The 144,179-nt window shown below is 46.4% G+C and overlaps 1 long non-coding RNA gene across 1 annotated transcript; it reads right to left on the minus strand.

Moving 5' to 3' along the window:
* Positions 1-7,707: 7,707 nt before the first annotated feature.
* LOC143809776 (uncharacterized) lies at positions 7,708-97,572 on the minus strand. Its single transcript, XR_013222450.1, has 3 exons — positions 97,468-97,572; positions 91,978-92,068; positions 7,708-8,701 (listed from the first exon to the last, which is right to left on the minus strand). It is a non-coding gene; the product is annotated as an uncharacterized LOC143809776 (long non-coding RNA).
* Positions 97,573-144,179: the final 46,607 nt, after the last annotated feature.

Raw genomic sequence — 144,179 nt, forward strand, 5'->3', positions numbered from 1 at the left:
GAGTTGCGGTGAGGCGCCCTCTGCTGGATGTCCTCATGAACTGGAGCCTTGGAAAAGTTCCCACGCTCGAGTTCATATGAGGACATCCAGCAGAGGGCGCATCACCGTGACTCAAGGTAACTACAGATCAAACTGCTTTCCATTCAGTACCCGGGGTTTTACAGACAGGAGCGAGTGCTTTAGCACAACTCCTGGCTGTAAAATGATTTAACCCCTTCCGATGGATTTACATCGTGGGACATAACGACGGAAGTTATGGAATATTGTTGTTTGTTTTTTTAACTTTGTTTCAGGACGATGGTCTTCAGTTGGATTAAGAGTCTAATAAAATATTACAACAACATGTGTCTTTATTTCATTAAAATACTTGTAAATAATGTGTGTGTGTTTTATTAACCATTTCTTACTATTGGATTAATAATGGATAGGTGTCATAATTGACGCCTCTCCATTATTTATCTGGCTTAATGTCACCTTACAATTGCAAGGTGACATTAACCCTTCATTGCCCCATATCCCACCGCTACACGGGAATGGGAAGAGAGGCCAAGTGCCAGAATAGGCGCATCTTCCAGATGTGCCTTTTCTGGGGTGGCTGGGGGCAGATGTTTTTAGCCAGGGGGGGCCAATAACCATGGACCCTCTCTAGGCTATTAATATCTGCCCTCAGTCACTGGCTTTACCACTCTGGCGGAGAAAATTGCGCGGGAGCCCACGCCAATTTTTTCCGCGATTTAACCCTTTATTTTACAAGCTACAGTGCCCAAATTTTGCACATACACACTACTAACATTAGTAATAATAATAATCTTTATTTTTATATAGCGCTAACATATTCCGCAGCGCTTTACAGTTTGCACACATTATCATCGCTGTCCCCGACGGGGCTCACAATCTAAATTCCCTATCAGTATGTCTTTGGAATGTGGGAAGAAACCGGAGTGCCCGGAGGAAACCCACGCAAACACGGAGAGAACATACAAACTCTTTGCAGATGTTGTCCTTTGTGGGGTTTGAACCCAGGACTCCAGCGCTGCAAGGCTGCAGTGGTAACCACTGCGCCACCGTGCTGCCCAATTATTATTATTATTACATACACACTACTAACATTAGTAGTGTGGAATATGCAAAAAAAAAAGGGTTATGAGATGGTTTACTGTATGTAAACCATGTCTCATGTATCCTGTGGGGTTTGGGAAGGAGAAATGAAAAGCCGGCAATTGAATTACCGGCTTTTCACATATATAGCGCTGAATTAAATATAAATACAGAATATATATATATATATATATATATATATATATATATATATATATATATATATATATATATGTGTCTCAATGACATATATATATATATATATATATATATACACACACTGTATATATGTTTTAACGAACATTTGAGCACATAAATCCATTAGATGTCGGTTTTGCAAGCCTGCGAGAAAATCTCGCAGTATGGATGCCATACGGATTACATACGGAGGATGCCATGCGCAAAATACGCTGACACACCCTGCCTACGGATGACATACGGATCACTATTTTGGGGACTTTTCTGCGTATTACGGCCGTAAAAAACGGACCGTATTTACATACGCTGAGTGTGACGCCGGCCTTATGGGTGAAATCTGCAGCAAAAATGCAAATAAAGAGAAAAAAAAACAAACAATGATTCTTATGAATGATTATTAAAGTATTTAAGATTGTTTTGTGGTGTACAGAAAAATAAATAATTAATCAGTATAATTTAATTCTTCACTAACTTTTGGCCACAAAGGGGGCAATGTTACTTTCAGAATTAATTTTTAACGAAATTGAAAATATATATATATATATATATATATATATATATATATATATATATATATATATATATATATATATATAAAAAAAAACACTTTGACCCGTTTTTGTGATCATTGTCTGTTCCCCGACTGCCCCTTTGATTCTTTGTCTGTTCTCCGGTAGAGGTGAATTCCATGGGATTATCGGAGTAGATGGACTGTCAGATTTTTGGGATTATGAGTCGCTAAATTAGATCATTTCCCTTTTTCTGTATTTTTGCTGATGAATGGCTCGGTGGCCGAATACATGTCGAAGCTTCTATAAACGCACTCATCCATACACTCCATGGTGGATCCATTTTTTCTGATCAGTCGCCATCTCACTCCCCCCTCTTTATGTCTTTGGCTTTTACTTTGCACACATGATGAAAATTCTTACCGCATTTCTTCCTGTGCTCAGGATTGTTACGGTTTTTGGGGTTCCCATCCTTTAGTCCCGGTCTTGTAGTGTAAGGCTTAGTATTACTTTTTGTCCTAAAGTTAGTGTAATACTTGGTATTAGCATTAATGTTAGGCCTGGGTTGGGGGTCAAGGTTAAAGATCGGTCAGTACGAAAGGTAATGTTAGGCTTAGGATCAGTTTTAGTGTTAAGTTTATTGTTAGAGCTGGAATTATGGTTGTATATAGGGTCTACTTTTGGGGTCAGGGTTAGTTTGAGTGTTAACGTTAAAGATTAGATTTGTATTACACTTAAGGCCCCGTCTCACATAGCGAGATCGCTAGCGAGATCGCTGCTGAGTCACAAGTTTTGTGACGCAACAGCGACCTCAGTAGCGATCTCGCTATGTGTGACACGTACCAGCGATCAGGCCCCTGCTGCGAGATCGCTGGTCGTGTCGGAACGGCCTGGGCCGTTTTTTGATCGTTGAGGTCCCGCTGACATCGCTGAATCGGTGTGTGTGACACCGATCCAGCGATGTCTTCACTGGTAACCAGGGTAAACATCGGGTTACTAAGCGCAGGGCCGCGCTTAGTAACCCGATGTTTACCCTGGTTACCAAAAAAAACACACAGTACATACTCACCATCATCATGATGTCCGTCAGGTCCCTTGCCGTCTGCTTCCCACACTGACTGAGCGCCGCAAAGTGAAAGTACAGCACAGCGGTGACGTCACCGCTGCGCTCTGCTCTCACTGTACGGCGGCACTCAGTCAGAGCAGGAAGCAGACGGCAAGGGACCTGACGGACATCAGATGGTGAGTATGTACTGTTTGTTTTTTTTGGTAACCAGGGTAAACATCGGGTTACTAAGCGCGGCCCTGCGCTTAGTAACCCGATGTTTACCCTGGTTACCCGGGTGCTGCAGGGGGACTTCGGCATCGTTGAAGACAGTTTCAACGATGCCGAAGTCGTTCCCCTGATCGTTGGTCGCTGGAGAGAGCTGTCTGTGTGACAGCTCCCCAGCGACCACACAGCGACAAAACAGCGACGCTGCAGCGATCAGCATCGTTGTCTGTATCGCTGCAGCGTCGCTGTGTGTGACGGGGCCTTTAGTGTTAGGATTACTGTTCGTATAGGGTTATGGGTATTTGTAGGGATTGGGTTAAGGTACCTTCACACGAAGCGACGCTGCAGCGATAGCGACAACGATGCCGATCGCTGCAGCGTCGCTGTTTGATCGCTGGGGAGCTGTCACACAGACCGCTCTCCAGCGACCAACGATGCCGAGGTCCCCGGGTAACCAGGGTAAACATTGGGTTGCTAAGCGCAGGGCCGCGCTTAGTAACCCGATGTTTACCCTGGTTACCAGTGTAAAAGTAAAAAAAACAAACAGTACATACTCACCTGCGCGTCCCCCAGCGTCTGCTTCCTGACACTGACTGAGCTCCGGCCCTAACAGCACAGCGGTGACGTCACCGCTGTGCTGTCACTTTCGGGCCGGCGCTCAGTCAGTGTCAGGAAGCAGACGCTGGGGGACGCGCAGGTGAGTATGTACTGTTTGTTTTTTTTTACTTTTACGCTAGTAACCAGGGTAAACATTGGGTTACTAAGCGCGGCCCTGCGCTTAGTAACCCGATGTTTACCCTGGTTACCAGTGTAAAACATCGCTGGTATCGTTGCTTTTGCTTTCAAACACAACGATACACAGCGATCGGACGACCAAATAAAGTTCTGGACTTTATTCAGCGACCAGCGACATCACAGCAGGATCCTGATCGCTGCTGCGTGTCAAACTAAACGATATCGCTAGCGAGGACGCTGCAACGTCACGGATCGCTAGCGATATCGTTACAAAGTCGTTTCGTGTGAAGGTACCTTAAGGCTTAGTGGTAGCGTTAATGGCACAGTCAGTGTCGGTACTAGGGTTAGGATTAGTGAAAATGGGCTAGGTAAAGGGTAACTGCTAGTGATTGGGTAGAGTTAAGTTTATTGTATGTATTAGGGTTAATGTAAGAAATAGTGCTAAGGTTAGTGGAAGAGCTTTAGTGTTTATCTTAGTGTCAGTTTTAGATTTAGGCCCAGGTTTAGGGTTTATATAGAAGGGTTAAGGCCCCAAACACATGAAACTAATGGTAGCTGAACCAGCTGAGACCTGCGGACTCTCACCTGAGAGAAAACATTGGAATTCCATTGGTCTTGATCCCTTTATTTTCCCTGGAGATGAGCCGACACCAGAGGAGTCTGGGAGCAGATCTCTTATAAAGAGCAAATTGGTGCTAAGCTGAGCCTAGTATTCCTGTGCATGGAGAAGGTAGATGTCGGCTGTGGGCTTGTTTGGCCAACAGCTTTCTTATTTGTATGGGAAGGGGTGAGCGCTTTAGTCAGATTTAGGATTAAGGTCAAGTTTAAGGTTTGCCTAAGAGGGTTACTATTATTGTTAGGATTAGATTTAGGATTAGTTTCAAGTTTATAGGTTTGTATTGTAGTCTCAGTATTTGTGGGGTTAGGTTTAAAGTTTATACAAGATAATATTAGCGTTGGAATTAGATTTTGAATAAAACTATGGTTTACAGTTTTAATAAGAATGATATTATTAGTGTTAGGACTACGTGTAGATTTAGAAATAGGGTCAAGTTGATAGGTTTGTGTGTTAGTGTTAGGACTAGATTTAAAATTTGGGACAAATTTAAGGTTTGAACAAAACGGTTAATATTAATATTACGACTAGATTTAGGAATAGGCTCAGGTTTGATGATTATAAACCATTATTAGTATTAGTGATAGAATTAGATTTAGGATTGGAGTGATGTTTAGTGTTTGTATAAAATGGTTAGTTTTAGTGTTTCGTTTAGATTTAGGATTAGGGTCAAGTTAAAGGTTTGTACAATAGATAATATTAGTGTTAGGATTAGATTTAGGATTAGGAACAGGTTTGCATTTTAAATAAAATTATTAGTATTATTGTCAGAATTAGATGTAGGATTAGGGTCAGGTTTAAGGTTTGCATAAAATGAATAATAATAATAATAATAATCTTTATTTTTATATAGCGCTAACATATTCCGCAGCGCTTTACAGTTTGCACACATTATCATCGCTGTCCCCATTGGGGCTCACAATCTAAATTCCCTATCAGTATGTCTTTGAACCCAGGACTCCAGCGCTGCAAGGCTGCTGTGCTAACCACTGCGCCACCGTGCTGCTAATAATATTAAGGCTAAGGCTAAATTAAAGATTAGGCTCAGGATTAAGGTTTGTACTAGAGGGCTAATACTAGTGTCAGGAGTATATTTAGGATTAGGCTCAAGTTTGAGGTTTGCATAAAAATGTTAGTATTAGTGATAGAATTAGATTTAGGATTAGGCTCAGGTTTAAGGTTTGTATATAATGGTTAGTATTAGTGTTAGAATTAAATTTATGATTAGTATCAAGTTTAAGGTTAGCACAAGAGGGTTAATATTTGTGTTAAGATTTTAAGGGTTGGCTTTTATACAAAATTATAAGTAAAGGTGCTAGAAATAGATTTAGGATTGAGGTCAAGTTTAAGGTTCCTATAAAATGGTGAATATTATTGCTAGGATTAGGCTCATGTTTAAGGTTTGTACAAGAGGGTTACTATTAGTGTTAGGATAATAAGATTTGAGTTTTACATAAAATTATTAGTGCTAGAATTAGATTTAGGGTTAGGGTCAAATTTAACGCTTGTATAAAAAGGAGATTAGAGTTAGGATAAAGGTACCTTCACACTGAACAACTTAACAACGATAACGATAGCGATCCGTGACGTTGCAGCGTCCTGGATAGCGATATCGTTGTGTTTGACACGCAGCAGCGATCAGGATCCTGCTGTGACATCGTTGGTCGGAGCTAGAAGGCCAGCACCTTATTTCGTCGCTGGATCACCCGCTGACATCGCTGGATCGGTGTGTGTGACACCGATCCAGCGATGTCTTCACTGGTAACCAGGGTAAACATCGGGTTACTAAGTGCAGGGCCGCGCTTAGTAACCCGATATTTACCCTGGTTAACATTGTAAATGTAAAAAAAAACAAACAGTACATACTTACATTCCGGTGTCTGTCTCGTCCCCCGGCGTCCGCTTCCCTGCACTGTGTCAGCGCCGGCCGGCCGTAAAGCAGAGCACAGCGGTGACGTCACCGCTCTGCTTTAGGGCCGGTGCTGACACAGTGCAGGGAAGCGGACGCCGGGGAACGCGACAGACACCGGATGTAAGTATGTAGTGTTTGTTTTTTTTTACATTTACACGGGTAACCAGGGTAAACATCGGGTTACTAAGCGCGGCCCTGCGCTTAGTAACCCGATGTTTACCCTGGTTACCCGGGGACTTCGGCATCGTTGATCGCTGGAGAGCTGTCTGTGTGACAGCTGTCCAGCGACCACACAACGACAAAACAGCGATGCTGCAGCGATCGGCATCGTTGTCTATATCGCTGCAGCGTCGCTTAATGTGACGGTACCTTTAGGCTCAGGTTTAAGGTTTGTAAAAGAGGATTATTATAAGTGTTAGGATAAGGTTTAAGTTTTGTATGAAATGATTAGTATTAGAGCTAGAATTAGGTTTAGGCTTAGGGTCTAGCTTAGGGTTTGTATAAAATGGTGAATAGTAGAGTTAGGATTAGATTTAGGATTAGGCTCAGGTGCATGAGTTTTACATTTGGGGGAGTTTATAAACTATTTCACTGTTGGAAGATACCACACTGCTGCCAAAGAGTAATGCATTATAATCTGTAGAGATTACTACTTGCTGATTGTCTGTGGAGTAATCAATAAACCGCCACAGATCGGGGGCTGCGTGCTGAGCGAGCACCTGATGATCACAGGTCACTTACATGGAAACAGACTTCTCACCAAAAGATCACTTTCTTATGTAAATCTTTATTCTCAATGATTTGTAGACAGAACTCCTCCCGTCCTCTATTTACTTTACAGAAGGTGTAAATCATTGCCGAAATTACCAAGGTATAAAAAACGTGAAGAGAACGACCACAAATCCTTCTGCTGACGGACGGAGAAAACGAGAATCCGCAGATAACGGATAACCGGCCACAGACACCGAAAGATTGTGGAATTAAAAAAGATCCATCAAAATAGTGGCATCAAGAAAGTAAGAAAAAATAAAGGAGAAATGAATGAGATTCTGCAACAAAAACATAAAAGACAAACATATAATACACAACAAATATCAGACGCTTCAAGAAAAGTCTCCTAATAATGCTGTAATATCAACCTGATATATAGGGACAGTATTATAGTAGTTATATTCTTGTACATAGGGGGCAGTATTATATTAGTTCTATTCTTGTACATAGGAGCAGTATTATAGTAATTATATTCTTGTACATAGGGGCAGTATTATAGTAGCTCTATTCTTGTAGATACGAGCAGTATTATAGTAGTTCTATTCTTGTACATAGGGAACCACAGAAAAAAATGGTGGAAAAACGTCCACAAATTAACACAAAGTAGAAGCAACTTTATTGATAAAATCCACATACAAAAGCAAAAGACAGGGGCATAACTGGAACAAGCGATGAAAACAAATCACAACATCACTGGTGGAAGACCACACACGGTGGAGACCGGTCACAAGCGCAAGTGCGCAGCGCAATCATTTGCAATAACCACATGTTAGCGTGACCTACCTAGTAGTATATAGACCAGACACGTGTGGGCTCCCACCCTCCCCGACGCGCGTTTCGGAAGTGCAAGACTTCCTTCCTCAGGGGGCGTGCCATACAGTGCAACAGTGCAGTTTAAAAACAGAGAGGACCGGATGTAGTCACACTTGCGAGACGCCGGAGACACGCCTCCACCCGGCGCCGACATCACCGCTGATGCGGATACACATGGGGCCCCATGTGACCACAACATCAAGCGACGAGCAGTGACGAGCAGGAGGAGAGACCTCACAGCATCACAAGACCCGGCAGCCATCATAAATGTGGGAAAATTGCCAGTACCTCGCTGCAGACCGCAGCTCGGCACTATACATAGCAACATATAAATAGCACAATGTAAAACAGAACAACTCATGAAGACACATTATACAAAGACAAATATATAAATGCCCACATACATATTCACAGAAGGTACACAGAATTAACCCATCTGCTATATAAAGAGTACAGACCTTAATGTCAATATATGCACTGCAAACCAACAATGGCCATATATGGCCAAATAACACTAGGTAATAAAAGATGAGACGTAATACACAAATATAAATAAATGCACAGTATATCTGCTATATAAAAAAGATACAAACACAGATGTCAATATTTATATACACTATTTCTATACATTATATTAGTGTATATGGCCAGATGTAACTAAACACTATAATTACAAGCAGAAAATAATAGTGCATAAATATACATAATACATCTTCATCTTGATAGCTCGGCGGTACTTCATAGGCACCAAAAGACATCAAAGTAGACAAAAATCACTAAAATGAAAAAACAAAATTAATACAATAATAAAACCACACAGGATGCGAATATGCAACACCACTCATATTATACATCAGCAAGAGGACCCCAGAAAGGGAGCAAATGAGAGACACTCATTTAAACCATTGGGATGAACCGTATTCAGCGCCCAAATCCATCTAGTCTCAAGTTGAGACAGACGTTTAGATAATCCGCCACCACGAATATTTATTTTCAAGGACTCAATACCACGCACCTTCAGGAGGGTATCATCACAGTTGTGAAACTCCTTAAAGTGACGTGGTATTGTTTTCAGGGTGGAAGCGTCCGTGTGGCCAGCTGCCGCCAATATCCCCAGTACGTGCTCACGAACCCTCACCTTAAGTTGGCGTGTGGTTAACCCAACATAAATAAGGTTACATGGGCACGTAGCATAATAGATTACGTACCTTGTGGTACATGTGATCCGCTGACGAATACTAAAAGATTTCGTACCCTCAGCGTTAACAAAGCTATCACACCGTACCATATTGGGACATGCGACACTTCTGCCACACGGAACACACCCACCCCTGATAGGAAACTTGTCCAAAAAGGTAGGTATCACCGCTCAGGATAATGACTGGAGACCAAATGGTCTCTCAGATTTTTTGCCCTCCTAAAAGATATCAATGGTACCGGAGGGATCAACTTCTTAAGAACAGGGTCAACCTTTAAAATCGGCCATGCCTTTTGCAAACTGGAACGAACCCTATCAGAACGGGAACTAAATGTTGTTACAAATCTCACAGTGTCATCCATCTTCCGCCTTGGTACATTATTATATAGAAGGCTATGGCGAGAAGCATATTTAGCTCGATGGTACGCTACCTTAACCATCCAATGACTATAGCCACGTGTGTAAAAGCGCTGCCTAAGCTCCTCAGCCCTATACTCGAAGTCACCATCAGACGAGCATATTCTGCGAAGACGGAGAAATTGCCCCACTGGCACAGAGCGAATCATGTGCTTAGGATGACCCGAGGAGGCAAGGAGTAGTGTATTCGTCGCCGTCTCTTTTCTAAAAATGTCCGTTTGTAGAAAACCAGACATGTCTCGCCTGATGGTGACATCCAAAAAATTCAACAACTGACAATCAAAGGAAAAAGTCAAATGCACATTGAGGTCATTGCTGTTCAGGGTCTGAATCAATTGCTCAAGGTCGACGGGACAGCCCTGCCAAATGAAGAAGATGTCGTCAATGTACCGTGTCCAAAACGGGACACGGTCCATTAACCCCTGTTCATTTGACAGGAAGAGGTCCCTCTCCCGAAGCCCCAGGAATAGACCGGCATAGGCGGGCGCAAAGGCCGCGCCCATAGCGGTCCCCTGGAGCTGAAGGTAGAAGGACCCCTTGAACACAAAAAAGTTGTGAGTGAGAGTGAACTCAAGAAGTTCCAGCAGAAGTTCTCTTAGGCCTAATGGTAAGGAAGATGTACCCAAAAAATACCGTACGGCAGAAATGCCGTCCTTATGCCTAATATTTGTGTATAAAGATTCAACATCTGCTGAAACCAAAAGAGAATCACTCTCAAGACACAGCCCATCGACCCTGCGCAAGAGATCGCCCGTATCCCGCAGAAAGGAAGGGAGGCTCACCACAAGAGGTTGGAGGTGGTAGTCAATCCACTTATTAATGTGGTCCAAAAAATTCCCTCTACCAGACACGATAGGTCTGCCGGGTGGTGAGGAGGCATTCTTGTGTATCTTAGGGAGGAGATACAATGTGGCAATAGTTGGTTCAGGGACCACCAAAGCCGATGCTAATTCTTTTGTGACAATGCCGTCCTGGAGGGCCCGTTTGAGAATAATATCTAATTGACCACAATATGCCGAGAGGGGGTTATATGTAAGCCGTCTATAACAAGTTGTATTATTAAGTTGACGATATACCTCCCTCTCGTACATATTGGTGGGCCACAGGACTACATTGCCACCTTTATCGGCAGGTTTAATTACTGTATTAGGTAGCCCCTGTAAATAACTCAGCCTAGACCTCTCCTCCCATGTAAGATTGTCGTTTACACGAAAATGTGGTATTTTATATAAGTCCTCCATCACCACCCGGACAAACAAATCAATGCTGGAACAAGATGACAACGGAGGGAATTTGTACATCTTGTACATAGGGGCAGTATTATAGTAATTATATTCTTGAACATAGGGGCAGTATTATAGTAATTATATTCTTGTACATAGGGGCAGTATTATAGTAGTTATAGTCTTGTACATAGGAGCAGTATTATAGTAGTTATATTCTTGTACATAGGGGGCAGTATTATAGGAGTTATATTCTTGTACATAGGAGCAGTATTATAGTAGTTATATTCTTGTACATAGGGGGCAGTATTATAGTAGTTGTATTCTTGCACATAGGGGCAGTATTATAGTAGTTATATTCTTGAACATAGGGGCAGTATTATAGTAGTTATATTCTTGTATATAGGGGCAGTATTGCAGTAGTTATATTCTTGTACATAGGGGCAGTATTATAGTAGTTATATTCTTGTACATAGGAGCAGTATTATAGTAGTTATATTCTTGTACATAGGGGCAGTATTATAGTAATTATATTCTTGAACATAGGGGCAGTATTATAGTAGTTATATTCTTGTACATAGGGGCAGTATTATAGTAGTTCTATTCTTGCAGATACGAGCAGTATTATAGTAGTTCTATTCTTGTACATAGGGGCAGTATTATAGTAATTATATTCTTGAACATAGGGGCAGTATTATAGTAGTTATATTCTTGTACATAGGAGCAGTATTATAGTAGTTATATTCTTGTACATAGGGGCAGTATTATAGTAATTATATTCTTGAACATAGGGGCAGTATTATAGTAGTTATATTCTTGTACATAGGGGCAGTATTATAGTAGTTCTATTCTTGCAGATACGAGCAGTATTATAGTAGTTCTATTCTTGTACATAGGGGCAGTATTATAGTAATTATATTCTTGAACATAGGGGCAGTATTATAGTAGTTATATTATTGTACATAGGGGCAGTATTATAGTAGTTATATTCTTGTACATAAGAGCAGTATTATAGTAGTTATATTTTTGCACATAGGAGCAGTATTATAGTAGTTATATTCTTGTACATAGGGACAGTATTATAGTAGTTATATTCTTGTACATAGGGGCAGTATTATAGTAGTTATATTCTTGTACATAGGGGCAGTATTATAGTAGTTATAGTCTTGTACATAGGAGCAGTATTATAGTAGTTATATTCTTGTACATAGGGGGCAGTATTATAGTAGTTCTATTCTTGTACATAGGAGCAGTATTATAGTAGTTATATTCTTGTACATAGGGGGCAGTATTATAGTAGTTGTATTCTTGCACATAGGGGCAGTATTATAGTAGTTATATTCTTGTACATAGGAGCAGTATTATAGTAGTTATATTCTTGAACATAGGGGCAGTATTATAGTAGTTATATTCTTGTATATAGGGGCAGTATTGCAGTAGTTATATTCTTGTACATAGGGGCAGTATTATAGTAGTTATATTCTTGTACATAGGAGCAGTATTATAGTAGTTATATTCTTGTACATAAGAGCAGTATTATTGTAGTTATATTCTTGTATATAGGGGCAGTATTATAGTAGTTATATTCTTGTACATTGGGGCAGTATTATAGTAGTTATATTCTTGTACATAGGGGCAGTATTATAGTAGTTATATTCTTGTACATAGGGGGCAGTATTATAGTAGTTATATTCTTGTATATAGGAGCAGTATTATTGTAGTTATATTCTTGTATATAGGGGCAGTATTATAGTAGTTATATTCTTGTACATAGGGGCAGTATTATAGTAGTTATATTCTTGTACATAGGGGGCAGTATTATAGTAGTTATATTCTTGTACATAGGAGAAGTATTATAGTAGTTATATTCTTGTACATAGGGACAGTATTATAGTAGTTATATTCTTGTACATAGGGGCAGTATTATAGTAGTTATATTCTTGTACATAGGGGCAGTATTATAGTAGTTATAGTCTTGTACATAGGAGCAGTATTATAGTAGTTATATTCTTGTACATAGGGGGCAGTATTATAGTAGTTCTATTCTTGTACATAGGAGCAGTATTATAGTAGTTATATTCTTGTACATAGGGACAGTATTATAGTACTAACTAGTAATAATCAGAACCTCCCACTCCCGTCTCCAAGACTTTACACGTGCTGCGCCGATTCTTTGGAATGCACTACCTAGGTTAATACGATTAATCCCCACAGTTTTAAGTGTGCCCTAAAAACTCATTTGTTCAGACTGGCCTACCACCTCAATGCATTAACCTAACTATCCCTGTGTGGCCTATTAATTAAAAAAAACAAAAAAACAATCAGGTTCCTCGCATCATGTTCTCTCATACACTTTATGCAGTTAATAGCCCTCTGTGTCTGTACTGTTACTTAGGCAGTTAACTGGTTCATGCAGCTTTACATGAACACCCAAGCCTTACACTATGGCTGGTCCAAATAACTAAAGCAATTGTTACCATCCACCTCTCGTGTCTCCCCTTTTCCTCATAGATTGTAAGCTTGCGAGCAGGGCCCTCATTCCTCCTGGTATGTTTTGAACTGTGATTTCTGTTATGCTGTAATGTCTATTGTCTGTACAAGTCCCCTCTATAAGTTGTAAAGTGCTGCGGATTATGTTGGCGCTATATAAATAAAAAATATTATTATTATTATTATTATTATAGTTATATTCTTGTATATAGGGGCAGTATTATAGTAGTTATATTCATGTACATAGGGGCAGTATTATAGTAGTTATATTCTTCTACATAGGAACAGTATTATAGTAGTCATATTCTTGTACATAGGGGCAGTATTATAGTAGTTATATTCTTGTACATAGGGGCAGTATTATAGTAGTTATATTCTTGTTCATTGGAACAGTATTATAGTAGTTATATTCTTGTACATAGGGGCAGTATTATAGTAGTTATATTCTTGTACATAGGAGCAGTATTATAGTAGTTATATTCTTGTACATAGGAGGCAGCAGTATAGTAGTTATATTCTTGTATATAGGGAGCAGTATTATAGTAGTTATATTCTAGTACATAGGAGCAGTATTATAGTAGTTATATTCTTGTACATAGGAGCAGTATTATAGTAGTTATATTCTTGTACATAGGGGCAGTATTATAGTAGTTATATTCTTGTACATAGGAGCAGTATTACAGTAGTTATATTATTGTACATAGGAGCAGTATTATAGTAGTCATATTCTTGTACATCGGAGCAGTATTAAAGTAGTTATATTCTTGTACATAGGAGCAGTATTATAGTAGTTATATTCTTGTATATAGGGGCAGTATTATAGTAGTTATATTCTTGTACATAGGAGGCAGTATTATAGTAGTTATATTCTTGTACATAGGAGCAGTATTATCTATATATATAATTGTCTAAGGGTTTTTCTGTCTGTCCTGGAAATCCCGAGTCTCTGATTGGTCGAGGTCGCCTGGGCCTCGACCAATCAGCGACGGGCACAGTATCGACGTAGATGTCATAATGGATGCCATGGCGACGATGATGTCATAAAGGTTGCCTCGACTGTTGTGGATTCTGTTTGTGGGCTCCCTCTGGTGGTTACTGCTGGTACTGGGTGACTTTGGTGGGTTGCGGCCTTTGGTTTCCACCTGTCCATCAGAGGCTGGGTGTTTCCTATTTTACCTGGCCTTTCTGTCATTCCCTTGCCGGCTATCAATGTATTCAGATGTGCTCTGTTTGGTTCCTGCCTACCTGCTCCCAGATCTTTCAGGATAAGCTAAGTGCTGATTTTCAGTTGTTTGGTTTTTTGTCCAGCTTGCTTATTATGTCTCTATGCTAGCTGGTAGCTCTAGTGGACTGAGGTTCTCCCCATGTGCCATGAGTTGGCACATGGGTTCTTGTAATCTCAGGATGGTTTTTTGATTAGGGTTTTTTGCTGACCGCTCAGACCCCTTTTGTATCGTTCTGCTTTCTAGTTTACAGCGGGCCTCAATTTGCTGAACCTATATATATCATCTCTATGTGTGTGCCTTCCTCTCATTTCACCGTCAATACATGTGGGGGGCAACTATACCTTTTGGGGTTCATTCCTCTGGAGGCAAGTGAGGTCTTATTTTCTCTGCAGTACTAGTTAGCTCTTAGGCTGGTGCGTGGCGTCTAGAACCAACGTAGGCACGCTCCCTGGCTATCTCTAGTTGCGTTTGTCAGGCGTAGGGCAGCGGTCAGCCCAGGTTCCATCACCCTAGAGCTCGTCCGATATTTTGTATTACTTTGCTTGTCCCTTGCTATCCCTAGCCATTGGGATTCATGACAGTATAGCCGGCCCACAAAGTGTTAATTGTTTGGGCTGAAGCAGGAGAAAAAGAAGTGTTTAAGGGAAATTTTTTTTTTTTTTTTTTTTTCCCTTCAGAGTTTTGCTGCCTAGCCCTTAATTGCTGTCTAGCTGCTTCTTACCTCCTCTTAACCCTTGAATGGCTCTGATATTAGCTGTTTAACATGGATGTCCAGAGTTTGGCTTCCAGCCTGAGTAATCTTGCGGCAAAAGTTCAAAACATACAGGATTTTGTTGTTCACACTCCCATGTCTGAACCTAGAATTCCTATTCCAGAGTTCTTTTCTGGAGATAGATCTACCTTCCTGAATTTCAGGAACAATTGTAAATTGTTTCTTTCTTTAAAATCTCGCTCCTCTGGAGACCCTGCTCAACAGGTCAAGATTGTAATATCTTTCCTGCGGGGCGACCCTCAGAATTGGGCATTTGCATTGGCACCAGGGGATCCTGCATTGCTCAATGTGGATGCGTTTTTTCTGGCATTGGGATTGCTCTATGAGGAACCCAACCTGGAGATTCAGGCTGAAAAGGCTTTATTAGCCCTCTCTCAGGGGCATGATGAAGCGGAAATATATTGTCAAAAATTTCGGAAATGGTCGGTGCTTACTCAGTGGAATGAGTGCGCCCTGGCTGCTAACTTCAGAAATGGTCTTTCCGAGGCCATTGATATTATGGTGGGGTTCCCTACGCCTACAGGTCTGAATGAGTCGATGGCTATGGCCATTCAGATTGATCGGCGTTTACGGGAGCGCAAACCCGTGCACCAGTTGGCGGTGTCTTCTGAACAGGCACCTGAGACTATGCAATGTGATAGAATTCAGTCCAGAAGTGAACGGCAAAATTATAGGCGGAAAAATGGATTGTTTTTATTGTGGTGATTCAGCTCATGTTATATCAGCATGCTCTAAACGCACAAAAAGGGTTGATAAATCTTTTGCCATTGGTACTCTGCAGCCTAAGTTCATTTTGTCTGTGACTCTGATTTTTTCACTGTCTTCCATTTCCGTCGATGCCTATGTGGATTCAGGCGCTGCCCTGAGTCTTATGGATTGGTCATTTGCTAAACGCTGCGGTTTTAGTCTGGAGCCTCTGGAAGTTCCTATCCCTCTGAAGGGAATTGACTCTACACCATTGGCTATGAATAAACCGCAGTATTGGACACAAGTGACCATGCGCATGACTCCCGTTCATCAGGAGGTGATTCGCTTCCTTGTACTGTATAATTTACATGATGTACTAGTGCTTGGTCTGCCATGGTTACAAACTCATAATCCTGTCCTGGACTGGAAAACAATGTCTGTGTTAAGCTGGGGATGTCAGGGGGTTCATGATTATGCACCTCCGATTTCAATCGCTTCATCTACTCCTTCTGAGATCCCTGCGTTTTTGTCTGACTATAGGGATGTTTTTGAGGAGCCTAAGCTCAATTCGCTCCCTCCTCATAGAGATTGTGACTGTGCTATAGAATTGATTCCTGGCAGTACGTTCCCTAAGGGTCGTTTATTTAATCTGTCACTGCCAGAGCATACTGCTATGCGGAATTATATTAAGGAGTCCTTGGAAAAGGGACATATTCGTCCATCTTCGTCCCCTCTGGGAGCAGGTTTTTTTTTTGTGGCAAAAAAAGATGGTTCCCTGAGGCCTTGTATAGATTATCGCCTTCTGAATAAGATTACAGTCAAATATCAGTATCCACTGCCATTATTGACTGATTTGTTTGCTCGCATTAAGGGGGCTAGGTGGTTCACTAAGATAGATCTTCGCGGTGCGTATAATCTGGTGCGGATAAAACAGGGTGACGAGTGGAAAACCGCATTTAATACGCCTGAGGGCCATTTTGAGTATTTGGTAATGCCTTTTGGACTCTCCAATGCTCCGTCAGTCTTTCAGTCCTTTATGCACAATATTTTCCGTGAATATCTGGATAAGTTTATGTGTTGTGAATTTACCTTTTGGCTCCCTCTAGTGGCTACTAGTGATTTGACTCTGGGTATGTCATTCATCCCTTGTATGCTCACCTGGGTCGTTAGGTCAGGGGTGTTGCTATATAAGCTCCCTGGACCTTCAGTTCAATGCCTGGCAACGTTGATATCAGAGCTAATCTGTAGTGCTCTTGTCTACTGATCCTGGTTCCTGTTTGATTAAGCTAAGTCCGCTTTCTTGCTTTTTGCTATTTTGTTTTTGTTTGCATTTCTGTCCAGCTTGTATATAATCTGTATCCTGACCTTGCTGGAAGCTCTAGGGTGGCTGGTGTTCTCCCCCCGGGCCGTTAGACGGTTCGGGGGTTCTTGAATCTCCAGTGTGGATTTTTGATAGGGTTTTTGTTGACCATATAAGTTATCTTACTACATTCTGCTATTAGTAAGTGGGCCTCTCTTTGCTAAACCTAGTTCATCCCTGTGTTTGTCATTTCCTCTTACCTCACCGTTATTATTTGTGGGGGGCTTGTATCCTACTTTTGGGGTCCTTTCTCTGGAGGCAAGAGAGGTCTTTGTTTTCCTCTTCTAGGGGTAGTTAGCTCTCCGGCTGGCGCGAGACATATAGCGACCAACGTAGGCATGTTCCCCGGCTACTTCTAGTGTTGGCGTTAGGAGTAGATATATGGTCAACCCAGTTACCACTGCCCTATGAGCTGGATTTTTGTACTTCGCAGACTTGCTGATATTTCTGAGACCCTCGCCATTGGGGTCATAACAGTTTGCCAGGCCTGTATTAAATGTTAAATGCATTGCAGAAGCGGGATTATAAGAAAGAAAGTTCTGAGTTTTTTTTTTTCTCTCTCTCATTTTTTTTTTCTTTTCCCCTTTACCTCTGTGTGGCTTGTGATTGCTGCAGACATGAATGTCCAGACCTTGATTACAAGTGTGGACCAGCTTGCTGCTCGTGTGCAGGGCATACAAGATTATGTTACCAGAAATCCTATGTCAGAACCTAAGATACCGATTCCTGAACTGTTTTCCGGAGACCGATTTAAGTTTAGAAATTTCAGGAATAATTGTAAATTGTTTTTGTCCCTGAGACCCTGTTCCTCTGGAGACTCTGCTCAGCAAGTGAAAATTGTTATTTCTTTTTTACGGGGCGACCCTCAGGATTGGGCTTTGTCGCTGGCGCCAGGAGATCCGGCATTGGCTGATATTGATGCGTTTTTTCTGGCGCTCGGTTTGCTTTATGAGGAACCCAATCTTGAGATTCAGGCAGAAAAAGCCTTGCTGGCTATGTCTCAGGGCCAGGACGAGGCTGAAGTGTATTGCCAAAAATTTCGGAAATGGTCCGTGCTGACCCAGTGGAACGAGTGTGCATTGGCTGCAAATTTTAGAAATGGCCTTTCTGAAGCCATTAAGAATGTGATGGTGGGTTTTCCCATTCCCACAGGTCTGAATGATTCCATGGCCCTGGCAATTCAAATTGACCGGCGGTTGCGGGAGCGCAAAACCGCAAATTCCCTCATGGTGTTGTCTGAACAGGCACCTGATTTAATACAATGTGATAGAATCCTGACTAGAAGTGAGCGGAAAATTCATAGACGCCAGAATGGCTTGTGTTACTACTGTGGTGATTCTACACATGTTATCTCAGCATGCTCTAAACGTCTTACTAAGGTTGTTAGTCCGGTCGCCATTGGTAATTTGCAACCTAAATTTATTCTATCTGTAACTTTGATTTGCTCACTGTCATCGTATCCTGTCATGGCGTTTGTGGACTCAGGTGCTGCCCTGAGCCTTATGGATCTGTCATTTGCCAAGCGCTGCGGATTTGTTCTTGAGCCATTGGAAAATCCTATCCCTCTTAGGGGTATTGATTCTACGCCATTGGCAAAAAATAAACCGCAGTTTTGGACACAGGTTACCATGTGCATGACTCCCGAACATCGGGAGGTAATACGTTTTCTTGTTCTGCATAAAATGCATGATTTGGTCGTTTTGGGTTTGCCATGGTTACAGACCCATAATCCAGTCTTGGACTGGAAGGCTATGTCAGTGTCTAGTTGGGGCTGCCATGGAATTCATGGAGATTCCCTGCCCTTGTCTATTGCTTCTTCTACGCCTTCGGAAGTTCCGGCGTATTTGTCTGATTATCAGGATGTCTTCAGCGAGTCTAAGTCCAGTGCACTGCCTCCTCATAGAGAATGTGACTGTGCAATTGATCTGATTCCTGGCAGTAAGTTTCCTAAGGGGAGACTGTTTAATCTGTCGGTACCTGAACATACTGCGATGCGTTCATATATCAAGGAGTCTCTTGAGAAGGGGCATATCCGTCCTTCTTCTTCCCCTCTTGGTGCGGGATTCTTTTTTGTGGCCAAAAAGGACGGATCTTTGAGGCCTTGTATTGACTATCGGCTTTTAAATAAGATCACTGTCAAATTTCAGTATCCTTTGCCGCTGTTGTCAGATTTGTTTGCCCGGATTAAAGGTGCCAAGTGGTTCACCAAGATAGACCTTCGTGGTGCGTACAACCTTGTGCGCATTAGGCATGGCGATGAATGGAAAACCGCATTCAATACGCCCGAAGGTCATTTTGAGTACTTGGTGATGCCATTTGGGCTCTCTAATGCACCTTCAGTTTTTCAGTCCTTCATGCATGACATTTTCCGGAAGTATCTGGATAAATTTTTGATTGTTTATCTGGATGATATTCTGGTTTTTTCTGATGATTGGGACTCGCATGTGGAGCAGGTCAGGATGGTTTTTGAGATTTTGCGTGAAAATTCTTTGTTTGTAAAAGGCTCAAAGTGTCTCTTTGGTGTACAGAAGGTTCCCTTTTTGGGGTTCATTTTTTCCCCTTCTGCTGTGGAGATGGATCCAGTCAAGGTCCGAGCTATTCATGATTGGACTCAACCCTCGTCAGTTAAGAGTCTTCAGAAGTTCTTGGGTTTTGCTAACTTCTACCGTCGTTTTATCGCAAATTTCTCTAGCGTTGTTAAACCGCTGACGGATATGACCAAGAAAGGCTCTGATGTAGCTAACTGGGCTTCTGCTGCCGTGGAGGCTTTCCAGGAGTTGAAACGCCGGTTTACTTCGGCGCCTGTTTTGTGCCAGCCTGACGTCTCACTTCCCTTTCAGGTTGAGGTGGATGCTTCGGAGATTGGGGCAGGGGCCGTTTTGTCGCAGAGAGGCCCTGGTTGCTCTACTATGAGACCTTGTGCCTTTTTCTCTAGGAAGTTTTCGCCGGCAGAGCGAAATTATGATGTGGGCAATCGGGAGTTGTTGGCCATGAAGTGGGCATTTGAGGAGTGGCGTCATTGGCTCGAGGGTGCTAAGCATCGTGTGGTGGTCTTGACTGATCACAAAAATCTGATGTATCTCGAGTCTGCTAAACGCCTTAATCCTAGACAGGCCCGCTGGTCATTGTTTTTCTCCCGTTTTGACTTTGTGGTCTCGTATTTACCAGGTTCTAAGAATGTGAAGGCCGATGCTCTGTCTAGGAGCTTTGTGCCTGATGCTCCTGGAGTCGCTGAGCCTGTGGGTATTCTTAAGGAAGGAGTTATCTTGTCAGCTATTTCTCCAGATCTGCGACGTGTGTTGCAGAGATTTCAGGCTGGTAGGCCTGACTCTTGTCCACCTGACAGATTGTTTGTGCCTGCTAAATGGACCAGCAGAGTCATTTCCGAGGTTCATTCCTCAGTGTTGGCAGGGCACCCGGGAATTTTTGGCACCAGAGATCTGGTGGCCAGGTCCTTTTGGTGGCCTTCCTTGTCAAGGGATGTGCGGTCATTTGTGCAGTCCTGTGGTACTTGTGCTCGAGCTAAGCCTTGCTGTTCTCGTGCCAGCGGGTTGCTCTTGCCCTTGCCTGTCCCGAAGAGACCTTGGACACACATCTCTATGGATTTCATTTCGGATCTTCCGGTGTCTCAGGGCATGTCTGTCATCTGGGTGATATGTGATCGTTTCTCCAAGATGGTCCATCTGGTTCCTTTGCCTAAGCTGCCTTCCTCTTCTGATCTGGTTCCTGTGTTCTTCCAGAACGTGGTTCGTTTGCACGGCATTCCTGAGAATATTGTGTCGGACAGAGGATCCCAGTTTGTTTCCAGGTTCTGGCGATCCTTTTGTGGTAGGATGGGCATTGATTTGTCGTTTTCGTCCGCTTTTCATCCACAGACTAACGGACAAACGGAACGAACTGATCAGACTCTGGAGGCGTATTTGAGGTGTTTTGTCTCTTCTGATCAGGATGATTGGGTGACCTTCTTGCCGTTGGCTGAATTTGCCCTTAATAACCGGGCTAGTTCTGCCACCTTGGTTTCGCCATTTTTCTGCAACTCTGGTTTCCATCCTCGTTTTTCCTCGGGACATGTGGAGCCTTCTGACTGTCCTGGAGTGGATTCTGTGGTGGATAGGTTGCAGCGGATCTGGAATCATGTGGTGGACAACCTGAAGTTGTCACAGGAGAAGGCTCAGCGTTTTGCCAACCGCCGCCGCGGTGTGGGTCCCCGACTTCGTGTTGGGGATTTGGTATGGCTGTCTTCTCGATTTGTTCCTATGAAGGTCTCCTCTCCCAAATTTAAGCCTCGATTCATTGGTCCTTACAAGATATTGGAGATCCTTAATCCTGTATCCTTTCGCCTGGATCTTCCGGTGTCGTTTGCCATTCACAACGTATTTCATAGGTCCTTGTTGCGGCGGTACGTTGTGCCTGTGGTTCCTTCTGCTGAGCCTCCTGCTCCGGTGTTGGTTGAGGGCGAGTTGGAGTACGTGGTGGAGAAGATCTTAGATTCTCGTCTCTCCAGGCGGAGGCTTCAGTACCTGGTCAAGTGGAAGGGCTATGGTCAGGAGGATAATTCCTGGGTGGTCGCCTCTGATGTGCATGCGGCCGATTTAGTTCGTGCCTTTCACGCCGCTCATCCTGATCGCCCTGGTGGTCTTGGTGAGGGTTCGGTGACCCCTCACTAAGGGGGGGGTACTGTTGTGAATTTACCTTTTGGCTCCCTCTAGTGGCTACTAGTGATTTGACTCTGGGTATGTCATTCATCCCTTGTATGCTCACCTGGGTCGTTAGGTCAGGGGTGTTGCTATATAAGCTCCCTGGACCTTCAGTTCAATGCCTGGCAACGTTGATATCAGAGCTAATCTGTAGAGCTCTTGTCTACTGATCCTGGTTCCTGTTTGATTAAGCTAAGTCCGCTTTCTTGCTTTTTGCTATTTTGTTTTTGTTTGCATTTCTGTCCAGCTTGTATATAATCTGTATCCTGACCTTGCTGGAAGCTCTAGGGTGGCTGGTGTTCTCCCCCCGGGCCGTTAGACGGTTCGGGGGTTCTTGAATCTCCAGTGTGGATTTTTGATAGGGTTTTTGTTGACCATATAAGTTATCTTACTACATTCTGCTATTAGTAAGTGGGCCTCTCTTTGCTAAACCTAGTTCATCCCTGTGTTTGTCATTTCCTCTTACCTCACCGTTATTATTTGTGGGGGGCTTGTATCCTACTTTTGGGGTCCTTTCTCTGGAGGCAAGAGAGGTCTTTGTTTTCCTCTTCTAGGGGTAGTTAGCTCTCCGGCTGGCGCGAGACATATAGCGACCAACGTAGGCATGTTCCCCGGCTACTTCTAGTGTTGGCGTTAGGAGTAGATATATGGTCAACCCAGTTACCACTGCCCTATGAGCGGGATTTTTGTACTTCGCAGACTTGCTGATATTTCTGAGACCCTCGCCATTGGGGTCATAACATTTATGATTGTGTATTTGGATGATATTTTGGTGTTTTCTGATGACTGGGAGTCTCATGTTTTACAGGTCAGGAAGGTGTTTCAGGTTCTGCGGGCCAATTCTCTGTTTGTGAAGGGCTCAAAGTGTCTCTTCGGAGTCCAGAAGATTTCTTTTTTGGGGTACATTTTTTCTCCTTCTACTATTGAGATGGATCCCGTCAAGGTTCAGGCGATTTGTGACTGGACACAACCTACATCTGTTAAGAGCCTTCAGAAGTTCTTGGGGTTTGCTAATTTTTATCGTCGGTTCATTGCTAATTTTTCCAGTATTGTTAAACCTTTGACTGATTTGACTAAAAAGGGTGCTGATGTTGCTGATTGGTCTCCTGCGGCCGTGGAGGCCTTTCGGGAACTTAAGCGCCGGTTTTCTTCTGCTCCTGTGTTGTGTCAACCAGATGTTTCACTTCCTTTTCAGGTTGAGGTTGATGCTTCCGAGATTGGAGCGGGGGCGGTTTTGTCACAGAGAAGTTCTAATGGCTCGGTGATGAAGCCATGTGCATTCTTCTCTAGAAAATTCTCGCCCGCCGAGCGCAATTATGATGTGGGTAATCGGGAGCTTTTGGCCATGAAGTGGGCATTTGAGGAGTGGCGTCATTGGCTTGAGGGTGCTAAACATCGTGTGGTGGTCTTGACTGATCACAAGAATCTCATTTACCTTGAGTCTGCCAGGCGTTTGAATCCTAGACAGGCTCGTTGGTCGTTGTTTTTTTCTCGTTTCAATTTCGTGGTTTCATACCTGCCAGGTTCAAAGAATGTGAAGGCAGATGCTCTTTCCAGGAGTTTTGTGCCTGACTCTCCTGGAGACTCTGGGCCTACTGGTATCCTTAGGGATGGGGTAATATTGTCCGCCGTATCCCCAGACTTGCGACGTGCATTGCAGGAGTTTCAGGTGGATAAACCGGATCGTTGTCCACCAGAAAGACTGTTTGTTCCGGATGATTGGACCAGTAGAGTCATCTCCGAGGTCCATTCTTCTGTGTTGGCTGGTCATCCTGGAATATTTGGTACTAGAGACTTGGTGGCCAGGTCTTTTTGGTGGCCTTCCTTGTCTAGGGATGTGCGTACCTTTGTGCAGTCTTGTGAAGTGTGTGCTCGAGCTAAGCCTTGCTGTTCTCGGGCCAGTGGGTTGTTGTTATCCTTGCCCATCCCGAAGAGGCCTTGGACGCACATTTCCATGGATTTTATTTCTGATCTCCCGGTTTCACAGAAAATGTCCGTTATCTGGGTGGTGTGTGACCGCTTTCTAAGATGGTTCATTTGGTGCCCTTGCCTAAGTTGCCTTCCTCCTCTGAGTTGGTCCCTTTATTTTTTCAGAACGTGGTTCGTTTGCATGGGATTCCGGAGAATATCGTTTCTGACAGGGGATCCCAGTTTGTGTCTAGATTTTGGCGGACGTTTTGTGCCAAGATGGGCATTGATTTGTCTTTCTCGTCTGCATTCCATCCTCAGACGAATGGCCAGACGGAGCGAACTAATCAGACCTTGGAAACTTATTTGAGGTGTTTTGTTTCTGCTGATCAAGATGACTGGGTTGCTTTTTTGCCGCTGGCCGAATTTGCTCTTAATAATCGGGCTAGTTCTGCCACGTTGGTCTCTCCTTTTTTTTGTAATTCGGGGTTTCATCCTCGTTTTTTTCCTCTGGTCAGGTGGAGTCTTCGGATTGTCCTGGAGTGGACGTGGTGGTGGACAGGCTACATCAGATTTGGAATCAGGTGGTGGACAATTTGAAGTTATCTCAGGAGAAGACTCAGCAGTTTGCTAATCGCCGTCGCCGCGTGGGTCCCCGACTTCTTGTTGGGGATTTGGTGTGGTTGTCTTCTCGTTTTGTCCCTATGAAGGTCTCTTCTCCTAAGTTCAAGCCTCGGTTCATCGGTCCTTATAGGATCTCGGAGATTCTTAACCCTGTATCTTTTCGTTTGGATCTCCCAGCATCGTTTGCTATTCATAATGTGTTCCATCGGTCGTTGTTGCGGAGGTATGAGGTGCCCGTTGTTCCTTTGGTTGAGCCTCCTGCTCCGGTGCTGGTGGAGGGAGAATTGGAGTATGTTGTTGAGAAGATCTTGGATTCTCGTGTTTCCAGACGCAAACTCCAGTATTTGGTTAAGTGGAAGGGTTATGGTCAGGAGGATAATTCCTGGGTGGTCGCCTCCGATGTTCATGCGACTGATTTGGTCCGCGCCTTCCATAGAGCTCACCCTGATCGCCCTGGGGGTTCTCGTGAGGGTTCGGTGACCCCTCCTCAAGGGGGGGGTACTGTTGTGGATTCTGTTTGTGGGCTCCCTCTGGTGGTTACTGCTGGTACTGGGTGACTTTGGTGGGTTGCGGCCTTTGGTTTCCACCTGTCCATCAGAGGCTGGGTGTTTCCTATTTTACCTGGCCTTTCTGTCATTCCCTTGCCGGCTATCAATGTATTCAGATGTGCTCTGTTTGGTTCCTGCCTACCTGCTCCCAGATCTTTCAGGATAAGCTAAGTGCTGATTTTCAGTTGTTTGGTTTTTTGTCCAGCTTGCTTATTATGTCTCTATGCTAGCTGGTAGCTCTAGTGGACTGAGGTTCTCCCCATGTGCCATGAGTTGGCACATGGGTTCTTGTAATCTCAGGATGGTTTTTTGATTAGGGTTTTTTGCTGACCGCTCAGACCCCTTTTGTATCGTTCTGCTTTCTAGTTTACAGCGGGCCTCAATTTGCTGAACCTATATATATCATCTCTATGTGTGTGCCTTCCTCTCATTTCACCGTCAATACATGTGGGGGGCAACTATACCTTTTGGGGTTCATTCCTCTGGAGGCAAGTGAGGTCTTATTTTCTCTGCAGTACTAGTTAGCTCTTAGGCTGGTGCGTGGCGTCTAGAACCAACGTAGGCACGCTCCCTGGCTATCTCTAGTTGCGTTTGTCAGGCGTAGGGCAGCGGTCAGCCCAGGTTCCATCACCCTAGAGCTCGTCCGATATTTTGTATTACTTTGCTTGTCCCTTGCTATCCCTAGCCATTGGGATTCATGACACTCGACCAATCAGCGACGGGCACAGTCTGCCGCGAATTCTGGAATCATCATTGTCCATATACTACGGGGACATGCATATTCTTTCTGTCTGTCCTTCTGTCTGTCTGTCTGTCACGGAAATTCCAAGTAGCTGATTGGTCGTGGCAAAACGGCCACGACCAATCAGCTACGTCATCATCTCGCGACACCGCATTGCACTCTTGGGACCGGAGCGTCGCGAGGACCATCTGTAAACGCCTCGGCTGGATCCGGGGGCTCCGGAAGGTGAGTATATAACTATTTTTTATTTTAATTCTTTTTTTTTTAACAGGGATATGGTGCCCACATTGCTATATACCACGTGGGCTGTGTTAGATACTGCGTGGGTTGTGTTACATACTGCGTGGGCTGTGTTATATACTACATCTCTGTGCTATATACTATATGGGTTGTGCTATATACTACGTGGCTGTGGTATATATTACGTGGCTGGGCAATATACTACATCGCTGTGCTCTATACTACGTGGCCTGTGTTATATACTGCATGGGCAGTGTTATATACTTCGTCTCTGTGCTATATACTAGGTGGCTCTGCTATATACGTGGCTGCGCAATATACTATGTGGCTGGGCAATATACTACGTGTCTGTGCTATATACTACGTGGCTGGGCAATATACTACGTGGCTGTGCTATATTCTACGTGGCTGTGCTATATACTACGTGGCTGTAAACTACATACATATTCTAGATTACCCGATGAGTTAGAATTGGGCCACCATCTAGTAGTAGTTATATTCTTGTACATAGGGGCAGTATTATAGTAGTTATATTCTTGTACATTGGGGCAGTATTATAGTAGTTATATTCTTGTACATAGGGGCAGTATTATAGTAGTTATATTCCTGTACATAGGGAGCAGTATTATAGTAGTTATATTCTTGTACATAGGAGCAGTATTATAGTAGTTATATTCTTGTACATAGGAGCAGTATTATAGTAGTTATATTCTTGTACATAGGGGGCAGTATTATAGTAGTTATATTCTTGTACATAGGAGCAGTATTATAGTAGTTATATTCCTGTACATAGGGAGCAGTATTATAGTAGTTATATTCTTGTACATAGGAGCAGTATTATAGTAGTTATATTACTGGATGCAGTAGGGCAATATCGTAGTGGTACCATTTATAAAGCAGAATGAGATACTGTGAAAAGAAAGAAATGTAAAAAGTTTTAGATATTTTTGATAAAACATTCTTTGTCTTCGGAATGATTCTTTTACCTATGATATTAGTGGTAGGAGAAGAGTTAATATTTTTACACTAGGATGACGGCTTTGTGCACACTTGGTTTATTTTGCAGTTTTCATGTATGCCCCGATGCTTTGTGAGGGGGTTGCATCCAGGGATATGATTTGGAGCTGCTTATGGAGGTGCCCCCAGGTTCTTGTTATAGGCGGTCTTCTCGCCCCGTCTTGCTCTGCTCACACTGGGGATGAGCTTTCTGGGTGGGATTCTGGGTTTGTTTTCACAGGCTAAATGCCATCAGAAATTACCAGCCTGGCCTGGAAGCTGAGGAAATGTTTCATTACCAGACACATGTCCTTCAATCTCGCCTGGAAATTCCAGGATCAACTTTCAGCTCCAACAGACAGAACAATCTGTGTTCCAATTCCCAGAACCTGAGCCAGGGGCCCGGGGAGGCCGGTCAGATTAACCCCTGCTCTGCTGTCCTCCTGTCACCTGCCTCAGGGAAAAATAACAAAAACTTGATAATCCTCACCTAGGAGCTCACTGATGCCAACTACACCAAAGGGTAACGACCTCCAGCAGTGTAGGAGTTAACACTCCTTTTCACAGTCATACACTGTAACAACTAGATGCACTAATGTAATAATAATCACATGAGAATTTACATGATATAGAGAGGTATGGATGATGTATCAGAGAGTACATGAGCACACTGTATCTTTTGTTAATATTGATTTCAGAGGAACATTACACCATTAGGCTACGTTCACATTTGCGTTGTTGTGTGTTGCGTCGGCGACGCAACGCACAACGCATGCAAAACGCATGCAAAACACATTGTTTTGTGACGCATGCGTCCTTTTTTTGCTTGATTTTGGACGCACAAAAAATGCAACTTGCTGCGTCCTCTGCACCCTGACGCATGCGCCGCAGTGACGCATGCGTCACAAAACGCAAGTACAACGCATGTCCATGCGCCCCCATGTTAAATATAGGGGCGCATGACGCATGCGTCGCCGCAGCGGCGCCCGACGCTGCGTCGCACAACGCTAATGTGAACGTAGCCTTATCTGGCACTGAATGAATAATATTAGCAACCACAAGAATGGTTATTACAGCAGAACATGAACATCTGAGATCAATGACAGTGAACACAGCACATAAGTATTGTTAGTAAATACACCGTTGTCTAATGTTGGTAGAACAGACGTCACATAGGTTATGGGTTTTGTGTCTCTCTTAACCCCTTCCCGACCTTTGACGCATACGCTGGGTCATGAAAGTCTGTGCCAATCCGACCTATGACGCAGCGTATGCGTCATGGAATGATCGCGTCCCTGCAGATCGGGTGAAAGGGTTAACTCCAATCTCACCCGATCTGCAGAGACAGGGGGAGTGGTGCTTCAGCCCAGGGGGGGTGGCTTCACCCCCCCCGTGGCTACGATCGCTCTGATTGGCTGTTGAAAGTGAAACTGCCAATCAGAGCGATTTGTAATATTTCACCTAAAAAACTGGTGAAATATTACAATCCAGCCATGGCCGATGCTGCAATATCATCGGCCATGGCTGGAAATACTGAAGTGACCCCCTCCACACCCACCGATCGCCCCCCCAGTCCTCCGTTATGGGGTCCGGTCCCCTCCGTCCGCCTGCCGGCTCCCCCGTCCTCCTGTCCGCTCCTTCCTTGTTTGGATTCACCCCCCCTGTGGTCCGATTACCCCCCCTGTGCTCCGATCCACCCCCCCACCACCCCTTCATACTTACCGATCCTCCCGGTGTCCGTACGTCTCCTCGCTGGGCGCCGCCATCTTCCAAAATGGCGGGCGCATGCTCAGTGCGCCCGCCGAATCTGCCAGCCGGCAGATTCCTTACAAGTACATTTTGATCGCTGTGGTAGGTTCTATCACAGCGATCAAAATAAAAAAAATAATAAATAAACCCCCCCCCTTTATCACCCCCATAGGTAGGGACAATAATAAAATAAAGAAAATATATATATTTTTTTTTCTTCGTTTTCCACTAGGGTTAGGGTTACAACTAGGGGTAGGGTTAAGGTTAGGGTTACGGGTAGGGTTAGGCTTATGGCATGTGCACACAGTGCGGATTTGGCTGCGGATCCGCAGCGGATTGCCGCGGATCCGCAGCAGATTGGCCGCAGATCCACAGCGGATTGGCCGCGGATCCGCAGCGGATTGGCCGCGGATCCGCAGCGGATTGGCCGCGGATCCGCAGCGGATTGGCCGCTGCGAATTCGTAGCAGTTTTCCATCAGGTTTACAGTACCATGTACACCTATGGAAAACCAAATCCACTGTGCCCATGGTGCGGAAAATTCCGTGCAGAAACGCTGCGTTGTATTTTCCGCAGCATGTCAATTCTTTGTGCGGATTCCGCAGCGTTTTACACCTGTTCCTCAATAGGAATCCGCAGGTGAAATCCGCACAAAAAAACACTGGAAATCTGCTGTAAATCTGCAGGTAAAACGCAGTGCCTTTTACCTGCAGATTTTTCAAAAATCGTGCGGAAAAATCTCACACGAATCCGCAACGTGGGCACATAGCCTTAGGGTTAGGGTTGGAATTAGAGTTAGGGTTGGAAATAGGGCTAGGGTTGGAAATAGGGTTAAGATTAGGCTTGTGGTTAGGGTTACAGATAGGGTTAGGGGTGTGTTGGGGTTATAGTTGTGGTTAGGGTTGGGATTAGGGTTAGGGTTGGGATTAGGGTTAGGATTAGGGTTGGAATTAGGGTTACGGGTGTGTTGCGGTTAGGGTTGTGGTTAGGGGTGTGTCGGGGTTAGGGTTGTGATTAGGGTTATGGCTACAGTTGGGATTAGGATTAGGGGTGTGTTGGGGTTAGTGTTGAAGTTAGAATTGAGGGGTTTCCACTGTTTAGGCACATCAGGGGTCTCCAAACGCAACATGGCGCCACCATTAATTCCAGCCAATCTTGCGTTCAAAAAGTCAAATGGTGCTCCCTCCCTTCCAAGCCCCAACGTGCGCCCAAACAGTGGTTTACCCCCACATTTGGGGTACCAGCGTACTCAGGACAAACTGGGCAACAACTGTTGGGGTCCAATTTCTCCTGTTACCCTTGCAAAAATAAAAAATTACTTGCTAAAACATAATTTTTGAGGAAAGAACAATTATTTTTTATTTTCACGGCTCTGCGTTATAAACTTCTGTGAAGCACTTGGGGGTTGAAAGTGCTCACCACACATCTAGATAAGTTCCTTGGGGGGTCTAGTTTCCAAAATGGGGTCACTTGTGGGGTGTTTCTACTGTTTAGGCATATCAGGGGCTCTGCAAATGCAATGTGACGCCCGCAGACCATTCCATCAAAGTCTGCATTTCAAATGCCACTACTTCCCTTCCGAGCCCCGGCATATGCCCAAACAGTGGTCTACCCCCACATATGGGGTATCAGCATACTCACAACAAACTGGGCAACAAATATTGGGGTCCAATTTCTCCTGTTACCCTTGTGAAAATAAAAAATTGCTTGCTAAAACATCTTTTTTGAGGAAAGAAAAATGATTTTTTATTTTCACGGCTCTGCGTTGTAAACTTCTGTGAAGCACTTGGGGGTTGAACGTGCTCACCACACATCTAGATAAGTTCCTTTGGGGGTCTAGTTTCCAAAATGGGGTCAATTGTGGGGGTTTTCTACTGTTTAGGCATATCAGGGGCTCTGCACACGTAACATGATGCCCGCAGACCATTCCATCAAAGTCTGCATTCCAAAACGTCACTACTTCCATTCTGAGCCCCGGCATATGCCCAAACAGTGGTTTACCCCCACATATGGGGTATCAGCGTACTCAGGAGAAACTGGACAACAACTTTTGGGGTCCAATTTCTCCTGTTACTCTTGCAAAAATAAAAAATTCTGGGCTAAAAAATATTTTTGAGGAAAGGAAACACATTTATTATTTTCACGGCTCTGCGTTATAAACTTCTGTGAAGCACTTGGGGGTTCAAAGTGCTCACCACACATCTAGATAAGTTCCCTTGGGGGTCTAGTTTCCAAAGTGGAGTCACTTGTGGGGAGTTCCTACTGTTTAGGCACATCAGGGGCTCTGCAAACGCAACCTGACGCCCGCAGAGCATTCCATCAAAGTCTGCATTTCAAAACGTCACTACTTCCCTTCCGAACCCCGACGTGTGCCAAAACAGTGGTTTACCCCCACATATGGGGTATCAGCATACTCATGAGAGACTGGACAACAACTTTTGGGGTCCAATTTCTCCTGTTACCCTTGGGAAAATAAAAAATTGTGGGCTAAAAAATCATTTTTGAGAAAAGAAAAATTATTTTTTATTTTCATGGCTCTGTGTTATAAACTTCTGTGAAGCACTTGGGGGTTCAAAAGTGCTCACCACACATCTAGATTAGTTCCTTGGGAGGTCTAGTTTCCAAAATGGGGTCACTTGTGCGCGAGTTCCAATGTTTAGGCACACAGGGGCTCTCCAAACGCGACATGGTGTCCGCTAATGATTGGAGCTAATTTTCCATTCAAAAAGCCAAATGGCGTGCCTTCCCTTCCGAGCCCTGCCGTGCGCCCAAACAGTGGTCTACCCCCACATATGGGGTATCATCGTACTCAGGACAAACTGGACAACAACATTTGGGGTCCAATTTCTCCTATTACCCTTGGGAAAATAAAAAATTCTGGGCTAAAAATCATTTTTGAGGAAAGAAAAATTATTTTTTATTTTCACGGCTCTGCGTTATAAACTTCTGTGAAGCACCTGGGGGTTATAAGTGCTCACTATGCATCTAGATAAGTTCCTTGGGGGGTCTAGTTTCCAAAATGGGGTCACTTGTAGGGGAGCTCCAATGTTTAGGCACACAGGGGCTCTCCAAACACGACATGGTGTCCGCTAACGATTGGAGCTAATTTTCCATTCAAAAAGTCAAATGGCACCCCCCCCCCCTTCCGAGCCTTGCCGTGCACCCAAACAGTGGTTTACCCCCACATATGAGGTATCGGCGTACTCAGGAGAAATTGCCCAACAAATTTTAGGATCCATTTTATCCTGTTGCCCATGTGAAAATGAAAGAATTGAGGCTAAAAGACATTTTGTGTGAAAAAAAAGTACTTTTTCATTTTTGCGGATCAATTTGTGAAGTACCTGGGGGTTTAAAGTGCTCACTATGCCTCTAGATAAGTTCCTTGGGGGGTCTAGTTTCCAAAATGGGGTCACTTGTGGAGGAGCTCCAATGTTTAGGCACACGGGGGCTTTCCAAACGCGACATGGTGTCCGCTAACGATGGAGATAATTTTTCATTCAAAAAGTCAAATGGTAAGGCTCGGAAGGGAAGGAGCGCCATGTGCCCAAACAGTGGTTTACCCCCACATGTGAGGTATTGGTGTACTCAGGAGAAATTGTCCAACAAATTTTAGGATCCATTTTATCCTGTTGCCCATGTGAAAATGATAAAATTGAGGCTAAAATAATTTTTTTGTGAAAAAAAAAGTACTTTTTCATTTTTACGGAACAATTTGTGAAGCACCTGGGGGTTTAAAGTGCTCACTATGCTTCTAGATAAGTTCCTTGGGGGGGTCTAGTTTCCAAAATGGGGTCACTTGTGGGGGAGCTCCAATGTTTAGGCACACGGGGGCTCTCCAAACGCGACATGGTGTCCGCTAAAGATTCGAGCCAATTTTTCATTCAAAAAGTCAAATGGCGCTCCTTCCCTTCCGAGCCCTGCCGTGCGCCCAAACAGTGGTTTACCCCCACATATGAGGTATCAGCGTACTCAGGACAAATTGGACAACAACGTCCATGGTCCAGTTTCTCCTTTTACCCTTGGGAAAATAAAAAAATTGTTGCTAAAAGATCATTTTTGTGACTAAAAAGTTAAATGTTCATTTTTTCCTTCCATGTTGCTTCTGCTGCTGTGAAACACCTGAAGGGTTAATAAACTTCTTGAATGTGGTTTTGAGCACCTTGAGGGGTGCAGTTTTTAGAATGGTGTCACTTTTGGGTATTTTCAGCCATATAGAACCCTCAAACTGACTTCAAATGTGAGGTGGTCCCAAAAAAAATGGTTTTGTAAATTTTGTTGTAAAAATGAGAAATCACTGGTCAAATTTTAACCTTTATAACTTCCTAGCAAAAAAAAAATTTGTTTCCAAAATTGTGCTGATGTAAAGTAGACATGTGGGAAATGTTATTTATTAACTATTTTGTGTCACATAACTCTCTGGTTTAACAGAATAAAAATTCAAAATGTGAAAATTGCGAAATTTTCAAAATTTTCGCCAAATTTCCGTTTTTTTCACAAACAAACTCAGAAATTATCGACCTAAATTTACCACTAACTTGAAGCCCAATATGTCACGAAAAAACAATCTCAGAATCGCTAGGATCCGTTGAAGCGTTCTGGAGTTATTACCTCATAAAGGGACACTGGTCAGAATTGCAAAAAACGGCAAGGTCATTAAGGCCAAAATAGGCTGGGTCATGAAGGGGTTAATCTATTTGAACCATTTAGTGTAAAACTGATGGAAAGTGGAAGGAAAAAACGTTCTTGTACACGTTCCTCACATCGCAAATAAATTCACCAAATTGAGTGTCGATTCCTGGACTTTCTATATATAACAGGTTGGGACCCTATGGGTGCACCGTGCACAGCTACTGCTCAGGAGTGACAATATACAGGTGGGTTATATAGCCAACCATAGATACATAGAAAGAAGAAAGGAAGGAAATGGATCCAGTAATATTAATTATCTCATTTATTATCTGTATATCTATAATCTATATCTATTTATTATCTATATATAGATAATTATATTTATATATAATATAATTATATATTTATATAGCGCTATATAAATAAAATTATTATTATTATTACAATTATTATTATCTATCTTATCTATCATCTATTACACTGGTCAACAGCATTTTTGGTGCCAAAGATATTTCATCGAATTTAGGGTATTTTTGGGGTGCTGATTCTGAATATGTCATCAGTTTTGCCAGATTGGCTCAAGTTTTTGAGATTTTTGGTATCTTATTTATAGCACTTGTTGGTAAATGCGACGCATCATCTCATTAATTTCTTTGGATTAGTACTTGAACTGAGCAGTTCTCAATATAGTTTTGTGTTAATTAGTGTTCTAAAAGTTTGTTCATAGCTTGATTTTTGCACTAACTTTATGTTGTTGTCTGTTTTCCAGTGAAAAGCATGAACTCATCAAGAAGAAGTTGTCTTAACGATCCAGACTCATTCTGTTACATTTGTGGTGAATACACACTGCCAAAACATAGAAGAAACATAACAGACTTCGTAAAAAAAGTGTATTTTGCCTATTTTGGGGTTATGCTTGGGGACCAAGACAAGTTTTGGACACCACACATAGTGTGCAAAGCATGTATCGAATTATTACGAAAATGGAGCAAAGGACAAAGAAAAAGCTTCAAATTTGGTGTTCCAATGGTGTGGAGAGAGCCAAAAAATCATCATGATGACTGTTATTTATGGTAAACACAGGTACAGGCACATCTTCACAATGAGGGACAGGCCTTCTTGCAGATTCCATGTTACTCCCATTTTCGTTTCTTATGCTTATTGAATCCTTGCACTTGCACTGCACAGAAATAACAGTCATCATGATGATTTTTTGGCTCTCTCCACACCATTGGAACACCAAATTTGAAGCTTTTTCTTTGTCCTTTGCTCCATTTTCGTAATAATTCGATACATGCTTTGCACACTATGGTGCCCAAAACTTGTCTTGGTCCCCAAGCATAACCCCAAAATAGGCAAAATACACTTTTTTTACGAAGTCTGTTATGTTTCTTCTATGTTTTGGCAGTGTATATTCACCACAAATGTAACAGAATGAGTCTGGATCGTTAAGACAACTTCTTCTTGATGAGTTCATGCTTTTCACTGGAAAACAGACAACAACATAAAGTTAGTGCAAAAATCAAGCTATGAACAAACTTTTAGAACACTAATTAACACAAAACTATATTGAGAACTGCTCAGTTCAAGTACTAATCCAAAGAAATTAATGAGATGATGCGTCGCATTTACCAACAAGTGCTATAAATAAGATACCAAAAATCTCAAAAACTTGAGCCAATCTGGCAAAACTGATAGCATATTCAGAATCAGCACCCCAAAAATACCCCAAATTCATTAAAATATTTTGGACACCAGAAAAAAAAAATTTTTTGTTGACCTGTGTTACCTATTCTCTATTATCTATTTAATATCTATTTATTACCTATATATCATCTATTACCCATCACCGATCTATATCGATCATCTGTTTTCTATCTATTAGCTATCTATTATCTATCTATCATCTATTATCTATCAATCTATTATCTATCTATTATCCATCTATTATCTACTATCCATCTATTATCTATATATTATTTATCTATCATCTATCTATCATCTATCTATTATCTCTCTATTATCTATTACCTACTATCCATCTATTATTTATCTATTATCTATCCATCCAGAAAAGGCTTGAGAAAGGCTCACACACAGAGCCAAAACATCACGCACAAATGGGCTATTAAAATAGCTTTTTTTGCACTAAAATGCTGGTGTGCTGCTTCTTTGATTTTTCTACTATAAGGACATGTGAAGCCTTGCACCCAACTCTTGCTATTGTTCAGGTGCTGCTCTTCGCTCAATCTTTTCTATCTATCCATCTATTATCTCTCATCTATTAATTTCTGTATCTGCAGATAGTTAGATGTATAGATTATGGAGGTGGTCACTACATTGTATAATGCCCCCATTGATTTACACCTTTTAACTAAGTATATTTGTAATTTCCTTCCACTGCCATCTTTGCCTGTGACCGCTCGCTCAGTCCGCCTCACGTGACCCCGGCTGCAGCCGCCGCTGACGTCACGTCGACTTCCGGACTTCCTTCGTTCACTAGGCGTGACCCAGCGGCGCGCACCCTGACTGACTAGGCAGCGTTTCACCGCACGTCACAGCCCGGGGTCCAGCGCACGCTTTCCCTCTCTCCTCTGCTTTCATTGGCCACAAGTGCGCACTGGATCCTGGGCTGGGACGCGAGCAGCGAGAGCGCCGAGCACAGAAGGTATTTACACAACTACTCAACTAAAAGGTGTAAATCCATGGCGGCATTAAACTATGTGGTGACCACCTGTTTAATATTACTACATACATTTCTTTCCTTTCTTTTTTCTTGCATCTGTCTACATATCCATAATTGGACAGATAAATAGATACATAGATAGATAATACATAGATAATAGATAAATAGATAGATGATAAATAATAGATAGATAATAGATAGATGATAAATAATAGATAGATGACAGATAATAGATAGATGACAGATAATAGATAAATAATAGATAGATGATAGATGAGATAGATAATAGATAGATGATGATAGATAGATGATAAATAATAGATAGATAATAGATAGATAATAGATAATAAATAATAGATTAATAGATAGATACCGTATATACTCGAGTATAAGCCGAGATTTTCAGCCCAAATTTTTGGGCTGAAAGTGCCCCCTCGGCTTATACTCGAGTCATGATCGGTGGTGGGGTCGGCGGGTGAGCACTGTCATATACTTACCTAGTCCCGGCGATCCTGGCGCTCCCCCTGCCTGTTACACGGTCTCCGGGTGCTGCAGCCTCTTCCCCTGAGCGGTCACGTGGGACCGCTCATTAGAGAAATGAATAGGCTGCTCCACCCCCCATAGGGGCGGAGCCGCATAATTCATTTCTCTAATCAGCGGTGCCGGTGACCGCTGACAGAGGAAGAGGCTGCGGCACCGAAGACCAGCTGTCCGGGGGAAGGAGCGAGACGCCGGGAGCAGGTAAGTATCGCATATTCACCTATCCTGGTTCCACACGCCGGGCGTCGCGCCATCTTCCCTGCGTCTCTCTCTCCGCTCTGACTGTTCAGGCAGAGGGCGCGATGACGCATATAGTGTGCGCGCCGCCCTCTGCCTGATCAGTCAGTGCAGGGAGACGCCGGGAAGATGGCGCCGAGGAGCTGCAAGACAGGTGAGTATGTGTTTTATTTTTTTTTATTGCAGCAGCAGCTATGGGGCAATAATGGACGGTGCAGAGCACTGTATGGTACAGCTATGGGGCAGAGCACTGTATGGTACAGCTATGGGGCAGAGCACTATATGGCACAGCTATGGGGCAGAGCACTATATGGCACAGCTATGGGGCAGAGCACTATATGGCACAGCTATGGGGCAGAGCACTATATGGCACAGCTATGGGGCAGAGCACTATATGGCACAGCTATGGGGCAGAGCACTATATGGCACAGCTATGGGGCAGAGCACTATATGGCACAGCTATGGGGCAGAGCACTATATGGCACAGCTATGGGGCAGAGCACTATATGGCACAGCTATGGGGCAGAGCACTATATGGCACAGCTATGGGGCAGAGCACTATATGGCACAGCTATGGGGCAGAGCACTATATGGCACAGCTATGGGGCAGAGCACTATATGGCACAGCTATGGGGCAGAGCACTATATGGCACAGCTATGGGGCAGAGCACTATATGGCACAGCTATGGGGCAGAGCACTATATGGCACAGCTATGGGGCAGAGCACTATATGGCACAGCTATGGGGCAGAGCACTATATGGCACAGCTATGGGGCAGAGCACTATATGGCACAGCTATGGGGCAGAGCACTATATGGCACAGCTATGGGGCAGAGCACTATATGGCACAGCAATGGGGCAGAGCACTATATGGCACAGCTATGGGGCAACGGTGCAGAGCATTGTATATATGGCACAGCTTTATGTGGAGCATCTATGGGGCCATAATGAACGGTGCAGAGCATTATATGTGGCACAGCTTTATGTGGAGCATCTATGGGGCCATAATGAACGGTATGGAGTATCTATTTTTAATTTTGAAATTCACCGGTACCTGCTGCATTTTTCCCCCTAGGCTTATACTCGAGTCAATAAGTTTTCCCAGTTTTTTGTGGCAAAATTAGGGGGGTCGGCTTATACTCGGGTCGGCTTATACTCGAGTATATACGGTAATAGATAGATGATAAATAGATAATAGATAGATGATAGATAGATAATAGAAAGATACTGTATATGATAGATAGATAATAGATAATATTTTTTTATTTATATAGCGCCAACAAATTCCGCAGCGCTTTACAACTTATATAATAAATAGATAGATAGATAGATAGATAAAAGATGATAGATAGATGGATAATAGAAAGATAATAGGTAGATAATAGATGATAGATAGATGGCTAATAGATACATAATAAATAGATAATTGATAGATAATATATAGATAGATCACAGGTTATTAATATTACTGGACACATTTTCCCTCCTCTCTCCAGGTTGCCGATATTATCCTTGGACCTATAATTATTATTACTATGATTATTTCTGATATTATTGTCATGAATTAATGAGCATGACATATAATTATTGAGGAGGAACCTTCCATGTGGGAGGAAGCTTTGGCTGACCATGAGTATTGTGCGCTGACAATCAAGCATTGAGTGTAATCCCTGGCGGTAATCTCAGGGTCTGCGCTGATCAGTGACAGCCGCCCGGATTAGGGAGGGCGGAGGTCACAGGTCACAGCTCGCCCTGATTCTGGAGGTAGGAAGGTCTGGCGCCTTGTAAGGTGCACGGTGCCCTGGAATAATATTATGTGACATGTAGAGGGGAGAATGACTTACAGAGAGCAGGGGGCACAGGGCAGGGCTGACTGACAGCAGACAGGAGTCATGGATTCTGACTCTGTCTCCAGCCTCCTGGTTACACATGATGATTTCTCTACATTTAATGCTGATAGTTGTGTTATATAATAATAGTAATGATTAATTATACATAAACTACCAACATGAACATGTCGGACGCCGCGCTCTCAGGTCTTCGATCCAGGTTCCCGCCTTTTTCTGATATCAGACTTGTTCTCTGGTCCTTGAGTCTTATGACAGTGGAGGTTTCTTCTGATAATCGGCCGATATTCCCCATTACTGGACTCGTCCTCCCCATGTTTACTTTGCACAGTTACAGAGTAATCGTCATTTTAGTTTGTATTTAAAAAATAATAAATGTAGAAATAAGCAACTTTGTAATTTATGTTAGAGAAATCTGCTTCTTTCTCCTCCTGGACTGATCTGTCAGTCTCAAATAGAATCTGGGAAGTCTGTATTCAGCGAGGAAGATTTTCCCACTACTGAGAGAGAAAATTAAAGTTATTTTTTTTACCTTGAGAAACGCACCGGTCTGGTGCTAAAACAATAAAGAACCATGCTGTAACATGACAGGCGTTTCATTTACCGCAGAGCAGCTCGGTCGTCCTCCATAGAATGTTACAAGCACCAACTCAGTTGGCTCAGAAATTTTGCATTCACAGATGACAGATTTTACTTGCGAATTGACAATTTTGAGACTGAATGACCAGGAGGAGAAAGAAGCCGATTTCACTACTAGGATATATGACAAAGTTTCTTATTTTCACATGGTTTCACATGTACTATTAATTTATGAAATGTTGATGTAATGGTCTATCTTGTGGCACCTACTATCTGCGCTCCTTCCCATGTTGCCGCTCGATGTTTCTATACACTGTATGTAGTGAACGCTTCGCCTTCTATGCTGCAGCTAATGTGGCACAATTTCTGATACATTGTTGCATTAGTGCCCCTTGCTGTATAACTGGGCCAGGTCCCTGTGTGTGCTGAGCAGCTGGAGCAGCAGAAGTAGCAGAGGTAAACACATCCCTGGTCAGTGAGCAGCTCTGGACTGATGAGCAGGGACCACACACAACCCCCCAGCAGACCACACAAGGACCCGCCAGCCTCACTGACAGAACTCTGCACGCAAAGCTTCACTCTCCCTCCTGAGTTGGAGCCAGGGATGGGTGGTTGGGACAGGGTTTGAGGGCTGGGAGGCCGGAGCGGGGTCTGGAAGGACGGAGCAGGTTCTGGGGTAGGGTTTGGGGGGCTGGAGCAGGTTCTGGGTGTTGGAGCAGGGTCTGGGAGGCCGCAGCAGGTTCTGGGGGCTGGGACAGGGTATGGGGGGCTGGAGCTAGGGCCTTGGGGTACGGATCTCACACATTTCCTGCTGTCTCCACAGCGCCATTCACTGAAAGCTGCTGCGCCAGTACTCCACAGCTCCGCTCCTGCACACACATGGGTCTGATTAGAGTGCAAGCTCTGCTGCTTAGCCTGATGACTTCTACAAGGACCACTACGTGTCAAGTGCACACAACTCTGTAATGAGCGAATGCAAAATATCGTGCATATAAGAAATGTAACGAAAAATGGAGAACTTGCAGAGAAATGATCTGTCCCTTGATTATATAAAGGATAACAGTAATGTGGATTTCATGCCTGCTGCGGAGCTGTGCACACAGAGCCTTCATGGCGGCACATGGGACATATCTCCCCTAGAAGCAATGCTCCTCCTGCAGTCAGAGGTCACAATGGAGCACTCACTTTCTTTTCTTCTAGTTACCGCACTTGTCAGGAAACAATATCTGTGACTGTTTACTGTTTTACTATTATATATAAATGGTTCAGTGCAATTTCCTATAAATTACGTATTCACACAGGTCCAAGCTTCAGTCTTCTGCTTTCTGCATAAACTGTATAGACATTTACGCAATGTGTAGTCTCCACTAGGGGGAGCTCACTGTATACAGTGCTATTATCTACTATATAATTGTCTAAGGGGTACTTCCGTCTGTCTGTCCTTCTGTCTTTCTGTCTGTCTGTCTGTCTGTCACGGATATTCATTGGTCGCGGCCTCTGTCTGTCATGGAATCCAAGTCGCTGATTGGTCGTGGCAAAACGCCCACGACCAATCAGCGACGCGCACAGTCCAGAAGAAAATGGCCGCTCCTTACTCCCCGCACTCACTGCCCGGCGCCCGCATACGCTGTCCGGTCACCACTCACACAGGGTTAATGCCGGCGGTAACGGACCGCGTTATGCCGCGGGTAACGCACTCCGTAACCGCTGCTATTATCCCTGTGTGTCCCCAATTTTTTACTATTGATGCTGCCTATGCGGCATCAATAGTAAAAAAATGTAATGTTAAAAATAATAAAAAAACAAAAAACCTGCTATACTCACCCTCCGTAGTTCGCCGAGCCGCTGGTGCCATCTTCCGTTCCCGGCGATGTATTGCGAAATTACCCAGAAAACTTAGCGGTCTCGCGAGACCGCTAAGTCTTCTGGGTAATTTCGCAATGCGTCCTGGGAAAGGAAGATGGCGGCCGGCACCAGCGGCTCGACGGAGCTTCGGTGGATCCCAAGCGTCGGTAACCGCTTCCTGGATCCAGGCGCCAACAGAAGGTAAGTATATAACTATTTTTTATTTTAACCCCTTAATCCCATATGACGTACTATCCCGTCAAGGTGACCTGGGACTTAATTCCCAGTGACGGGATAGTACGTCATACTGTTTAATGCGACATCGCGACTTAAGTCGCGGTGATCGCATTAAATTTCCGGCGCCATCTTACCCGCAGGAAGATGGCGTCGGCATCCCAGGGCCTGGCTCCGCCCCCCAGGCCTCACGATCGCTGTGATTGGCTGTTCAATTCTGAACAGCCAATCACAGCGCTTCTCATTGTTTCAGCCAATCGGAGCGGCTGAAACAATGAGGTCCCAGGCTAGGATCGAGTACCGATGTACTCGATCCTAGGGCCGGTGCCAAAAGACCCCCGGATTGGCGGGATCGCTGATCGAATCGATTGCGCCAATCGCAGGGCACAGCGGCGGCATTACCGCGCTGTGCCCTGCTGTCCCCTGCTGTAGCGGCCTGGATCGGTGCTGCAATCGCACCGATCGCAGGCCAGAGACTAGTGCAGGCCCAGCAGGGCCTGCAGGAGCTGATTGGCGCGATCGATGCTATCGACGATCGCGCCAATCACAGGGCACAGCGGCGGTCACGTTGTGACCGCTGTGTGCCCTGCTGGTGACCTGGCTGTGACCTGCCTAGGATCGGAGGGATCCTAGCCAGTTGCCATGGTCACCAGGGCCTGCAGGGATTGGTGGGATCGATGTTATCATTCGATCCCACCAATGACAGCTCACAGCAGCAGTGTGACCGCTCTGTGACCTGTCTGTCACCTGCAGGTGACCTGTCTGACCGCTCTGCAGGGGTCCCCACTCTAGCTGAGGACTCCTGCAGAGCGGTCACACAGCCAGATCTTGTCTTGCTGGGCCTTGTGGTGCTACAGAAGCCTGTAACACCACAATCCCCTGCGTTAGAAAAGAGCGAAAGAAAGAAGAAAGAAAAAACAAAGAAAGAAGAAAAAACGAAGAAAGAAGAGACTACAAAACTTAAGTGTTAACAGCCCCTACCCAATCTCTCTTCACCCCCCCATCCCCTTATTTAACCCCCTCCGTCCCTCTTTGCGCCGCCTCCGTGCGCACGTTCAGCAGCCGCCGAGCGTTGATTGGTGACGCAGTTCACCGATCAACACTCGTGCTTGCTTTTTTTTCATCAGCCCCCTTTGCCCAATTCCGTACACCCATCCCGCAGCTGCCAAACTTTGATAAGTGACGCAGTTCACTTATCAGAGCTTGTGCCTGCCGTTTTCCTTTTTTTTTTTCACTACACCTGTGCGCACACCGAGCCGCCGCCGAACTTTGATAAGTGACGCGGTTCACTTATCAAAGCTCTCATGCCTGCCGTTTTTTTTTTTCCATCTCCGTGCGTTCACCCAGCCGCCGCGTCTAACCCGTGTCTTCCTTTTCTTTTCTTTTTTTTTCCCATCTCCGTGCGCTCACCCAGCCGCCGCATCTAACCCGTGCCTTCCTTTTCTTTTTTCTTTTTCCCATCTCCGTGCGCTCACCCAGCCACTGCGTCTAACCCGTGCCTTCCTTTTCTTTTCTTTTTTCCCATCTCCGTGCGCTCACCCAGCCGCCGCGTCTAACCTGTGCCTTCCTTTTTTTTGTTTTTTCCCCATCTCCATGCGCTCACCCAGCTGCCGCGTCTAATCCGTGCCTTCCTTTTCTTTTTTTTTCCCACATCTTCTTGCACTCACCCAGCCGCCGCGTCTAACCCGTGCCTTCCATTTTTTTGTTTTTTCCCCATCTCCGTGCGCTCACCCAGCCGCCGCGTCTAATCCGTGCCTTCCTTTTCTTTTTTTTTTCACATCTCCGTGCGCACACCCAGCAGCCGCTGAACTTTGATAAGTGACGCGGTTCACTTATCAGAGCTCTCGTGCCTGCCGTTTTTTTTCACATCCCCGTTCGCACACCCAGCAGCGGTCGAACTTTGATAAGTGACGCGGTTCACTTATCAGAGCTCTCGTGCCTGCCATTTTTTTTTCACATCCCCGTTCGCACACCCAGCAGCGGCCGAACTTTGATAAGTGACGCGGTTCACTTATCAGAGCTAGGGCCTGCTGTTTTAGACTTTTCTTTCACAGGTATTTTTTTTCCCTATTTGCTTTTTTTCCTGTAGCTTTTTCTTTTCAGAGTAGTTTGCACCAAGCACTATCCCCCCCACACTTACACAGTTACCAATAAAGTACACCCAAGCACCACACTTACAAAAAAAATGTCCCGCTCGTCCCGTTCGTCCCAATAGCGCTATTCAGTGGAGGAGGCATATTCTTTCCTTGCTTCCGACACTGATAGAGAGGGAGAGGATCCCACTTTTCTTTATTTTTCAGATTCTTCCTCATCCTCTTCCCACTCCTCATCTTCCTCCTCCGGCCCTGCGGAACCGCCACGCAGACGCCGCAGGACAGAAGATGAGGCAAGGCCCATCATTGATGAAGATGATGAAGATGATGAAGCGCCCACCATTGCTGAAGACGAACCAGCGCCCCCATATGGACCTCGCCACCCGAAAATTACGAGCCACGGATTCCTGATTTTGTGGCAGAATCAGGAATCAAGTTTGACACCACCGGCCTCACAGAACTAGACTTTTTCAAAGTCTTTTTCTCTGAGGCTTTCGTTAACCTCATGGTGGAGCAAACTAACTTGTATGCTCAGCAATTTTTGGACCAAAACTCGGGTTCATCATATTCTAACTGGTCTCCTGTAGACGCAGTTGAAATGATGCAGTTTTGGGGCCTGGTCCTCCACATGGGGATCCTGAAGAAGCCTGAACTTCGGCAATATTGGAGTATGGATATTTTATATAACACTCCAGTGTTCCGAATGGTCATGACCCGGACGCGTTTTAAGGCCATCCATAAGTTCCTGCATTACAACGATAATGCACGGTGTCCCGCACGAGATGACCCCAACTTTGACTGTCTGTTCAAAGTTCAGCCGGTCAACACTTCAACAAAAAGTTTGCTGATGTGTACGTGCCTCAAAGGGACATCTGGTGGACGAGTCCTTAATTCATTTTAAGGGGCGGCTCAAATTCCGTCAATACCTGCCCAGCAAAAGGGCCACGTACGGAATCAAACTCTACAAGCTGTGTGAGAGTACCTCAGGGTACACCCACAGCTTTAGAGTTTACGAAAGGGAAGGACACCAGGATTGAACCGCCTGAGTGTCCTTCTATCCTGGGAGTGAGTGGGAAAATTGTGTGGGATTTGGTGCACCCACTGCTGGATAAAGGTTATCACCTCTATACTGATAACTTTTACACCAGCATCCCACTCTACAAATCTCTCTCTGTCCGCAAAAATCAGAGAGGCCTCCCGAAGACGCTACTTGGGCAGACTCTCAGAAAAGGTGAGAGCAAAGCCCAATGTAGCGACCACCTGCTGGTGGTCAAGTACAAGGACAAAAGGGATGTCCTTCTATTGACCACCATACACGGTGATGGCAGTGCCCTCAGCACTGTAAGGGGTACCACTACAGAGGTCAGCAAACCGACCTGTGTACTGGGGTACAACAAAAACATGGGGGGCGTTGATCTCTCTGATCAACTCCTCCAACCGTACAGTGCTTTGAGAAAGGCCAGGGTGTGGTACAAAAAGCTGTCCGTGCACATTGTACAAATGTCAATGCTCAACGCTTTCCTGCTGTCACGATGTGCACACAACACCGATACGTCGTACCTTCATTTCCAGGAGGTAGTGGTTAAGGCCCTGATGTTTGGCACGAGGGAAGGAGCGGGCCCCAGTACTTCTGGAACTGAAGGTACACGTATCGTACCGGGTCAGCATTTTCCGGGGGTGGTACCTCCAACTGGAAGAAAAGGTAAGCCGCAAAAAAGGTGCCGAGTGTGCTACAAAAGAGGAATACGCAAGGACACCATCTATCAATGCGACACCTGCCCCGAAAAACCTGGCCTGTGTATGAAGGATTGCTTTAAATTGTACCACACCTCCATGCACTACTAATTTACAGGAAACAGATTCATTCCAAAGGAGGCACATCTACGTAAGTTCTTTGGGGGCCTACTTTCCAAAATGTCACTTGTGGGGTTTTTTCCTGTTTAGGCACATCAGGGGCTCTGCAAACGGAACATGACGCCCGCAGAACATTCCATCAAAGCCTGCATTCCAAAACGTCACTACTTCCCTTCCGAGCCCTGACGTGTGCCCAAACAGTAGTTTTTTCCCACATGTGGGGTACCAGCGTACTCAGGACAAATTGGACAACAACTTTTACGGTCCAATTTCTCCTGTTACCCTTGGGAAATTAAAAAATTGGGGACTAAAAGATCATTTTTGTGGGCAAAAAAATAGGATTTTTTATTTTCACACCCGGGCGTTATACACTTTAGTGAAACACTTGGGGGTTCAAAGTTCTCACCACACATCTAGACAAGTTCCTTAGGGGGTCTAGTTTCCAAAATGAGGTCACTTGTGGGGGGTTTCCACTGTTTAGGCACATCAGGGGCTCACCAAACGCGACATGGCGTCCGATCTCAATTTCAGCTAATTTTAGCTTGAAAAAGTCAAATGGCGCTCCTTCCCTTCTGAGCCCTGCCATGCGCCCAAACAGTGGTTCCCCCCCACATATGGGGTATCGGCGTACTCAGGACAAATTGGACTACAACCTTTGTGGTCCAATTTCTTCTGTTACCCTTGTGAAAATAAAAAAATGGGGACTAAACCATCATGTTTGTGGAAAAAATATGATTTTTTATTTTCACGCCCGGGCGTTATAGACTTCTGCGAAGTACTTGGGGGATAAAAGTGCTTACCACACATCTAGATAAGTTCCTTAGGGGGTCTAGTTTCCAAAATGGGGTCACTTGTGGGGGGTTTCCACTGTTTAGGCACATCAGAGGCTCACCAAACGCGACATGGCGTCCGATCTCAATTCCAGCTAATTTTAGCTTGAAAAAGTCAAATAACACTCCTTCCCTTCTGAGCCCTGCCATGAACCCAAACAGTGGTTCCCCCCCACATATGGGGTATCAGCGTACTCAGGACAAATTGGACAACAACTTTTGCAGTCCAATTTCTCCTGTTACCTTCAATTTCATAAGTCGCCGACTTTCGGCAAAGTCGGGTTTCGTGAAACCCGAGCCGATCCCATCGTGGGATCGGCCATGCGGTCGGCGATCTTCGCGCCAAAGTCGCGTTTCGTATGACGCTTTAACCGCCATTTTTTCAGCCAATGAAGGAGTGTGGGCAGCGTGATGACATAGGTCTTGCTTTCTGCGGCGTCACAGGGGGTGGGGGTAGAAACGCCATCTTACCGTTTTGGATGTAGCGATTTACACAGTCCGAGGAATGTACTGATAGAGAGAGAGAGAGAGAGAAAAGCAGACAAACAAAAAAAAAATCCCCATTGACTTGTATTGGGTTTCGTGTTTCGGTCGGCCACCCGACTTTTCACAATAATCGGCCGATTTCACACGATCCGACTTTCGAGAAAGTCGGGTTTCACGAAACCCGACTCGATCCTAAAAAAGCAAAAGTCGCTCAACCCAACTTTTAACCCTTATAACTCCCTAACAAAAAAAAATGTTGTTTCCAAAATTGTTCTGATGTAAAGTAGACTTGTGGGAAATGTTACTTATTAAGTATTTTGGGTGACATATCTCTGTGATTTAATTGCATAAAAATTCAAATTTGGAAAATTTAGAAATTTTCCAAATTTTCTCCAAATTTCCATTTTTTTCACAAATAAACGCAGGTAACATCAAATAAATTTTACCACTATCATGAAGTAGAATATGTCACGAGTAAACAATGTCAGAATTGCCAAGATCCGTTGAAGCGTTCCAGAGTTATAACCTCATAAAGGGACAGTGGTCAGAATTGTAAAAATTGGCCTGGTCATTAACGTGCAAACCACCCTCGGGGCTTAAGGGGTTAATTCTTTTCTTTTTTTTTTTTACAGGGATATCATGCCCACATTGCTATATACGTGGGCTGCGCAATATACAACATGGCCTGCGCAATATACTACATGGGCTGGGCAATATGCTATGTGGGCGGCGCAGTATAATACGTGGGCTGCGCAATATACTATATGGGCTGCGCAATATACAACGTAGGCTGGGAAATATACTGAGTGGGCTGTGCAATATACTACGTGGACTGCGTAATATACTACATGGGCTGGGCAATATACAACGTGGGCTGCGCAATATACAACGTGGGCTGCGCAATATACTATATGGGCTGCGCAATGTACTATATGGGCTGCGCAATATACTACGTGGACTGCGCAATATACTACATGGCTGGGCAATATACAACGTGGGCTGCGCAGTATAATACGTGGGCTGCGCAATATACTATATGGGCTGCGCAATATACAATGCAGGCTGGGCAATATACTGCGTGGGCTGTGCAATATACTACGTGGACTGCGCAATATACTACATGGGCTGGGCAATATACAATGTGGGCTGCGCAATATACAACGTGGGCTGCGCAAACTGCGTGGGCTGTGCAATGTACTGCGTGGGGTGCTGTTGTGAATTCTGCTCTTGGGCTCCCTCCGGTGGTTGTAAGTGGTAGCGCTGCTGTCTCTGAATCGCAGCATTTATCAGGTGTGTTCACTTTTTGCAATTTTGACTGGGCTATTTAGTCTTGCTTCACCCTTTAGTCAGTGCCAGTTGTCCATTGTTCCTGGAGGATTCACATCTCTGCCTGGTCTCTCCTGCTTTGCAGTTCATTTCAACAAAGATAAGTTCTGGCCTTGATTTTTTGCTGTCCACATGCTGTGGCCTTATTGTTCAGTTCTTTTCCATGTTTTTGTCTTGTCCAGCTTGGTCTGTATAAGGATTTGTTTAGCCAAGCTGGTATCTCTGGAGTTGCAGATATACCCTCCATATCTTTAGTTAGCTGTGGAGATTTTGTATTTTCTGTGGTGGATATTTTCTAGTGTTTTAATACTGACCGCATAGTACTCTGTCCTATCCTTTCTATTTAGCTAGAAGTGGCCTCCTTTGCTAAATTCTGATTTCAGTCTGTGTATGTTTTTTCCCTCTCCTCTCACAGTCAATATTTGTGGGGGGCTGTCTATCCTTTGGGGATTTTCTCTGAGGCAAGATAGTTTTCCCTTTTCTATCTCTAGGGGTAATTAGTCCTCCGGCTGTGTCGAGATGTCTAGGGAGCGCTAGGTACATTCCACGGCTACTTCTAGTTGCGGTGTTAAGTTCAGGGTCTGCGGTCAGTACAGGTACCACCTTCTCCAGAGTACGTCTCATGCTGCTCTTAGGCCACCAGATCATAACAGTACAACTGGCCAACAATGAGTTAACCGCATCTCAGAAGAAGGGAAGGAAAGTGCTGAGCCAGTTTTTTTTTTTTGTAAGTCTGTTGTGTTTTTTTTTTTTCTTCCCTCTTTACCTCTGGGTGGCTCAGGAGTTCGGCGCTGGTATGGATGTTCAGGGATTGGCTTCTCGTGTGGATCAACTTGCTGCTAGAGTACAGGGTATTTCCGATTATATCGTTCAGACTCCGGTTTTAGAGCCTAGAATTCCAACTCCTGATTTGTTTTTTGGGGATAGGTCCAAAATTCTGAGCTTTAAAAATAACTGTAAACTGTTTTTTGCTCTGAAACCTCTGAAACGTTCCTCTGGTGATCCCATCCAGCAGGTTAAAATTGTTATATCTCTGCTGCGTGGTGACCCCCAGGATTGGGCATTTGCCCTGGAACGTGGGAATCCGGCGTTGCTTAATGTAGACACCTTTTTTCAGGCGCTTGGGTTATTGTATGACGAACCTAATTCAGTGGATCATGCTGAGAAGACCTTGTTGGCCCTGTCTCAAGGTCAAGAAGCGACAGAATCATATTGCCAGAAGTTTAGAAAATGGTCTGTACTGACTAAATGGAATGAGGATGCCTTGGCAGCAATCTTCAGAAAGGGTCTTTCTGAATCCGTTAAAGATGTTACGGTGGGGTTCCCCACGCCTAATGGTCTGAGTGATTCTATGTCTCTGGCCATTCAGATTGATCGGCGCTTGCGCGAGCGCAGAGTTGTGCACACTATGGCATTGTCTTCCGAGCGGAGTCCTGAGCCTATGCAGTGTGATAGGATTGTGTCTAGAGCTGAACGACAAGGATTCAGACGTCAGAATAGGTTGTGTTTTTACTGTGGCGATTCTGCTCATGTTATTTCTGATTGCCCTAAGCGTACCAAGAGAATCGCTAGTTCTGTTACCATCAGTACTGTACAACCTAAATTTCTGTTATCTGTGACCCTGATCTGCTCATTATCGTCATTTTCTGTCATGGCATTTGTGGATTCAGGCGCCGCTCTAAACTTAATGGACTTAGAATTTGCCAGACGTTGTGGTTTCCCCTTGCAGCCTTTGCAGAGTCCTATTCCTTTGAGGGGTGTTATGACCCCAATGGCAGAGGGTCTCAGGAATAAATACCAAGTCTGCAAACACAAAAAACCAGCTCATAGGGCAGTGGTAACTGGGCTGACCATATATCTAATCCTAGCACCACAAATAGAAGTAGCCGGGGAACGTGCCTACGTTGGTTCTAGACGTCTCGCGCCAGCCGGAGAACTAACTAACCCTAGAAGGGAAAAGAAAGACCTTTCTTGCCTCCAGAGAAAAGACCCCAAAAGTTGGATACAAGCCCCCAACAAATAATAACGGTGAGGTAAGAGGAAAAGACAAACATAAGAATGAGCTAGGTATTTAGCAAAGAGAGGCCCTCTAGCTAATAGCAGAATATAGTAAGATGACTTATATGGTCAGCAAAAACCCTATTAAAATATCCACGCTGGATATTCAAGAACCCCCGAACCGTCTAACGGCCGGGGGGAGAACACCAGCCCCCTAGAGCTTCCAGCAAGGTCAGAAATCACATTTAGTACAAGCTGGACAAAAATAGTAGCAAAGCAAGTAACTCAAAAAACAAAGAAGCAAGACTTAGCTTAATTTTGCAAGAGCCAGGACCAGCAGACAGGAGCAACAGAAGGATCTGATAACAACGATGCCAGGCACTGGACTAAGGATCCAGGAAGTTAATATAGCGACACCCCTGGACTAACGACCCAGGTGAGTGCCAAACAGAAAAAAGACAATCCCAGAGTCATACCACTAGTGACCACAAGAGGGAGCCAAAAAGTCTAATTCACAACAGAGGGGCATTGATGCTCCACCGTTGGCTAAAAATAAACCTCAGTTTTGGACACAGCTGACTATGTGCATGGCGCCAGCCCATCAGGAAGATTGCCGTTTTCTGGTGTTGCATAATTTGCATGATGCTATTATGCTGGGTTTCCCATGGTTACAGGTGCATAATCCGGTATTAGATTGGAAATCTATGTCTGTGACTAGTTGGGGTTGTCAGGGGGTTCATGGTGACGTTCCTTTGATGTCAATTGCCTCCTCCCCCTCTTCTGAAATTCCTGAGTTTTTGTCAGATTTCCAGGATGTATTCAATGAGCCCAAGTCCAGTTCCCTTCCACCGCATAGGGACTGTGATTGTGCTATTGACTTGATTCCAGGCTATAAGTTCCCTAAGGGCCGACTTTTCAACCTGTCTGTGCCAGAACATACCGCCATGCGGAGCTATGTTAAGGAGTCCTTGGAGAAGGGGCATATTCGGCCATCTTCTTCACCATTGGGAGCAGGTTTTTTTTTGTTGCCAAAAAAGATGGCTCCTTGAGACCCTGTATTGATTATCGCCTCTTGAATAAGATCACGGTCAAATTCCAATACCCTTTGCCTTTGCTTTCTGATCTGTTTGCTAGGATTAAGGGGGCTAGTTGGTTTACTAAGATTGACCTTCGAGGGGCATATAATCTTGTTCGTATTAAGCAGGGTGACGAATGGAAAACTGCGTTTAATACGCCCGAAGGCCATTTTGAATACCTTGTGATGCCATTCGGACTCTCTAATGCTCCATCTGTGTTTCAGTCCTTCATGCATGATATATTTCGGAATTATCTTGATAAATTCATGATTGTATATTTGGATGATATTTTGATTTTTTCAGATGATTGGGAGTCTCATGTGAAACAAGTCAGGATGGTATTTCAGATCCTTCGTGATAATGCCTTGTTTGTGAAGGGGTCTAAGTGCCTCTTTGGAGTACAGAAGATTTCTTTTTTGGGCTTCATTCTTTCTCCCTCATCTATAGAAATGGATCCGGTTAACCCCTTCACCCCCGGAGCTTTTTCCGTTTTTTCATTTTCGTTTTTCGCTCCCCTCCTTCCCAGAGCCATAACTTTTTTATTTTTCTGTCAATTTGGCCATGTGAGGGCTTATTTTTTGCGGAACGAGTTGTACTTTTGAACAACATCACTGGTTTTACCATGTCGTGTACTAGAAAACGGGAAAAAAATTCCAAGTGCAGTGAAATTGCAAAAAAAGTGCAATCCCACACTGGTTTTTCATTTGGCTTTTTTGCTAGGTTCACTAAATGCTAAAACTGACCGGCCATTATGATTCTCCAGGTCAGTACGAGTTCATAGACACCTAACATGACTAGGTTATTTTTCACCTAAGTGGTGAAAAAAAATTCCAAACTTTGCAAAAAAAAAAAAAATTTGCGCCATTTTCCGATACTCGTAGCGTCTCCATTTTTCGTGATCTGGGGTCAGGTGAGGGCTTATTTTTTGCGTGCCGAGCTGGCGTTTTTAATGATAGCATTTTGGTGCAGATACGTTCTTTTGATCGCCCGTTATTGCAATATCGTGTAATAGAATGCAGGTACTGAGTATGTCACCACGGAACAGACAGACCAACAGTTGAGGGGTTTAATAACAGGGATATGGTTCTCCTCGCAGGGAGGAAGCAATGCAAAATAACTAACAATAAAACAATGCAAAAATACGGGAGTTAAACAATATAACCGAATTAAGCAGGATTCCTTGAGAAAAGAACACTTATCAGTCTGAAGATGACTTGCTTGGAGGGTCGTCTTCTCCAACGTAGGGGGCCGAGAAACAGTGGCACTTGACGTCCCTCTGTTGTCCGTGGGTAGAGTAGTCTCTGAGAGCCTGCTGCCTGGGGTTTCGGGAGTTAATGTGGTATGCACAGGCTCTGAGTCTTTAACTTTTACAGCACAACCTGGAAATCGGGGCTCCGCACTGTTGTCTCTATACCAGGAAAACAGGGGCTCCGCAATGTTAAGTCTCTGTACCAGGAAAACAGGGGCTCCGCAATGTTAAGTCTCTGTACCAGGAGTCAGGGGCTCTGTACTGTTAAGTCTCTGTACTGATACCGCGGGGACCAACCAGGGTGTCATAGTCTCTAAAACGGGTCTCAAAGTGCCCCTCTCCAGTCACAGCAGAGTCCGCCTTATGTACTCACGAGATACAGTCTTTCTGGGCAGTCTCTCTCTATTTGTCCTCAGACCGGGAGCTCTCTCTCTCTCTCTCTCTTCTGAAGCGCAGCTGCACCCTGCTCTGCACGCTGCTCTGTCTTCTGCGCGCGTCCCTTTCCCGCCCTGTGGCTGCTTCCTTTCTGTCCCAGTCTATCAGTCTCTCCCTAGGGAACCCGCAGCACAGCTCAATGGTTCCGGGCACAGAGCCAAGAAGGTAACCGCCCCCAGACTCTTCTTGTGCTTTTAACTCCTTACATCCCCCCCCCTCTTTCTGCTCGCCATTCCACGGGCGAGATCTTCAGGAGTTCCTGTTGGCAATCTTCCAGTCCTTGCACAATCTGCTGCCAGATGAACTCGTCCTGATTGTAGCGAACAGGGGGTACACCAGCCGTTGAACGTTCAGAGCGTCTCAAACCAGCAGGGGTGGTGGTGTCAGCTGCTGTGGGAGGAGTCGAGGCTTCCTCCGATACGTTGGTAGAATCTGGCACCAGCCCTGTCCCTGGGTTCACTGGAAGAGATTCGGAGTCTTCCTCGTCTTCCACATCTACATTGATCACTGGCGCCGCCGGTGGGGGTGCTGGAGTCAATTGGACTGATTCAGGATCTCGAGACAAACATGGGCGCAACATATTCCTGTGCAGTGTGCGGGTGGGAGTCCCTTCTTCCGTTTCGGGCTGGACCTCATAAACGGGGCCCCCGTTGCCGAGCCGCCGCTTCACTCGGTACGGCCTTTTCTCCCACCGGTACTCTAGTTTGTTGTGTGGGCGCTTTTCCCTCACTAAGACTCGGTCTCCAGGCCGCAGGGCTGTCCCCTTTTGAGGAGCTACCTGGGGATGCTCCAATTCTTGCAGCCGGTCCTGCACTAGACGTTGAATTGTCCGCAGCCGACGACGATGTTCTTGAACCCAGGAGTACACCCCCGTCCGTGGGTAGTCGTCCTCGGGTTCCAGCGCCAGCTCTGCCAGTCCCTTCCCGGGTCGGCCAAAGAACAGAGAGTAGGGGGTGAATCCGGTGGTGCTGTGTTTACGATTGTTATACGCCCACACCAATTCAGGGACGGACTCGGTCCACTTCGCCTTCTGGTCCTCCTCCAGGGTCCTCAGCATTTGAATCAGAGTGCGGTTAAATCTTTCACAAGCCCCATTCCCCTGTGGATGATAAGGGGTGGTCCGGGACTTATCGATTTTGTACAGCTGGTGCAGCTCCTCCATCACTCTTCCGAGGAAGCAGGCCCCTTGATCAGAATGAATGCGCTTTGGACACCCGTACACCTGGATGAAGTGTTTGCAGATTGCGTGAGCCGCAGACTCGGCAGTCTGGTCCCGCGTGGGCGTCACTACGGCAAATTTAGTAAAGTGGTCTATCATCACTAAACAATGCTCATAACCTTGGTGTGCTGGTCCAATTGTCAAGTAATCTATTGCCAGTAGGTCCATGGGGCCAGAAAACCTCACCGTCTCTGTGGGAGCTCGTTGTTCTGGTGGTTTGACCAGCTCACAACTTCTGCATTGCCGACATACTTTATCCACAGTGTTCCTTAAGTGGGGGTGATAAAATAGGCGCTGTAACCACTGGATAGTCTTTTCTGGCCCAAAGTGTGCTCCTTTCTCATGTGCTTCCTTAGCCACCTGGTCTATCATGGACGAGGGAATCACTGTCTGCCATACAAGACTGAGTTCTGTTTGCAGGAATACCTTCCGGTACAGGATACCATCCCGCAACTCGAGCCTCTCCCACTGGCGTAGCATCTTCAGTACTTCAGGTGACATGGACCTCCTCTATTGTCGATTGGGCATTTGTTCAGACACGACCCACCTTCTCAACTGAGCTAGCTCCGGATCCTCCTGCTGTACTCGGACCCACTCATCGCGAGGCTGCTCCAGCAAGTTCACACAGGCCTCTTCCTGTTCAATTTCCCGCGCCACTGCCACCGTCCTGGCAGTCTCTCCAATACCTGGAACCTCTACATCTTCCAGTTCTTCATCCTGGCTGGGTGCTGGTTTGCGATAGTTTACTCGGGAGAGGGCATCCGCATGTACATTCTCAGCTCCTCTTTTATACGAAATTCTGTATCGGAAATTGGCCATTCGGGCTACCCAACGTTGTTCTAGGGCGCCTAACTTGGCATTCTCGAGATGGGCCAACGGATTGTTATCGGTGCGTACATGAACTTCTGAGACAGCCAGATATTCCGTGAACTTCTCAGTCATTGCCCACACCAGCGCCAACAGCTCCAACTTAAATGAACTGTAGTTTTCTGGATTCCTTTCTGAGTCATGCAGAGACCGACTGGCGTATGCGATGATGCGCTCTTTCCCGTCCTGCATCTGCGACAGTACAGCCCCGAGGCCCTGCAGGCTCCCATCAGTGTGCAAGATGAACGGTTGTGTGAAGTCAGCGTAGGCCAGCACAGTGTGCAAGATGAACGGTTGTGTGAAGTCAGCGTAGGCCAGCACGGGGGCCTCCTGTTGTGAATTAGACTTTTTGGCTCCCTCTTGTGGTCACTAGTGGTATGACTCTGGGATTGTCTTTCTTCTATTTGGCACTCACCTGGGTCGTTAGTCCAGGGGTGTCGCTATATTAACTTCCTGGATCCTTAGTTCAGTGCCTGGCATCGTTGTAATCAGATCCTTCTGTTGCTCCTGTCTGCTGGTCCTGGCTCTTGCAAAATTAAGCTAAGTCTTGCTTCTTTGTTTTTTGAGTTACTTGCTTTGCTTCTATTTTTGTCCAGCTTGTACTATATGTGATTTCTGACTTTGCTGGAAGCTCTGGGGGGCTGGTGTTCTCCCCCCGGCCGTTAGACGGTTCGGGGGTTCTTGAATATCCAGCGTGGATATTTTAATAGGGTTTTTGCTGACCATATAAGTCATCTTACTATATTCTGCTATTAGCTAGTGGGCCTCTCTTTGCTAAATACCTAGCTCATTCTTATGTTTGTCTTTTCCTCTTACCTCACCGTTATTATTTGTTGAGGGCTTGTATCCAACTTTGGGGGTCTTTTCTCTGGAGGCAAGAAAGGTCTTTCTTTTCCCTTCTAGGGTTAGTTAGTTCTCCGGATGGCGCGAGACGTCTAGAACCAACGTAGGCACGTTCCCCGGCTTCTTCTATTTGTGGTGCTAGGATTAGATATATGGTCAGCCCAGTTACCACTGCCCTATGAGCTGGTTTTTTATGTTTGCAGACTTGGTATTTATTCCTGAGACCCTCTGCCATTGGGGTCATAACAGTATGCCAGGCCAAAATTGAATGTTTAATGCATTGCAGAAGTGGGATATAAGAAAGGAAATTCTGAATTTTTTTTTTTTTTTTTTCCTCTCTTCCTCCCCTTTACCTCTGAGTGGCTTGAGCTTGCTGCAGACATGAATGTCCAGACCTTGATTACAAGTGTGGACCAGCTTGCTGCTCGTGTGCAAAGCATACAAGATTTTGTTACCAGTAGTCCTATGTCTGAACCTAAAATACCTATTCCTGAACTGTTTTCTGGAGACCGATTTAAGTTTAGGAATTTCAGGGATAATTGTAAATTGTTTCTATCTCTGAGACCCCGTTCATCTGGAGACTCAGCTCAGCAAGTTAAAATTGTTATCTCTTTTTTACGGGGCGACCCTCAGGATTGGGCTTTCTCGCTAGCGCCAGGAGATCCGGCATTGGCAAATATTGATGCGTTTTTTCTGGCGCTCGGATTGCTTTACGAGGAACCCAATCTTGAGGTTCAGGCAGAAAAAGCCTTGCTGGCTATTTCTCAGGGCCAGGATGAAGCTGAAGTGTATTGCCAAAAATTTCGGAAATGGTCCGTGCTTACTCAGTGGAATGAGTGTGCTCTAGCCGCAAACTTCAGAAATGGCCTTTCTGAAGCCATTAAGAATGTGATGGTGGGTTTCTCCATTCCTACAAGTCTGAATGATTCCATGGCGCTGGCTATTCAAATTGACCGGCGTTTGCGGGAGCGCAAAACCGCTAATCCTCTGGTGGTGCTGTCTAGACAAACACCTGATTTGATGCAATGTGATAGAATTCAGACCAGAAATGAGCGGAAAAATCATAGACGTCAGAATGGGTTGTGTTTTTACTGTGGTGATTCTACACATGTTATATCAGCATGCTCTAAACGCCTAACAAGGGTTGTTAGTCCTGTCGCCATTGGTAATTTGCAACCTAAATTTATTTTGTCTGTGACTTTAATTTGCTCATTGTCCTCTTACCCTGTTATGGCGTTTGTGGATTCAGGTGCTGCCCTGAGTCTTATGGATCTGTCATTTGCCAAGCACTGTGGTTTTGTTCTTGAGCCGTTGGTTACTCCTATCCCTCTGAGGGGTATTGATGCTACGCCATTGGCGGAAAATAAACCGCAGTTTTGGACACAGGTAACCATGTGCATGACTCCTGAACATCGGGAGGTGATTCGTTTTCTTGTTCTGCATAAAATGCATGATTTGGTCGTTTTGGGTTTGCCATGGTTACAGACTCATAATCCAGTCTTGGATTGGAAGGCAATGTCTGTGTCAAGTTGGGTGTCATGATCTCTGCAGGCAGAGATCATAGCAAGCCTATAGAAGGACAAGCTCTCGGAAGATGGAACTATACTGACCATGAACTAAGCCTGCCGCGCAACTAGAAATAGCCAGGTAGCATTTCCTATTTATCGCTAGATGCCCAGCTCTGGCCTAAGACCTAAATAGCTAGCAGAGGGAAATATAAGACCTGGCTCACCTCTAGAGAAATATTCCAAAGAAGACAGTAGCCCCCCACATATAATGACGGTGAGTTCAGATGAAACAACAAACGCAGCAGGAAAATAGTCTTAGCAAATTTGAGGTCCGCTTACTAGATAGCAGAAGACAGATAGTATACTTTCATGGTCAGCAGAAAAACACTAACAAAACACCATCCAGAGATTACCTTAAACTCTGGCATTAACTCATAACGCCAGAGTAGCAATCCCTGATCAACGAGAGCTTTCCAGACACAGTAACAAAACTTCAGCTGTGAACTGGAACAAATAGGCAAAACAAAACATGGACAAAAGTCCAACTTATCTAGTAGTAGTCTAGAAGCAGGAACAAGCACTGAGAGGCATCAGATAACATTGTTGACCGGCAAGAAACCACCAGAGAAATGAGCTTAAATAGCGACACCCACTACTGATGGAACCAGGTGAAACAGGAAAGAGGATGACAAGTCCAATTCCACAAGCGGCCACCGGGGGAGTCCAGAATCCAAATTCACAACAGTACCCCCCCCTCAAGGAGGGGGCACCGAACCCTCACCAGATCCACCAGGGCGACCAGGATGAGCCCTATGGAAGGCACGAACAAGATCAGAAGCATGAACATCAGATGCATTGACCCAAGAATTATCCTCCTGGCCGTAACCCTTCCAGTTGACCAGATACTGGAGTCTCCGTCTGGAAACACGAGAGTCCAAAATTTTCTCCACAACGTACTCCAACTCACCCTCAACCAACACCGGAGCAGGAGGCTCAACTGAAGGTACCACAGGTACCTCATACCTGCGCAATAACGACCGATGAAAAACGTTATGAATGGAAAAGGACGCAGGGAGGTCCAAACGGAAAGAAACAGGATTAAGAATCTCCAATATTCTATAAGGGCCGATGAACCGAGGTTTAAACTTAGGAGAAGAGACCCTCATAGGGACAAAACGAGAAGACAACCACACCAAATCTCCAACACAAAGCCGAGAACCAACACGACGATGACGGTTGGCAAAACGCTGAGTCTTCTCCTGGGACAACCTCAAATTGTCCATAACCTGCCCCCAGATGTGATGCAATCTCTCCACCACCGCATCCACTCCAGGACAATCCGAGGATCCACCTGACCGGAGGAAAATCGAGGGTGAAACCCCGAATTACAGAAAAACGGGGACACCAAGGTGGAAGAGCTGGCCCGATTATTGAGGGCGAACTCTGCCAATGGCAAAAAAGCAACCCAATCATCCTGGTCAGCAGAGACAAAACACCTCAGATATGTCTCCAGGGTCTGATTAGTCCGCTCGGTCTGGCCATTAGTCTGAGGGTGAAAAGCAGATGAAAAAGACAAATCTATGCCCATCCTAGCACAGAATGCCCGCCAAAATCTAGACACAAATTGGGTACCTCTGTCAGAAACAATATTCTCAGGAATACCGTGCAATCGGACAACATTCTGAAAAAACAGAGGAACCAACTCAGAAGAAGAAGGCAACTTGGGCAGAGGAACCAAATGGACCATTTTAGAGAAACGGTCACAGACCACCCAGATGACAGACATCCTCTGGGAAACAGGCAGATCTGAAATAAAATCCATCGAGATGTGTGTCCAAGGCCTCTTAGGAATAGGCAAGGGCAACAGCAGTCCGCTAGCCCGAGAACTACAAGACTTGGCCCGAGCACAAACGTCACATGACTGCACAAAGACTCGCACATCTCGTGACAGGGAAGGCCACCAGAAGGATCTTGCCACCAAATCCCTGGTACCAAAAATTCCGGGATGACCTGCCAATGCAGAAGAATGTACCTCAGAGATGACTCTGCTGGTCCAATCATCCGGAACAAACAGTCTATCAGGCGGACAACGATCCGGTCTATCCGCCTGAAACTCTTGCAAGGACCGCCGCAGATCAGGAGAAACGGCCGACAAAATTACTCCCTCCCTAAGGATACCTGTGGGTTCAGAATTACCAGGAGAGTCCGGGTCAAAACTCCTAGAAAGGGCATCTGCCTTAACATTCTTAGAACCCGGTAGGTATGACACCACAAAATTAAAGCGAGAAAAAAATAAAGACCAGCGCGCCTGTCTAGGATTCAGGCGTCTGGCAGTCTCAAGATAAATCAAATTTTTGTGGTCAGTCAATACCACCACCTGATGCCTAGCCCCCTCGAGCCAATGGCGCCACTCCTCAAACGCCCACTTCATGGCCAAAAGCTCCCGATTCCCAACATCATAATTCCGCTCTGCGGGCGAAAATTTGCGAGAAAAGAAGGCACAAGGCCTAATGACGGAGCAGTCGGAACCTTTCTGCGACAACACTGCCCCAGCTCCGATCTCCGAAGCGTCAACCTCAACCTGAAAAGGCAGATTCACATCAGGCTGACGCAACACAGGGGCAGAGGCAAAACGGCGCTTAAGCTCCTGAAAGGCCTCTACAGCATGAGGGGACCAATTAGCAACATCAGCGCCTTGTCTGGTCAAATCAGTCAGTGGTTTAACGACATCCGAAAAACCAGCAATAAATCGGCGGTAAAAGTTGGCAAAGCCCAAAAATCTCTGAAGACCCTTAAGAGAGGAGGGCTGAGTCCAGTCACAAATAGCTTGCACCTTGACGGGATCCATCTCAATGGAAGAGGGAGAAAAAATATACCCCAAAAAGGAAATTTTCTGGACCCCAAAAACGCACTTAGACCCCTTCACACATAAAGAATTAGACCGCAGAACCTGAAAAACTCTCCTGACCTGCTGGACATGAGAGTCCCAGTCATCAGAAAAAATCAGAATATCATCCAGATATATTATCATAAATTTATCCAGAAAATCGCGGAAAATATCATGCATAAAAGACTGGAAAACTGAAGGGGCATTAGAAAGACCAAAAGGCATGACCAAATACTCAAAGTGGCCCTCGGGCGTATTAAATGCGGTCTTCCACTCATCCCCCTGCCTGATCCGCACCAAATTATACGCCCCACGAAGATCAATTTTAGAGAACCACTTAGCACCCTCTATACGAGCAAACAAATCAGTAAGCAATGGCAATGGGTATTGATACCTAACAGTGATCTTATTCAGAAGCCGATAATCAATACATGGTCTCAAAGAGCCGTCCTTTTTTGAGACAAAGAAAAACCCAGCTCCCAAGGGAGAAGAAGATGGACGAATATGTCCCTTTTCCAAAGACTCCTTTATATATTCCCGCATAGCAGCATGTTCCGGCACAGACAGATTAAACAAACGACCCTTGGGATATTTACAACCCGGTATCAAATCTATGGCACAATCGCACTCACGGTGCGGAGGTAACGACCCAAGCTTGGGTTCGTCAAAGACATCTTGATAATCAGAGAGGAACTCAGGGACTTCAGAGGGAATGGACGACGAAATAGAAACCAAAGGTAAGTCCCCATGAATACCCTTACATCCCCAGCTCAACACAGACATTGCTCTCCAGTCCAAGACTGGGTTGTGAGACTGCAACCATGGCAATCCCAGTACCAAATCGTCATGTAAATTATACAGCACCAGGAAACGAATAATCTCCTGGTGATCCGGATTGATACGCATGGTTACTTGTGTCCAGTATTGTGGTTTATTATTAGCCAATGGGGTGGAGTCAATCCCCTTCAGAGGAATAAGAGTCTCCAAAGGCTCTAAATCAAAACCACAACGATTGGCAAAGGACCAATCCATAAGACTCAGAGCGGCGCCAGAGTCAACATAGGCGTCCGTGGCAATGGATGACAAAGAGCAAATCAGGGTTACAGACAAAATAAACTTAGACTGAATGGTGCCAATGGAAACAGACTTATCAAGCTTCTTTGTACGCCTAGAGCATGCTGATATAACATGAGTAGAATCCCCACAATAGAAACACAATCCATTCTTCCGTCTAAAATTCTGTCGCTCGCTCCTGGACAGAATTCTATCACACTGCATACTTTCTGGCGTCTTTTCCATAGACACCGCCAGATGGTGCACCGGTTTGTGCTCCCGCAGACGCCTATCAATCTGAATAGCCATTGTCATGGACTCATTCAGACCTGCAGGCACAGGGAACCCCACCATAACATCCTTAACGGCATCAGAGAGACCTTCTCTGAAAGTTGCCGCCAAGGCGCACTCATTCCACTGAGTAAGCACAGACCATTTACGGAATTTTTGGCAGAAAACTTCAGCTTCGTCTTGCCCCTGAGATAGTGCCATCAAAGTTTTTTCTGCCTGAAGTTCCAAATGAGGTTCCTCATAAAGCAAGCCCAAGGCCAGAAAAAACGCATCCACATCGCGTAACGCAGGATCCCCTGCTGGCAATGAGAAGGCCCAATCTTGAGGGTCACCCCTGAGCAAGGAAATCACAATCCTAACCTGCTGAGCAGGGTCTCCAGCTGAACGAGACTTCAGGGACAAATAAAGCTTACAATTATTTCGGAAATTCTGGAAGCTAGCTCTATTCCCTGTGAAGAACTCCGGCAAAGGAATTCTCGGCTCAGATACCGGAGCATGTACCACAAAATCTTGTAAATTTTGTACTTTCGTGATGAGATTATTCAAACCCGCAGTTACACTCTGGAGATCCATTATTGTCAGGTGCACACAGAGCCATACAGAGATTAGGAGGAGAGAGAGAAAAAAGACTGCAGCAAGGCAGACTGGAGGAAAAAAAAAAAAAAAAAAAAATTCCAGCAGACTTCTTATAACTCTCCTTTCTCAACCTGGGTCTTTAACACTTTACTGGCCGGTCAAACTGTCATGATCTCTGCAGGCAGAGATCATAGCAAGCCTATAGAAGGACAAGCTCTCGGAAGATGGAACTATACTGACCATGAACTAAGCCTGCCGCGCAACTAGAAATAGCCAGGTAGCATTTCCTATTTATCGCTAGATGCCCAGCTCTGGCCTAAGACCTAAATAGCTAGCAGAGGGAAATATAAGACCTGGCTCACCTCTAGAGAAATATTCCAAAGAAGACAGTAGCCCCCCACATATAATGACGGTGAGTTCAGATGAAACAACAAACGCAGCAGGAAAATAGTCTTAGCAAATTTGAGGTCCGCTTACTAGATAGCAGAAGACAGATAGTATACTTTCATGGTCAGCAGAAAAACACTAACAAAACACCATCCAGAGATTACCTTAAACTCTGGCATTAACTCATAACGCCAGAGTAGCAATCCCTGATCAACGAGAGCTTTCCAGACACAGTAACAAAACTTCAGCTGTGAACTGGAACAAATAGGCAAAACAAAACATGGACAAAAGTCCAACTTATCTAGTAGTAGTCTAGAAGCAGGAACAAGCACTGAGAGGCATCAGATAACATTGTTGACCGGCAAGAAACCACCAGAGAAATGAGCTTAAATAGCGACACCCACTACTGATGGAACCAGGTGAAACAGGAAAGAGGATGACAAGTCCAATTCCACAAGCGGCCACCGGGGGAGTCCAGAATCCAAATTCACAACAGTTGGGGCTGTCAGGGTATTCATGTTGATTCCCCGCCGGTGTCTCAGGGCATGTCTGTCATCTGGGTGGTATGTGATCGCTTTTCTAAGATGGTCCATTTGGTACCTTTGCCTAGGCTGCCTTCCTCTTCCGATCTGGTTCCTGTGTTCTTTCAGAATGTGGTTCGTTTACACGGCATTCCTGAGAATATTGTGTCTGACAGAGGATCCCAGTTTGTTTCCAGGTTCTGGCGATCCTTTTGTGCTAGGATGGGCATTGAGTTGTCGTTTTCGTCTGCTTTTCATCCTCAGACTAATGGACAAACGGAGCGAACTAATCAGACTCTGGAGGCTTATTTGAGGTGTTTTGTTTCTGCGGATCAGGATGATTGGGTGACCTTCTTGCCGTTGGCTGAGTTTGCCCTTAATAATCGGGCTAGTTCCGCTACATTGGTTTCGCCATTTTTCTGCAACTCTGGTTTCCATCCTCGTTTTTCCTCGGGACATGTGGAACCTTCTGACTGTCCTGGGGTAGATTCTGTGGTGGATAGGTTGCAGCAGATCTGGAATCATGTGGTGGACAACTTAAAGTTGTCACAGGAGAAGGCTCAGCGTTTTGCCAACCGCCGCCGCGGTGTGGGTCCCCGACTTCGTGTTGGGGATTTGGTATGGCTGTCTTCTCGATTTGTTCCTATGAAGGTCTCCTCTCCTAAATTTAAGCCTCGCTTCATCGGTCCTTACAAGATATTGGAAATCCTTCATCCTGTGTCCTTTCGCTTGGATCTTCCGGTGTCGTTTGCCATTCACAACGTGTTCCATAGGTCTTTGTTGCGGCGGTACGTTGTACCTGTGGTTCCTTCTGTTGAGCCTCCTGCTCCGGTGTTGGTTGAGGGCGAGTTGGAGTACGTGGTGGAGAAGATCTTGGATTCTCGTCTCTCCAGGCGGAGGCTTCAGTATCTGGTCAAGTGGAAGGGCTATGGTCAGGAGGATAATTCCTGGGTGGTTGCCTCTGATGTGCATGCGGCCGATTTAGTTCGTGCCTTTCACGCTGCTCATCCTGATCGCCCTGGTGGTCTTGGTGAGGGTTCGGTGACCCCTCCTTAAGGGGGGGGGTACTGTTGTGAATTAGACTTTTTGGCTCCCTCTTGTGGTCACTAGTGGTATGACTCTGGGATTGTCTTTCTTCTATTTGGCACTCACCTGGGTCGTTAGTCCAGGGGTGTCGCTATATTAACTTCCTGGATCCTTAGTCCAGTGCCTGGCATCGTTGTAATCAGATCCTTCTGTTGCTCCTGTCTGCTGGTCCTGGCTCTTGCAAAATTAAGCTAAGTCTTGCTTCTTTGTTTTTTGAGTTACTTGCTTTGCTTCTATTTTTGTCCAGCTTGTACTATATGTGATTTCTGACTTTGCTGGAAGCTCTAGGGGGCTGGTGTTCTCCCCCCGGCCGTTAGACGGTTCGGGGGTTCTTGAATATCCAGCGTGGATATTTTAATAGGGTTTTTGCTGACCATATAAGTCATCTTACTATATTCTGCTATTAGCTAGTGGGCCTCTCTTTGCTAAATACCTAGCTCATTCTTATGTTTGTCTCTTCCTCTTACCTCACCGTTATTATTTGTTGGGGGCTTGTATCCAACTTTGGGGGTCTTTTCTCTGGAGGCAAGAAAGGTCTTTCTTTTCCCTTCTAGGGTTAGTTAGTTCTCCGGCTGGCGCGAGACGTCTAGAACCAACGTAGGCACGTTCCCCGGCTACTTCTATTTGTGGTGCTAGGATTAGATATATGGTCAGCCCAGTTACCACTGCCCTATGAGCTGGTTTTTTATGTTTGCAGACTTGGTATTTATTCCTGAGACCCTCTGCCATTGGGGTCATAACAGCCTCCGTCAAAGCCTTCTTCAAAGCCAAGAATGCCTCCTCCTGATGCTTCCCCCACTGTATGTTCCTGTTTTTGGCGCAAGAGGGCACTCCCCTCAACAACTCCTGGAGTGGATTAGCAAGGCGGGTAAAGTCTTTTACAAAGCGTCTGAAATATCCCGTGAGTCCCAGGAACGCACGCACATCTTTCACCGTTTTTGGAGTTGGCCACTCTTGTACCGCAGCGATCTTCTCCTGGGAAGGCCTCACCCCCTCAGCGGAGACAACATGTCCCAAGTATTCAATCTCGGTACGGAAGGGGTATGCCACCCCTTCCGTACCGAGATTGAATACTTGGGACATGTTGTCTCCGCTGAGGGGGTGAGGCCTTCCCAGGAGAAGATCGCTGCGGGTTTCACTTTCAAGCCATACTTCTGTAGCCGACTCAGAACTTGCTCTAGCCTCTGCAGATGCTCCTCAAAGGTGGGGGCAAAGACGATGATATCATCCAAGTAGATCAAAGTGGCTTCAAAGTTCAGGTCTCCCAGACATCTCTCCATGAGTCGCTGAAATGTTCCTGGGGCGTTTGCTAGGCCGAAGGGCATCCGGTCAAACTCATACAGTCCCATCGGAAGGATGAAAGCCGTCTTGGTGCGGTCTTGCTCAGACATGGGCACCTGCCAGTAGCCGCTGGCCAAGTCTAACGTGGAGAAATATCTGGCATTGCCTAGTGCCGTCAGGGACTCCTCTATCCTGGGCAGTGGGTACGAGTCCCGCACTGTGCAAGCGTTGAGCCGTCGATAGTCCACACAGAACCGCAGGGACCCGTCTTTCTTTCTCACCAAGACGATAGGGGCAGCCCACGGGCTCTGACTCTCACGTATAACTCCCTTCTTCAGCATGTGTGACAGCATTCCCTTCACCTCCTGGTACATCTGTGGGGGTATTTGGCGGTACCGTTCCCGGATTGGTGCCGCATCCCCGGTGGGTATCTCGTGGGTGACGGCCGTGGTACATCCAAAGTCATCTTCATCTTTGGCGAACGCATCCTGAAATTTCCCCAATACAGCTTCTACCTGAGGTACCTGCTGCAGAGTAAGTTCCGAGAGCTCCGCCCTCATGCGTTCCAGTATCTGGCGCCCTTCTTGCATTAATCTGGGGTCCGGAGCTGCCTCCGCTTCGACGGTCACCAGCCACGGGTCTTCTGGCCTTGCTGTCAGCTGTACCGCCTCAGTGGGGACCAACTCGTCTGGAAGGCCCAGGACTTGAGCGACTTCGCTTCTAGGGGGCAACGTTGTATCTGTCTCCCCCAAATTGATACAGCGCACAAGGACAGTTCCAGCCCACACGGTAGCCAGGGACCGTGCGACCAATTGTTGTGAATCTGCTTTTGGGCTCCTTCTGGTGGTGGTGGCTAGTGGTACTGGTGACTCGGGTCTGTTTTCTTTCTCAGTTCACCTGTTTTCATCAGTAGTGGGGTGTTCCTATTTAATCCTGCTCTTCAGTCATCGCCTTGCCGGCCATCAATGTAACTAGAGCCTTTCTGTTGCATGTTCCTGCTCCTAGACTACTGATCAGCTAAGTTGGACTCTTAGTCCTAAGTTTATTTGCATTTTTTGTTCCAGTTTACAGTTAAGTCTTTTTCTGTAGCTGGAAGCTCTTGTGGGCTGAAATTACCACTCCGGTGTCATGAGTTGACACATGAGTTTTAAAGTAATTTCAGGATGGTTTTTTAAAAGGGTTTTCAGCTGACCGTGCAGTTCCCTTTTGTATCTTTCTACTATCTAGTAAGCGGACCTCGCTTTGCTGAACCTACCTTCATACTGTGTATGTCTTTTCCTCTGAACTCACCGTCAATATATGTGGGGGGCTTCTGTCTCCTTTTTGGGGGAATTTCCCTAGAGGTAAGCCAGGTCTGTTTATTTCCTCTACTAGGGTAAGTTAGTTCTCCGGCTGGCGAGAGACGTCTAGGGATAAAACGTAGGCACGCCCCCCGGCCACTATTAGTTGTGTGGTAGGTTTAGCTCACGGTCAGCTCGAGATTCCATCACCCAAGAGCTAGTTCGTTATTTATGTGTCCTGACGTTCCCCTGCCATTGGGAACCATGACAGTATGGCCAGCAAGGTGTTAAAACTGTTGGCAGAAGAAAGGAGAGAAAAAGAAGTCTGCAAATTTTTTTTTTTTTTTTTTGTGTTTGCTCTATAGTTGAATCAGTTGCATTTCAGCTCTAATTGCAGTCTTTGTCTCCCTCTCCTTCTAACCCTTGAATGGCTCTGATCTCACCTGCTTAAAATGGATCCTCAGAGTTTGGCTACAGGTTTGAATAATCTTGCCACAAAAGTTCAAAATTTACAGGATTTTGTTATACATGCTCCTATATCTGAACCTAGAATTCCTATACCAGAGTTTTTCTCCGGAGATAGATCTCGTTTTCTGAATTTCAAATATAATTGTAAATTATTTCTTTCTCTGAGACCTCGCTCCGCTGGAGATCCCGCACAGCAGGTTAGGATTGTAATTTCCTTGCTGCGAGGTGACCCTCAAGATTGGGCATTTGCATTGGCACCAGGGGATCCTGCGTTGCTCAATGTGGATGCATTTTTTCTGGCTTTGGGGTTGCTTTATGAGGAACCTAATTTAGAGATTCAGGCTGAAAAAGCCTTGATGGCCCTATCTCAAGGGCAAGATGAAGCTGAAATATACTGCCAAAAATTTCGTAAATGGTCTGTGCTTACTCAGTGGAATGAGTGCGCTTTGGCGGCGAATTTCAGAGAGGGTCTCACTGATGCCATTAAGGATGTTATGGTGGGGTTCCCTGCGCCTACAGGTCTGAATGAGTCCATGACAATGGCTATTCAGATTGATCGGCGTTTGCGGGAGCGTAAACCTGTGCACCATTTGGCGGTGTCTTCTGAGAAGGCGCCAGAGAATATGCAATGTGATAGAATTCTGTCCAGAAGCGAACGGTAGAATTTTAGGCGAAAAAATGGGTTGTGCTTCTATTGTGGTGATTCATCTCATGTTATATCAGCATGCTCTAGACGCACAAAGAAGGTTGATAAGTCTGTTTCAATTGGCACTTTACAGTCTAAGTTTATTCTATCTGTGACCTTGATTTGTTCATTATCGTCAATTACCGCGGACGCCTATGTCGACTCTGGCGCCGCTTTGAGTCTTATGGATTGGTCCTTTGCCAGGTGCTGTGGGTTTAATCTAGAGCCTCTGGAAGTCCCTATACCTCTGAAGGGTATTGATTCTACGCCATTGGCTAGTAATAAACCACAATACTGGACACAAGTGACTATGCGTATGACTCCAGACCATCAGGAGGTGATTCGCTTCCTTGTGTTGTACAATCTACATGATGTTTTGGTGCTCGGATTGCCATGGTTACAATCTCATAACCCAGTCCTTGACTGGAAAGCAATGTCTGTGTTAAGCTGGGGATGTCAGGGGGCTCATGGGGACGTACCTTTGGTTTCCATTTCATCATCTATTCCCTCTGAGATTCCGGCATTTTTGTCTGATTATCGTGATGTTTTTGAGGAGCCTAAGCTTGGTTCACTCCCTCCTCACAGAGATTGCGATTGTACCATAGATCTGATTCCAGGCAGTAAATTTCCAAAGGGTCGTTTGTTTAATTTATCCGTACCTGAACATGTTGCTATGCGAGAGTATATTAAGGAGTCTCTGGAAAAGGGACATATTCGTCCTTCTTCATCTCCCTTAGGAGCCAGTTTTTTCTTTGTATCTAAAAAAGATGGCTCTTTGAGGCCGTGTATTGATTATCGACTCTTGAATAAAATTACAGTCAAATATCAGTATCCTTTGCCACTGCTGACTGATTTGTTTGCTCGAATAAAGGGGGCTAAGTGGTTCTCTAAGATTGATCTTCGTGGGGCGTATAATTTGGTGCGAATTAAGCAGGGGGATGAGTGGAAAACCGCATTTAATACGCCCGAGGGCCATTTTGAGTATTTAGTAATGCCTTTTGGTCTTTCAAATGCCCCTTCAGTCTTTCAGTCCTTTATGCATAACATTTTCCGTGAATATTTGGATAAATTTATGATTGTGTATCTGGATGATATTTTGATTTTTTCGGATGACTGGGACTCTCATGTCCAACAAGTCAGGAGGGTTTTTCAGGTTTTGCGGGCTAATTCCTTGTGTGTGAAGGGTTCTAAGTGTATTTTTGGGGTTCAAAAGATTTCTTTTTTGGGGTACATTTTTTCCCCTTCTTCCATTGAGATGGATCCTGTCAAGGTTCGGGCTATTTGTCATTGGACGCAACCTACTTCTCTTAAGAGCCTACAGAAATTCTTGGGCTTTGCTAATTTTTATCGTCGATTTATAACTGGTTTTTCGGATGTTGCTAAACCTTTGACTGATTTGACTAAAAAGGGTGCTGTTACTGATTGGTCCCCTGCTGCTGTGGAGGCCTTTCGGGAGCTTAAGCGCCGCTTTTCTTCTGCCCCTGTGTTGCGTCAGCCTGATGTTGCTCTTCCTTTTCAGGTTGAGGTCGACGCTTCCGAGATCGGAGCTGGGGCGGTTTTGTCGCAGAAAAGTTCCGACTGCTCCGTGATGAGACCTTGTGCGTTCTTTTCTCGAAAATTTTCGCCCGCCGAGCGAAACTATGATATTGGTAATCGGGAGCTTTTGGCTATGAAGTGGGCTTTTGAGGAGTGGCGTCATTGGCTTGAGGGGGCTAGACATCAGGTGGTGGTATTGACCGATCACAAGAATCTGATTTATCTTGAGTCTGCCAAGCGCCTGAATCCTAGACAGGCGCGCTGGTCGTTGTTTTTCTCTCGGTTTAATTTTGTGGTCTCATACCTACCAGGTTCTAAAAATGTGAAGGCGGATGCCCTTTCTAGGAGTTTTGAGCCTGATTCCCCTGGTGATTCTGAACCTACAGGTATCCTTAAGGATGGGGTGATATTATCTGCTGTTTCCCCAGACCTGCGACGGGCTTTGCAGGAGTTTCAGGCGGATAGACCTGATCGTTGCCCGCCTGGTAGACTGTTTGTTCCTGATGATTGGACCAGCAGAGTCATCTCGGAGGTTCATTCTTCTGCGTTGGCAGGTCATCCTGGAATCTTTGGTACTAGGGATTTGGTGGCTAGGTCCTTCTGGTGGCCTTCCCTGTCTCGAGACGTACGGGTTTTTGTGCAGTCTTGTGATGTGTGTGCTCGGGCCAAGCCTTGTTGTTCTCGGGCTAGCGGATTGTTGTTGTCCTTGCCTATTCCGAAGAGGCCTTGGACTCACATCTCTATGGATTTTATTTCTGATCTCCCTGCTTCTCAGAAAATGTCTGTCATCTGGGTGGTGTGTGACCGTTTTTCAAAGATGGTTCATTTGGTACCCTTGCCTAAGTTGCCTTCCTCATCCGAATTGGTTCCTCTGTTTTTTCAAAATGTGGTTCGCTTGCATGGTATTCCGGAAAATATCGTTTCTGACAGAGGGACCCAGTTCGTGTCTAGATTTTGGCGGGCATTCTGTGCTAGGATGGGCATTGATTTGTCTTTTTCGTCTGCGTTCCATCCTCAGACTAATGGCCAGACTGAGCGAACTAATCAGACCTTGGAGACTTATTTGAGGTGTTTTGTGTCTGCGGATCAGGATGATTGGGTTGCCTTTTTGCCGTTGGCAGAGTTTGCCCTCAATAATCGGGCTAGTTCTGCCACTTTGGTTTCTCCTTTCTTTTGCAATTCGGGGTTTCACCCTCGTTTTTCTTCCGGTCAGGTGGAGTCTTCGGATTGTCCTGGAGTGGATACCATGGTGGATAGGTTGCATCGGATTTGGGGACAGGTGGTGGACAATTTGAAGTTGTCCCAGGAGAAGACTCAGCATTTTGCTAACCGCCATCGTCGTGTTGGTCCTCGTCTTCGTGTTGGGGACTTGGTGTGGCTGTCTTCCCGTTTTGTCCCTATGAGGGTTTCTTCTCCTAAGTTTAAGCCTCGGTTCATCGGTCCTTATAGGATTTTGGAGATTCTCAACCCTGTATCCTTTCGTTTAGACCTTCCGGCATCTTTCGCTATCCATAATGTCTTCCATCGGTCGTTGTTGCGGAGGTATGAGGTGCCGGTTGTTCCTTCTACCGAGCCTCCTGCTCCTGTGCTGGTTGAGGGTGAATTGGAGTATGTTGTAGAGAAAATCTTGGACTCCCGTATTTCCAGACGGAGACTACAATATCTGGTTAAGTGGAAGGGCTATGGTCAAGAAGATAATTCTTGGGTAACGGCTTCTGATGTTCACGCCTCTGATTTGGTTCGTGCCTTTCATAGGGCTCATCCGGATCGCCCTGGTGGTTCTTGTGAGGGTTCGGTGCCCCCTCCTTGAGGGGGGCTACTGTTGTGAATCTGCTTTTGGGCTCCTTCTGGTGGTGGCTAGTGGTACTGGTGACTCGGGTCTGTTTTCTTTCTCAGTTCACCTGTTTTCATCAGTAGTGGGGTGTTCCTATTTAATCCTGCTCTTCAGTCATTGCCTTGCCGGCCATCAATGTAACTAGAGCCTTTCTGTTGCATGTTCCTGCTCCTAGACTACTGATCAGCTAAGTTGGACTCTTAGTCCTAAGTTTATTTGCATTTTTTGTTCCAGTTTACAGTTAAGTCTTTTTCTGTAGCTGGAAGCTCTTGTGGGCTGAAATTACCACTCCGGTGTCATGAGTTGACACATGAGTTTTAAAGTAATTTCAGGATGGTTTTTTAAAAGGGTTTTCAGCTGACCGTGCAGTTCCCTTTTGTATCTTTCTACTATCTAGTAAGCGGACCTCGCTTTGCTGAACCTACCTTCATACTGTGTATGTCTTTTCCTCTGAACTCACCGTCAATATATGTGGGGGGCTTCTGTCTCCTTTTTGGGGGAATTTCCCTAGAGGTAAGCCAGGTCTGTTTATTTCCTCTACTAGGGTAAGTTAGTTCTCCGGCTGGCGAGAGACGTCTAGGGATAAAACGTAGGCACGCCCCCCGGCCACTATTAGTTGTGTGGTAGGTTTAGCTCACGGTCAGCTCGAGATTCCATCACCCAAGAGCTAGTTCGTTATTTATGTGTCCTGACGTTCCCCTGCCATTGGGAACCATGACAACCAATATTCCTGACGGCAGCTGGTCGGCTCTGCTGGGCTCAATTTGGACTTCGACCCCCTCCAGCGGGATGCCAGCTCGTACAGGCAGGGGAAGCACTGTCTGCCCAGGGGGCAACACTCGATTGACGGAGGCGGGGACGACGACTTTGCCGAGCTCCTTTCCGTCGCTGTATGCTTCCCGGACCTGGGCGGTCCGTATCAGTTGTTGGAAGACACTTCTCTGGGGGGTTTGATCGCTCCATTGTTGTAGGAACTGTTCCGGGGACTCGTTGAAAACGAAGCTTCCGAGGTCTTTTAACACATTCATGCCCAGGGTCACGGTATGGTCTTTAGCTACCTCTCCATCCACCAGTACCACTCCTCTCCTCCTGAGGTCTTTTCCGCAGACTTCTATGTTCATCCATACCACCCCTGCGACCGGGATGGGCAAGTGATTGGCCACCATAAGTTTGATCACAGGGCCCCATTCGGGCCGTAGCGCCTCTGTGAAGTGATGGCGGAAATATCTCTCAGGCATGGTGGTCACTTGTGAGCCGGTGTCCATCAAGCATCGCACTGCTCTTCCATTGATTTCTGCCCAGACCAGAGGGCACATGGAAACAAGGCTGTGGGGACTTTTACTCCTCCTCCTCTGTTCTTCACGCTCTGAGCGGCGCCCCTCAAGCCCAGAGCCACCTAGTTTAAAGGAGGATGTGGGGATGGTCGGCTCCGCCGGGGACACCATCGATGTTTTGAACTCTATTTCTGGGCTCCCTCTTGTGGTCACAAGTGGTACTGTGTGAGTGCTGTCTTTCTGCAGGTTTGTGACTGGCTTCAGCTGTCTCGTTATCTGTGGTCTGGTTTTCTATTTGAGCTCACTTGGACTCTCAGTTCATGCCTGCTGTCGTTGTGTTCAGTGCTATTCTGATTGCTCCTGTCTACATCCGTTATCAGTCTCTCCAGGGGGAGCTAGGTTTTGTTTGCTTATTTTTGCTCATCTGTGTTCAAGATGTGTCCTAGTATATGATTTGTTTATTCCAGCTTGCTAGTATGTTATTTCCCTGCTTGCTGGTGCTCTGGGGTGCTGAGTTGCTCCCTCCACATCGTTAGTTGGTGTGGGGGTTCTCGCATTCTCTGCGTGGATATTTTTGCATAGGGTTTTTTTGCTGACCGCACGGATCCCTTGCTATTTTCTGCTGTCTAGCGTTGGCGGGCCTCATTTGCTTAATCTGTTTCATCTCTGCGTTTGTCTTTTCCTGTTGTGAATTTGGATTCTGGGCTCCCCCGGTGGCTACTGGTGGAATTGAACTTGTGACATCATCTTCCCTGTTCACCTGTTCTGATTAGATCTGGGTGTCGCTATATAACCTGGCTTCTCTGTTAGATGCTTGCCGGTCAACAATGTTATCAGAAGCCTCTCTGTGCTTGTTCCTGCTCCCAGACATCTACTAGATAAGTTGGACATTCGTCCATGTTTTGTTTTTGTATTTTGGTTCCAGTTCACAGCTGCAGTTTCGTTACTGTGTCTGGAAAGCTCTTGTTGATCAGGAATTGCCACTCTGGTATTATGAGTTAATGCCAGAGTCCTAAAGTAATTTCTGGATGTGTTTTGTTAGGGTTTTCTACTGACCATGAAAGTATGCTTTCTGTCTTCTGCTATCTAGAAAGCGGACCTCAAATTTGCTAAAACTATTTTCCTGCTGCGTTTGTTGTTTCATCTCATATCACCGCCAATATATGTGGGGGGCCTCTGTCTCCTTTTTGGGCATTTCTCTAGAGGTGAGTCAGGTCTTATATTTCCCTCTGCTAGCATTATTTAGTTCTCCGGCCGGCGCTGGGCATATAGGGATAAAAAGTAGGACATGCTACCTGGCTACTTCTAGATGATGCGGTAGGTTTAGTTCATGGTCAGTATAGTTACATCTTCCAAGAGCTTGTTCCTATTGAGGCTTATGCTAGTTCTCTGGCCATGGAGATCATGACAGTTTGACCGGCCACTAAAGGGTTAAAATCCTTGGCTGAGAAAGGAGAGAAATAAGAAGTCTGCTGAAAATTTTTTTTTTTTTTTTCTCTAGTAGTTAGTGTGCTCTTAATTGGATCACTTGCCAGTCTGTCTATGCTGCAGTCTTTCTTTTTTTTCTCTCTCCTTCTAATCTTTGAATGGCTCTATGTTCACCTGTCTATAATGGATCTACAGAGTGTAACTGCAGGTTTGAATAATCTCGCCACGAAAGTACAAAGTTTGCAAGATTTTGTTGTTCATGCTCCGGTATCAGAGCCGAGAATTCCTTTGCCGGAATTCTTCTCAGGGAATAGATCTAGCTTTCAGAATTTTAGAAATAATTGTAAGTTATTTTTGTCCCTGAAATCTCGTTCTGCTGGAGACCCTGCACAGCAGGTTGGGATTGTGATTTCCTTGCTCCGCGGCGACCCTCAAGATTGGGCTTTTGCATTGGCACCAGGGGATCCTGCGTTGCGCAATGTGGATGCGTTTTTTCTGGCCTTGGGCTTGCTGTATGAGGAACCTCATTTGGAACTTCAGGCAGAAAAAACTTTGATGTCCCTATCGCAGGGGCAAGATGAAGCTGAAATTTACTGCCAAAAATTCCGTAAATGGTCTGTGCTTACTCAGTGGAATGAGTGTGCCTTGGCGGCTACTTTCAGAGAGGGTCTTTCTGATGCCATTAAGGATGTTATGGTGGGGTTCCCTGTGCCTGCAAGTCTGAATGAGTCCATGACAATGGCCATTCAGATCGATAGGCGTCTGCGGGAGCGCAAACCAGTGCACCATCTGGCGGTGTCCACTGAGAAGACGCCAGAAAACATGCAGTGTGATAGAATTCTGTCCAGAAGCGAGCGGCAGAATTTTAGACGGAAAAATGGGTTGTGTTTCTATTGTGGGGATTCTACTCATGTTATATCAGCATGCTTTAAGCGTACTAAAAAGCTTGATAAATCCGTTCCCATTGGCACTTTACAGTCTAAATTTATTTTGTCTGTGACCCTGATTTGCTCTTTGTCATCTATTACTACGGACGCCTATATCGACTCTGGCGCCGCTTTGAGTCTTATGGATTGGTCCTTTGCCAATCGTTGTGGGTATGATTTAGAGCCTTTGGAGACTCTTATTCCTCTGAAGGGGATTGACTCCACCCCATTGGCTAATAATAAACCACAATACTGGACACAAGTGACTATGTGTATTAATCCGGATCACCAGGAGACTATTCGTTTTCTGGTGCTGTATAATCTACATGATGATTTGGTGCTGGGATTGCCATGGCTGCAGTCTCACAACCCAGTCCTTGACTGGAGAGCTATGTCTGTGTTGAGCTGGGGATGTAAGGGGACTCATGGGGACGTACCTTTGGTGTCCATTTCATCATCTATTCCCTCTGAAATCCCTGAGTTCCTGTCTGATTATCGTGACGTCTTTGAAGAACCCAAGCTGGGTTCACTACCTCCGCACCGTGAGTGCGATTGTGCTATAGATTTAATTCCGGGTAGTAAATACCCAAAGGGTCGTTTATTTAATCTGTCTGTGCCTGAACATACTGCTATGCGAGAATATATAAAGGAGTCCTTGGAAAAGGGACATATTCGTCCATCGTCATCTCCCTTAGGAGCCGGTTTTTTCTTTGTGTCAAAAAAAGACGGCTCTTTGAGACCATGTATTGATTATCGGCTTTTGAATAAAATCACGGTTAAATATCAATACCCATTGCCGTTGCTGACTGATTTGTTTGCTCGCATAAAGGGGGCCAAGTGGTTCTCTAAGATTGATCTCCGTGGGGCGTATAATTTGGTGCGGATCAGGCAGGGGGATGAGTGGAAAACCGCATTTAATACGCCCGAGGGCCACTTTGAGTATTTGGTGATGCCTTTTGGTCTTTCTAATGCCCCTTCAGTCTTCCAGTCCTTTATGCATGATATTTTCCGCGATTTTTTGGATAAATTTATGATAGTGTATCTGGATGATATTCTGATTTTTTCGGATGATTGGGACTCTCATGTCCGGCAAGTTAAGAGGGTTTTTCAGGTTTTGCGGTCTAATTCTCTGTGTGTCAAGGGTTCTAAGTGCGTTTTTGGGGTTCAGAGAATTTCCTTTTTGGGATATATTTTTTCTCCCTCTTCCATTGAGATGGATCCTGTCAAGGTTCAAGCTATTTGTGATTGGACGCAGCCCTCTTCTCTTAAAAGTCTTCAGAAATTTTTGGGCTTTGCCAACTTTTATCGTCGATTTATTTCTGGTTTTTCGGATGTCGTTAAGCCATTGACCGATTTGACTAGACAGGGTGCTGATGTTGCTAATTGGTCCCCTGATGCTGTGGAGGCCTTTCAGGAGCTTAAGCGCCGTTTTTCTTCTGCCCCTGTGTTGCGTCAGCCTGATGTGACTCTTCCTTTTCAGGTTGAGGTCGACGCTTCTGAGATCGGGGCTGGGGTAGTGTTGTCGCAGAAAAGTTCTGACTGCGCCGTGATGAGGCCTTGTGCCTTCTTTTCCCGTAAATTTTCGCCCGCTGAGCGGAATTATGATGTTGGGAATCGGGAGCTTTTGGCCATGAAGTGGGCGTTTGAGGAGTGGCGCCATTGGCTCGAGGGGGCCAGACATCAGGTGGTGGTATTGACTGACCACAAAAATTTGATCTATCTTGAGACCGCCAGGCGCCTGAATCCTAGACAGGCGCGCTGGTCATTATTTTTCTCTCGGTTTAATTTTGTGGTATCGTACCTACCGGGTTCTAAGAATGTTAAGGCGGATGCCCTTTCTAGGAGTTTTGAGCCTGATTCACCCGGCAACTCTGACCCCACAGGTATTCTTAAGGAGGGAGTTATCTTGTCAGCCGTTTCTCCAGACCTGCGGCGGGCCTTGCAGGAGTTTCAGGCGGATAGACCGGATCGTTGTCCGCCTGATAGGTTGTTTGTTCCTGATGATTGGACCAGTAGAGTCATCTCTGAGGTACATTCTTCTGCATTGGCAGGTCATCCTGGAATTTTTGGTACCAGGGATTTGGTGGCAAGATCCTTCTGGTGGCCTTCCCTGTCACGAGATGTGCGAGGCTTTGTGCAGTCTTGTGACGTTTGTGCTCGGGCCAAGCCTTGTTGTTCTCGGGCTAGTGGATTATTGTTGCCCTTGCCTATTCCTAAGAGGCCTTGGACACACATCTCGATGGATTTTATTTCAGATCTGCCTGTTTCTCAGAAGATGTCTGTCATCTGGGTGGTGTGTGACCGTTTTTCTAAGATGGTCCATTTGGTTCCCCTGCCCAAATTGCCTTCTTCTTCCGAGTTGGTGCCCCTGTTTTTTCAAAATGTTGTTCGTTTGCATGGTATTCCTGAGAATATCGTTTCTGACAGAGGAACCCAATTTGTGTCTAGATTTTGGCGGGCATTCTGTGCTAGGATGGGCATAGATTTGTCTTTTTCGTCTGCTTTTCACCCTCAGACTAATGGCCAGACCGAGCGGACTAATCAGACCCTGGAGACATATCTGAGGTGTTTTGTGTCTGCTGACCAGGATGATTGGGTTGCTTTTTTGCCATTGGCGGAGTTCGCCCTCAATAATCGGGCCAGCTCTGCCACTTTGGTGTCCCCGTTTTTCTGTAATTCGGGGTTCCACCCTCGATTTTCCTCCGGTCAGATGGAATCCTCGGATTGTCCTGGAGTGGATGCGGTGGTGGAGAGATTGCATCATATCTGGGGGCAGGTGATGGACAATTTAAAGTTGTCCCAGGAGAAGACTCAGCTTTTTGCCAACCGTCACCGTCGTGTTGGTCCTCGGCTTTGTGTTGGAGATTTGGTGTGGTTGTCTTCTCGTTTTGTCCCTATGAGGGTCTCATCTCCTAAGTTTAAGCCTCGGTTCATCGGTCCGTATAAAATATTGGAGATTCTTAACCCTGTTTCCTTCCGTTTGGACCTCCCTGCATCCTTTTCTATTCATAACGTTTTTCATCGGTCGTTATTGCGCAGGTATGAGGCACCGGTTGTGCCTTCCGTTGAGCCTCCTGCTCCGGTGTTGGTTGAGGGTGAGTTGGAGTACGTTGTGGAAAAAATCCTAGACTCCCGTGTTTCCAGACGGAGACTCCAGTATCTGGTCAAGTGGAAGGGATACGGCCAGGAGGATAATTCTTGGGTCACTGCATCTGATGTTCATGCCTCTGATCTGGTTCGTGCCTTTCATAGGGCCCATCCTGATCGCCCTGGTGGTTCTGGTGAGGGTTCGGTGCCCCCTCCTTGAGGGGGGGGTACTGTTGTGAATTTGGATTCTGGGCTCCCCCGGTGGCTACTGGTGGAATTGAACTTGTGACATCATCTTCCCTGTTCACCTGTTCTGATTAGATCTGGGTGTCGCTATATAACCTGGCTTCTCTGTTAGATGCTTGCCGGTCAACAATGTTATCAGAAGCCTCTCTGTGCTTGTTCCTGCTCCCAGACATCTACTAGATAAGTTGGACATTCGTCCATGTTTTGTTTTTGTATTTTGGTTCCAGTTCACAGCTGCAGTTTCGTTACTGTGTCTGGAAAGCTCTTGTTGATCAGGAATTGCCACTCTGGTATTATGAGTTAATGCCAGAGTCCTAAAGTAATTTCTGGATGTGTTTTGTTAGGGTTTTCTACTGACCATGAAAGTATGCTTTCTGTCTTCTGCTATCTAGAAAGCGGACCTCAAATTTGCTAAAACTATTTTCCTGCTGCGTTTGTTGTTTCATCTCATATCACCGCCAATATATGTGGGGGGCCTCTGTCTCCTTTTTGGGCATTTCTCTAGAGGTGAGTCAGGTCTTATATTTCCCTCTGCTAGCATTATTTAGTTCTCCGGCCGGCGCTGGGCATATAGGGATAAAAAGTAGGACATGCTACCTGGCTACTTCTAGATGATGCGGTAGGTTTAGTTCATGGTCAGTATAGTTACATCTTCCAAGAGCTTGTTCCTATTGAGGCTTATGCTAGTTCTCTGGCCATGGAGATCATGACATTTTCCTCTTGACTCACCGTTGTTGTTTGTGGGGGCTTCTATGTCTTTGGGGTTGTTTCTCTGGGGCGGGTGAGGTCTGTGCTTTCTCTTTGAGGGTAGTCGGTTTCTCGGGCCGTGAAGAGACGTCTAGGATTTCAGGATACGTTCCACGGCTACCTTTGGTGTGTTTGGTTGGGATCGGGTTTTGCGATCGGTCCGGTTGCCACATCCCCAGAGCTCGTCCTATTATCTCTCACTTAGCTGGTTAGATTTGTGATCCTAAGCCACTGGGATCATAACAGTACAGCAGGCCTGAAAAGTGTTTAATGCATCGCAGAAGTGGGATAAGAGAAGTCCAGAGTACAATTTTTATTTTTTTTCCTCTCCCTTTGCTGCAGTCTGTCCAGCTTCTCTCATCCCCTTAATCTCTGGGTGGCTTTGAGTTCAGCTGCAGACATGGATATTCAGAGTCTGACTTCTAGTGTGGATCATCTTGCTGCAAGGGTGCAAAGCATTCAGGATTTTGTTGTTCACAGTCCTATGTCTGAGCCAAAAGTACCTATTCCTGAGTTGTTTTCTGGAGATAGATCTAGGTTTCTGAATTTTAAGAATAATTGTAAATTATTTCTTTCTTTGAGACCTCGTTCCTCTGGTGATTCCGCTCAGCAAGTTAGAATTGTTATCTCCCTGTTACGTGGCGACCCGCAAGATTGGGCTTTCTCCCTGGCGCCGGGAGATCCTGCATTGCTGAATGTGGATGCGTTTTTTCTGGTGCTTGGATTGCTTTATGAGGAACCTAATCTTGAGAACCAGGCAGAAAAGGCCTTGCTAGCTCTCTCTCAGGACCAGGATGAAGCTGAGGTATATTGTCAAAAATTTCGGAAATGGTCGGTGCTTACTCAATGGAATGAGTGTGCCCTGGCTGCAAATTTCAGAGAAGGTCTGTCTGAAGCCATTAAGAATGTTATGGTGGGGTTCCCCACGCCTGCAAGTCTGAATGACTCAATGGCTTTGGCCATTCAGATTGATCGGCGTTTGCGGGAGCGCAAATCTGCGCACCATCTGGCGGTGTTTTCTGAACAGAGACCTGAGTCTATGCAATGTGACCGAATTCTGACCAGAATTGAGCGGCAAAATCATAGACGTCAAAATGGGTTGTGCTTTTACTGTGGTGATTCAACTCATGTTATCTCAGCATACTCTAAGCGCGTAAAAAAAATAGCTAAATCTGTCACCATTAGTACTATACAGCCTAAATTCATTTTGTCTGTTACTTTAATTTGTTCTTTGTCATCCTACTCGGTTATGGCTTTTGTGGATTCAGGTGCTGCTCTGAACCTGATGGATTTGTCGTTTGCCAGGCGCTGTGGTTTTGTCCTGGAGCCTTTGGAATTCCCTATTCCACTGAGGGGTATTGATGCTACACCATTGGCTGAGAATAAGCCTCAGTATTGGACTCAAGTGACCATGTGCATGACTCCTGTACATCAGGAGGTGATTCGCTTTCTTGTGCTGCATAATCTGCATGATGTGGTCGTTTTGGGTCTGCCATGGCTGCAGGCCCATAATCCAGTTCTGGATTGGAAAGCTATGTCTGTTTCAAGTTGGGGTTGCCAGGGGATTCATGGCGATGCTCCTTTGGTGTCAATTGCTTCTTCCACTCCTTCTGAGGTCCCTGAGTTTTTGTCGGACTACCAGGATGTATTTGATGAGCCCAGATCCGGTGCCCTGCCTCCTCACAGGGATTGTGATTGTGCTATAAATTTGATTCCTGGTAGTAAGTTCCCTAAGGGACGACTTTTTAATTTGTCTGTACCAGAACATGCCGCAATGCGGAGTTATATAAAGGAGTCTTTAGAGAAGGGACATATTCGCCCGTCCTCCTCCCCTCTTGGTGCAGGATTCTTTTTTGTGGCCAAGAAGGATGGTTCTCTGAGACCTTGTATAGATTATCGTCTTCTAAATAAAATCACGGTCAAATTTCAGTATCCTTTGCCATTATTATCTGATCTGTTTGCTCGGATTAAGGGGTCCAGTTGGTTCACCAAGATAGATCTTCGTGGTGCGTATAACCTTGTGCGTATTAAGCAGGGGGATGAATGGAAAACAGCATTTAATACGCCCGAAGGCCATTTTGAGTACTTGGTGATGCCTTTTGGACTCTCTAATGCTCCTTCTGTGTTCCAGTCCTTCATGCATGACATCTTCCGAGAATATCTGGATAAATTTATGATTGTGTATCTGGATGACATTTTGGTCTTTTCTGAGGACTGGGAGTCCCATGTGAAGCAGGTCAGGATGGTATTTCAGGTCCTGCGTGCTAATGCCTTATTTGTGAAGGGCTCAAAATGTCTCTTCGGAGTACAGAAGGTTTCCTTTTTGGGTTTTATTTTTTCTCCTTCTACTATTGAGATGGACCCAGTCAAGGTCCAGGCTATTCATGACTGGACTCAGCCTACATCTGTTAAGAGTCTTCAGAAGTTCTTGGGTTTTGCTAATTTTTACCGTCGCTTCATTGCTAATTTTTCTGGCGTGGTTAAACCCTTGACGGATTTGACCAAGAAGGGTTCTGATGTGACTAATTGGTCTCCTGCGGCAGTGGAAGCCTTTCGGGAGCTGAAGCGCCGGTTTTCTTCAGCTCCAGTCTTATGTCAGCCTGATATCTCTCTTCCTTTCCAGGTCGAGGTGGATGCTTCTGAGATTGGAGCAGGGGCTGTTTTGTCGCAGAGAAGCTCTGATGGCTCTGTGATGAAGCCTTGTGCCTTCTTTTCAAGAAAGTTTTCGCCTGCCGAGCGGAATTATGATGTTGGTAATCGGGAGTTGTTGGCTATGAAGTGGGCATTTGAGGAGTGGCGACATTGGCTCGAGGGAGCTAGGCATCGTGTGGTGGTCTTGACTGATCACAAAAATCTGATTTATCTCGAGTCTGCCAAGCGCCTGAATCCTAGACAGGCTCGTTGGTCGTTGTTTTTTTTCCCGTTTCAATTTCGTGGTCTCGTACCTGCCTGGTTCGAAGAACGTGAAGGCTGATGCCCTTTCTAGGAGTTTTGTGCCTGACTCTCCGGGAGTTTCAGAGCCGGCTGGTATCCTCAAAGAGGGAGTGATTTTGTCTGCCATTTCCCCAGATTTGCGACGAGTGCTGCAGAAATTTCAGGCTGATAGACCTGACCGTTGCCCACCAGAGAGACTGTTTGTCCCAGATAGATGGACCAGCAGAGTTATTTCCGAGGTTCATTCTTCGGTGTTGGCAGGTCATCCTGGGACTTTTGGTACCAGAGATTTGGTGGCTAGGTCCTTCTGGTGGCCTTCCTTGTCGCGGGATGTGCGTTCCTTTGTGCAGTCCTGTGGGATTTGTGCTCGGGCTAAGCCTTGCTGTTCTCGTGCCAGCGGTTTGCTTTTGCCTTTGCCTGTCCCGAAGAGGCCTTGGACGCACATTTCCATGGATTTTATTTCAGATCTTCCAGTATCCCAGAGAATGTCTGTCATCTGGGTGGTGTGTGATCGTTTTTCCAAAATGGTCCATTTGGTGCCCTTGCCTAAGTTGCCTTCCTCCTCCGATTTGGTTCCTTTATTTTTTCAGAATGTGGTTCGCTTGCACGGCATCCCTGAAAATATTGTGTCTGACAGAGGATCCCAGTTTGTGTCCAGATTTTGGCGGATTTTTTGTGCTAAGATGGGCATTGATTTGTCTTTTTCGTCGGCCTTCCATCCTCAGACGAATGGCCAAACCGAGCGAACTAATCAGACGTTGGAAACTTATTTAAGATGTTTTGTTTCTGCTGATCAGGATGATTGGGTGACTTTTTTGCCATTGGCCGAGTTTGCCCTTAATAATCGGGCTAGTTCTGCTACTTTGGTTTCGCCTTTTTTCTGCAATTCTGGTTTTCATCCTCGTTTTTCCTCGGGTCAGGTTGAGCCTTCTGACTGTCCTGGGGTGGATTCTGTGGTGGATAGGTTGCAGCAGATTTGGAACCATGTGGTGGACAATTTGAACTTGTCACAGGAGAAGGCTCAGCGCTTTGCCAACCGCCGTCGCGGTGTTGGTCCCCGACTTCTTGTTGGGGATTTGGTATGGCTGTCTTCTCGGTATGTTCCTATGAAGGTTTCCTCTCCTAAATTCAAGCCTCGCTTCATCGGTCCTTATAAGATTTTGGAAATCCTTAACCCGGTGTCTTTTCGTTTGGACCTCCCAGCATCGTTTGCCATTCATAATGTGTTCCATAGGTCTTTGTTGCGGAGGTATGTGGTGCCTGTGGTTCCTTCTGTTGAGCCTCCTGCTCCGGTGCTGGTGGAGGGCGAATTGGAGTACGTGGTGGAGAAGATCTTGGATTCTCGTGTTTCCAGACGGAGGCTTCAGTATTTAGTTAAGTGGAAGGGCTATGGTCAGGAGGATAATTCCTGGGTTGTCGCCTCTGATGTTCATGCGGCCGATTTGGTCCGTGCCTTCCATGCGGCTCATCCTGATCGCCCTGGGGGTCTTGATGAGGGTTCGGTGACCCCTCCTCAAAGGGGGGGGTACTGTTGTGAACTCTATTTCTGGGCTCCCTCTTGTGGTCACAAGTGGTACTGTGTGAGTGCTGTCTTTCTGCAGGTTTGTGACTGGCTTCAGCTGTCTCGTTATCTGTGGTCTGGTTTTCTATTTGAGCTCACTTGGACTCTCAGTTCATGCCTGCTGTCGTTGTGTTCAGTGCTATTCTGATTGCTCCTGTCTACATCCGTTATCAGTCTCTCCAGGGGGAGCTAGGTTTTGTTTGCTTATTTTTGCTCATCTGTGTTCAAGATGTGTCCTAGTATATGATTTGTTTATTCCAGCTTGCTAGTATGTGATTTCCCTGCTTGCTGGTGCTCTGGGGTGCTGAGTTGCTCCCCCCACATCGTTAGTTGGTGTGGGGGTTCTCGCATTCTCTGCGTGGATATTTTTGCATAGGGTTTTTTTGCTGACCGCACAGATCCCTTGCTATTTTCTGCTGTCTAGCGTTGGCGGGCCTCATTTGCTTAATCTGTTTCATCTCTGCGTTTGTCTTTTCCACTTGACTCACCGTTGTTGTTTGTGGGGGGTTCTATGTCTTTGGGGTTGTTTCTCTGGGGCGGGTGAGGTCTGTGCTTTCTCTTTGGGGGTAGTCGGTTTCTCGGGCCGTGAAGAGACGTCTAGGATTTCAGGATACGTTCCACGGCTACCTTTGGTGTGTTTGGTTGGGATCGGGTTTTGCGGTCGGTCCGGTTGCCACATCCCCAGAGCTCGTCCTATTATCTCTCACTTAGCTGGTTAGATTTGTGATCCTAAGCTACTGGGATCATAACACATCGAGCAATGTGGCCGGACTCTCCACAAGTGTAGCATGTAAGAGGGCTTCTCCTCCTGGTAGTTTCACCCTCCCTTCGGGGGGGCAGCTTCTCTGTCTCGCACCAGAGGGCCAGGCCCCTCTGCCAGAGTTCTTCTGGTGGCCGCCATTTCTTCACGGACCTGTCTAATCTCCATTCTCAGGTCCTCCACCCATTGGGGAATATTGTCTGCGGTGGTGGTTACCTCTCCGCTCTGCACCCTTCCTACCAGCCCCGTCACTCCCTGTTCTTGTTCTCGCACACGCGCCTCACTGCCAACCTCAGAGAAAGTCATGTCTGGCTTTACTCGCATGCGCTCTCGCAGTGCCTGTTTCATTATTGCGTCACGCAGTCCTGTCACTAGCTGATCTCTGAGCACCACATCAACTGACCCTACTCCTACACCGTCCTTTCGTCTAATAGCAGTGTGAAGCTCTTGTAGGGCGTTCATGAATTGGGTCACGGTCTCCCCCTCCCGTTGTACCCGGTGAAACAGTCGCATGCGAAGTTCCCCTACGTCAGTGGGGTCCCCATGCGTTTCCTCAAGTATGCGCAGCACTTTGTCCAGGGTATCTCTCTCCCGGGGGGACCTATGCATGACAGAATCCCGCGCCTCCCCCTACAGGGCCATCAATGCAATTTCTGCCTCCAGGGCTGGTGTCATGGGGTGCATACGCATCATTCCCCGGATACGCTCTGTCCAACTCCACAACATTACATTGTTCCCAGTGAACCTTGGCAAATTATTCAACATGGCTCCCAGGGAAATGCTAGACCTGGGAGCTTCCCCAGCTGCTTGGTCTGCCCTGTCAGCGCTACCGTGTGACATCCTGCCGACTACGCCAAATGTAATAGAATGCAGGTACTGAGTATGTCACCACGGAACAGACAGACCAACAGTTGAGGGGTTTAATAACAGGGATATGGTTCTCCTCGCAGGGAGGAAGCAATGCAAAATAACTAACAATAAAACAATGCAAAAATACGGGAGTTAAACAATATAACCGAATTAAGCAGGATTCCTTGAGAAAAGAACACTTATCAGTCTGAAGATGACTTGCTTGGAGGGTCGTCTTCTCCAACGTAGGCGCCGAGAAACAGTGGCACTTGACGTCCATCTGTTGTCCGTGGCCAGAGTAGTCTCTGAGAGCCTGCTGCCTGGGGTTTCGGGAGTTAATGTGGTATGCACAGGCTCTGAGTCTTTAACTTTTACAGCACAACCTGGAAATCGGGGCTCCGCACTGTTGTCTCTATACCAGGAAAACAGGGGCTCCGCAATGTTAAGTCTCTACCAGGAAAACAGGGGCTCCGCAATGTTAAGTCTCTGTACCAGGAGTCAGGGGCTCTGTACTGTTAAGTCTCTGTACTGATACCGCGGGGACCAGGGTGTCATAGTCTCTAAAACGGGTCTCAAAGTGCCCCTCTCCAGTCACAGCAGAGTCCGCCTTATGTACTCACGAGATACAGTCTTTCTGGGCAGTTTCTCTCTATTTGTCCTCAGACCGGGAGCTCTCTCTCTTTCTCTTCTGAAGCGCAGCTGCACCCTGCTCTGCACGCTGCTCTGTATTCTGCGCGCGTCCCTTTCCCGCCCTGTGGCTGCTTCCTTTCTGTCCCAGTCTATCAGTCTCTCCCTAGGGAACCTGCAGCACAGCTCAATGGTTCCGGGCACAGAGCCAAGAAGGTAACCTGTCATGAATCCCAATGGCTAGGGATAGAACAGGACAAGCAAAGTACAAATATATTACGGACGAGCTCTAGGGTGATGGAACCTGGGCTGACCGCTGCCCTACGCCTGACAAACGCAACTAGAGATAGCCAGGGAGCGTGCCTACGTTGGTTCTAGACGCCACGCACCAGCCTAAGAGCTAACTAGCACTGCAGAGAAAATAAAGACCTCACTTGCCTCCAGCGGAATGAACCCCAAAAGATATAGTTGCCCCCCACATGTATTGACGGTGAAATGAGAGGAAGGCACACACATAGAGATGATATATATAGTTTTAGCAAATTGAGGCCCGCTGTAAACTAGAAAGCAGAACGATACAAAAGGGGACTGAGCGGTCAGCAAAAAACCCTAATCAAAAAAACCATCCTGAGATTACAAGAACCCATGTGCCAACTCATGGCACATGGGGAGAACCTCAGTCCACTAGAGCTACCAGCTAGCATAGAGACATAATAAGCAAGCTGGACAAAAAACCAAACAACTGAAAATCAGCACTTAGCTTATCCTGAAAGATCTGGGAGCAGGTAGGCAGGAACCAAACAGAGCACATCTGAATACATTGATAGCCGGCAAGGGAAATGACAGAAAGGCCAGGTAAAATAGGAAACACCCAGCCACTGATGGACAGGTGGATACCAAAGGCCGCAACCCACCAAAGTCACCCAGTACCAGCAGTAACCACCAGAGGGAGCCCACAAACAGAATCCACAACAGTAACCGCCCCCAGACTCTTCTTGTGCTTTTAACTCCTTACATATCGCGGCGACCAAAAAAACGTAATTCTGGCGTTTCGATTTTTTTTCTCATTACGCCATTTAGCGATCAGGTTAATGCTTTTTTTTTATTGATAGATCGGGCGATTCTGAACGCGGCGATACCAAATATGTGTAGGTTTGATTTTTTATTGATTTATTTTGATTGGGGCGAATGGGGGGTGTTTTAAACTTTTATGTTTTTTTTATTTTTTTCACATTTTTTTTAAACTTTTTTTTTTAACTTTTGCCATGCTTCAATAGCCTCCATGGGAGACTAGAAGCAGGCACAGCACGATCGGCTCTGCTATGTAGCAGCGATCATAAGATCGCTGCTATACAGCAGAAATGCAGGTGTGCTGTCTCAAGGACCTCTATGGTTACCTTCCTGACACATCGCCGACCCCCGATCATGTGACGGGGTCGGCGATGACGTCATTTCCGGCCGCCCGGCCGGATGCGGTAGTTAAATGCCGCTGTCTGCGTTTGACAGCGGCATTTAACTAGTTAATGGGCACAGGCGGATCGCGATTCCGCTCGTGCTCATTGCGCGCACATGTCAGCTGTACAAAACAGCTGACATGTCGCGGCTTTAAGGTGGGCTTGCCGCCGGAGCCCACCTTAAAGCAGGGGAGCCGGCATCGGACGGTATAGTACGTCCGATGTCGGTAAGGGGTTAAGGTTCAGGCCATTCATGATTGGATCCAGCCCACATCCGTGAAGAGCCTTCAGAAATTTTTGGGCTTTGCTAATTTTTATCGCCGTTTCATTGCCAACTTCTCCAGTGTGGTTAAACCCCTGACCGATTTGACGAAGAAAGGCGCTGATGTGACGAATTGGTCCTCTGCGGCTGTTTCTGCCTTTCAAGAGCTTAAACGCCGATTTACTTCTGCCCCTGTGTTGCGTCAGCCGGATGTTTCTCTTCCTTTTCAGGTTGAGGTTGACGCTTCTGAGATTGGGGCAGGGGCCGTTTTGTCTCAGAGGAATTCTGATGGTTCCTTGATGAAACCGTGTGCCTTCTTTTCTCGAAAGTCTTCGCCTGCGGAACGCAATTATGATGTCGGCAATCGTGAGTTGCTGGCTATGAAGTGGGCATTTGAGGAGTGGCGACATTGGCTTGAGGGGGCCAAGCACCGTATTGTGGTCTTGACCGATCATAAGAATCTGATTTATCTCGAGTCTGCCAAACGGCTGAATCCTAGACAAGCCCGATGGTCCCTGTTTTTCTCCCGTTTTGATTTTGTGGTCTCGTATCTTCCGGGTTCTAAGAATGTTAAGGCTGATGCCCTCTCTAGGAGCTTTTTGCCTGATTCTCCTGGGGTCCTTGAGCCGGTCGGTATTCTGAAGGAAGGGGTGATTCTTTCTGCCATCTCCCCTGATTTACGACGGGTTCTTCAGGAATTTCAGGCTGATAAACCTGACCGCTGTCCAGTGGGGAAATTGTTTGTTCCTGACAGATGGACTAGTAAAGTGATTTCGGAGGTTCATTGTTCTGTGTTAGCTGGTCATCCTGGGATTTTTGGTACCAGAGATTTGGTTGGCAGGTCCTTTTGGTGGCCTTCTTTGTCACGGGATGTGCGTTCTTTTGTGCAATCCTGTGGGACTTGTGCGCGGGCCAAGCCTTGCTGTTCCCGCGCTAGTGGGTTGCTTTTGCCGGTCCCTGAGAGGCCCTGGACGCATATTTCTATGGATTTTATTTAGGATCTTCCAGTTTCCCAGAGGATGTTAGTTATCTGGGTGGTTTGTGACCGGTTTTCTAAGATGGTTCATTTGGTACCTTTGCCTAAGTTGCCTTCCTCTTCTGATTTGGTTCCGTTGTTTTTTCAGCATGTGGTTCGTTTGCATGGCATTCCGGAGAATATTGTGTCCGATAGAGGTTCCCAGTTTGTTTCTAGGTTTTGGCGGGCCTTTTGTGCTAGGCTGGGCATTGATTTGTCTTTTTCTTCCGCATTTCATCCTCAGACAAATGGCCAAACCGAGCGAACTAATCAGACTTTGGAAACTTATTTGAGATGCTTTGTGTCTGCTGATCAGGATGATTGGGTGGCTTTCTTGCCATTGGCCGAGTTTGCCCTTAATAATCGGGCTAGTTCTGCTACCTTGGTTTCACCCTTCTTTTGTAACTCTGGTTTTCATCCTCGTTTTTCTTCGGGGCAGGTTCAGCCTTCTGATTGTTCTGGGGTGGACTCTGTGGTTGACAGGTTGCAGCAAATTTGGGCTCATGTTGTTGACAATTTGGTGTTGTCTCAGGAGGGGGCTCAGCATTTTGCTAACCGTCGTCGGTGTGTTGGTTCCCGGCTTCGGGTTGGGGATTTGGTCTGGTTGTCTTCCCGTCATGTCCCTATGAAGGTTTCTTCCCCTAAGTTTAAGCCTCGGTTTATTGGCCCTTATAGGATTTCTGAGATTATCAATCCAGTGTCTTTTCGTTTGGCCCTTCCAGCCTCTTTTTCCATCCATAATGTTTTTCATAGATCTTTGTTGCGGAAATATGTGGTGCCCGTTGTTCCCTCTGTTGATCCTCCTGCCCCGGTGTTGATTGATTGGGAGTTGGAGTATGTGGTTGAGAAGATTTTGGATTCTCATTTTTCGAGGCGGAAGCTTCAGTATCTTGTCAAATGGAAGGGTTATGGCCAGGAGGATAATTCTTGGGTTGTTGCCTCCGATGTTCATGCTAATGATTTGGTTCGTGCCTTTCATTTGGCTCGTCCGGATCAGCCTGGGGGCTCTGGTGAGGGTTCGGTGACCCCTCCTCAAGGGGGGGGTACTGTTGTGAATTCTGCTCTTGGGCTCCCTCCGGTGGTTGTAAGTGGTAGCGCTGCTGTCTCTGAATCGCAGCATTTATCAGGTGTGTTCACTTTTTGCAATTTTGACTGGGCTATTTAGTCTTGCTTCACCCTTTAGTCAGTGCCAGTTGTCCATTGTTCCTGGAGGATTCACATCTCTGCCTGGTCTCTCCTGCTTTGCAGTTCATTTCAACAAAGATAAGTTCTGGCCTTGATTTTTTGCTGTCCACATGCTGTGGCCTTATTGTTCAGTTCTTTTCCATGTTTTTGTCTTGTCCAGCTTAGTCTGTATAAGGATTTGTTTAGCCAAGCTGGTATCTCTGGAGTTGCAGATATACCCTCCATATCTTTAGTTAGCTGTGGAGATTTTGTATTTTCTGTGGTGGATATTTTCTAGTGTTTTAATACTGACCGTATAGTACTCTGTCCTATCCTTTCTATTTAGCTAGAAGTGGCCTCCTTTGCTAAATTCTGATTTCAGTCTGTGTATGTTTTTTCCCTCTCCTCTCACAGTCAATATCTGTGGGGGGCTGTCTATCCTTTGGGGATTTTCTCTGAGGCAAGATAGTTTTCCCTTTTCTATCTCTAGGGGTAATTAGTCCTCCGGCTGTGTCGAGATGTCTAGGGAGCGCTAGGTACATTCCACGGCTACTTCTAGTTGCGGTGTTACGTTCAGGGTCTGCGGTCAGTACAGGTACCACCTTCTCCAGAGTACGTCTCATGCTGCTCTTAGGCCACCAGATCATAACAGGGTGCGCAATGTACTGCGTGGGCTATGCAATGTACTGCGTGGGCGGCGCAATGTACTGCGTGGGCTGCGCAATGTACTGCGTGGGCTGCGCAATGTACTACGTGGGCTGCGCAATATACTACGTGGGCTGCGCAATATACTACGTGGGCTGTGCTATACACTACGCATACATATTCTAGAATACCCGATGCGTTAGAATCGGGCCACCATCTAGTTAAAGGGATATTCTCACAATCACATTACAAAGCACAGTAAATGCATGCTCATTGTTAATATACAGACTAAGTCCAACATAAAGTTATTATTGTGTTATTTCATCTTCTTTTGCCCATCTGTGCACCCAGCTTCACATAGCAAAAAGGAAAGTGCTATTCTTATGTGCTAAAACGACATTTCCCAGCTAAAACTGGTGCTTCTGAATACTGCAAATCCTCCCTCTCCTATGTGCTACTGACTAGCACCTTTATCATCAAGTTAATCTAAATGTAAAATTCATCCTTTGCTCCTATATAAATTATAAATCGGCTACCGGACCGATGGTATTTTTCTTTCTGTTGATACATATGGCAGAAGATTATCTTCTGCCATATGCATCAACAAAACAGCATTTGCAGTTTCACAGCACTGATCTGTCAGCAGCAGGCAACAAACAAAGCTCAACTCTGCGCTGTTTAGTAATTACAAGCTCCTTTGTGGAGGTGTGCAGGGGAGTTGAGCTCTGCTAGAAACCAGCTAACAATGATGTAAAAAGCCCACAGTCAGTTATACAATGTATATTATAAAGGTAGATAATCTCTGGCAGATGCACAAGCAGAGCAGAGCAGTGCAGGAAGCCAGCCCAGAGAGCCGAAACTGCACATGTTCCACCACGTCTACTGAAACTACAGCAAGATGCTTCCAATGGCACCAGAAGAATGAATACAGCCTAAAGGGGCCTTTTTTTTGAGAGTTGATAAGTGCAAAATGGAGCAGATTTTAAAATAAATTATACTTGCAGAAATAAATATATACTGTGAGTGTGTATATTATAAGACCCAGAGGCGTAACTAGGGTTTCAGCTTGTGGAGGGGTGAAAAATCTGAGTGGGCCCCTAACCTGGTTATCCTGACTACAGCTACGTGGTGCACCCCAATTGTGAGCATAGGGGAAGATCAGCAGATGACGCACTGTGACTGAAAATACATCTATAGACAAAAAACAACACTGGTACTACTATATGAGGACCATATATTGGTAGATCCCAGTCCTGCAGACCATATAAGTGATCACAGTACAGTTATAGATGGGGTCTAAGGGGTAACGTTTCTCCTTATGGAGAGTGACATACCAGCTGGCTTGTCAAGGTAAGGAGGCTTATTTGCCGTACAATGCTCCTCTGGGAAATTAAATATGCAAATTGCCTCTTCTGAGAAAAAGAGGACTTAACTCTATAGCGCCACCTGTTGGAAGTAGCGATCCTACAAGTCACAATCAACCCTCTAACGAGTCGTGCAATATGACTTAGGATAAAAGCCAAATCAGTATCTCAATTCGCAGACACGGTGTTTCGGGCTGTTGGCCCTCGTCAGTGCGAAGCATGAGAACTGATTTGGCTAGGTGAGAGGCTCTGGACTGGGGTCTAAGGGGTAAAGTTTCTCCTTATGGAGAGTGACATACCAGCTGGCTTGTCAAGGTAAGGAGGCTTATTTGCCGTACAATGCTCCTCTGGGAAATTAAATATGCAAATTGCCTCTTCTGAGAAAAAGAGGACTTAACTCTATAGCGCCACCTGTTGGAAGTAGCGATCCTACAAGTCACAATCAACCCTCTAACGAGTGGGTTGATTGTGACTTGTAGGATCGCTACTTCCAACAGGTGGCGCTATAGAGTTAAGTCCTCTTTTTCTCAGAAGAGGCAATTTGCACAGTTATAGATGGAGACTTACAGCTGATGTTCCTTCTTATGGAGTCGTTCACTTTTCCCATCTTTTCCATCTGGCCCAGACCGACATGACAACTTCTCCAGCCAGGACTCGTCTGCAGAGATTACAAGAAAGACACATCAGACATCTCACATTTCCTGCACTGTCCATATCTATGTCCAACCTGTGAAAACTACACATCCTGCTGATACCCCAATACTGAGCCTCTGCTGCCGTATGTGTCCTACACCTGATACCCCAATACTGAGCCTCTGCTGCCATATGTGTCCTACACCTGATACACCAATACTGAGCCTCTGCTGCCATATGTGTCCTACACCTGATACCCCAATACTGAGCCTCTGCTGCCATGTGTCCTACACCTGATACCCCAATACTGAGCCTCTGCTGCCATGTGTCCTACACCTGATACCACAATACTGAGCCTCTGCTGCCATATGTGTCCTACACCTGATACCCCAATACTGAGCCTCTGCTCCCATATGTGTCCTACACATGATACCCCAATACTGAGCCGCTGATGCCATATGTGTCCTACACCTGATACCCCAATACTGAGCCTCTGCTGCCATATGTGTCCTACACCTGATACCCCAATACTGAGCCTCTGCTGCCATATGTGTCCTTCACCTGATACCCCAATACTGAGCCTCTGCTGCCATGTGTCCTACACCTGATACCACAATACTGAGCCTCTGCTGCCATATGTGTCCTACACCTGATACCCCAATACTGAGCCTCTGCTGCCATGTGTCCTACACCTGATACCCCCATACTGAGCCTCTGCTCCCATATGTGTCCTACACCTGATACCCCAATACTGAGGCGCTGCTGCCATATGTGTCCTACACCTGATACCCCAATACTGAGCCGCTGCTCCCATATGTGTCCCTATTACTGCACCTGCTGTGAGGTACAATAACGCCTCCTCTTACCGCCCCACACAATACTGCGACCACTGTGCCCCTTACATAGTAATAATGCCACCTTTGTGCTCTCTAGATAGTAAAATTCCCCCCTAGTAAATATTAATGCCCTGTGCTAGTGCCCTCCACATTTTGTACCTACAAAGTAATAATACCCCATATGCAACTTTGATGGTGACAATACTCTGTGTGACCTTATAACAATAATTCTTAAGTGCCCACTTAACATTTAATAATGTCCCCTGAGTCCCCCCCATGTTCAGTAACAATGGCCCCAGCATTGCTGATGTCAGCAGACATTCGTGTGACGACTCTTTCGGCTTCTCTCAATTCTCTTCTATTGAGAGAAACCAAACCTTTCTAGTGAACACGTAGCAAACATGGGGTCCACGACCGCCTGATAACGCCAGTGATATTGGGGGCTCATGCAGCAGGTGCTCCCTGCCATGATTTGGCAAATAAAGCGACTGCAGACATTTATTCCACGCTTTTGTTAACTTTATAATAATAAATTGCTTTTTATTAAAGCACCACTCCAGCAGGGCTTTTTCTCACAGATGGAGTGGTGCTTTAATCCCAAGTCACCTTCCCCAGTCATATTATCATTCTCTGGTGTATTCATCGTTTTTGGCACAGCTCCAGTCCCACTGGAGTAGGTATGGTTACGCTGTAAAAAAAATTATCAAAAATGCGCATACCATAACAATTTATACACTTGGGACATTCAAAAAAGAGCGAGAAAGAGGCCAGAACGAGGCGACAAAGAGGCCAAAACGAAGCCAGAACGAGGCGAGAAAGAGGCCAGAACGAGGCAAGAAAGAAGCCAGAACGAGGCGAGAAAGAAGCCAGAACGAGGCGAGAAAGAAGCCAGAACGAGGCGAGAAAGAAGCCAGAACGAGGCGGGAAACAGGCTAGAACGAGGCCAAAACGCGGCGAGAAAGAGGCCAGAATGAGGAGAGAAAGAGGCCAGAACGAGGCGAGAAAGAGGCCAGAACGAGGCGAGAAAGAGGCCAGAACGAGGCGAGAAAGAGGCCAGAACGAGGAGAGAAAGAGGCCAGAATGAGGAGAGAAAGAGGCCAGAACGAGGAGAGAAAGAGGCCAGGAAAGAGGCCAGAACGAGGCAAGAAAGAGGCCAGAACGAGGTGAGAAAGAGGCCAGAACGATGCGAGAAAGAAGCCAGAATGAGGCGAAAAAGAGGCCAAAAAGAAGCCAGAATGAGGCAAGAACGAGGAGAGGAAGAGGCCAGAACGAGGCGAGAAAGAGGCCAGAACAAGGCGAGAAAGAGGCCAGAACGAGGCGAGAAAGAGGCCAGAACGAGGCGAGAAAGAGGCCAGAACGAGGCGAGAAAGAGGCCAGAACGAGGAGAGAAAGAGGCCAGAATGAGGAGAGAAAGAGGCCAGAACGAGGAGAGAAAGAGGCCAGGAAAGAGGCCAGAACGAGGCAAGAAAGAGGCCAGAACGAGGTGAGAAAGAGGCCAGAACGATGCGAGAAAGAAGCCAGAATGAGGCGAAAAAGAGGCCAAAAAGAAGCCAGAATGAGGCAAGAACGAGGAGAGGAAGAGGCCAGAACGAGGCGAGAAAGAGGCCAGAACGAGGCGAGAAAGAGGCCAGAACGAGGCGAGAAAGAGGCCAGAACGAGGCGAGAAAGAGGCCAGAACGAGGCGAGAAAGAGGCCAGAACGAGGCGAGAAAGAGGCCAGAACGAGGCGAGAAAGAGGCCAGAACAAGGCGAGAAAGAGGCCAGAACGAGGCGAGAAAGAGGCCAGAACGAGGCGAGAAAGAGGCCAGAACGAGGAGAGAAAGAGGCCAGAATGAGGAGAGAAAGAGGCCAGGAAAGAGGCCAGAACGAGGCAAGAAAGAGGCCAGAACGAGGTGAGAAAGAGGCCAGAACGATGCGAGAAAGAAGCCAGAATGAGGCGAAAAAGAGGCCAAAAAGAAGCCAGAATGAGGCAAGAACGAGGAGAGGAAGAGGCCAGAACGAGGCGAGAAAGAGGCCAGAACGAGGCGAGAAAGAGGCCAGAACGAGGCGAGAAAGAGGCCAGAACGAGGCGAGAAAGAGGCCAGAACGAGGCGAGAAAGAGGCCAGAACGAGGCGAGAAAGAGGCCAGAACGAGGCGAGAACGAGGCCAGAAAGAGGCCAGAACGAGGCGAGAAAGAGGCCAGAACGAGGCGAGAAAGAGGCCAGAACGAGGCGAGAAAGAGGCCAGAACGAGGCGAGAAAGAGGCCAGAACGAAGCCAGAATGAGGCGAGCACGAGGCCAGAACAAGGCGAGAAAGAGGCCAGAACGAGGCGACAAAGAGGCCAGAACGAAGCCAGAACGAGACGAGAAAGAGGCCAGAACGAGGAGAGAACGAAGCCAGAACGAGGCGAGAACGATGCGAGAAAGAGGCCAAAACGAAGCCAGAATGAGGCGAGAGCGAGGCAAGAAAGAGGCGAGAACGAAGCCAGAATGAGGCGAGAACGAAGCCAGAATGAGGTGAGAACGAGGCCAGAACGAGGAAAGTGGTGCTTCAAAGTGAATCTGTCACCGCTGGGACGTGTATGACCTATTAATATGGGCATACAGGTGATAGAAATGTTACACTGGTCCTACCTCTAAGGCTAATTTCACACATCAGTTTTTTGTGTTCAGGCTAAATCCGGCCAATTTGTAAAAAACAAAAACGGATCCGGCGCAAATTGTGAAAAACTGATGCGCCGGATCCGTTATTTAGCTGGATCTGTCCTTCTTTAATGCGAATGGATTTTTGACTTCCTGTTTGAGAGAGAGAGAGCGCGAGAGACCCCAGAAAGGAAAATCTCCATGATTTGTATGGAAAATGCTTTGAAAACCGGATCTGGACGCCGGATTGTTTCACATCTCCGTTTCATGTGTTTTTGGCCGATTCCGTCACTGTGCGTTTTTTTCCGCCGGACAAAAAAAATGTTGTAGTGAACGTTTTCTCCGTCTGCCGGAAACGACTATTTGAATGGATCCAGAAAAAAACGGATGAAACGTCTGCCCATCAGGCACAGTCCGGCGCTAAGGCTGCTTTCACACTAGCGTCGGTACGGGGCCGTCGCGCTGCGTTGGCCCGACGTACCGACGCATACTGTGAAAAAAATGCCCGACGTGGGCAGCGGAAGCAGTCTTATGGCTTGTTTCCACATGCGAGAATCACGTCCGTGTCTCGCATGTAGAAACCAAGCTCTGGTGTCTGCACTCCGGAGCAGAGCGTGCGGCCGCATAGGAACACATGGAGCCGCACAGCTCCGCTCCTGAGTGCCGGCGCCAGAGCTTGGTTTCTACATGCGAGACACGGACGTGATTCTCGCATGTGGAAACAAGCCCTTTGGACGCTTCCGCTTCCCCATTGTAAGGTCCAGGAAGGAGGGGGCGGAATTTCGGCTGCGCATGCGTGGTCGAAAATGGCGGACACGACGTGCAAAAAAAGTTACATGTAACTTTTTTTGTGCCGACGGTCCGCCATAGCACGACGCAACCGTCGCACGACGGTTGCGACGTGTGGCACTGCGTCGCAATGCGTCGCTAATAAATGTCTATGGAAAAAAAAAGCATACTGCGGGCAACTTTGCAGGATGTGTTTTTTCTCCACAACGACGCATTGCGACGTACAGTGCCTGACGCTAGTGTGAAATCGCAGCACAACGGGGGCAGCGGATGCAGTTTTACAACGCATCCGCTGCCCCATTGTGATGTCCGGGGAGGAGGGGGCGGAGTTTCGGCCGCACATGAGCGGTCGGAAATGGCGGACACGATGCACAAAAACACGTTACATTTTGTGCCGACGGTCCGCCAAAACACGACGGTTGCGACGTGTGGCAATGCGTCGCAAATGTTAGTCTATGGGGAAAAAAAGCATCCTGCAGACAACTTTGCAGGATGCGTTTTTTTCACCTAAACGACGCATTGCGATGTGCGTCGTACGACGCAAGTGTGAAAGCAGCCTTAGGCTACTTTCACACTAGCGTTAACTGCATTCCGTCACAATGCGTCGTTTTGCCGAAAAAACGCATCCTGCAAAAGTGTTTGCAGGATGCGTTTTTTCGCCATTGATTAACATGAAGCGACGCATTGTGACGGATTGCCACACGTCGCACCCGTCGTGCGACGAATGCGTCGTGCAGTGGCGGACCGTCGGGAGCAAAAAACGCTACATGTAACGTTTTTTGCTCACGACGGTCCGCTTTTTCCGACCCCCACCTCCCCGCACCTCACAATGGGGCAGCGGATGCGCTGGAAAAATGCATCAGCTGCCCCCGTTGTGCGGCGGGGACAACGCTAGCGTCGGGAACGTCGGCCCGACGCTAGTGTGAAAGAAGCCTTATACAACTCTACGGGAAAAAAACGGATCCAGCATTAAAAAAAAAAGGATGAGTTTTTACAAAACATTGCCGGATTGTGCCTGAAACAAAAAACCTGATGTGTGAAAGTAGCCTAATATTAATGGTCCCTCACAATAACCCCATCCTGTCACATTCACCCCCCAGTGCACTGTCGCCCTTCACCCACCTCAGCCCCCATGGTCTCACATTCACCCCCCAGTGACCCAGGACAGGCCACGTACCAGTCTGCAGTCAGTGAGGACCAGGAAGTGTCTGACAGAAAATGGAACCGCAGGGCGGGCGGCACTAGGACCCAGCAGCCGGAACCAATCCGAGCGTGCACCAACCTGCAACCCGGAAGAAGAATCTCCTCAGGTGACAGGTGAGGTCAGTAATAGCGGCGCTGTACACTGTAGGGGGAGGCTCCACCATACTGCCTGCTCTCCTCCTGTGCCGGCGCTGTGCACCGCTCTCCTCCTGTGCCGGCTCTGTGCACCGCTCTCCTCCTGTGCCGGCTCTGTGCACCGTTCTCCTGTGCCGGCGCTGTGCACGGCTCTCCTCCTGTGCCGGCGCTGTGCACCGCTCTCCAGCTGTGCCGGCGCTGTGCACCGCTCTCCTGTGCCGGCTCTGTGCACCGCTCTCCTCCTGTGCCGGCTCTGTGCACCGTTCTCCTCCTGTGCCGGCGCTGTGCACGGCTCTCCTCCTGTGCCGGCGCTGTGCACGGCTCTCCTCCTGTGCCGGCGCTGTGCACGGCTCTCCTCCTGTGCCGGCGCTGTGCACGGCTCTCCTCCTGTGCCGGCGCTGTGCACGGCTCTCCTCCTGTGCCGGCGCTGTGCACGGCTCTCCTCCTGTGCCGGCGCTGTGCACGGCTCTCCTCCTGTGCCGGCTCTGTGCACCGTTCTCCTCCTGTGCCGGCGCTGTGCACGGCTCTCCTCCTGTGCCGGCGCTGTGCACGGCTCTCCTCCTGTGCCGGCGCTGTGCACGGCTCTCCTCCTGTGCCGGCGCTGTGCACGGCTCTCCTCCTGTGCCGGCGCTGTGCACGGCTCTCCTCCTGTGCCGGCGCTGTGCACGGCTCTCCTCCTGTGCCGGCGCTGTGCACGGCTCTCCTCCTGTGCCGGCGCTGTGCACGGCTCTCCTCCTGTGCCGGCGCTGTGCACGGCTCTCCTCCTGTGCCGGCGCTGTGCACGGCTCTCCTCCTGTGCCGGCGCTGTGCACGGCTCTCCTCCTGTGCCGGCGCTGTGCACGGCTCTCCTCCTGTGCCGGCGCTGTGCACGGCTCTCCTCCTGTGCCGGCGCTGTGCACGGCTCTCCTCCTGTGCCGGCGCTGTGCACGGCTCTCCTCCTGTGCCGGCGCTGTGCACGGCTCTCCTCCTGTGCCGGCGCTGTGCACGGCTCTCCTCCTGTGCCGGCGCTGTGCACGGCTCTCCTCCTGTGCCGGCGCTGTGCACGGCTCTCCTCCTGTGCCGGCGCTGTGCACGGCTCTCCTCCTGTGCCGGCGCTGTGCACGGCTCTCCTCCTGTGCCGGCGCTGTGCACGGCTCTCCTCCTGTGCCGGCGCTGTGCACGGCTCTCCTCCTGTGCCGGCGCTGTGCACGGCTCTCCTCCTGTGCCGGCGCTGTGCACGGCTCTCCTCCTGTGCCGGCACTGTGCACCGCTCTCCTCCTGTGCCGGCGCTGTGCACGGCTCTCCTCCTGTGCCGGCGCTGTGCACCGCTCTCCAGCTGTGCACTGTTCTGCCTCATGAAATAGCGGCCTTACTCTCGGTGGGCCCCTGCATGTGACAGGCCCGGGGCCCCCAGTGGGGAATATATAAACATTTAGTATTTGCAGCAGAACTTTCAGCCCCAGCCAGATAACCGCCATCTCTGAGGTCTCCTGCTGCTTCATTCTTCCTTACATTTTTTCCATTGCGGTGTATGGAGCTCTGAGGGTCTCTGGCTGGGCACTGATAACAGGTGAGTGGTGGGCATGCCGGGGTCGCACCCCCCAATGATCTCACATTGATTTACATGTCCTGGATGACCCCTTTAGTGCATTAAGCTGAGGGGCAGACTATGGTCCTGCTTCATGACTCCCATCCGCCTAGATAGTCCTCAATCCGCAGGAGCCCTGGTACACAAGCCATCCACCCTGCAACAAGTCAGTTATTATTTATTATAGCGCCATTTATTCCATGGCACAGGTCCGGGACACGCTCTCATGTAATGCAGGAGGACCCCTTGTCTGCAGCTGAGGGGGCTAATACTTTTCTGCATCGGGATATTAGCAGGTTATTTATTGAAGTGCTTGTCCGACCAAGTCCTTTTTCTTTTTTTTTTTTTCTTGAAAGGGTTAAAAATAAATGATGATAAAAGTCCTAAACCTCTCACCGATTTGACGCTGATCTCGCAGCTCAGGGAAATGTGACCCCTGCAGCGTCTGAATAAGAGCTGAGGGGTCATATTATTATTTAACCCATTCTGAGCCATTGGTAAAATAATTTCATCCTCCAGAAAACCTCGTTAATGCACTTTGTGTTCACAGATTTGGAGGATTAGTCATTATTTCAGATGATGGGAGTTTTCAGGTTAATTTGGGCACACGTCGGGTAGAGTTTCCCTAATGTCCTGTCTAGTTCTATATATTCCAGATTGTTTCCTGGGAGGTAGAGGAGTCTGTAAAGTGAGACTGACGGGGAGCCGCAGTGTGTGCAGAGTCTCCTCTGTGACCCGGAGAGGACGCAGCCTTCAATCACAATTAGCAGCCAGACTGCGGCAATTAGCAGACGCTTCCTCCAACATGTGCAGGTCACAGCCAGCACCGAAAAGGGGCAGCGGTCACCGGATAGGACTGTCCACTATACAGGGCATATGTCACACTGGGAGGACTGGAGGTGCCGGCCCCAAACCTCAGCACAGGACACGGGCTTCTTCATGAGTATTGGAAGATTTATCCCATTTATAATGTTACTAGATGGAGGACTGATGCTGTCGCATCGAGAGGGTGGAGACGTCCCGATGGGGGCTGGCTTTGCGGCACTGAGATGGCTGCCCTGTGGGGAAGGTGCCCGGTGGTCTGGATCCGAGCAGCGGCCTGGGGTTCTTGCGGCAGGGGAGTCCCAGCATCGGGAGGGGGGGGGGGGTTCTGACGATGACCCACTGGTGGTACTGCGCAAGGGCCTAGTACCACCAGCGGGTGCCATATTGGAATACCCATCACTTGGGTAATCCAATATGGCGGTTGGCGTTCTTCCGGTGCAGCGCGGTGGATTGTGGGATTTGAGGACGTCCAGACGCAAGTGGATGACAGACAATTTAAAGGGAATCTGTTACCCCAAAATTCGCGTATAAGCGAAGGCCACCGGCATCAGGGGCTTATCTCCAGCATTTTATAATGATGTAGATAAGCCCCCCGATGTAACCTGAAAGATTAAAAAAAACCAGGTTATATTATACTCACCCAGGGTCGGTCCAGTGTGGTCCGGTCCGATGGGCGTCGCGGTCCGGGTCCAGTGCCTCCCATCCTCCGCCTCCCATCCCATATGATAACGTCATCCTCCTTGCTTCTGTTGCGGCTCCGGCGCAGGCGTACTGATTTTCCCTGTTGAGGACAGAGCAAAGTACTGCAGTGCGCAGGCGCTGGGCTTCTCTGACCTTTCTCGGCGCCTGCTCACTGCAGTACTTTCTCCTTCGCCTCATTGGGGGACACAGACCATGGGTGTATGCTGTTGCCACTAGGAGGCTGACACTAAGTGATACAAAGAAAGTTAGCTCCTCCCCTGCAGTATACACCCTCCTGCTGGCTCTCAGCTAACCAGTTCTTGCTTAGTGTCTGTAGGAGGCACATGGGTCTGGTTCAGACCCCAACGTTTTTATTTTCTGTAAATTTTAATTTTTTAATTTACGGAGTGAAGGGGGCGACGGATTCCTTTCTAGGGTCCGATCTTCCCCGAACCATCAACAGGCGAGCATGGCGAGTATACTTCCCCGTACCTTTCCTGCGACGATTGGGGCACTCCTAATCTACGCTAGGGCGACGGTTCCTACACGGTCCCGATCTCCCCCCTGTAAGATGGCGAGCACATAGAGTATACCTCTTATGTGCATCTCCCGGGCTCCTCCGCAGTTAAGCCCTCACCTGTTGGCGTCATGTAGTCCCCACAGTAGCCGTAAGCCCCCTGCGGCAGGCGTATCCGTAAGCCCCCTGCGGCAGGCGTATCCGCAAGCCCCCTGCGGCAGGCGTATCCGCAAGCCCCCTGCGGCAGGCGTATCCGCAAGCCCCCTGCGGCAGGCGTATCCGCAAGCCCCCTGCGGCAGGCGTATCCGCAAGCCCCCTGCGGCAGGCGTGTCCGCAAGCCCCCTGCGGCAGGCGTGTCCGCAAGCCCCCTGCGGCAGGCGTGTCCGCAAGCCCCCTGCGGCAGGCGTGTCCGCAAGCCCCCTGCGGCAGGCGTATCCGCAAGCCCCCTGCGGCAGGCGTATCCGTAAGCCCCCTGCGGCAGGCACATATGAAGATGGACAGAGGCTCTCCATCCCCCGGCAAAGGGAGGATCGATTGAGCTTATTACCTCGCGATGGAGGATGCATCTCTGCTCGGTGGCGGTGAGTAGTTTCCTTCCTCATGCTATTACCCAAAAAAATATTCAAAGTCAGAACTTCATAAAATATAGATTTTATTTAAAATAATTATACCAGACCACAGTACCATACGTATATTATTTATCAAGAATGTATTAAATAACAAAAAATACATGTGTAAAACTGATGGACAAGAAAACCTATTTTTACATTTATTATACACAATCAAAAAAGATAAACACCAAATGTGGCAGGGGACAGGGAATAACAGACTGTAAGGCACTATAAGGCCATGTTCACACGCTGCGGTTTTTACCGCGGAACCGCCGCGATTTTGATGCTGCGGGTCCGCAGCAGTTTCCATAGCGTTTACATTAACATGTAAACCCTATGGAAACCGCAAACCGCAGTGCACATGCTGCGGGAAAAACCGCGCAGAAACGCAGCGGTTTACAACCCGCAGCATGTCACTTCTTTGTGCAGAATCGCTGCGATTCTGCACCCATAGGAATGCATTGAACCGCTTAGGCTACGTTCACATTTGCGTTGTGCGCCGCAGCGTCGGCGCCGCAGCGCACAACGCAAACAAAAACGCAGCAAAACGCATGCACAACGCTGCGTTTTGCGCCGCATGCGTCGTTTTTTTCATTGAATTTGGACGCAGCAAAAATGCAACTTGCTGCGTCCTCTGCGACCCGACGCGGGCGCCGCAGCGACGCATGCGGCGCAAAACGCAAGTGCGCCGCATGTCCATGCGCCCCCATGTTAAATATAGGGGCGCATGACGCATGCGGCGCCGCTGCGGCGCCCGACGCTGCGGCGCTGGCCGCAAATGTGAACGTAGCCTTACTTCCCGCATGGGGCTGTGCCCACGATGCGGGAAGTAAGCGGATAATGTGCAGATGGTACCCGGGGTGGAGGAGAGGAGACTCTCCTCCAGGCCCTGGGAACCATAAAATAGTGTAAAAAAAAGAATTAAAATAAAAAATGAAGCTATACTCACCTCTCAGCGCTGCCCGCGGCCGTCCGGTCTCAGTTGCTGTGCCGAACAGGACCTGTGGTGACGTCGCGGTCACATGACCGTGATGACGCCGCGGTCACATGACCGTGACGTCACGAAGGTCCTTGTCGGCACAGCCGCTTGCAGCGCCGGGGAGATCGCGACGTCAGAGGGTGAGTATAGCCAATTTTTATTATTTTTTACATTACTATTGATGCTGCATATTGCTGCATATGCAGCATCAATAGTACAGCAGTAATCCCGCAGCGGAAACCGCGGAACAAACCGCGTTAAATCTGCAGGGATAACCACAGCGGTTTTGCCCTGCAGATTTTCAATTCCGCTGCGGGATTAACCCGCAGAGGAACCCGCAGCGTGTGAACATGGCCTAAAAGTATATACAAAATCCTGTTATCAGGATGTGCAAATGCACCGGCAGTGAAATAATGCTATATCTAAATATTAGCATACAGATACATACACATGTGTGTATATACATCCATATGCACATACAAATAAGTATGTGCACAAATATACAAAGCAAGTGCTAAAAAGTGTAAACACTGATACAAATAAATATTGAATGAACTAATATGTGAATTAATTATTATATTAACAAAACAAATCCCAGTGAATTTAATTATAATGTGCCGAGTATACTCCAATATATAAAAGAGAAATCCAAGCCAGTGCACAAAAGACCGTTCTCAAATGAAACCAAAATAACTAAAGTGCAAAGAAAAATTGACAACTGCCGTTTGTATTTAAAGTAAATTTGTACCAACCAGTCTGAGATTCAATCTGTCCCCCGCACACACCACTCCAACGCGCGTTTCGCTTCCGCTTCGTCAGGGAGTGATGTGGCGAAGGTCAGTGAATCTAATATAGGGGGATCATCAGCTGAAGAAAATATAATAATCAGCAAACGCCTTAGTATATGACGCCGCTCCTCACGAATGCAGCCGCCATCACCGCCGGGCGGAAGTCCGAAGTCACGTGATCGAGTGCGTCAGAAGACACAGTCAAACACGCCCTATCAGACATCCATCCAAACAGCGAGGCGGGCGCATGCGCAGTGCGGCGTACGGCGTCGCTGTAACCATTCATAAAGAGGGCAAATAACAGCTGATAATATAGGAATAAGGGCATGAGTATTTTGACACAATCGGTAATAAAAAATCAAAAAATATAATACGACCAATGATCAAATGCTGCTGTGCATACAAAGAATATATATAAAACACAATACATTCTATACCTATTAAATCACATAAATAATGAATATGTTAAAATACTACAACACTATATATATATATATAAACACAGGTATATAAAAAAATATATATGCAAAATACATATAAAAAATATATATATGTGGAAAATACCATTATACCAAAGTGAAAAAAATCTTAGGCAACCATAAACATATATCAATACTCATACATATCACAGACATACACATACACCCAAATTAAAAAAATATATTTAATATGACAATAAAATATTAATCCACAGTTACAAATATTACTAAACAACATCACAGTCAATAAATATATTAACCAAATGCTGTAATATAATTAAATATTACTATTGATATGTGTCACACATACACCCACTTTAATGAAATCCCGAAAAATGTATACTAGAACTAAGGCCGGGGTCACACTAGACCGTAATACGGACGAGTGCTATGCGATAAAAAATCGCATAGCACTCGGCCCAATGTTAATCTATGCTCCAGCTCCCATCATCCGATATTTTCTCCACCGTATTTCGGATCCGAGGGAACTCGCAGCAGGCTGCGATTGTCAGCGTATCTCGGCCGAGACTCGCCAATGCAAGTCTATGGGTGCGAGAAAAAATCGGATTACACACGGAGCATGCGTGTGCATTGCGAGAAATACGCAGCGGTGTTCTATAGAAAAGCCGGTAATTCAATTGCCGGCTTTGCATTTCTCCTTCACAAACCCGACAGGATATGAGACATGGTTTACATACAGTAAACCATCTCATATCCCCTTTTTTTTTGCATATTCCACACTACTAATGTTAGTAGTGTGTATGTGCAAAATTTGGCCGCTGTAGCTGCTCAAATAAAGGGTTAAATGGCGGAAAAAATTGGCGTGGGCTCCCGCGCAATTTTCTCCGCCAGAATGGTAAAGCCAGTGACCGAGGGCAGATATTAATAGCCAGGAGAGGGTCCATGGTTATTGGCCCCCCCGTGGCTAAAAACATCTGCCCCCAGCCACCCCAGAAAAGGCACATCTGGAAGATGCGCCTATTCTGGCACTTGGCCACTCTCTTCCCACTCCCTGTAGCGGTGGGATATGGGGTAATGAAGGGTTAATGCCACCTTGCTATTGTAAGGTGACATTAAGCCAGATTAATAATGGAGAGGCGTCAATTATGACACCTATCCATTATTAATCCAATTGTTTGAAAGGGTTAAAAAACACACACACACATGATTTAAAAGTATTTTAATGAAATAAACACAGCAGTTGTTTTAATATTTTATTGCTCTCTCATTCCATTTTCAGACCCTCGCTTGGCAAAACAATAAACACACAACATACATACCCTCTCTGATGAACTGTCACGTCCCACGAAGTAATCCATCTGAAGGGGTTAACTAATATTACAGGCAGGAGCCCTGCTAAATGCAGCGGTGCTCGTGCTTGTAATTCCCCGGCGAATGAATGAAATGTAGGTCATTGACCTACATTTCCTTCAGTCGCGGTGATGCGCCCCCTGGTGGATGTCCTCATATGACCTGGAGCGTGGGAAAAAGTTCCCAGGCTGCAGTTCATGAGAACATCCACCAGAGGGCGCCTCACCGCGACTCAATGTAAGTACAGATCCTGCTTTCCTTTCAGCACCCGGGGGATTACAGGCACGAGCGAGTGGATTATCGCAGCTCTGCCTGTAATATTAGTTAACCCCTTCAGATGGATTACTTCGTGGGACGTGACAGTTCATCAGAGAGGGTATGTATGTTGTGTGTTTATTGTTTTGCAAAGCGAGGGTCTGAAAATGGAATGAGAGAGCAATAAAATATTAAAACAACCGCTGTGTTTATTTCATTAAAATACTTTTAAATCATGTGTGTGTGTGTTTTTTAACCCTTTCAAACAATTGGATTAATAATGGATAGGTGTCATAATTGACGCCTCTCCATTATTAATCTGGCTTAATGTCACCTTACAATAGCAAGGTGGCATTAACCCTTCATTACCCCATATCCCACCGCTACAGGGAGTGGGAAGAGAGTGGCCAAGTGCCAGAATAGGCGCATCTTCCAGATGTGCCTTTTCTGGGGTGGCTGGGGGCAGATGTTTTTAGCCACGGGGGGGCCAATAACCATGGACCCTCTCCTGGCTATTAATATCTGCCCTCAGTCACTGGCTTTACCATTCTGGCGGAGAAAATTGCGCGGGAGCCCACGCCAATTTTTTCCGCCATTTAACCCTTTATTTGAGCAGCTACAGCGGCCAAATTTTGCACATACACACTACTAACATTAGTAGTGTGGAATATGCAAAAAAAAAGAGGATATGAGATGGTTTACTGTATGAAAACCATGTCTCATATCCTGTCGGGTTTGTGAAGGAGAAATGCAAAGCCGGCAATTGAATTACCGGCTGTTCTCAGATATCGCGCTGAATGAAATATAAATACAGAATATATATATGTGTCTCAATGACATATATATATATACTGTATATATGTTTTCCCGAACATTTGAGCACATAAATCCATTAGATGTCGGTTTTGCAAGCTTGCGAGAAAATCTCGGCATACGGATGCCATACGGATGTCACACGGATGTCACACGGATCATTTGATGCGAGGAAATCACATCCTCGCACTGCACACGGATCACTGTTTTTGAAACATTTGTGCGATTCTCGGCCGTGAAAAACGGACCGTTTTTTTATACGTTAAGTGTGTCCCCGGCCTAACACTGAAACCCAGCCAAGGACGCTAAAATAATAAAATGTGTATAATTGTATCAAAGAAAACTAGAAAAACCCCACTGTTCATTTAAACCATGTGGTGTCATACTCTGCAGCATGGTAATCCATTTACACTCTTTTTGTGCCAATTTTCTACTGCAGTCTCCCCTCCTATTCCCGGGATATAGTCGATCTATACCTCTGACTTTCAAACAATGTGACTGTCCTTGATGATACTTACGGAAATGTCTTGCCAATGGTTTCAACTTACACAAATTCGCAAAATCTTCAATCTTAACTTTGTCTGCAGCTTTGATATCTTTTATGTGCTCCAGAACACGAACACATAAAAGATATCAAAGCTGCAGACAAAGTTAAGATTGAAGATTTTGCGAATTTGTGTATTCCTATATTATCAGCTGTTATTTGCCCTCTTTATGAATGGTTACAGCGACGCCGTACGCCGCACTGCGCATGCGCCCGCCTCGCTGTTTGGATGGATGTCTGATAGGGCGTGTTTGACTGTGTGTTCTGACGCACTCGATCACGTGACTTCGGACTTCCGCCCGGCGGTGATGGCGGCTGCATTCGTGAGGAGCGGCGTCATATACTAAGGCGTTTGCTGATTATTATACAGGTCCTTCTCAAAAAATTAGCATATAGTGTTAAATTTCATTATTTACCATAATGTAATGATTACAATTAAACTTTCATATATTATAGATTCATTATCCACCAACTGAAATTTGTCAGGTCTTTTATTGTTTTAATACTGATGATTTTGGCATACAACTCCTGATAACCCAAAAAACCTGTCTCAATAAATTAGCATATTTCACCCGTCCAATCAAATAAAAGTGTTTTTTAATAACAAACAAAAAAACCATCAAATAATAATGTTCAGTTATGCACTCAATACTTGGTCGGGAATCCTTTGGCAGAAATGACTGCTTCAATGCGGCGTGGCATGGAGGCAATCAGCCTGTGACACTGCTGAGATGTTATGGAGGCCCAGGATGCTTCAATAGCGGCCTTAAGCTAATCCAGAGTGTTGGGTCTTGCGTCTCTCAACTTTCTCTTCACAATATCCCACAGATTCTCTATGGGGTTCAGGTCAGGAGAGTTGGCAGGCCAATTGAGCACAGTAATACCATGGTCAGTAAACCATTTACCAGTGTCTCCATAAAGCATTTCAGCCGATGGAAGCATGAAGTGCTCCAAAATCTCCTGATAGCTAGCTGCATTAACCCTGCCCTTGATGAAACACAGTGGACCAACACCAGCAGCTGACATGGCACCCCACACCATCACTGACTGTGGGTACTTGACACTGGACTTCAGGCATTTTGGCATTTCCTTCTCCCCAGTCTTCCTCCAGACTCTGGCACCTTGATTTCCGAATGACATGCAAAATTTGCTTTCATCAGAAAAAAGTACTTGGGACCACTTAGCAACAGTCCAGTGCTACTTCTCTGTAGCCCAAGTCAGGCGCTTCTGCCGCTGTTTATGGTTCAAAAGTGGCTTTACCTGGGGAATGCGGCACCTGTAGCCCATTTCCTGCACACGCCTGTGCACGGTGGCTCTGGATGTTTCCACACCAGACTCAGTCCACTGCTTCCTCAGGTTCCCCAAGGTCTGGAATCGGTCCTTCTCCACAATCTTCCTCAGGGTCCGGTCACCTCTTCTCGTTGTACAGCGTTTTCTGCCACATTGTTTCCTTCCAACAGACTTACCATTGAGGTGCCTTGATACAGCACTCTGGGAACAGCCTATTTGTTGAGAAATTGCTTTCTGGGTCTTACCCTCTTGCTTGAGGGTGTCAATGATGGCCTTCTTGACATCTGTCAGGTCGCTAGTCTTACCCATGATGGGGGTTTTGAGTAATGAACCAGGCAGGGAGTTTTTAAAAGCCTCAGGTATCTTTTGCATGTGTTTAGAGTTAATTAGTTGATTCAGAAGATTAGGGTAATAGGTCATTTAGAGAACCTTTTCTTGATATGCTAATTTATTGAGACAGGTTTTTTGGGTTATCAGGAGTTGTATGCCAAAATCATCAGTATTAAAACAATAAAAGACCTGACAAATTTCAGTTGGTGGATAATGAATCTATAATATATGAAAGTTTAATTGTAATCATTACATTATGGTAAATAATGAAATTTAACACTATATGCTAATTTTTTGAGAAGGACCTGTATTTTCTTCAGCTGATGATCCCCCTATATTAGATTCATTGACCTTCGCCACATCACTCTCTGACGAAGCGGAAGCGAAACGCGCGTTGGAGTGGTGTGTGCGGGGGACAGATTGAATCTCAGACTGGTTGGTACAAATTTACTTTAAATACAAACGGCAGTTGTCAATTTTTCTTTGCACTTTAGTTATTTTGGTTTCATTTGAGAACGGTCTTTTGTGCACTGGCTTGGATTTCTCTTTTATATATTGGAGTATACTCGGCACATTATAATTAAATTCACTGGGATTTGTTTTGTTAATATAATAATTAATTCACATATTAGTTCATTCAATATTTATTTGTATCAGTGTTTACACTTTTTAGCACTTGCTTTGTATATTTGTGCACATACTTATTTGTATGTGCATATGGATGTATATACACACGTGTATGTATCTGTATGCTAATATTTAGATATAGCATTATTTCACTGCCGGTGCATTTGCACATCCTAATAACAGGATTTTGTATATACTTTTATAGTGCCTTACAGTCTGTTATTCCCTGTCCCCTGCCACATTTGGTTTTTATCTTTTTTGATTGTGTATAATAAATGTAAAAATAGGTTTTCTTGTCCATCAGTTTTACACATGTATTTTTTGTTATTTAATACATTCTTGATAAATAATATACGTATGGTACTGTGGTCTGGTATAATTATTTTAAATAAAATCTATATTTTATGAAGTTCTGACTTTGAATATTTTTTTGGGTAATAGATTGGTAATACGTATTCTTAGTCTTTTTTATTCTATATTATTGTGGTATTTCTTTTCTATATAGGTATTATCCTTCCTCATGCTGCCTGCGTGGGAAGGTGCGGTCCTAATCCCTTTGGAGAGGTGCCGCTAGCTGGACGCCAGCGGCAATCATTCGGCGTTACGTCGCGTCACGCCGACGCGCTCCACCGGCAGGCTCCATAAATTTAGTCCCCGGCTTTTTCAGCCGGACTAGGCCGCAGTTGAAATCCCCGCCAACCGCCGGAGCCCCGCCCAGCTCACTTCAGGGGCGACGGTTCCTTCACGGTCCCGATCTCCCCACACCAGCAGCAAGCGACCACATGGAGTGTCGCCTCCATGTATCCTGTCTTGGAGCCAGGCCTAATGCCGGACAACTGGCCCTGTCCACCCGGGGACTGAATTCCGTGGATGTACAGAGGCCCCTCTCTATGGCGTCCGAGCAGCCCCCACTGTCCCACCACTGTGAAAGCGGATGGCACAAGGAGGCGGACGGTTCCTCTCCACCTCCCGAACAAAGGGATGATGGATTGAGGTTTATCCCTCTATCCGTGCACCGTCCACACTGCAATACCCGACATCCGTGGCGGCTCCATGCCGATGGTGAGTGGATCCTGCCAGCGATGGGCTTCTGCAGCGGGATATTCACAGGCAGTCTCAGGCTTCCCTGAGGTAACGCTCCAGCCGGCTGCAAAATTTAGCCCCCGGCTTCGGACGATATGTAGGCTGCTCCCCGGAAGCGCACTATGGCGCCCTAAGGCCCGATTTTCTGGAGCTTTTCGCCTGGCACAGAAGCGCTCAATTTTCTTGGCCACTGCAACGCCCCTCACTTCTACGCTGGAAATTTAGGCCCCGGCTTGGGCCTATTCGTGGAAGTCTCGAGGCTCCGCCCACGTCATGCATGTGGCTCCGCGCCCCCCCGAATTGGCGCTTCTCGCTTTCTGCGAGATTTTATCTAAAGGCTTATGTCCAGTATTCCCTGGTCGTAAAGGCACGCGACCCGTATTCCCTGGTCGTAAAGGCACGCGACCCGTATTCCCTGGTCGTAAAGGCACGCGACCCGTATTCCCTGGTCGTAAAGGCACGCGACCCGTATTCCCTGGTCGTAAAGGCACGCGACCCGTATTCCCTGGTCGTAAAGGCACGCGACCCGTATTCCCTGGTCGTAAAGGCACGCGACCCGTATTCCCTGGTCGTAAAGGCACGCGACCCGTATTCCCTGGTCGTAAAGGCACGCGACCCGTATTCCCTGGTCGTAAAGGCACGCGACCCGTATTCCCTGGTCGTAAAGGCACGCGACCCGTATTCCCTGGTCGTAAAGGCACGCGACCCGTATTCCCTGGTCGTAAAGGCACGCGACCCGTATTCCCTGGTCGTAAAGGCACGCGACCCGTATTCCCTGGTCGTAAAGGCACGCGACCAATCCGAAGCTGGTCATAAATAAGGAGCCCTCCGCCGCTGATCCCAGTTTATCCCAGTGTAACTAGTTCCCTCAGTGGACTTCGTCACTGCCGCAACCCATGGTTTCTCTGACCAAGAGATTGAATCCCTCCGTAGCTCGGAGTGCTCGCAGGACCGATATACATGGTCCCTCTCCTACATGGGATCCGTCGGCTAGCAAGGGCCGCGAGTATTCTAGAAACGTACAGGCGTCTAGAAAAGTACAGGCATCTAGAAAACAAAGGTTTTCATTTCAAGATCTCTCTCCAAGGATTTGCTCAGAACAAGACTCTGAACACGGATCAGATATTGCCTTGGACCTGGACTTGCCAGAGCTTCAGTAAAGGATGAGCTCGCCTATTTATATCATCAACTAATCTCTGTACATTGCCGAGGACTCCGGTCCTGCTCTAGACTACGCAGTGTCCCTCATAAGGAGACTAAACTCCCTCGTACAATATTTGCCATCCAGTCCGGATATGCGATTCACTGGACAGAAGCCTCTACGTGGGATGCCATGCCTGGTCTGATTTTTAAGGGCGACGGACCCTTTAAAGGGCACCGATCTCCCCACACCATCAATAGACGGGCACACGGAGTGTCGCCTTCTTGTCTCCTCTTCTGCATCCAGGCCTAACGCCAGACAACCTGTCCTGTCCATCCAGAGACCTGGACTCTGTGGATGTACAGAGGCACCCTTTTCGGGCATCTGAGCACCCCCCTCTGCATCACCACTATTTAAAAGAAGATGCAAGAAGGCGGATGATCCCTCTCCACTTCCCTGTTAAGAGGAGGGATTAAGAGGAGTTAATTTTTAACTCTGCACCGTCAAAAGAGAGCGGCGATGGCAAGAGACTATGACCTGCTGGATGCAGCCGCGCATTCTGCCACTTGGCAGATTAACCGGGTAGAATCTCCTGTGGTATGCCTACCAGTATCCCTGCCGGATGTGTCTTCAATTGAAAATGCCACAGTCTGTCAGATAGCAAATCTGGTTCGTTCCGTTTTGCGGCTTCGGGTCCAGCGCTGTACCCTCCCTAGTCGCCGCATGGATTGCTAGAGCAATGGTCTCCTGGCTGGAGACCTTAACTACTTTGATTCACACCAGTAACCCTTTCCTGAAGACAGTACGACTGGTCAATCAAATCTTTTGAGCGGGAGACTAACAAAGGATCGTACGTTCCTACAGCCCCGACCAGCAGTGGAAGGGTTGTCCAGGACAGTCTAGATCCTGGACCTCAAACTTCTAACAACCTTTCACAAGGTTCTCCTTCTTCGACTGGAGTTCCTCCGCTCAGCCATTACTTCAACAGAAAAAGGTGGAGTTTCTGGCATCCATCGACATTCGGGATGCTTACCCTCTTCAAAAATTCCTTCGCATTTGCATTGGTGAGCAGCATTTTCAAGTCACAACCTTGTCTTCGGCCTTGCTACCGCACCCAGAGTGTTCGCAAGGCTCGTGGTGGCTGTCATGTTACTCTTGCACCCTAGAGGCGTGGTCGTCCTACCCTGTTTGGCCGACTGTCTAGCCGCACTTCCAGGACTACGCTAAGTAGTCTATATCACTTGCGATAACCTCTCACTTGGGCTGGCGGCTAGACTTTGACAAGTTCTCCTCATTTCCAGCCCAGCAGATATCCTTTTTGAGGATGATCCGGTACACTTCCAGAAGGATGGTAATTCTCCCTCCAGACAAGGTCATGGCCCTTCAACAGGGAGCTCGCGCACTTGATCACTCATCCCCTCATTTAATTCGATTTGCTGGGAGGGTTCTGAAGAAAAATGGTGACGACAATGGAAGCAGTTTCCTGCGCTCAGCTCGTTTTCAGCAAGTCAAACAGACTTTCAGACGATAGTCTCTGAGCTCCTTCTTCATCCAGGGCCTTTCTCCCGGTTCAATGGTTACTAGTAACTACCAATGCCAGTCCTCTTCTCCCGATCATTGCTCTGGAGATCCGAACGGTAGTCCTACAGTAGGTCCACTGCCTTCTGGTTGGTCAACCCATCTGAATTCAATTGGACAATGCCATGGCTGTGCCATACGTCAATCATCTAGCAGGTACCCACGTTCAGGCGCCATGGCCGAGGTACCTCACATTTTCTGATGGGCCGAGATCTATCATTCGGTGATCTCGGCAGTACATATCCCAGGAGTATAACTCTGGACGGCGAACATATTCAGCCGTCAGGGTTTCGCCTCAAGTGGGAACTTCACCCGGAAGTCTTCCATCAGACCTGCCTTCACTGGAGCTCTCCAGTTGTAGTTCAGATGGCGTCCAGAATGATCGCCTATGTACTCGAGTTCGTGATTCGGCCTTGAGATCCAAGAGCCATCGCACTGCATGCTCTGGTTCTTCCGTGGTACCAGTTTCCATAACTCCCCTTCCACTACTTCCGAAAACTTTTCAGAAGCAGAAAGGGCCCCCAGTGATCCTCGGAAATCCGCACTGACCACGTCAGTTTTTTGCTTGCGGAGCTGGTAGCTTTCCGCCTTTCTGCAACAAAACTGCAAGTAGGGACTTGCTCGCAGGGAGTTTTCACACGTAGTTCTTCCCTATCTTCCCTATCGCATACCGTTAGATCATTAGGACCTTAATGGTCCTAGGAGTCTTACAGTAGACTCTTTTTTTGATCCGTACAGACCTTACTATCAGGAAAGGTTGTCCCTTTTTTCTCTGCGATATCCTCATCCTGACGAGTCTTCGGTGCTAACTGCTCGGTCCTTTCAGACCTTTTTCCCTTATTTCCTTCAAGGCAAGGTTGTCCTCAGGCCATCTCCATCCCTTGTTACCAAGGTGGTATTGTATTACCACTGTTCTGTTATGAGGGCATAGTTTTTCCCTCATCTCTTTTGGCACCAGTCCACAAAATGGAATGAGTTCCCCATATTCCGGACGAAGTGAGTGCTCTGAGTAGGTACGCCTCGAGGACGGCATCCTTCTGAAGGTTGGACACTGTATCTTGGGCTTCCTGACGGTAAGAGGAAGGCTTCCTGACGTTTACAGGAAGGGTTTAGCAGTTTCATCAGCCATGTTAGCCTGGTGGATTCCTTTCACCATCCCTGAGTCCTTCCAAGTTAGAGGTCAGCCTATCTCCCTGTCTATCTTGGGTTCTAGGCACCAGGTGTCGACAAGACACGCCTGCAAGCTTGCGGATTCGTCCAGTCCGCATGCACTCTTGAAGCGCTATAATTCCCACACTTCCACAGATCGGAGTCTGGGCAGGCGGACTCTGCAGGCCGCGGTGACGCACTTGTAAGTAGCGGTTACACAGGGCCTGATCTGATGTTGTCCCCACCCAGGGACTGCTTTGGGACGTCCCACAGTCTGTGTCCCTCAATGAGGCGAAGGAGAAAGAGGGATTTTTGTGTACTCACCGTAAAATCCTTTTCTCCAAGCCAATCATTGGGGGACACAGCTCCCACCCTGGTATTACCTTATGCTTGTTTCATAATCTGTTATGCTATACTCATATATAATATGACATGCTGTAAGCTCATATGTTATTGATCTCCTACTGCTTTTACACCGAACTGGTTAGCTGAGAGCCAGCAGGAGGGTGTATACTGCAGGGGAGGAGCTAACTTTCTTTGTATCACTTAGTGGCAGCCTCCTAGTGGCAGCAGCATACACCCACGGTCTGTGTCCCCCAATGATTGGCTCGGAGAAAAGGATTTTACGGTGAGTACACAAAAATCCCTCTTTGCTCTGCCGTCAACAGGGAAAATCAGTACGCCTGCGCTGGAGCCGCAGCAGGAAGCAAAGAAGAGGATGACATCGTATGAAGATAGGAGGCGCCGGACCGGACCGCAACGGGACCGCCCCTGGGTTAGTATAATATAACCTGTTTTTCTTATCTTTCAGGTTACATTGGGGGCTTATCTACAGCATTACAGAATGCTGGAGGTAAGCCCCCTGTTGGCAGTGGCCAAATCTTATAGGCAGATTTTGGGGTGACAGATTCACTTTAAGGTAATTTATATATAATGTTATATTGTTAAGACATTACATTATACTGATCCTGAGTTACATCCTGTATTATACCCCAGAGCTGCACTCACTATTCTGCTGGTGCAGTCACTGTATGCGTACATTACATTACTGATCCTGAGTTACATCCTGTATTATACCCCAGAGCTGCACTCACTATTCTGCTGGTGCAGTCACTGTGTACATATATTACATTACTGATCCTGAGTTACATCCTGTATTATACCCCAGAGCTGCAGTCAGTATTACATAGACTTCACAGCTGACATCTCCTAGAATCCTGTGCTTAGTGTTTGCGCTGTTAGTCTGTGTGTCTCTGGGTGTTTGCCCTTTGTGGCTTTCTCCGTTATATATCCATAGACATATTGATATACTGATGGAGAATCTAGATTGTGAGCCTACTGGGGACAGTGATGGATTATTTCTTTAAAGCGCTGTGGGGTTAATGGTGCTATATAAGAGAGTAAAGCAAACATTATATACAAGATATGCGATCCATGTATGCAGTGTTGGCCTGGGTTACCATGGGCCCACCAGTAACCAGGGCCCCACTTCTCAGCTACATACAAATATGACTTCATCCTCTCATGAATTTCTTCAAAAAAATGGGAATATTGTTGAATAAATAAGACGCCGCTTTTGTCAATGAAGTATATAGTTCCAAGTACTGCTCATATAAGAAGGTGGTGGCCACTCCTGCACAGTGGCCCACTGGAGGATTCTCATGTTCTACTGTGGGCCAGTCCAAGCCTGCATGTACCCAGGGTGCTACGGTCTTAGGTCGCTCATATATCTTCATTTCCTTTTCGTTTGCCTCCTTCCTTGACTATAGCTTTCTTTCTCTGCCCTCCATATGACTTTAGATGCTTTCCCCATCCTCCTTGCAGATCCCTGTAAATCCCCTGTCCCCCTCTCTACTGCTATGTCTAACATTGAGAAAGGGGAGGGCAGAGAGCCAGCAGGGGCTCTGACGATCTGTAACATTTGTTAGAGAGTGGATTCACAGATACTATGAGGCAGCAAAATTGCAGAACATCTGTGATGAAGTGTTTAGAAAGCTTCTTCTTATCTTTGCGTTTTAGAAAGCAGGTGAACAATATAAAAGAACATCTGTGTGAGGTTATGTTATAAATCCCGGAGGCCGTAATGAGGCTGTCAGAGCCTCGCCTGGCACTTTCCTCATACAGAATAGTCACTCTCCTTATTACCCCAGAACGTGTCTTGTGATGCCGAGAAAACTAATGAAGATTTAATTAGCAGGAAGTTTTCTTAATCTTGAATTAGAAGTCATTCCTTTCTGGATTCTGTGCCGAGTTCCTGAGGGCGCAGACGTTCACAGGGCAGGACTTAGAGTCAAGTATTTTTCTACTGAAGGTCTGGAACAATATTCTATGACCTCATGTAGAAAAGGTCGAAAGATCTAATATGGGTTCAGGCGGAAAAAAAAAGGAACCTGGTCTGTGCCTGGCAAGGAAATGGCTCCTAAGAGGACGACAATGAGCCAGGAAAGTGCTTGCCGTATGTGAGTCAGTGCATTTCAGACTTGGCATTTAAGCAGCTGAAAAATGACTGTAACTTCCTTCTCGGGGACTGAAGAGGCGAAGCTCTTAGGAGATTTTGTGTTCCAGGCTCGGAGGCTGGAGATTGGCGAGATGCAGGGAGGCTCATACATTCCCCCAAATCTATGCGGAGAGCAGCGGATTTCCCCTCTTGTTCTGTGACCTGTCGACTTCTTCCTCCATTGTCCTTTTTTTCCCTAAAAATCTAAAACCAAAGTGGAAATATACTGGCACGAGTGGAAATAATAAACGATGTGAACGGCTCACGGATACTTGGAGTTATTGAAAGCGTCCTCTGGGACCAGCACTAATTCCACAAGAACCACAAGTAGGAGATTGTGCAGGAAAATAGAAACCTTGGGCACAGAGACTGCAGGGTGTATATAGGTGATTGCCCCAGCATGGCCACCACGGCTCTCATTGAAGTTGCTCCACTTTAGTGAGTTGCTGCTGAATTCAACTTTGGAAAACGCAATCAAACTTCTACACATACTTTGAGAAATTAGTTTTTTTTCATGTTCAGTGGTTTTGCTCTTGTTTGCTCCTCTTTTGGTAGAAATTGTTACATTTTTAATTCTAGATCTGTAATTTCCTAGATGGGACGGAGCAGTGATCACTTACAGCTGCTTCATTATCCTTGAGCGTTTGGTGGCAGATCTGTGCCGCCATGTTCTTCTTTGCGCAAACCTAGAAGAAAGAGCCCAAGGAAGGAGTCTGGAGAAGCTTCTCTGGGATTGTTCTCTGGTGAGTGCAGAGCGGAACAAGTGGAAACGTAATCAGGTTTATCCACTTCTGATCATTTCTTTTGTACCCTCCTCGCTGGTCACAATCTGGGCTCAGATGCAAGGCCAGACAGTCCGGACACAGAGATACGGGGGATGTATCTGGGCCAAATCTGTAGATACATACAGTGGTTGCCTTGGAGGACAGTCTCCCATCTTGTATCTTCATCTTGTGTTTCCAGAGCTGTAGACCTGATCCATTTCCTCAGGAGACTTCTCTAATAAATGAGACATCACTTTGGAGGCAGAATCTCTGGACAGAACTTTGCTGCTAATATTCCCCAGCAGAGACGAGATTAATCAGTGGAGTCCTAATAGAAACCCTTGGGCCCTGCCAATGTTCTGAGGGGTCACAAGGTAGAAAAAGGTGCAGGTGCCCTGTAAGAAGGAAGGGACAAAAAAGGGTAAGAAGGGAGGAAGGAAGGGAATGAGAGAAGGTAAAAGAGGAAAGGATGGAGAGAAATAATGGCAGGAAGGGGGATAGGAAATAAGTCAGCAAGGAAGGAAGGGGGAGGAAAGAAGGGAGAGAAATAATGGTGGGAAGGGATATAATGGAAGTCGGAGGAAAGAAGGGAGATACATAAAAGAAAAGATGGAGGAAAAATGGAGACATAAATGGATAAAATTATTGAGAAGAAGAAGGAAAGGACAGAGGCAGGGTGGGAGAGAGGAAGGAGGAAAGAACGCAGAGACATACTGGTAGGAAGTGGAAGGAAAATAATGGAAGGGAGGGGGAAGAAAAGTTGTAGGTAGATAATAGAGGAAATGGAGTGAAGGAAGAGATAAAATAAAGGATATAATAAAAGGAGGGGCTGGAAGTATTAAAATAATGACAAGTTAGGTGGGAGAGAAAAGAATGAAGGAGCGTTGGGATAGAAGGAAAAAGTAAATGAAGGAATAAAGTAAAGACGTTGCACGAAGCAAAGAAGGAAAACGGGACAAATAATTGAAGGATAGAAAAGAGGTAAAGAATGGAAGAACGTGTAAGGAGAGGAGGAAGGAAGGAAAAAAAAAAGATGGAAGAAATAATTTAAAGGGACAGAAAACGCAAACTAGAAAAGGAATCGGAAGTTGAAAAAGGAAGAAATACAAGGAAAGAACGAAAAAGGTAAATGAGAAAAGGAAGAACTAAAAATGCCAGGTGAGCAGGGAGAGATTGTAGAAAGAAAGGAAGGAGAGATGGATGGAAATGTCCCTCTTATCATCTGCTAATTCCCCATAAATGAGGTAACGGTCTTTTCCAATTATTGACGACTCGGTTACTTTATTAATTACTTTGTTATTCATCCTGAGACTTCATCAGTTTTTCCTTCACATTCCAAACATATGAAGCAAATTCCTCAACCGAACGACGACGTGAGCTGATTTTGATCTCTAAGAAAATAATCCAAATTAATACAATGAATCTATGGCTGAATAATATGGAAACTCTAGACCGGACTACAAGTTGGGACACCCTGGGACAGTGATATAACCATGAATGTAACGCTGGATGTCTCAGGACGTACGGTCATACATGTTCAGAGTCAGGTGTCCCGTCACCATATACACCACCGTGGATCAGCGTCCGCTCCTCCATGATACACAGAATCCACCATTGTGACATCTACAAAACAAGCAGACATCAGACCATTGTGTACAGCAGGAAGGATTGAATTATCAGATGGAGACATGTATCTTATGTGACCACCCGACTAGTTGCCAGCTGATACTGGATCTGTATTACTTTTCGTCTTCAGCATCCAAGATTTTACTTGTGACTTTTCTTTGAGGGCTTCTTACAGCTTTCTGCCTCGTTGTCGCCCACCTGCTCCATAACAGACTATTCCTAGTATTTTGTCCACTCTGGTTATATGGAATTGCTAATTCTCTGTGCGCTTTATCATGTTTGCTGAGTTATTCTGTGTCTGCAGCTCCACTGTTCACCATCGCTATGTAACTAAATTATTGGGGCACTTGATGGGGCTGTGACATCTTAGTCTGGTAACTCCATGGAACTGACTATTCATGAGCAGGAAGTGTGATTGACAGCTGGGTTCTCCCAAGAGGTTCTGAGGCTGCTGACCTCTGCTGCAGACGAGTGGGAAGCCAAAATCATTACGCTCACAGGATTGGCCCCGGACGCAAAGAAAGGGGCCCCTGTATGACTGATGTCCATAGGGGAGGAAACCTGATCCGTTGCAACCATCTGCAAACATCTTTATAGGAAAGGCTACTTTCACACTAGCGTCGGTACGGGGCCGTCGCGCTGCGTCGGCCCGACGTACCGACGCATACTGTGCAAGCGCCGCACAACGGGGGCAGCGGATGCTGTTTTTTCCACGCATTCGCTACCCCATTGTGAGGTGCGGGGAGGTAGGCGCGGAGTTCCGGCCGCGCATGCGCGGTCGGAAATGTTGGACCGTCGGCACAAAAAAAGTTACATGTAACGTTTTTTGCTGCCGGCGGTAAACCACAACACGACGCAACCATCGCACGACGGTTGCGACTTGTCAATACGTCGCAATGCGTCGCTAATGTTAGTCTATGGGGAAAAAACGCATCCTGCAGACGACTTTGCAGGATGCGTTTTTTCACCAAAATGACGCATTGCGACGTATGCAAAAAAACGCTAGTGTGAAAGTAGCCAAAGAAAAAGGGATCAATGTCCTGCACTCACCCTGCAGCTTATATTAGGCTGCGTTCACATGCAGCCCTGAGCCTCTGCAGTATTTTTACTTTTTCTCTGCACAGTCAGTTAAAAGCCATAGCGTGACTGCAGTGTGTGAAGATAGGCTAAAAGGTGAACCTGATACCAGTCACATGGAGTAATACATGTAGTCGAATAATTGTGAAAATCCAGCTCAATGGTCCCGTAAAAAATTAGTCCACTTTATTGAAAAACAATTCCATAAAAACATTGTATACAGCATAAATGTCACAACTTCCAAGATTGGGAATGTTATATGGGCAGAAGCGTTTCGAATCTTGTGGTTCTTAATTCTTGCAGGAGTGTGGAGACTGAGGGGCGGGAGTGTGGAGACTGAGGGGCGGGAGTGTGGAGACTGAGGGGCGGGAGTGTGGAGACTGAGGGGCGGGAGTGTGGAGACTGAGGGGCGGGAGTGTGGAGACTGAGGGGCGGGAGTGTGGAGACTGAGGGGCGGGAGTGTGGAGACTGAGGGGCGGGAGTGTGGAGACTGAGGGGCGGGAGTGTGGAGACTGAGGGGCGGGAGTGCGGAGACTGAGGGGCGGGAGTGCGGAGACTGAGGGGCGGGAGTGCGGAGACTGAGGGACAGCGCTGGGGCTATTGAGGCATCACAGGAATTTCATAATTGTCCGTCAGTAACCATAGAAACAGCGACTTAAGAGCAAAAATAATGGAGGCAAAATGTGAAAATCAAAATCTGTGTAAGTCTCAAAACTTTTGGCCACGACTGTACACAGAACCTTCCACATATACAGCTCCTGCCTGTGTATTAAACATGGGTCGCCAGGGACGTGATGCCTCTTGACATTATTTAGACTGTCAGCTCCTGGGACGGCGGTTTCAGGGTCTGGTGTCTGAGATGAGTCGTCATACAGATCCAGAACCTGATACAAAGTGACAGAAAGGATTATAGGAAAAATCATGGCTACCAGCTCGCAGGTCTGTAATCACAGAGTCAAGATTATAACATTGTATCCATATGTATCACTGAGATGTGGAGGAGGGGATAAAGGAATACATAGAATGATTCCGAGCCCCAGTATCAAACCTGTATCAGAACCCTCAGCTACCATGTGCCGTGTATAATACGGAGTAGGGTGTTTTCTATATGCAGCAGGTCTTGTGGGGTGTTTCCTATATGCAGCAGGTCTTGTGGGGTGTTCCCAATATACTGCGGGTCTTGTGGGGTGTTCCCGGTATACGGCAGGTGTTGTGGGGTGTTGCCGGTATATGGCAAGTCTTGTGGGGTGTTCCCCATATACGGCGGGTCTTGTGGGGTGTTCCCCATATACAGCGGGTCTTGTGGGGTGTTCACAGTATACGGCGGGTCTTGTGGGGTGCTCCCGGTATACGACGGGTCTTGTGGGGTGTTCCCGGTATACTGCGGATCTTGTGGGGTGTTCCCGGTATACGGCGGACCTTGTGGGGTGTTTCCTATATACGGCGGGTCTTGTGGGATGTTCCCTGTATACTGCGGGTCTTGTGGGGTGTTCCCAGTGTACGGTGGTCTTGTGGGCTGTTGATTGTATACGGAGCCTCCAGTCTGCTTCCCTTCACTGCCTACCATTTGCTCGTAAGTGTCAGAACTGGGTCAGAGAGCTATTTTCGAGGGTGTCCTGCTTTGCTAAATCTTATTTTCCATTATGTGGATTGTAACTGAGTCTACCGTGCTGGAGTACCTCTTTCAGTACCACCCCGTGGTTCAGGAGGTCCACTCTGCTTTGGCTGGAGTCTGAATGAAGGACGCTGGCTGGAATTCTTTGGTTACAAGGGTGCATATAAAAGATCACTGCTTCTCCACGTATTTCCAGTGTGACAACACTTTACTCACAGGACACGGAATATATATCACACAGATACAGAGGGCAGGCCAATTGAAAAGCGGCAGGCCAAACATACATTACAATAGCCGCAGGTGGCCGGAGCCTGCCGATATTTACTGTGGGAATTACAAAGGTGGGGGAGGTCAGAAGGAGAATATCTTGTCCCCTCTGCCCAGGGGCACAGCCTGTGGACTGATGCATTTCACATGGAACCTATTATACATACATATGACTGCACAACATATTCTGGGTGCTGGGGGGTTCCGTAACACGGCTCCTCCTTTTCAGCGACGCGATCGGCATACACAGTCTGATCCTTAACGGATCAGTTTGGGGTTGACCGAAGTTTATGGGGTTGGTACAAGTTCCATTTGTCAGCTTAGTCCATCGGCGTTACCGTTTTGTTTGCCGGGTCTGTAGTGGATGGTGAAGTCCAGAGGTTGTAGGGCTAAACTCCACCGCAGTAATCTGGCGTTGTCTCCGGAGACCCGATTAAGCCAGACTAGGAGATTATGGTCCATTAGGAGGGAAGACTGTCGTCCATACAAATATGGTTGCAACTTTTTGAGTGCCCATACCACCGAAAGGCACTCCCTCTCGATGGCCGCATAGCTTACTTCACGGGGCAGTAGTTTCTGACTCAGGTAAGCTACCGGGTGTTCTTGGCCGTCTGGCCCGACTTGGCTCAGTACTGCCCCCAATCCAAACATAGAAGCGTCCGTGTGAACAAGGAAACATTTAGTTGGATCGGATGTCGCCAATACAGGGGTATTGGTGAGGGCGTCCTTTAGCTGGCGGAAGGCTTCCTCACACTGTGGGGTCCAGGTTACCTGGCGGGGTTGGTTCTTACGGGTCAGATCAGTGAGGGGCTTGGCTACGCTGCTGTAATTGGGAACGAATTTCCTGTAATACCCCGCTGTCCCTAGAAACGCCATGACCTGGGTTTTAGTGCGTGGGGTGGGCCATTTGGCTATGGCCTCAATCTTGGCTGGTTCTGGTCGCTGTTTCCCACTTCCCACCCAATGCCCTAAATACTGAACCTCTGCTTTGCCCACGTGACACTTGTTTGGGTTCAGGGTGATTCCGGCCTTGTGGATCCTGTCCAATGCTGTCTCTATGTGATTTAGATGCTCTTCCCATGTCGCGCTGTAGATGGCGATGTCATCCAGGTAGGCACAAGCATAGTCAGCCGGCCTCTGGAAGGTCGCCGGGGCATTCTTCATCCCGAATGGCATAAGTCGAAACTGGAATAAGCCAAACGGGGTGACAAATGCCGACTTGGGAATAGCGTCAGGACTAAGGAGAATCTGCCAGTAGCCTTTGCATAGATCGATGGTGGTCGAATGCTTTGCTCCCGCCAGCCGGTCCAACAACTCATCCACACGCGGCATAGAATACGCATCAGTCACCGTTTTCTCATTGAGCTTACGATAGTCTACACAAAACCGTGTAGTCCCATCCTTCTTGGGCACTAACACTACGGGGGATGCCCAGGCACTATCTGACTCTTCAATGACCCCTAAACGCAACATCTCTTGTCGCATCCCTTCTCGTACAGACTCCGGGACGCGGAAGGGGGGCTGTCGCAGGGGGTCTGATCCTGGGTCTCAACCTTGTGTTGTGCCAGGCGAGTGTACCCTGCTGTCTCTCCCGGGGACCTAGGTCTTCACCCAAGTGTACCTGGTCCCATGTTTTGGACTGAGTCCTTTCCCTTAAGACATCAGGCAAGGGAAGTCCGGCTAAATCCTCTGCTTCAGGTGCACAGATGGCCACTACCTCTTCAGGGCGTTCCCGGTAGGGCTTCAGCATATTCACGTGGAACATGCGGATAACCCTGGGGTCGTCACAATCGGCGACATTATAGGTGGTGTTGGCTATTTTCCCCATTACCTGGTAGGGCCCCTGCCATGCAGCTTGGAACTTGTTCTGCCTAGTGGGCTCTAACACCAGGACCTTCTGTCCTATTTCCAAGGTGCGTTTTCTGGCCCTCCGATCGTACCATACGCGCTGGCGCTGCTGGGCCACCTGCATGTTCCCAGGTACAGCCTGGGTCAGCTCCTGTAGCAGGTCCCGGAATTCCAGCACATAGGGTACAATAGGTACCCCTTCTATGATGCCCTCCCCTTCCCAGTGTTCTAGCACTAAGTCTAGGGGTCCCTTTACCCGCCTCCCGTATACCAGTTCGAACTCTGAGAACCCCGTGGATTCTTGGGGCACCTCCCGATAGGCAAACAGGAGGTGTGGCAAGAATTTCTCCCAGTCCTTGTAGGTCCTGGTAAAAGTCCCAATGAGTTGTTTTAACGTCCCGTTAAAGCGTTCACATAACCCATTGGTTTGTGGGTGGTACGGGGCGCTTCTAATGGACTTTACGCCCCACAGCTTCCACAGTTGGTTGGTCACCTCTGCTGTAAACTGGGTACCCTGGTCCGAGATAATCTCCCGGGGAAATCCAACCCGTGAGAAAACCTGGAGCAGGGCAGCCGCCACAGTCTCTGCCAGTATGTTAGGTAACGCAACCGTTTCTGGAAACCATGTGGCATAATCTACCACTGTCAATATATACCTTTTCCCTGATGGACTGGGTTTGGCTAACAGCCCTATCAGATCGACCGCTACTCGGCTAAAGGGTTCCTCCACAATGGGGAGGGGGCGTAATTTGGCCTTGCATCGATCTCCCCTCTTCCCAATGCGCTGGTAACTGTCACAGGTCTGGCAGTACTGACGAACATCATAGGTTACCCCCGGCCAAAAGAAGTTTTGTGTCAGACGATGCCTGGTGTGACTGACGCCGAAGTGCCCGGCCAAGGGTATGTTATGAGAGATTCGCAGTAACTCCTGCCTATAGTTATTGGGAACTACCAGCTGTCGTTTTATAATAGAACAAGCCCAAAATGAAAGATAAGTGTCTGATTTTCTCCAACATGCTCTCAACCACAATGGGGGAGCCTAAAAAGGAGAAATATATCAAGATGCGTATAGGACACTCCCACAAACTGAATCCATAAACAACCACACAACGGAGTATATGTCCATAAATAAATATATTACCATTTTATTAAATCCCAAAATCACACAATTAGAATGTACAATTTAGTTCATACAAAAATACAGACTATTTCAGACAAGAAGAAAACAGGTAGCACAGACCAAAAACAGTGTGGACCACAACTGATGCCATATACAAATGTAAGGTGCATAGTGCAACAAATAGACAGGCATAGAATCAGGGGTATATTAAAACGTAACCTAGCCCTGTACACAGGCTCAAAAAGTCACCAATTAAGCCCCCTGACGAAGCCGACGGGAAACGCGCGTTGGGGCAACGGTGTGGTTCCTTCTCGGTGCCAGCATATGGGTAAGAATCCCGGGGTGGGAGTGACTGCTTAATTGGTGACTTTTTGAGCCTGTGTACAGGGCTAGGTTACGTTCCCATACGGCTTTAATATACCCCTGATTCTATGCCTGTCTATTTGTTGCACTATGCTAATTGTTGTGATTTAATAAAATGGTAATATATTTATTTATGGACATATACTCCGTTGTGTGGTTGTTTATGGATTCAGCTGTCGTTTTATAGTGGGGCTCGTCCCTGTCTGGTGCTGCTCTGTGATCCTGTAGGAGTCCCTGCTTCCATACAAACTGTTCCCCTTCCAGTACCCCTCTCCCCTCCTGTGCCTTCCCACGATATCCCTCCAATGAAGGATCCTCAAGTAACTCCCTCTTAAATTCATCTGGGGTGGCCCAAGAAATGTGTCTGGCTATGGGAATACGTGTAGGGCTGGGATGTTTTTCCTGGGCCTCATCTGAGTGTGATTCCGCCTCCGCAGCTCGAGCTTATCACCGGGTGGTCACAGGATATGTCTCAGCCAGAGGGGCAACCGAGAAGGCAGACAACATGGGCCCCAAGTCATTTCCCTGCAAGACGTCTGCAGCAAATCCTCTATGAAGCCGACCTCAACAAGGCCATCCCCGACTCCCCAGTTCAGGTGAATCCTGGCAGTGGGCAGTCGATGTATGGCTCCCCCTGCTACACGGACTGCCACTGTCCGGTCCGTCTTCTCTTGGTCCCGGACGAGATGAGGCTTCACAAGGGTCAAAGTTGCCCCGGAATCTTAGTCCCTGCATACGTTTCCCATTAACCCACACGACCTGTCGATGCTGTTGTCGATTATCTGCCCGGGCTGCCTGCACGGGGTCTACTTCATGCAGCACTTCCTCCATCTCTTCCACCCCCTGGTTTGTCGTAGCCCCCAATGCCGGGTCAGCTTCGCCTTGGTAGCAGTGTACAGCGGCCCGGCTGAAGGTAGCTGTTTTTCGCCTTTGGCCACTGGGTATGTTGAGTCCGGTTGGGACATTGTCTTTGCAGGTGGCCCAGCTGATGGCAGGTGTGGCATCACGCCCCAGGGTGACTGTGGTAGGCCGGGTTTTTAGCTGGTCCCCCTACAATCTTCGGTGGTTTGGTGCCCTCCAGGTCCATGGGCGGACCCCTAGTGACCATCTTTGATCCGGACAACTGAGGCCTCCTGGCATCATGATGTTCATCGGCCAGACGAGCGGCCTCCTCAAGAGTCGTTGGCTGCCTGTCCCGAAGCCATTCCTGTGTCTTGGGGGGTTAGTCCATTAAAGAATGATTCTAACAAGAAGAGTGGGAGGACGTCCTCCTTAGTGGTTGCTTGGCTCCCTTGTACCCACTGTAGCAGTGACCGCCGTAATTTACAGGCCCATTCAGTGTGGGTATCGGTTATGTGTTTTATAAGTCCGCGGAACTTTTGGCGGTATGCCTCTGGTGTCGGCGCATACCGGGCCAAGATCACTTCTTTGATCCGCTCATAGTCCACACTGTCCTCATCAGGTACCATGCGATAGGCGTCCGCTGCCCGGCCTGTCAGCTTGCTGGCCAGAATCTGAACCCGTTCCTCCGGCTTCACTTGATGAAGGGCACACTGCTGCTCAAAGTCCTGCAGAAAGCCATCAATGTCTTCCTCTGCCTCCCCCAACTGTCGGAAGGCATTATACTGGATCTTTTTGTAGCTTACTGTTGAAGGTACCTGGGCGGAAGCCAGAGCTCCCCCTGCTGGCTGACTCTCCTCTCTCCGCTCTGGCATCTCCATCTTGGCCAACTCCACTTTGGTCCGCTCTGCCATCTCCATCTTGGCTAGCTCTATCCTGGTCCGCTCGGCCAGCTTTTCCTTCAGATCAGTACGCACATCAGCCATCACCTCTCGTATGATCTCTACTGCAGGGTTTGGGCCATAGAACGCCATTCGGTTCTTTACCTCCCTCTGGAATTCAGTCTCCAACACGTTCACATTGGGGGGGGCGCTGCACTGTCGTGTTCCATGATGGCTGCTATCAAATCCGCTTTTGTTTTGTTGCTGACGATTAACCCTCGGGCTTCCACCAGATCTTTTAATGTAGTCCTCTTTAACTTCTGGTAGTTGTTTTCCATTCATTCCTTTCCTCCTGTAGACGGGGTATCACATCCCGCTTTCTGCCACCAGTGTAACGGGGTCTACCGTGCTGGAGTACCTCTTTCAGTACCACCCCGTGGTTCAGGAGGTCCACTCTGCTTTGGCTGGAGTCTGAATGAAGGACGCTGGCTGGAATTCCTTGGTTACAAGGGTGCATATAAAAGATCACTGCTTCTCCACGTATTTCCAGTGTGACAACACTTTACTCACAGGACACAGAATATATATCACACAGATACAGAGGGCAGGCCAATTGAAAAGCGGCAGGCCAAACATACATTACAATAGCCGCAGGTGGCCGGAGCCTGACGATATTTACTGTGGGAATTACAAAGGTGGGGGAGGTCAGAAGGAGAATATCTTCTCCCCTCTGCCCAGGGGCACAGCCTGTGGACTGATGCATTTCACATGGAACCTATTATACATACATATGATTGCACAACATATTCTGGGTGCTGGGGGGTTCCGTAACATGGATAGTTGAGTGTATAATGCTTCCATTTTTGAGGATAGAGATGGCATCGGGATGCTCTTTGAAAGTAGACAATCTGAGGCACTATAAGCGGCAGTGTGACACGTTCCATCTTCCCAATGATCGGTACCACCTTCATGTCGGACGGGTCCCCTAATTGTAGGGCCTCTTTCAGCCGACAATAGTCATCACAATTGCTCTGAGGATCCTTTTCTAAGACTTTTAACACTTTATATCCACAGGTGAGATAAATCCTCCACTACTACCCCCGTCATTACATGGATATTTATAACCTTTGATGGAAGTTGTGCAGACTTCATCTGGATTGGAAGGTTTTTCTTGAGCCAAAAAGATCCCAAGTGTCGAGTTCCTGTAAAACCCGTAAGGGAAGGAAGAGCTTTATTATCAGATTTCCAAATCTGGATTTTTCCTTGTATGGAAAAAAGACATGAGATGCCATGTATGTGCCAGGTAACGTGTGATGTGTGAAATGTGTACAATGTAACACACCATGTGATATAAGGTAGCATGGGATAAACCGCACAGCCTAAAGACATGATGCTGGGGGGCAAATGAAGTAAAAGCTGGTGGAGTTGGTAATACTGTCACCTATTGTCAGGGCTGGCCCGAGAGATTACGGCGCCCTAGGCGAAACTATTTTGTTGCGCCCCTACTACTTTTAACATACTTCCCAACTTTTGAAGATGGGAAAGAGGGACAAAGTTTGCGGCTTGCAAAGCACGCCGCGGCAAATTTTAGTCTACGCCTCTGACCACACCCATTCATAACTAGCCACACCCATATCCACGTCCCAACCACACCCATTTAGCACTGCTGATCACACTGTTTCATAAAGAATAATTAGAAACAAAAAAATATGGCCACACAGTGCTCCATACTGTATAATGGCCACACATGATGCTCCATACTGTATAATGGCCACACATGATGCTCCATACTGTATATTGGCCGCACATGATACTTCGTACAGTATAATGGCCACACATAGCTACTCCTACACACGCGGCTGCGCTCCGTACACACGCGCTCCGCTCCATACACCTCGTACATGCGGCTCCGCTCCGTACACCTCGTACACATTTAGCTCCGCTCCATACACCTCATACACACACGACTCCGCTCCGTACACCTCATACACACACGGCTCCGCTTCATACACATTCAGCTCCGCTCCATACACCTTTTGCCTTTTGAAAAGATTTTTTATCATTTTTTCTTTTTTTTTTCTCTGGCGCCCCCTTAGGGTCGGCGCCCTAGGCGGCCGCCTAGTTTGCCTATACGTTCGGGCCGGCCCTACCTATTGTCATTATTTGTAACAATGTATCAAGTTATGTTTTCTGACTGTAAAAATATAACACTGATAATGTAATAGTGACCCCTGACAGCAGCGGTAATGGCGATTCCGCTACTTCTTTTAGTGTTCCTCTTCTCCCTCCCGTGGTTATTAATTTCGGGGTCTTCTGCCCGGCCAGAGCCATGCCAGCTGCCAGATACCCCTGTTGCCTGTCCTGCAGAATTCCCCAGATAAACCCCCTGTGAGCGCGGACTGGAATCACTCACAGAGACCATTAGTCTTCTCTGAAGCTAATCCCCGAATAATGGTCGATGTAAACAGACCTGGAGAAATGTTTTTAAGGCCGAGGATTTACTGTATTTGACATTTCTAAATTAGAAACTTTACAGCATTGAGGTCTTCATTTTTTTTCTCCTTTTTTTGGCAGTGCTGGGCAGTGGAGGACGCTGATAAACGTGCAATAATGATAGCGAGAGCTGCTGCTAGAGACCCATAAACCTCAGTGTCCTCAGATAACTTCACCGATTTATAGAAAGGCCCACCAGGGGGGCAGAGGGTCTGCAGGCTTGACCTCAGAGGAGACTTTACAGGGGTCTTCCACTTTATAGGAAAACTGCACTCAAAAGTAAAAATGCCTTTATTGGGGTGGTCTTCCATAAGTATCGGGCAAAGGGGAGCACAAGAATACAGTTGTCAGGTCTCGGGCAGCTTCTGGGTTTTACAGGCTTTGCAGGACAGGAAAGGGACCTGGATTTTTGAAGAAAGAAGATAAATCGTATCCAATCTCAGGGCCTGGAATTTGTTTTTGGAAGTTGAGTTTAGAAACCCATTTTCTGATACATTCCTTTAAATAGTTATTTTTCGGAGTAAATTATAAGAAGTTCATCTGTTGGAGGGTATAAAGGGCTTTTAGGACCTTTTTTGTTTCAGCGATGACTGTGTGATCCCTAATTTCCACTGTGGGGTGCGCTGCAGGTTCCTTACTCATGTGGCTCTAGATTGAGCCATAGATCCCAGCTTATCGCTTCGGATCTCAACTACAGGATCAGCTTATTGATGAGGGATCTTTCTAAAAGAGGATCATACTCAAATGTAAAGCACCATGGAATTAAAGGCGCTATAATAATCACCTCCCGGTTGACTGCCCATATAACCTGCCCCTTGTATTTGGCAGGAAGAACCCACATATTGTCACTATTTGTAGCTTACATCACATAAAGTGACACAATGTATCAGTAGGAAAACCTCCCACAGTTCTATATAGTGACGGCCTCTATTAATTTACAGGAAAATCTTATATCTTTGTACCGTGCTAGCCAATAGATAGAATAATGTTACATTTTGAGAGTTGGTTTATTAAAAGGTATCAACCAATGAGGACTCTCAAATTGTTGCAAAAAGCTGAAAGGCGAATTCCCCCCCCCCCCCCCATATAGTGCTAGCGTTCCCCCTGTGACACTGCCCCCAGTGGAGACAGCAGGCACTGCACTGCGCTCCTGGCTATGAGGCTTTAGCCTTATAAAGGCATCTCGCCTCCATAATTCCTGTGATTGGAGTTGTCTGTGACCTTTCCCTTCTAAACTCCCACAACTAACTAGTCAGAGCCCAAGCTGCATAAATCTCCGCTCCTGACAGGGACCACCTGGGATACGCACCCACCCGGCATTGTAGGTGCTGGGCCTGGTTCCTGCTGCTGAACTGGGCGTTTTTTTATCAAGTTTTATGGTTGTTGCGGAGGAGAATCTGTGTTTACACTGAGCAGAGATATATTCGCTCTCACTGAGAAATAGGGACTTCTTCCCCATCTCATCCCAGCCACCTGCCTTCTCCGGACATGGAGGGTCCGACCCGGGCTACCGAGCGGACATGGAGGGTCCGATCTATAATAAAGGGATGGTCCAAGTGTCATTGGATTAAAGTCCCTGCTGGAAAGGTAATAAAATAAACCTAACTCGCCCCTCAAAGTCGCCGCCGCCCAGTGCATCATGTATTTCCAAATTACCACTGCAGCCAAACATTGGCTAGCATGCGGGAGTCACCAGACTAAGGCCAGCGATTGGCTGCAATCATCACATGGACGTGCATGATGTCAAACTATAGAACCAGTGGCCATAGATCGGCCTGGACCACCTTAGATCTCATGCTGCCTTCGCAAAGCTCTGTCCCATCTTCATAAACATATTGGTAAAATGTTCATCTTCTGCATCCTTTACGTGTCACTGTACATAACACTGGAAATGAGTTACAAGTGATCTGCCAGTGAGCTCATTCTCGGTGCAACCCTAATCTCTGCCCTCCTGATTCATCTTCTGATTTATGACGAGAAGAAACCTTCCCTTAAGGCTGCATATTTTAGAATAGCTCAAGAGAAGAGAATGAGCTGACTGATAGATACTGGTAACTCATTCTGCAGTCTGCTATGTACAATAATACATAGAGGATGGAGAAGAGAGATAAGGGTTACAGGTTAGAGAATGAATTCACTGGTGGATCACTGGTAACTCGTTCTACAGTCTTATGTACAGTGATACATAGAGGATGGACAAGAGAGATAACGGTTAGAGAATGAGATCACTGATGGCTCACTGGTTACTCATTCTGCCGTGTTATGTACAATGATACATAGAGGATGGAGAAGAGAGATATGGGTTACAGGTTAGAGAATGAACTCACTGATGGATCACTGGTTACTCATTCTGCAGTGTTATGTACAATGATACATAGAGGATGGAGAAGAGAGATATGGGTTACAGGTTAGAGAATTAACACACTGATGGATCACTGATAACTCAGTCTGCTATGTACAGTGATACGTGGAGGATGGAGAAGAGATATGGGTTACAGATTCGAGAATGAACTCCCTGATGGATCACTGGTAACTCGTTCTACAATCAGTTATGTACAATGATGTATAAAGGATGGAGAAGAGAGATAAGAGTTACAGGTTAGAGAATGAACTCAGTGATGGATCACTGGTAATTCATTCTACAGTCTTATGTACAATGATACATAGAGGATGGAAAAGAGAGAAGGGTTACAGGCTAGAGAATGAACTCACTGATGGATCACTATCTGTACAAAAGACAATGCAATATGTTTAATGAAACTCATATATTTTTCATCCTCCAATAAATGTGAGTTAATAACAGGAAACGTCTCAGGTGTCCGTATCTCGTGAGCCATGGCTGGAGCTTGTGGCTTCCAGTGACATAAAGATTAGTTATATTTTGGGCAGCGTCTCCTGATGGTTTTAGGGATCTAATCTGACACAAGTGAGGCCATTATGTCACCTGAGAGCCAAACTTGGAGGGGTGGAGGCAATGTCTGCGGGGTTTAGTTGTTGGGGGAGCTCTTGGCTCAGTTGAAGCACCGGAGTTGTAATCCTGCCCTGGGACATAACACTACTACACTTCTTGAAATTGGGGATTCACTTTGATTGATTTGGAATTTAAGACCAGAAGGGAAGCAAAACAGAAGTGGATTCACAAGTGAACCAAGTTACTGAACAGTGGTGCTACGTTTCTGAAGTTGGATCCAAGAATGAAACGTCCTGATATTTGGAGAATGGCTGCAGGCGGACTTGGGATTGCTGGTGCTGGATGTTCCTGGGCTGAGGAGACTTTTCACTTTCTGGCCCGATTTCCTCAAGAGGAGGGAAACTATGAGGACTTCAAGAAACTTAATGGAGTGACGTCAATGCAGCGGTGACGCGTCCTCCAGTTATGCGTGCATCCTGCCAGAGCGGAACAGATCTTGTTCTATGTGTATATTCCTTTACACGGGCCTCCATGTATCCGCAGTCATCATTTCATGGCTGTGCTTGCTGCTCTGACATTTGTCTTCCACTCGTGTCTTGGATCCACTGATCGACGTTACTGTGGAAATGACGGACATTAACTGCAAAACGGATCCAAGCCAAGAAAGTTCCAGAAGAATCTGGAGTTTTCCAGCTAAACAAGAAGCAGCGCAGATTCCAAAATTAGAAGCAGGGAGAAAAGCAGATGATGTACATGTGAATGGGGTGGGCTAATCCCTTGGCTGACAAATTATTTATGGTTTTCGCAACTCACCCAGTGCTGGATTCCCAGCTATACTGCTCAGTACTGCCGTATAATGTCCTCCATGCTGTTGCTCTGCAGTAAGAGTTTTATCTCCTCCAAGTGGTGGATTCCCAGCTATTCTGCTCATTACTGCTGTATAATGTCCTCCATGCTGATGCTCTGTAGTAAGAGTTAAATCTCATCCAAATGCTGGATTCCCAGCTATACTGCTCAGTACTGCCGTATAATGTCCTCCATGCTGATGCTCTGCAGTAGGAGGTTTATCTCCTCCAAGTGGTGGATTCCCAGTTATTCTGCTCATTACTGCTGTATAATGTCCTTCATATTGATGTTTCGTAGTAAGTTTTTCTCACCCCAGTGCTGGATTTCCAGCTATACTGCTCATTACTGCTAAAAGAATTGCTTGTTATTACTATTTACTATGCTTTGTTTTTATAGCACTGTCATATTCCACAGCGCTTTACATAGATTATCATTGCTGTTCCGAATGGGGCTCAGAATTTAATTTTCCCTATCAGTATGTCTTTGGAATATGGGAAGAAGCTGGAGTACCTGGAGGAAACCCACGCAAACAAGGGGAGAACATACAAATCCCACCAAGAATTTGAGTTTATTTGGACCCAGGACCCCAGTGCTGCAAGGCTGCAGTTCTAACCACTGAGCCACTGTGGCTTTTGAATTTTTTTTTATAAAAAAACATGCTAAGTCACAGCTAGATTCACAGCCACGCTGCTCAGTGCTACTATATAATATCCGCCATGCTGCTGCTGCTGCTTCTGAACATGTGAGGGCCCATAGAAGTCCATGTACCCCTGTGAAGCTGCTGGTTGTCTCCTCCGTTCCCCCTGCAGACTGGGGGCAGTTTTGCTCCATTTCCCTGTAATTTACGCTGATAACACAAGCTGAGAGAGCAGGGCGGTTTTCCAGCAGTTTAAGTCTGGTCATCTAGGATCTGCACAAACTTGTTTTTATTGATCGCCATCCAAAACAGCTCTAACCCGGGCTTTGATCATGTGCCTGGGAATGGCACAATGCTATAATAAGCCTGAGTTCTGTTATAGCTGCCTTATTACATTAGAAGAAGCCGGAGGAAAGCCGGCGGGAAAGAAGTCAGCTATGGAGAAAATGCTGCCAAAGAGCACGTAGGAGCACATCGTCCCCAGTACCAGACCCGGAACCGCAGAACCCGAGTCATCAGGAACCGACCCCAGTGAAAGGAAGCGGCGCTGATGCCAAGGCTGGAACCAGATCTCTCCACCAGCAACCACAGTCCATGCGGGATCTCTCCACAAGTAACCAATATCCATGCTGGGGTCTCTCCACAGGTAACCAATATCCATGCGGGATCTCTCCACAGGTAACCAATATCCATGCGGGGTCTCTCCACAGGTAACCAATATCCATGCGGGGTCTCTCCACAAGTAACCAATATCCATGTGGGATCTCTCCACAGGTAACCAATATCCACGCGGGATCTCTCCACAGGTAACCAATATCCATTCAGGATCTCTCCACAGGTAACCAATATCCATGCGGGATCCCTCCACAGGTAACCAATATCCATGCGGGATCCCTCCACAGGTAACCAACATCCATGCGGGGTCTCTCCACAGGTAACCAATATCCATGCGGGGTCTCTCCACAGGTAACCAATATCAAGGCGGGGTCTCTCCACAGGTAACCAATGTCCATGCGGGATCTCTCTACAGGTAACCATTGTCCATTAGGATCTCTCTACAGGTAACCACCTTGTTCTCACATTAATTGGTCGCATGGATTAGATACGTTGTAATGTTTTCTAGAATTGAGACCTCACATCTGGAGGCCGAGACGATGTGAATGGTGAACGCATGAGTGGAGAATCCGCTGATTGCGAGGTGATGTCACCAGAGCCTCTGATTGGATACAGAATGAACCTGCATGGAGGAGCCTGGCACACGGGGCCCCTGAAGAGCAGACTATGGGCCCCGTCCCTTTCATAGGATGCATTTCCAGTGCTACATTGTACAAACTGTCGCATCTCACAAGGTGAGGTATAATTCCGTCCTGCCTGCTGTACGATCCGGCGTGTTCCCCCCGGTGCCCGCAGGCCCTGGCACGTTTACCTTCTGCCCCATCCAGGCTGCTCTCCGCTCCATCTGCCCAGTCCCACAGCAGGAGATGAGCTCCTCATTCTACATCTGCAGCAGAGATCTCCGCTTGATGGTTCAGAGGTAAATCTCTCCTGATTGAGGCGTAAAAGCCGAAGGAATGGTTTGTCAAATTAGCAGAACGGCATGATTTCCTCCTGATTGCTCGCTGCACGCTTGTGTGACGGGCGCAGAACAACAGAGGCCGCTCCACCATCAGTCCAAGTGCACGTTGTATAAACGTCACATGCACTAATAACCTGGTACATAACCACATAGATACAGCTGCTATAACCCGGGCATCTCCTGTATACAATTATATATGTACAGCTGCTATAACCTGGGCATCTCCTGTATATAATTATACTGTATATGTACAGCCGGTATAACCTGGGCATCTCCTGTATATAATTACATATGTACAGCCGGTATAACCTGGGCATCTCCTGTATATAATTATATGTAAATCCGGTATAACTTGGGCATCTCCTGTATATAATTATACTGTATATGTACAGCTGGTATAACCTGGGCATCTCCTGTATATAATTATATATGTACAGCCGGTATAACCTGGGCATCTCCTGTATACAATTATATATGTACAGCTGCTATAACCTGGACATCTCCTGTATATAATTATATATGTACAGCCGGTATAACCTGGGCCTCTTTTGTATATAATTATATATGTACAGCTGGTATAACCTGGGCATCTCCTGTATATAATTATACATGTACAGCTGGTATAACCTAGGAATCTCCTGTATATAATTATATATGTACAGCTGGTATAACCTGGGCATCTCCTGTATATAATTATACATGTACAGCTGGTATTACCTGGGCATCTCCTGTATATAATTATACATGTACAGCTGGTATAACCTAGGAATCTCCTGTATATAGTTATATTTGTACAGCCGGTATAACCTGGGCATCTGCTGCAAATTGCCAAACAGCCAATGACCTCCATGTTCCCAGTCCAGCTGGTTGTATGTGGCGCTGAAAAAGCTCCTCAGCCCATAATGTGGCCCTAGTTTTATAAATTGCATGTCATGGGTGCGGGCCCTGTTACTGGTTATATGTTAGGGCCCAAGAGCTCTGGCTCCGCCTCTGCGGGGCATGACGTGGCACAGGACACTACATGCTGCTCTTCACATTGCTTTGATTTTCTAGCTCTGGATCTACAGATCACTGGTAGCCAGCAGCGGACAGACCAAAGGATCAACCTATGTAGCCACACAGGGGCCCAAGAGTTAAGGGGGCCCCTTCCAGCTCTGTCACCGACACATCATGTACTATAGGACCACAAAGGGCCCGTATACTGTTCTTGCATCAGGGCCTCATCTGTGTCTTCTGCTTGCAGCCATAGATAATAGAGGAAAGGAGAAGCTAGGGCACCACAGAATGTTTGCACCCCATTTCCTCCCATATGTCTCCTTCATAGTTCTTAAAAGCGCCCCCTACTGGTGAAGACGCGCAGCCCCTGGTGGAGTTGGGGGACATATTGGATGAGTAACTATGGTACAGTGTTCCCTTCCTGACGACTTCGGAGAAGGATCCGCTGATAGTGAAGCATCCAGTTATGGAGAACCTTGATTGAACTTTTCACAGTTTGTTGTTGCAGTCTGTGGGGGGCGAGGTGTTGAGTGGTCTCCTTGTACATAGATAGATGTCCACCATAGGGTCAGGTGTGTGTGAAAGGACCCTACTGAGTCAAGAAGAGGTCACTGGACTCTGCTGTCAGCAGGTCGTTGGCATCTCCTGAAGGGTTGTCGTGATAGAAAGTGCGCATGGAATCCGTCACGCAGGACAGACAGCGATGAAGTTGAAGATCAGGCTAAGACCACCAAGGCTGAGCACGTTAAAGCGAGACCTCCCTCATTTTCATCCAACAGAATGTTTATTATTGTACCCATATAAGACGCGAAGAGATGGAATTAAGAATCACATGACCTAATGGACCGCTGTGAGCGCAGATCTGGAAAAATATGTGGATAAGATGGTTCTGATGGGAGATATCCACGTGTCACCACACACACCGAAGAAACACAGAGGACTGTATCCACCATGGAGAACGTTGTCATGATAAAGCTAAGCGAAGGGATATATATCAGATCTGCAAATCATGGGCTAAATTAAGTGCCCCCTCTTTTAGGTCCTCAAGTCTGAAGCATGAAAGAAGAATCCTGAAAACTCAATGACACAAATAATGGAAGACGGAAAAGAATGAACTCCCCGAAATCATTGTCTAGACCTGTCAGAAAGACCTTAGATTTGTGTTGACATCAATGAAACAATGTTACAGTTTATTTAACAAATTGCAGAAGTGATAAATGTCTCATGTGATCCAGAGTCTGGTCCAGCAGAAGGGAATCAGAACCGGAAACCATTGCACAAAGTCATAAAATGAGATACAATGTAATAATGTAACCTGAGCCAATGCAAACACTTCACGGAGATGTAATGAGTTCTGCTAATTCCTTGGAGCCCTTTAATCTGGCGATTGGGACCTGCTTCAATCTCTCACATCCTAGATCATTTGTCAATCAACAGTAAATGGCTGTTGAGGACTCTGCAGACTGAACACAAAGAGAAAAGACACCAGAGACACACTCCTCTCATTACAGTACTATCAATAATCTCTAACAGATTCTCCCTAGAGTCTAATGTGGCGGCAGGTTTGGTCTCAGAAACAAATTAACTCTCTCATCAGGGATAAAAGACAAACAAAAGAGAATGTGACTGTAATACTGCCATACATGTACAAGAATATAACTGCTATAATACTGCTCCTATGTACAAGAATATAACTACTATAATACTGCTCCCTATGTATAAGAATATAACTACTATAATACTGCCCCTTATGTACAATAATATCTACTATATAATTGTCTAAGGGTCACGTCTGTCTGTCTGTCACGGATATTCATTGGTCGCGGCCTCTGTCTGTCATGGAATCCAAGTCGCTGATTGGTCTCGCCAGCTGCCTGTCATGGCTGCCGCGACCAATCAGCGACGGCCACAGTCCGATTAGTCCCTCCCTACTCCCCTGCAGTCAGTGCCCGGCGCCCGCTCCATACTCCCCGCAGTCACCGCTCACACAGGGTTAATGCCAGCGGTAACGGACCGCGTTATACCGCGGGTAACTCACTCCGTTACCGCCGCTATTAACCCTGTGTGACCAAGTTTTTACTATTGATGCTGCCTATGCAGCGTCAATAGTAAAAACATCTAATGTTAAAAATAATTTTAAAAAAATAAAAAATCATTATTTACTCGCCTTTCCCGCTCTTCGCGACCGCTCCATGCAAGCGGCAGGTTCCGGTGCTAAGGATGGTATGCGACAAGGACCTGCCATGACGTCACGGTCATGTGACCGCGACGTCATTACAGGGCCTGCGCGAGAAGGACATGCCATGACGTCACGGTCATGTGACCGCGACGTCATCACACCCTGGGACCGGAAGCTGCCGCCTGCACCGCACACAGGCGACAGAACTACAAGGGTACCCTCGGAAGGTGAGTATATGTTTATTTTCTATTTTTTAACCTGTGACATACATAGCTGGGCAATATACTACGTGGCTCTGTGCTGTATACTACGTCGCTGTGCAATATACTTTGTGGCTCTGTGCTGTATACTACGTAACTGGGCAATATACTACGTTACTGGGCAATATACTACGTTACTGGGCAATATCCTACGTAACTGGGCAATATACTACGTTACTGGGCAATATACTACGTTACTGGGCAATATCCTACGTCACTGGGCAATATACTACGTCACTGGGCAATATACTATGGCTGGGCAATATACTACGTCGCTGGGCAATATACTACGTCGCTGGGCAATATACTACGTGGACATGCATATTCTAGAATACCCAATGCATTAGAATCGGGCCACCATCTAGTAACTACTATAATACTGCTCCTATGTACAAGAATATAAGTACTATAATACTGCCCCTATGTACAAGAATATAACTACTATAATACTGCCCCTATGTACAAGAATATAACTACTATAATACTGCCCCTATGTACAAGAATATAACTACTATAATACTGCTCCTATGTACAAGAATATAACTACTATAATACTGCTCCCTATATACAAGAATATAACTACTATAATACTGCTCCTATGTACAAGAATATAACTACTATAATACTGCTCCCTATATACAAGAATATAACTACTATAATACTGCTCCTATGTACAAGAATATAACTACTATAATACTGCTCCCTATATACAAGAATATTACTACTATAATACTGCTCCCTATATACAAGAATATAACTACTATAATACTGCTCCTATGTACAAGAATATAACTACTATAATACTGCTCCCTATATACAAGAATATAACTACTATAATACTGCCCCTATGTACAAGAATATAACTACTATAATACTGCTCCCCATGTGCTTGAATTCCATTTTTCCAGAATCTGGTTGTATCTGGACACATTGGAGCAGGCGCCCCCTGACTCTCAGTAATTCCTGCGGTTGGCCTACTCTGTCACTTTCCTGGTGGTATTATTCGGACGCCTCTCGGGCCCTTTGACGCTGTCCAGGTCTGCAGGGAGACGCTGTCTTCGGTTCTGCTCACTAATGCAGTTTTTGTAGGTACACTGTAATAATATTATGAAGTCTCTTGGTGTAATAGGCCCGGAGATAGGTATCAGCACATTTACATTTTATTAGAGTCTCACGTTTCCAGCTTTCAGTTAATTGTGTTTTGCTTTTCGATATCTGTGTGTGGAGATGGATTATAGAAGGTGCCGGAGAGGAAACGTCTCGTACTGCGCAGTAATATGACTTTCCAGAATAACAGCTGCTAATCTCTTGCACAAGCAAAACAATGTTTGGATTGGACGTGTCGCAGAGCGATGGCGTAAATCTCCGTATTTGTAGAAATGCTAATTACTGATGATGGGCGCTTCACATCCAGTCCCAGGGAGCGAGGATGGGACTCGGAGAAGATGATGTTACATGGCGACTGCCCGACCCAATCACATCCATTCAGAACAATTCCAGCACAGATATTTCCAGGAACTGAAACAGAAATGTGGAAAGCTGCGGCGGGGGAGGGGGGATCTCATTTCATCCAAGAATTTTATTAAATTATGTTTTAAGTATCAAGAGCCATTGCTAATAAAAATGTATGAAGCCAAGATGGAAGCGAAATGTCAGAGAGTCCTCGTATCAGGAGCTGACAATCCAGCACTTAGTCTCTTGAGTAACTTAATATTTGTAGTTGTAGTAATTAGTCCCCATCTGCTTTCTCTCTCTTTTATCTGTTACTCTTTCCTTCTTCTTTTTAATTTCTCTTCCCTTTTTTGTCTCCTGTGCTTCCTTTTGCTTCTATACTTTATTTCAGTCTTCTATGTCTTTATCATCTTCTTCCTATTCTGCTTGGTCGTTATCATCTTCATTGTTTCTTTCTTTACCTCCTCATTTCAGTTTTCTTTTTCATCTGTTCCTTTGCTTGTCTCCTTGTTAATAGTTTTCCCAGTTCTTCTTTATCCTCTTTCTCACTTTTCTTATATTCTCTTTCTATACTTTTATCAACTTTTTATTTTGAAATCTTCTCTTTCTCATTTGCTTTTTTCCGTTTTCTTCTTCATCCTCTTTTTCTTCTTATTCATCACATTTTTCTTACTTTACCTTCATTATTTCCTTTTTTTTTTACCATCTCGATCATCCTTTCTTTTCCATTTATTCTCTTCCTTTATTTACTTTTCCTATGTCCTGTTCATCAGCTTCTTCACTTTCTTGTCTGCTTCTTTGCATTCCATTTTTCCTTCCCCTTGTTCATTCTCTTCATTTCCCTCCTATTTTCTCTCCTTACCAATGTATATATTTTCTTATTTCATCATCTGATTTATTTTCTTCTTTGTCTCATTTGTTTACTCCTTCCTATACATTTTCTTCATTATTCTTTATCTTTCTTACGTTTTTGTTTTCTTCAGTGTTTCCTTCTTCACCCTCTTATTATTATTTTTTCTTCTGTACCATCTTTGTCAGTTTCAACAATCGTCTTCTTCACCATAGTCCTCTAATTCCTTCACGTTTTTTCATTCTCCTGTATCCTTATTTGTGTTTCCTCTTTCTTGGTCACCCTCGTGTTTTTCTTCTTCTGTACTTTCACCACCTCTTGCTGTTGTTTATCTTCTGTTTCCTTTTCTAGGTTTTCTTTACTTTGTTCACTTTCACCCTTGCTCCTTTCTTTCTTCATTTACTTCATGTGTTTTTTTTCATCTTCCCTTTCATCTTTTTAGTAACTTTTTACCCTCTTCATTCCATTTTCCTATGCCATCTTCACTTAGGTACATCTGTGGTGTTTTCCTGATGAAGGAGTCTGAGAACTCTGAAACGCGTTGAATAAAGCCACAACCTATGATATACGTCTGGACTTTCACTTATTCAGCAGCGCAAAGTGAATCCTCATCTACCCATTTCTTTACTTCGGTTGGTCACCATCGGACCTGTGGATCTGCTGCAGCGAATATTAACATAAGCCATAAACTGGCTCTATCTGGTGAGTACAATACTATTGTGTCTAACCATCTGAATCTCGGATTAGACCCTATTTTTTCTCTTTCTCCAACAGTATCTATTGGATCTTCTTTACTATCTCATTCTTTATCTGATTTTCTCCCTTATTACCTGTTCTTTATCTTTTTTATTTCTAGTAATTCTTTCTGTCTAATTTTCTTGTCCTTCTTCGTTTCCTTTTCCCACTTCTTCTTCACTTTCTTCCTTGTCTTCTTCTCTTTCTCATTCATCTATTTCCTTTTGATCTTATTCTCTTCCACCTTCATCTTCATCTTTCTTTTCCATTGTTTCTTACTTTAATTTATTAATAATTTTCTCATTGTCTTCTTCATTCTCCTGCATCTTCATCATCTCTATCACCTTCTCTCTGGTCTCGTAATTTAAGTTAAGTCTTTTGTTTCCTCCATCTCTTCCTCATGCTCCTGTTCTTCCGTCGTCTTTTTCCTTCCCCTTCTTCCTCTTTGTTTGTCCTTCCTCTTCTTCTTTCCTTTCCTTCTTTTTTTTCCTCTTCTTCCTTGCTCCTTTTCCTGCCATTTTTTCCTCTTTTTCTTTTACACTCCTTCTTTCTTTCTCCCCCCTTTCCTATTTTTTCTATATTCTTTTTCCTTTTTTTTGCTTACTTTTTCCTTTCTCTTCTTCTTTCTTTTTTCTCCCCTTCCTTCTTCTTTTTTGTAGTTCTTATCTCTGCCTTCTTCTTCCTTCACCTTCTTCACTGTCTTTCTCTTCTCCTTTCTTTCTTGTAGTTCTTATCTCTGCCTTCTTCTTCCTTCTTCTGCCTTCCTTCTCCTTTTTTGTAGCTCTTATATCTGCCTTCTTCATTTCTCTTCTTCCTTCTGTCTTTCTCCTCCCTTTTCTTCTTCTTTCTTGTAGTTCTTATATCTGGCTTCTTCCTCTTCTTTTTCTTTCTTTTCTGTTCTTCCCTCTTTCTCCTCCTTTTCCTTCTTCTTTCTTGTAGTTCTTATCACTGTCTTCTTCCTATTCTCCCTTCTTCTTCCTTTCTCTTCTTCCCTCTGTCTTTCTCCTTCCTTTTGTTCTTCTTTCTTGTAGTTCTTATCTCTGCCTTCTTCTTCCTTCCTTCTTTATTTATGACTGTGGTATCACAGAAGAGTAAATAGCAGAAGTTTAAGACTTTATGACTTGGGGGTCAGGCTCTGACAGCATCTTTGTCCCTTCCCCATCTGTCATGGTCACATTTGTTTTAATAATTTTATGGTTAAAGTTCTGCAACTTTATACCTTGCTCTGGGTTTTGTGTCCTGGAGCCTGGCCACACTCTCTGCTTTATGTCAGTGAATGGAAGCTTTGGTGTTGAAAATCATCCTGATCATGTCCTGCGCTTCCACATTTGCAGTCACATAACTGTGGGCTGCAGTCAATCATGTCACATAACTGTGGGCTGCAGCCAATCATGTCACATAACTGTGGGCTGCAGCCAATCATGTCACATAACTGGGCTGCAGCCAATCATGTTGTTACATAACTGGGGGCTGCAACCAGTCATGTCATGCACATCATCGTGTGATGATCCATATACCGATCAGATGCAGGTTTATACATAATACTGGCAGTAAGCACCATTGCTCCTGGGGGTCACTCTCGGGGGGGCCGCCGTGCTCGCTGCTACAGCTGCCCTCAGTTTATTTACTATGTAATTCCATTAACCTCCATACGATGATGTCTGGTGATAAGATCCGGCCGCCATTTATCATTGCCGATTGTTGACATTAGTGAGCGCACAATTCTCAGTCCTGCTTCTCCATCTCCAGGGAGGACAAGAGGCATCTGCTCCTGGGTCGCAGGGTAAGAGAGCATGATCACCGGCTGCGGGGGTCAGTGACAGAGGTGAACTGTATATATACACCCGCTGCACAGAGGCAGAACCTGCACACATCTCACACAGTCTGGGTGGGACCGGCCATGTACAGTCACCAACCTCATGATGTCATAATGTCACTGCAATAACTGTGATGTCACTGGTCAGGCAGTCAGATCATACAAACCGGTGATGTCACTTATCTACTGGTGACAGTGTTGTGTTTATGATGTCACTAAGTAGATCTGTCTGATACTTGTCTGCAAAGTTACGATGTCATTGTGATGTCAGAAGGCAAATTCCTGTCATTTTTGGCCTCACTATATTGAAGGAATAATTATAATCACTAACTGC

This window comes from Ranitomeya variabilis, chromosome 2, assembly GCF_051348905.1.
Source record: "Ranitomeya variabilis isolate aRanVar5 chromosome 2, aRanVar5.hap1, whole genome shotgun sequence".
Taxonomy (NCBI): Eukaryota; Metazoa; Chordata; class Amphibia; order Anura; family Dendrobatidae; genus Ranitomeya; species Ranitomeya variabilis.